Source organism: Lithobates pipiens, unplaced genomic scaffold (assembly GCF_037356315.1).
Source record: "Lithobates pipiens isolate NorthernLeopardFrog02 unplaced genomic scaffold, aLitPip1_a1.2 Scaffold_18, whole genome shotgun sequence".
Lineage (NCBI taxonomy): Eukaryota > Metazoa > Chordata > Amphibia > Anura > Ranidae > Lithobates > Lithobates pipiens.
This window is the reverse complement of record NW_027507758.1, coordinates 49,106,421-49,250,599: the sequence shown is the minus strand read 5'-3', so window position 1 is coordinate 49,250,599 and position 144,179 is coordinate 49,106,421. Positions and strand designations below refer to the sequence as shown.

General features: G+C 43.5%; 1 protein-coding gene and 1 long non-coding RNA gene across 4 annotated transcripts; both read left to right on the top strand.

The window, feature by feature from the left end:
* Positions 1-24,943: 24,943 nt before the first annotated feature.
* LOC143990049 (uncharacterized) lies at positions 24,944-55,728 on the top strand. The gene is made up of 3 exons (XR_013277122.1): positions 24,944-25,119; positions 54,903-55,025; positions 55,113-55,728. It is a non-coding gene; the product is annotated as an uncharacterized LOC143990049 (long non-coding RNA).
* Positions 55,729-74,637: 18,909 nt separating this feature from the next.
* PPM1B (protein phosphatase, Mg2+/Mn2+ dependent 1B) lies at positions 74,638-142,890 on the top strand. 3 transcript variants are annotated; one of them, XM_077485665.1, is made up of 6 exons: positions 74,638-74,823; positions 93,913-94,772; positions 113,450-113,567; positions 118,414-118,525; positions 119,978-120,035; positions 121,581-122,561. In XM_077485665.1, exons 2-6 carry the CDS (start codon positions 93,927-93,929, stop codon positions 121,830-121,832), a joined length of 1,386 nt encoding a protein of 461 aa, XP_077341791.1. In that variant the 5' UTR covers positions 74,638-74,823; positions 93,913-93,926; the 3' UTR covers positions 121,833-122,561. The 3 variants fall into 3 exon arrangements, with proteins under 3 accessions (XP_077341791.1, XP_077341792.1, XP_077341793.1); XM_077485666.1 differs by lacking the exon at positions 121,581-122,561 and adding an exon at positions 135,543-142,890 and having other exon boundaries at positions 74,640-74,823; XM_077485667.1 differs by lacking the exon at positions 121,581-122,561 and adding an exon at positions 124,114-125,851 and having other exon boundaries at positions 74,640-74,823.
* The last annotated feature ends 1,289 nt before the right edge of the window (positions 142,891-144,179 follow it).

Genomic DNA, 144,179 nt, shown 5'->3' with positions numbered 1-144,179 from the left:
GCGCTCCTCCACCTTCTGTTTGAGGATGCCCCACAGATGCTCAATAGGGTTTAGGTCTTGAGACATGCTTGGCCAGTCCATCACCTTTACCCTCAATTTCTTGAGGAAGGCAGTGGTCGTCTTGGAGGGGTGTTTGGGGTTGTTATCATGTTGGAATACTGCCCTGCGGCCCAGTCTCTGATTGGAATGAATCATGCTCTGCATCAGTATGTCACAGTACATGTTGGCATTCATGGTTCCCTCAATGAACTGTAGCTCCCCAGTGCTGGCAGCACTCATGCAGCCCCAGACCATGACACTCCCACCACCATGCTTGACTGTAGGCAAGACACACTTGTCTTTGTACGCCTCACCTGGTTGCCACCACACACACTTGACACCATCTGAACCAAATACGTTTATATTGGTCTCATCAGACCACAGGACATGGTTCCAGTAATCCGTGCCCTTAGTCTGCTTGTCTTCAGCAAATTGTTTGTGGCCTTTCTTATGCATCATCTTTATAATAGGCTTCCTTCTGGGACCAATTTGATGCAGTGTGCGGCGTATGGCCTAAGCACTGACAGACTGACCCCCCTCCCCACCCATTCACCCTCTGCAGCCATGTTAGCAGCACTCATTCATCTATTTCCCAAAGACAACCTCTGGATATGATGCTGAGCAATCAACTTCTTTTCTCAACCATGGTGAGGCCTGTTCTCAGTGGAACCTGTTCTGTTAAACCGCAGTATGGCCTTGGCCACCATGCTGCAGCTCAGTTTCAGGGTCTTGGCAATTTCCTTCTAGCCTAGGCCATCTTTATGTAGACCAAAAATTCTTTTTTTTCAGATCCTCAGAGAGTTCTTTGCCATGAGGTGCCATGTTGAACTTCAAGTAACCAGCATGAGAGACGGAGAGTGATAACACCAAATTTAACACACTTTAGACATTTAACAACATTTAAACTGTAGACTTTTGGATCCAAAGCTACCAGCCCCACTGTTGCTCTGCACATCCACAAATAGAAGTGAATAGCATAGAGTTGGTACAAACCTTTGTTGCTATGAAGAAGCAAAATGATTATTTCTGCCACTCTGCCAATTGCAAATAAAGGGGGTAAATAACAACAAAGTGGCTAGTGCTGCAATCTCCTCTGTGTGTTGTGTGTGTTGTACTGTGCATTACCATACTCCAGACCCTTGCACTCCATCTCTGTTATATGTTACTAGGGATGGGGGTGAACGGTTTGGCCCGAGAATGAGTTTGGGCCGAACATTGCCTGTTCGCCCATTCGATGAACACCAAAATTATCGTGGCGCTTGACCATTTGTTCGGCCCGCTGAACAACTACAATGTACTGCACCACCGCACAGTGCATTGGAACCCCTGATTGGCTGAAGAAATGAAAGCTTTGCCCAATCAGGGCACAGAGCACTGTCAGAGCCATGATTGGACGCTGTCATAATAATGCCCCGTACACACGATCAGACTTTATAACAACAAAACAGTGGATTTTTATTTGAAGGTTGTTGACTCCAACTTGTCTTGCATACACACAGTCTCACAAATTTTGGCCAACAATTATGAACATAGTGACGTACTGGATATACAGCGAGCCGATAAAAAGGAAGTTCAATAGTCATATGATATCTCCATTACGAACGCTAGTTTTACAAGACCAATCGCTTCCGGCTCGTACTTGATTCCGAGCATGTGTGAACTTTTGTGCGACGGACTTGTGTACACAAGATCCGAATGTTCTGACAGCAAAGTTTTGTTGGCGGAAAATTTGAGAACCTGCTAGCCAAAATTTGTTGGCGGAAAGTCCGACAACAAATGCTTTCAGCCAACAAGCTCACATCCAACATTTTCTGATGAAAAGTCCAATCGTGTGTACACAGCATAACTCTATCCAATCATGGATCATTGCTCTTAGTCCCACCCCACACTACAACAATATTCTTTCAATAGCGGGCATTTTTTGTGTGATATCGGCGTGGAAAGAGAAAGAACAGGATTCCGTTCAGTTCTACTAGATGGTTAGTGTGCTATAGTGTGCTATTCTGATTCTATTATCAGTGTAGAATATCAGTTTAGCCTGAATCTAGCGATAGTTCAGTAAGTGTGAGTGTAGTGACCGTTTAACACAGTATATGTCAGAGGGTTACCTTTTAACGCCGTATATTTTAGTGCGCTACCTTCCATTTAATGCAGTATAGTTCAGTGCATTACTGCAAGCTTAACACTGTATATATTTCAGTGCGTTACTGCAAGTTAAACGCCATATATTTCAGTGCATTACTGCAAGTTTAAAGCTGTATATTTCAGTGCGTTACCTTCTGTTCAATGCATTATAGTTCAGTGCGTTACTACAAGTTTAATACCGTATATTTTAGTGTGCTACCTTCCATTTAACGCCGTATAGTTCAGTGCATTACTGCAAGTTTATCACCATGTATTTCAGTGCCCTACCTTACAGTTACAGTTAGCGACATTTATTTCAGTGTGTTACCTTACGTTTAACCCCATATATTTTAGTGCATTACCTTCCATTTAACGCAGTACAGTTCAGTGCATTACTGCAAGCTTAGCACCATATACAGTACTTCAGTGAGTTACTGCAAGTTTAACGCCATATATTTCAGTGCATTACTGCAAGTTTAAAGCTGTATAGTTCAGTGCGTTACCTTCCGTTTAATGCAGTATAGTTCAGTGCATTACTACAAGTTTAACTCTGTATTTTTCAATTAGTTACCTTCCGTTTAACGCAGTATAGTTCAGTGCATTACTGCAAGTTTAACGCCGTGTATTTCAGTGCATTACTGCAAGTTTAACGCTGAGTATTTCAATGCGTTACTGCAAGTGTAGCGCCATATATGTCTATGCATTATGTGGCATTTAACACAGAATATTTCTGTATGTTTAATACAGTAAATTTCAGTGCATTACTACAAGTTTAAGGCCGTATATTTCAGTGCGTTACATGCACATTTAACGCAGTATACTTCAGTGCGCTACTGCAAGTTTAATGCATTATATTTCAGTGCATTACCTTCCGTTTAACGCAGTATAGTTCAGTGCATTACTGCAAGTCTAATGCCGTATATATATCAGTGCGTTACCTTCCCTTTAATGCAGTATAGTTCAATCAGTTAGTGCAAGTTTAACACCATATATTTCAGTGTTGTTACCTTCCGTTCATCGCCATATATTTCAGTGCATTACCTTCTGTTTAACGCAGTATAATTCAGTGCGATACTGCAAGTTTAACGTTGTATATTTTAGTGGGTTACTGCAAGTTTAAGCCGTATATTTTAGTTTAACGCAGTATAGTTCAGTGCGTTACTATAAGTCTAATGCCGTATATATCAGTGAGTTACTTTCCCTTTAACACAGTATAGTTCAGTGTGATACTGCAAGTTTAACACTGTATATTTCAGTGCATTACCTTCTGTTTAACGTAGAATAACTTGTGCGTTACTGCAAGTTTAACACCGCATATGTCAGTGCATTACCTTCCTTTTAACGCCATATATTTCAGTGTGTTACCTTCCATTTAACACAGTATAGTTCAGGGCATTACTGCAAGTATAATGCTGTATATTTCAGTGCATTACTGCAAAGTTTAAAGCTGTATATTACCTTCCGTTTAACGCAGTATATTTCTGTGCGTTACTGCAAGTTTAGCACCATATATTTCAGTGCATTACATGCCATTTAACGCAGTATATTTCTGTGCGTTACTGCAAGTTTAACGCCATATATTTCAGTACGTTACTTCAAGTTTAACGCCGTATATTTCAGTGCATTATCTGCTGTTTAACACAGTATAGTTCAGTGTGTTACTCCAAGTTTAATGCTGTATATTTCAGTGCGTTACCTTCCATTTAACGCCTTATATTTCTGTGCGTTACTGCAAGTCTAATGCCATATATTTCAGTGTATTCCTGCAAGTTTAACGCTGTATATTTCAGTGCATTACTGCAAGTTTAACACTGTATATTACAGTGCGTTACCTTCCATTTAATGTAGTAAAGTTCAGTGCGTTACTGCACATTTGACGCTGTATATTGCAGTGCGTCAGTGCAGTTTTACTGCAGTATATTATAGTGTATCAGTGAAGTGTGTCTGTAAGTTCTCAAGTTAAAGTGCACCAAACACCAATTTCCATTGATTAAAGTGCATCTATGTACACATTTCCACATCTTCCATTACATTTCCACATCTTTATTACATTTTGTTAATAAGCACGTCCCCCATCATGTCTGGGAGGACAATAAGGAGAGACGGACATTCCCATGGCACTGTGAGGGGACAAGCAGCGTATGTGTCCACAGACAAAGGTGGTCAGTACTCAGGCAGGGCATCATTTCCTCTGTTTTGTAATGTTGCCCATGCTATCCAGCTACAGCATGCAGAGCAGGTGGTGAACTGGCTTACTAAACCATCCTCACCCTCCGTCACCCAAGCAGAGACTAGTTCGCAGTCCACTGCAGCTGCCAGAGTGGCTAGACCTGCCACCTTGTCCACAGCTATTCCTGCCAAAGGCCCATCATCAGGCATTGGAGTCAGCTGAGTTATTTGAATACAGTGTCAGCCACTTGTTTCTTGATGGTGCACAGCCATTACTTGATTCAGATGTTGGTTCAGAGGTTGGGGAAAGCAAGAACATGAGCCTACAGAGAGGTGAGAACACTAGCACACAAATTGCCAGTCATGTTCCCCCAGTTACAGCGTATTGACAAGTTGTCTCCAGTGGTAATGAGGATGAAGGAGATGATGATGACTGACGTGACTTGGGTGCCAGATAGAGCAGAGGAAAAAAGTGAGTGTGGGGCACAACCCCAATGAGGCAGATATCATGGAAGAGAAGAGAGAGCAGCCACCCTATTCCATCACATTGTGGAACTGTTGTCTCCCAGCCCACTTCCCACAGCTCAGCTGTCTAGGCCATTTTTAGCACATGCGCAGCTGATTGATCTGTTGCAATTTGCAAACTTTAAAACTATTTAAACACACCAGCCATTTGGGTACCACATGCTTGACAAGGCATTTAACCTCCTACCACTTAGCCCATTGGCAAGAGCACCTGAAAGCCACACAAAAGGGGCACAATTCTATTCCTCACCTCAGTCTGCCCCCGCTATACTTCATGACCTATCAGCAGCCTCCACTGTCAAAGATAATGGTATAGCACAGGGTGTCCTAGGTCCTTGCAACACATCTGCCAGAAGCATACCACCAGCTGTAGACTATAGCCGGCAAATTTCTCTTCCCCATCTGCTGCAGCAAAAAAAAAAAAAAAATAGTCACTGCCACCCACATGCCCTATGTCTAAATGCAAGCTTATTAAAGCTGCTGACACTACAACTTCTGCTTTTTCGTCTGGTGGATTTTGCCCCCTGTAGATTTACAGAATGTGCTGTACCAGAATAGCAGGTTCCCGGTTGCTATTTTTTTTCACATAAGGTCATTCCAGCTCTGTACCATCACGTGGAAGGAAATGTTGTGGCATCATTGGGCAAGGCAGTCAGCCGCAAAGTCCACGTTACTGCTGACCCATGGTCCAGCAAGCATGGTCAGGAACAATATATTTTGTTCACAGCACACTGGGTAACTTGGATTGAAACTCGGAAGGATGCAGGACAGGGCTCAGTGCTGCAGCTTATTGTGCCCCCACGTCTCCATACAGCTAGTAGTGATGATGCAAGATTTGTCAGCTCTACCCCCTCCTCCTCCCCACCCTCCTCTGCTGAATTGTCCTATGAACCACGAGTACCCCCTAAGTGTTTAAGGGCTATTCAATGAGTCAAGCTAAAAGGTGTCATGCAGTGCTTTAGCTGGTGTGTCTAGGGTACAGGAACCACACCGGAGCAGAGATTCTTTCAGCTCTGCAGGGGCAAGCTCAGAGGTGGTTCACGTCACTCTAGCTGGAGCCAGGAATGGTGTTGTGCAATAATGGCACAAACCTCCTGTCCACCCTTAGACACAAGTTGACAGATGTGTTATGCCTGGCACATATCCTCAAATTTGTGGTGCATTGTTTTCTAAATAGGCACCCAGGGTTGGAAGATCTGCTAAAGCAGGCCAGAAGCATCTGTAGTTATTTCAGGCGGTCCTACAGAGCCAGTGCTCGGTTGGCTGAAATTCAGTGGGAATTCTACCCGCCTGTAAACTGCCTGATTTGTGACATGACCACCAGGTGAAAATTGACTTTGGCAATGCTGCAGCAACTCGGCTTGGAAGGGTCAGTATTGGTTGGCTATCTTCCTTTACCACTGTTACAAGGGGGAAGTCTCAGAACTCCTCCTGTCCCCACAGGGAGTGCAGAAGATGAGGACATCTTAAAGAGGTTTTTATCTAATGCTGTTCCCGACTTTGGTAAGTTACAGTGTCTTGGAAAATGTAGTTTTGAGGCTTCCGTTGGTGAAGAGAGGAGCAGTGGAGAATGCGGCCGCCTAAGTGATGTATTTCACAATTTTTTTAGTCCTTGTCACCCAGGGCTGTCAGCTTTCACATCCTATGAGTCTGCATCACATAGTGGACGAATATTTAGGGGGAAACACAGACATGGAGAGCTTTATAGTCAATGATCCACTGGCTTACTGGGTCATGAGAATAGACCACTGGCCAGAACTTGCCCAGTATGAAATTTAGTTGCTAGGCTGCCCTGCATCCAGCATGCTTTTTGAACGGGCTTCTAGTGCTGCTGGAAGTTTTGTTACTGATAAAAGAACTCGTCTGTCCACAGACTCTGTGGACCATCTGACATTTATCAAAATGAATCAGTCCTGGATTACCAGCAGCTATGAAGCCCCCGATGTTGATGTTGATGATTACGTGTTTTTGGGATGTGGAATCTCTGCAGGACTTCTAGGCTGCCTAACGTTGTGATTGTTGATTTCATATGGAAGATTTTTTTTGGTGTAGGTTTCATGAGCACAATTAACACCCAAAGACCAATATTTCTTCACTTGTTTGACAGGTGCATATCATTTAAATTTTTGACAGCAAGGCCAATTCTTGCTTTCATCAAGAGTACATCAATATGGTTATGGTTTGAAGGTGCCACCGACACCCAAAGATCAATTTTTTTGACAGGTGCATATCATTGCAATTTTTAACAGCAAAGCCAATTCTGGCTTTCGTCAAGAGTACCTCTATAAGGTTATCATGTGAAGGCGCCACTGACACCCAAAGACCAATTTTTCCGCACCTGTTTGACAGCTGCATATCATTGCAATTTTTGATGGTAAGGCCAATTATTGCTTTTATCAAGCATACCTCTATAATGTTACAGTGTGAATGTGAAACTGACACCCAAAGACTAATGTTTCTGCACCTGTTTGACAGGTGCATATCATTTCAATTTTAGACAGCAAGGCCAATTCTTGCTTTCATCAAGAGTACCTCTATAAGGTTATGGTGTGAAGGCACCACCGGCACCCTAAGGCCAATTTTTACAAATCTGTTAATTCTGCCAAAAGTCTGTGGAAGAGACACCAGAATTTATCCAAAAAATCTTGTTCCCAGTGCACTACATTGTGGATTCGTCATACAGACTGGCTCCACAAGCCATTGCTTAACCTCCCTGATGGTGTGATTATTTCAGATTTTAGGTGCTGAAAGCGGTACAATTATTTTGCATGAAATTTGGTGTTTTATAGTGTAGTCCTGTAATTCTTAGGAATGACTCACTTAAATCTGTCCAAACTAGAGTCTAGCAGACATCCCGGGTATGATAAAGTTTGAAAAAGCAAATCATAAATTATAATATAATAAATAACTATAAATAATTATACCAAATAATAATATAATAATAATAAAAAGTATTCAATAATTTAATCAAATCAAAAACACAGAAATTTGCTCAGTTGCAGAATTGTCACTGTCATTACTTTTCAGTGTTTAATGACGGATCTCCCCACAAATCACTATCACTCAATTCTGCGAGTGAATAAAATTTATTATCACTGTTTTCTAGCTGGTCTAAAACCTCTTTTGATGTTAAGGGACAGTTTTGGTTGCTATGGACAATCTCCAGTTTCCAGGCAGAAAGAACAGTTTTTATAATATAAAATTGCATGCAGGACACTGGAGAAACCACTGGGGACAAAGGGGGTGTGAAATAATTACATACAGCTATATACTGTATGTAATGTGTGTGTTTTACTTTTTGAATTTGGCGCCATTCTCCATCCCTGTGCGTCTCAGCGTTTACAGAGAACAGAGCCCGGCAATGTGATGAATCGAGCAGAGGACGAGCCGCTCGGCCCCCTTGAACTTTTCAACCTTTTGCCACATTTCAGGCTTCAAATATAAAGATATACAATTTTAATTTTTTGTGAAGAATCACCAACAAGTGGGACACAATTGTGAAGTGGAACGAAATCTATTGGATAATTTAAACTTTTTTAGCAAATAAAAAACTGAAAAGTGGTGCGTGCAAAATTATTCGGCCCCTTTACTTTCAGTGCAGCAAACTCACTCCAGAAGTTCAGCGAGGATCTTTGAATGATCCAATGTTGTCCTAAATGATTGATGGTGATAAATAGAATCCACCTGTGTGTAATCAAGTCTCTGTATAAATGCACCTGCTCTGTGATAGTCTCAGGGTTCTGTTGAAAGCGCAGAGAGCATCATGAAGACCAAGGAACACACCAGGCAGGTCCATAATACTGCTATGGAGAAGTTTAAAGCTGGATTTGGATACAAAAAGATTTCCCAAGCTTTAAACATCCCAAGGAGCACTGTGCAAGCGATCATTTTAAAATGGAAGGAGTATCAGACCACTGCAAATCTACCAAGATCTGGCCGTCCCTCTAAACTTTCAGCTCAGACAAGGAGAAGACTGATTAGAGATGCAGCCAAGAGGCCCATGATCACTCTGGATGAACTGCAGAGAACTACAGCTGAGGTGGGAGAGTCTGTCCATAGGACAACAATCAGTCGTACACTGCACAAATCTGGCCTTTATGGAAGAGTGGCAAGAAGAAAGCCATTTCTCAAAGATATCCATAAAAAGTCTCGTCTAAAGTTTGCCACAAGCCACCTGAGAGACACACGAAACATGTGGAAGAAGGTACTCTGGTCAGATGAAACCAAAATCAAACTTTTTGCCCACAATGCAAAACGATATGTTTGGCGTAAAAGCAACACAGCTCATCACCCTCAACACACCATCCCCACTGTCAAACATGGTGGTGGCAGCATCATGGTTTGGGCCTGCTTTTCTTCAGCAGGGACAGGGAAGATGGTTAAAATTGAGGGGAAGATGGATGCAGCCAAATACAGGACCATTCTGGATGAAAACCTGTTGGAGTCTGCAAAAGACCTGAAACTGGGACGGAGATTTATCTTCCAACAAGACAATGATCCCAAACATACAGCAAAATCTACAAAGGAATGGTTCACAAATAAACGTATCCAGGTGTTAGAATGGCCAAGTCAAAGTCCAGACCTGAATCCAATCGAGAATCTGTGGAAAGAGCTGAAAACTGCTGTTCACAAACGCTCTCCATCCAACCTCACTGAGCTCGAGCTGTTTTGCATTTAAGAATGGGCAAGAATTTCAGTCTCTCAATGTGCAAAACTGATAGAGGCATACCCCAAGCGACTTGCAGCTGTAATCGCAGCAAAAGGTGGCTCTACAAAGTATTAACGCAAGGGGGCCGAATAATTTTGCACGCCCCACTTTTCATTTTTTTATTAGTTAAAAAAGTTTCAAAAATCCAATAGATTTTGTTCCACTTCACAATTGTGTCCCACTTGTTGGTGATTCTTCACAAAAAATAAAATTTTTATATCTTTATGTTTGAAGCCTGAAATGTGGCAAAAGGTTGAAAAGTTCAAGGGGGCCGAATACTTTCGCAAGGCACTGTAAGTCTGATGACTGTGCTAGTCATTCCATTATTTGAATCCTACTATCTTTTTCTTTTCTGACACAGCCTGAAAGTATGTTTTGGGTTATTTTGCTGTAGGATGAACCCCTGTCCAACTAGGCATATTCAGGAGGGTATTGCATAGCGCTGTAACATGCTGTGGTAGTAGTTTTGGCTCAGGGTGCCACTCACTCTGTGCTAGTCGCCAACTCTAGATTGAGCAAAAGAGCCACAGACAATCAAGCTTCCTCCTCTATGTTTGACAGTTGGCATCACACACACCTTCACCCTCTCAGCAGTGTACAAAAACCCTGTGTGATGAACTGAAGATCTCAAATTTTGATTTAGCAGTCCATAGCACCTTCCAGTCTTCAGTAATCCAATGGCAGAGCTTCATGGCCAAGGCAAACCTCTTTGTCTTATTTTGCCATCTTAGCAATGGCATTCTTACAGTCACTGGACCTGTCAACCCTCCAAGCCTTCTCTTCACAGTTGAAACTGAGACTTGCTTACTTTGAGCAAGCTAAGCTTGAAGTTGTTGTCCTGTGAGCCACCTGTCATGCAAGCTGTTGACTCTCATGCCGCGTATACACGACCAAACTTTCCGGAAGAAAAGGTCCGACCGTCTTCTCGACGGACTTTTGACGGAGTTACGACAGACTTCCGAACGAGCAGACTTGCCCACACACAAACGGACTAAAGTCCGTTCGAAAGTCCATTCCTTTTGAACGTGATGACAAAAGAAGGGACTATAAAAGGAAGTTCAATAGCCAGTAGCCAATAGCTGCTCTTGCGTCATATTTGGTGCGTCGGACCAGCATACAGATGAACGGTTTTCCCGATAGGAATTGAGTCCCTCGGACAGATTTGAAACATGTTCTATTTCTAGGTCCATCTGAATTTTTTAAAGAAAGACGATCGGACTATCCCACACGCGATCAGACTATACGATGGAATGATTTCGTTGGACCTATTCTTCCGCAAAGTCCGGTCATGTGTACGTGGCATCAGAAATTCGTCTTCTGATTCTGTTGGGGCTTTAGGTCTGCCAGACCTCCTCCTGTCAGAGTTTTGTCCAGTTTCCAAGTACCGTTTGATGGTATAATAAACTATACTCACTGTATACTTTACTTCTTCCTGCAGTACAATACTGTCCAAATATTGCCTAAGAGAGTGTATTAACACAGGCTGTCTTTGTACCATTTTAGGTTATTCACTGGACTTCAACTGTTTTAATTTCAATAAACTCGTTGGAAACATTCCTCAGAGATTTTGGTCCATATTGACATGATATCTTCACGCAGTTGCTGCAGATTTGACGGCTGCACATCCATGATGCGACTCTCTCGTTCCACCACATCCCAAAGGTGATCTATTGGATTGAGATCTGGTAACTGTGAAGGCCATTGGAGTTCAGTGACCTCATTGTCATGTTCAAGAAACCAGTGGTGAGATGATTGTAGCTTTGTGACATGGTGCATTATCCTGCTGGAAGTAGCCATCAGAAGATGGGTACACTGTAGTCATAAAGGGATGGTGTTTAAACAATGCTCATTTGGCACTAAGGGGCCCAAAGTGTGCCAAGGAAATATACACCACCACCACCAGTCTGAACCATTGATATAAAAATCTGCTAGCTGAATGTCGCAGCTAAAATCGAGACTCATCAAACCAGGCAATGTTTTTCCAATCTTCTATTGTACAATTTGGGTGGGCCTGTGAGAATTGTACCCTCAGTATCCTTTTCTTAGCTGACAGGAGTGGTACCCAGTGTGGTCTTCTGCTGCTGTAGCCCATCTGCTTCAAGGTTTGATGTGTTGTGCATCCAGAGATGGTATTCTGCATACCTAGGTTTTAACAAGTGGTTGTTTGAGTTACTGTTGTCTTTCAATCATCTCAAATCAGTCTGCCCATTCTCAGCTGACCACTGACATCAACAAGGCATTTTTGTCTATACAACTGACGTTCACTGGATATTTTCTCTTTTTTGGACCATTCTCTGTAAACCCTAGAAATGGTTGTGTGTGAAAATCCCAGTAGATCAGTAGTTTTTGAAAAATATTCTGACCAGTCCGTCTGGCACCAACAACCATACCATGTTCAAAGTCACTTAAATCCCCTTTCTTCCCCATTCTGATGCTCTGTTTGAACTTCCACAAGTTGTCTTCACCACATCTAGATGCCTAAATGCATTGAGTTTCTGCCATGTGATTGGCTCATTATGTTTAGCAATTTGTGTTACCAAGCAATTGAACAGGTGTACCTAATAAAGTGGCCTGTGTGTGTATATATGATATCATTTTCTAAGATAGCATGTGAAATGTATGAGACACTTAAAATGATCAAAGTACCTTTCTTTTTTGTGAAAATAATTAAAAAACCAAATAATAATAATACATAATTAAAAGTAACCAAAAACTGTTAATAATTGTAAACGCAGGACAATTTAATTTCATCAGTAATCAGGAAAATCCTTTTAAAATAAATTGTGACATTTATTAATGGTTAAGGGTAGGGCTCCCCAGTATGGATTCTGTATTTTTAGGCCGTAAAACTGTACACCATCCATAGCATTCAATGACAGCTGGCATGGCAGTGCAGAATGGAAGAAATACCAGAGGCAAGTCTGCTAAATTTAGTTTAGGCAGGTTTATATAATAAGATATTGAGCAATACACAAAGTGCAGTAACCTATAGTAACCAGTAATACACGTATTACTGTTTATTGCTTGTCTGTTCTTAAAGCTAGACCAGGAAAACAGCTAAATACACAGTCCTGTGATAAAGGCTTTCCAGCACAGACAGCTCCTGTGTTAAGCCTTGTACACACAGTCGGAGAATCTGTCGGAATGTGTCCTATCGGACCGTGTCGTCGGATAATCCGACTGTGTGTGGTATGCATCGGACTGATTCCGTCCGAATCGCCGTCGGACCCAATTTTCCAACATGTTGGAAATATTTCCCGACCAACTGGGCCGGTCGGACCTAATCCAATCATGTGTAGAGAATTTTGATCGGACCAAGTGCCACGCATGCTCACATTCAAATTCCGACACGGAAGCGCTCGTTCAGGTAAAACTACTGCTCGTAAGCGATATAGCACATTCGTCACACTGCAATGTTAAAAATTCTTTCATCAAGCGCATTCTCTTGTTCTTTACAATGCTGCAAGAACAAACTTCTTTTGATGCTCATAGTCCCACACACTTCTCCAGAACGGATTTCATTATTCTTTTTTAACCATTTCAGCAATACAATTTTAGTTTGCATCACATCTACACAATTTTAGATTTGTTTTTTTCTTTTTTGGATGTTTTTGGGGGGGGTTCCCTAAAAATCTTAAAGACAGTTTGCTCATTTCTCCTTATTTATTTTTTTTTTTTTTGTGTGTAAACTTCCAACAACAACATTATTGTATTTTTTATATTTTCTTTTTCTTTTTTAATCTACAGGAGGTTGTTTAGTGTTGTTACCCCTTGTTATTTAGTTCACTTTGTATTTTTGAAATGTACGTGCCTGCTCACAAATAAACTGTACTTTTTGAAGGAAAACACATTACACAAGTATTTCATCAAACAAAAAAAAATGTATTTTGTTCGCTAGAAACTAAAAATAGGAACGCAGCACTGGAGAAACTTCTTAACTTTGGTGCAGCCTTTGGCCCCCAGGGCAGACATGACTAAATTAGATCTTAAAAAATTGGTGGCTTGAGGAGTAGATATCTCAGGGAGAGAAGTCTGGTCCCGAAGTCCTAGAGAGCAGGAAATTCAGATGCCATTTCTGTCCCCAGGATGTGGATCTTCAAGAGGCTGCATCTTCTGGCAGACCAGACTCAACCCAGGCCATCACTCTCTGGTCTTCCTTTGGGACTTAGCACCAGGCATCCTTCCAGGCTGTGGCTGGGCTCCTGTAGCTGGGGCAGGAGAAGGAGGGCGTTGGTCAACCTCCTGGCTGCCACTTGCCACAGCCTCCCCCCAACTGAGGTCATCCTGTGTATGAAAAGGGGACATAGTTTTAGTTTTTTTGATCATCAATCACACCATTTTGTGCTCTTGGCTTTTGCTAATTGAATGTTACCAAATAGAACAGACTATCATTCTGACACCAGCATTTTTCCTTCCCGTCCTAATCATTTTTGGTCACTACTGTCTCTTGAGATGTAAACCACTTTGAGAAATCACAACTTACTGATCAATAAGAACATCTAGTTAACATCATTAAATGTAACACAAGAAATATATTCAACAATGCAATACCTGTCTCAAACTGGGCCCCAACACGTGGTGCTGCCTGGAAGGCCCAGGTTGGACATTAGAAGCCTCAGCTGGGGGTGAAGGATGCCTTGGAGGAAGCCTGGAGAGTGGTGGCCTGAGTAGTGGCCTGGGTACCCCTTGGTCTACCAGAAAATGCAGCCTGTCAAAGTGCACCATCCTGGGGTAATAAACAGCATCTGTATCTCCTGCTCTCAAGGACTCCAGGTGCTTCTTTCTCTCCCTGAGATATGTCATCTTCATGGCCACAATTTTGCGATTCAGATAGGTCACGTCTGCCGTGGGAACCATGATCCGCAACAAAGCAAGCAGTTTCTCCAGTGCTGCGTTCCTCTTTGATCTGTCAGTATAAAACTTGTTGTGGAACTGCCACAGGCAGGGCATCTCCATGTACAGTTCTATGAATAGCCCCATAAAGTTGGCATTTGTGAATGGATCCATATTGTCTGCAAGACACAACACAAAACAAACCCTCAAATACTAATAATGCAATTAAAATCCCTCCTAATCTTGTCCCAACATCGGCCTAGATTGAAGCAGTCTAGTCTAATGAAGCACCAATTTAAAAATGTTACCTTCGTTTCCACATTCGTCGCGTCCGTGCCTCACACTCTCCTCCCAGATCGTACGGACGATACAGACGTGTTGCGTTTTATATACAGTGCGCATGAGTGAAACTCCGCCCGCCCCTGACGTTCTTTCCAGACTATTCCCCGCCCCTTCGCTTCCCGCGCAGTGGGGAGAGCACATGGCGGAGAGAACGCAGGTGCGCACTAATAGTTCCACTAACGAGGAGGAGGGTGTGGAAAGCCCGGAGCCTGAAATGTCCCGATCCAGGAAGACAAGATTTAAGGCCTCAAATATGTCTTTTGGAGAGATGTTGGAGATGGTCGACATATTGAACAGGACCGACTATGATGGGAAGTATGGACCTTACCCAAACCTAAATATCAGAAAGGCCAAGATCATGAATAAAGTTGTGAAGAGTCTTCTGAAGAATTTTGGGGTAAGGATCAACTGAGAAAACGCCGGTCAGACCTGAAACTGAGGGAGCACGAGCAGTACCTAAGAATCAAGCGTGTTCTTAAAAAAAGTAAGTAGTTGTCGTGTGTTCATATGATTATTCTTGCTTGCATACATGCTCCATGTGCTTTGATTTCATGTTGTGCATTTTAAAATGGCCACTTTCAAGGTCATGGTTTCGTTCGTTCATATGAAACTTCGTTCTGCAGGGAAGTATTCCAGCATAACTAAGTGTCCACAGTAATGTTCTCACCTTGTAACTCGGCCCAAAAACACAATTGTACAACACTTCCAAGCAATGTTTCATATTCCTATTTCTGCCCTCTGTGTGCTAATTAATCTTTGTTTACATTCTCATAGGGGAGAGAAGACTCGGCAAGTATGAGGACACCAGGGACCACACCCCTCCCAAAGAAGGCCAACTTCCAAAAGCAGAAACAGAGGAGCAGGAGCAGGGGGAGGAGGAGGAAGGAGAGATTGTGGAGGTTGGACAAATTGTCACCACAACAGGTGAGTGTCGGAGAATACAGCTTCCAGTAAGCTCATCAATGTATATCACCATATTTGGATTACATGGTGTGTTTGTTTGCTTTGTTTTGTAGGTGATGTGGAAGAAGATTCCCGTTTTACCAGTGAAAGTGCCCAGATCTTGATTGGGGAGACAATGGGGTGCAATCGGGATTTGGAAATTGTACAACAAAACATCAATGATGTTAAAAATAAAATGAAGAACATCATTGATGTTTTGGGGAGAGTGTGAAAACTAAAAAACTAGATAGGGTTTTATTTTTGCTTTTTAACATAAAAATGTTGTATTTTGCAAAATTAAAAATTTGGAAGATGCACAGAGTGTGTAAACATGAGCTATCTCCCATCATGGGGGATCAATGTACATGTTTTGTGTAAAGTGTCTGAGATGAAGGGGTTGCAGCCCCAAAGCATGTACATTGATCCCCCATGATGGGAGATAGCACATGTTGACACACTGTGTGCATCTTCCAAATGTGTTTTTTTCAGGGGTCACACCCCATGTGATGAAGGCAATATCAGCCCAGTTTGTACATACTCATGTCTGATATTGTCTTCACTTTTCAAAGTTGAACTTTGTAAGTTCCTGTGTTCTGTATTTTACGGTTTGATACGTGTCTGTTTACACAAAAAAAACAAGTAAAAAAAAATATGATTAAACTCTGTTTTGGATACACAAAATCTCTTGGTTTGTTGTAAAAACCTTTAATAAACGTACATATGAATGTGCTTGTATTAAAAAGTTGAATTCTCAACAATGTGTGGCTTCCTTTTTCATTGGGCATAAAATGTATTTGTAGTCAAATTTGAGTTTGTGCTGAGAAGGAGTGCGATTTACTAAAGGCAACTCCACTTTGCACTCCAAGTGCAGTTTCAGGTGTACTTTTGCAGTGCACTTGCAGTGCATAGTGGATGTGCCTTTAGTAAAAAGCACCCACAGTGAGGTGTAAATTTGGACAATCATGCCATTTTCCTGCCATGGTGCTGAAAATGAGCACGATTTTGATCAGTAATGCACTACATACATTAGTTAACAAAAAGAAGGTGTGTGTGTAGCAGACCCACAACATAATAAGATTATCTGAAGAAGAGACTGTCCCCTCATCTCGCTCTGAACTTGGGTTTGCACTGTTGGTGAAAAAGGCACAACTTTAATAAAACTGGCAAAGTGGGAGGCCACAGTCTGCCATTCCTGTGGCGTTGAAGGACACTGTGTAGTGAAACAAGAAAAAAAACTAGTAATTTGACAAATCAACATTGCATGCAGATTAGACACCCACATTTTTGGACAAAATTAGTATAACATTTTTTTAACAGAGTATTTAAAGCCTAAAGTATAAGGTCCCCTTATGAGAGTCATAACCCCCCCACCCCCCCCCATCTGATGGGCCCTTGCTAAAAAATGAGGGGGGATGTTTAGGACAGGTAACCCTCTCCACTTGATTGAGAGCTGAATGCCTAAATAATGTGTGATACTTTGGGAAGCCCCTCCTTAGTTACACTATTGGCAGCCCACCGGACAGGTAAGAAGTGTCATAATAACAAAATGGAAGCACATTTTGACATTCTGCTATTACATAGCAAGAAAATTAATGTGTTAAAAAAATAAAAATAGCATTTGAAAGTTTTGAGGCAGGCCCTTACACTACATTCTTTGGTGAATTTGTCCATAAATGTGATCATGAAAAAGGTATTTAGGCTGGGTTCACACTGCTGCGGGGGGAGATCCGGATGTGATTCGCACAGCAAATCACATCCGATCTCCGTAGCGATGCGAGTTCAGCCATACAGATAGTATGGCTGAATTCGCAGCGCTCCCGCAGCAAACTCGCACGGGACCCTTTTTTGGGTCCGCAACAGAATCGGATCGCATGGGGGTTCACACCATGCGATCCGATTCCTGTGCGAGTCGGCAGATCGCACTGCGATATGCGGACGGATCTGGGGGTGTCATTAACATAACATTGACACTCCCAGCCGTCCGCATAGGGCAGTGTGAACTGCCGGCGGGAGGTGTGCGATGCGGGAAAACGCAGCGGATTTGCGGCGTTCCCGCATCGCAGCGGTGTGAACCCGGCCTTAGAGTGTGTATTGGGTTGGGTCAAGTCATCAGATAGAGGATTGCTATCAGCTGAGCTAGCAGTTAGGGAGAGGGGGGTTACTAATGAGTTTGGCACAACTCCAAAAATCTAAAAAAGGTCACTTTGTATGAATTGAAGCACACACATCACATTTGTAGAGATTTTAGGGGGTGTTTAGGGGAAAGCAATACTATGGAGCTGCCAAAAGACATTGTTAAGTGACTAGACTATAGTTTTAGGGGCCAAGAAGAGCATGGTGGGGAAGTTAGTGAGGCAAATATGCATGAGGACAAAGGGGCAGAGCATATGAATTATAGCATATTGCAATGATTGTAATTAGGGAATGAGGAAAGAAATGCAAGACATTAGCAATCATGAAATACATAGAATGTGATGTTTAAGGATAAAACTTAGCATAATATAGTCCTTCTGCATGATGGCAGAACAGGTCTCTGGAATAATGATCCCCAGAGCCTGGGGGGAGATGCCTGTAGAGAACTTGAGGTCCAGAAGACTTCTCCCTGTCGCCAAGTAGCGCAACGTGGCGATGAGCCTCTGCTCCGGAAGTGATGGCTTGCCACATGCAGGTATCCTGCCTGGTGATATAAGGGGTCAGCAAAGCCAGCAGACGGTGAAAAACGGGGTCCGTCATCCTGAGAAAAATCCAGAAATGATCAGGATTATTCTCGCGGATCTCACGGAGCAAAGGCATGTGGGAGAACTGGTGACGCTGGCGCAACCAATTCTTGGTCCACAAACACCTCCCCTCCCTGTTTATGGACCAGGCTTGTGTCAAAGTCAAAGTAAGAACCCCAACACGAAGCCCCTGCACAGCACAAACTGTACGACGAGTACGTAGACGAAACATGTTTGGAAAACGGTCGGCTGGTCAGAACGGACACCAGAAAGCAGTGATAAACAGTAAGGCCTGAAAGGACGACCTGAATAGCAGAAGCAAGCAGACAATAAAAAATGCCTTTCAAAGCGTACTATACCAAGATATAGTCCACAATGAGAAGCAAATACTTAATGACTGCACACACTGATTATCAGATACACAAAGACAAGCACAAACTGAAGAGCGGTAGCGATCTGAATCACTAATCTGAAAAGCGCGAATCGTCTCTCACCAAACTTCTACTAAAACACGAGATCAGCAGAAGGAGCCTAAAGGGTGCCGGACGTGGTGCTGAACTTCCTTTTTCTAGTCCCGCCATACACGGCTTACATCACCGCGTTCTTGGCAACCGCTAAATCAGACAACTTGGCCCAACCGTGTGTATGCAACAGTTTCATACACAATCCGTCAGACTAAATCCGATGGATTTGGTTGGCAAAATCTGTGTACAGGGGCTTAGGACCTCTCTGAAGACTTCTTTGCAGCTGAGCCATCCAGTCTGGTCTATGACCTGCCCCAACCTGATCTCTTCTTCTCTAATGCTGGCCATACACTATACGAAAAATCCGCCGAACCCATTTTCGAAAAACGCACATTCGGCCGTGGGCGCAAATGATAGTGCCATCATGTAATGACCTATAAATCATTCAGTGGACATAAATAAATGCATCTTCTGTTTGTTTTTTTACATATACCTTGTGCAGACAGTTCAGACGGGAAAGACATTAACCTTTCAATTTATATTTTGTTCGGCAGAAAATTTCCAGACTTGTCCTTCCTTTTTTTGGCTCAAAAACGCGCCTTTTGTGCCCATTAACTGGCCAAAGAACAAACTGTCCAAATGACCGAATTTCGGACGTTTCTCGTATAGTGTATGGCCAGCATTAGTGTACTTGCACACAGTGCTGATGTTTGAACATCAGTATGCCTGGACAAAAGTTCTTGCATTTATTTATATCACATTTGCACACATTTGTGTGTATTTGCAGGTATGCACGTACACAAATAAAATAATTAGCTTTCAGAATGGAAATTTAACCTATTCCATTTTGTAGACATATGCATGTATTGGTGTGCACACATGCATAAAATATTGACTGGCAACTTAGATTTTTCTATTTTTTTTTGCTCATCATTACGTAGAGCATGTTAATGCACCTGTATGTACAGGCACATTGAAAACAATTTGCTGCATTGACAATGTGTTAGATCAGTAAAAAAAAAAAAATGCCTGTATGCCTAAAAATACTGAATTTTTAGGCAGCAGTGTGCAAGAGGCCTTGGGAACCTCTCAGTGTTAAATAAACAGAGCTGTGCAATATACTGTGTAAGAGCCTGAAGGTCTTATGCTGCGTACACAGGATCGGAATTCCGGCCAGAAAAAGACAGATGAGAGCTTTTCATCGGAAAATGCGACCGTGTGTATGCTCCATCAGAATTTAGCTGTCCGAATTTCCGCCAGCCAAAAATGTATTGCATGTTCTTAATTTTCCCGACGGAAAAACTTTCTATCGGTAATTCCGATCGTGTGTATGCAATTCCGACACGCCAAAAATCACACATGCTCAGATTCAACTACGAGACAGAAGCTATTGGCTACTGGCTATTGAACTTCCTTTTTCTTGTCCCGTCGTACGTGTTGTATGTCACCGCGTTATAAACGATCGGAATTTGAGGTGACCGTGTGTAGGCAAGACAGCTTGAGCCGAATTCCGTCGGAATTCCGTTGGGAAAACCATCAGAGCTTTTTCCGACGAGAATTCCGATTGTGTGTACGCGGCATCACAGTGCTATCTCTACCACTGTGAGTGGCTGATGATTTGTCAGATTAGATGTGTTTAAAACACATTTACTGTATTTATCGGCGTATAACATGCATCGGTGTATAACACGCACCTGAAGTTTAGGAGGGAATTTTAAGGAAAAAAACTCTTAGGAGGGAAGTTTAAGGAAAAAAACTTACATTTAAATGCCCATCAATGCAGCCTTGTCCATCAGTGCACCCTTGCCCAGTGCCCATCTGCAGCCTTGCCCAGTGCCTTTGCAGCCTTGCCCAGTCTCTTTGCAGCATTGTCAGTCTCTTTTCAGGGTTGCTCCGATTTAAATTTGGCACCGATCTCCGACTGAGCAGAGAGGAGTGAGCGGAGCCGACATACACAAAGCCGAAGTACACTCGGTTTTACTCAGCTCCTCTCGCAGTCCCGCCCACCTCCACTGACTGCAAGAGGAGCGAGCGCCACTGACATACAGAAAGCCGAGTGTACTTCAGCTAGACTCGGCTCTGCTCACAGCCAGGGGCGGGACTGAGAGAGGAGCCAAGTCTAGCTGAAGTACACTTGGCTTTCTGTATGTGAGCGCCGCTCGCTCCTCTCGCAACCAATGGAGGTGGGCGGGACTGCGAGAGGAGTCGAGTAAAGCCGAGTGTACTTCGGCTTTGTGTATCTCGACTCCACTCGCTCCTTTCCCCACAATCAGTGGGAGATCGGCGGGGTATCGGCGTATAACACGGGCCCACGATTTTCCCCTGATTTTAAGGGGAAAAGAGTGCGTGTTATACGCCAATAAATACTGTAATTATTTTTTGCTAAATCTATACAATGACCAAGTGGTTGCTTTTTATGTCTGACTAGCACTAGTCAGTGCCAATAATTATTGCTTAGCTGTCATGTTGATCCAGATGGCTCCAAGATGCTTGGAAGATGGCCTCATACAAATATATGAGGTCTCACTGGGCATGTGCAATTACTGTAAGAGTAAGGGCCCTTTAACTGCCTAGAATCTAGATGGTTGTTGGACAGTGTTTCCTGATAATCTTTCTTCATTACTTGGGCATTTTTAGGGACCATGGGGTAGAGTAGGAGGCACTTTGAAATCTATTATGTGAGTGTTCGAAGAACAGAGCTGTGTGCCCCCCCCCCTTTGCCCCCTTTGAGGAAGTATTGGGACTGCTGCCTGGTAGTTATAGAAGGGAAGAACATTTGCCTTTTTTGGGAAAAGAATGTCCATTGATCCTTATTTGAATTACTTGAACATTGGCTCTCCCCATTGGGAGTTGTGCTACTTTGTAAGTGTAGCACTGACCCCCGAAGGAGCGGCTGATTTTATTGGGCTTACCGTTACCTTCTGCTCCTCGTATGCGTCTAGGGGTTTCCCGTGGTAGATGGCCAAAAACTATAGAGGTAACAACAAGGTCTGGGGAATGCCCAGGGAAAAACCAAAGCCTACTTACCACCAGCTCGCAGACAACCAAATTAACCTGTCTAACAGTATGCGTTAAAAACAGGGGTTTAGTCCGCACGCATTTGCAAACGCATGCGTGAGCCACAGAGCCACGTCAAGGCACCCCGGTATCTGTGGTCCTAACACTAACATGGTGTCCCCGCAGTGGAGGCACATGCATTCTGATGGTTAGATGAGGGCAGGTGGACTGAAGGGGAGCCACCCCTCCTTAAAGGTACAGGAACACACCAAACACCCAGCAAGAGCACAATGGCAGCAAAGGTGTTGGTGCACTGCTGGACCAATGCAAACACTACCGTGTTATCAAGAACTTGCCCACCGCCCTCATCTATAGCTGGCTATCGCAGTAAGTGGCTTTGGAAGGCTAAACAACAGGTAACAACAAGGTCTGGGGAATGCCCAGGGAAAAACCAAAGCCTACTTACCACCAGCTCGCAGACAACCAAATTAACCTGTCTAACAGTATGCGTTAAAAACAGGGGTTTAGTCCGCACGCATTTGCAAACGCATGCGTGAGCCACAGAGCCACGTCAAGGCACCCCGGTATCTGTGGTCCTAACACTAACATGGTGTCCCCGCAGTGGAGGCACATGCATTCTGATGGTTAGATGAGGGCAGGTGGACTGAAGGGGAGCCACCCCTCCTTAAAGGTACAGGAACACACCAAACACCCAGCAAGAGCACAATGGCAGCAAAGGTGTTGGTGCACTGCTGGACCAATGCAAACACTACCGTGTTATCAAGAACTTGCCCACCGCCCTCATCTATAGCTGGCTATCGCAGTAAGTGGCTTTGGAAGGCTAAACAACAGGTAACAACAAGGTCTGGGGAATGCCCAGGGAAAAACCAAAGCCTACTTACCACCAGCTCGCAGACAACCAAATTAACCTGTCTAACAGTATGCGTTAAAAACAGGGGTTTAGTCCGCACGCATTTGCACGCAAACGCATGCGTGAGCCACAGAGCCACGTCAAGGCACCCCGGTATCTGTGGTCCTAACACTAACATGGTGTCCCCGCAGTGGAGGCACATGCATTCTGATGGTTACATGAGGGCAGGTGGACTATAGAGACTGACAACAGATCCGCTTAAAGGGATTTTCATTTGCAAAGAACGTAGTTAAACAACAGTCTCTCAGTATAGGATCAGAGGGTTTAGGTGGAAAGTCCAGGTACTCTTAGTGTCAAAGTCAGTAATAAAGAACTTTCTTACTTTGAGTAAAATCCAGAGAATAGCCATTCACAGCTGGATCCTCACCCTAGTTGGATAGTCCTTCTGTCACCAGGCCTAGCAGCCAACAGGGTGCTTAAATCAGGGACAAGTCTCTGCCACAGACTTTGTTATAGAACATGTAGAAATAAGTCTCTGCCACAGACTTTGCTATAGTACTTGAACAAGGAAACTTGAATACTTGTAGAACACTTGTGTGGTACCAGTATCTTGCAGGCGGTCTGGCGATACCGCACGAGATTGGATTCACTTAGGTCCTTCAACTTTTCCAGGCTCTTGCTGAGAAGCCAATTCTTGCATGGCCTTCTCCCGAAGAGTCCTCCCCTGGATAACTTTAATGATGCTGGGCCTCGCCACAACTTGAGACGGCACCGGACCACCTCTGAATCCGTCCTTCAGTTTCCTTTGCCTCGGGCTAGCCAGCCCCAAGACATAAAGTCGGGTGGATTAGCACTCCAGGCCATAGGCATCCTGGGGGCTGGTCAGGAGGACCAGGACCACGCAGTCAGGACATACTTCTGGACCGGAACCCCGAAACACATGACATCCACATCTTAAGTACCCTCTCCCAGAAAGCACAGCAAGAGCGGCACTCCCACTGGGCTGGTTCCGAGAGAAAGTAACCCTAAAGCACCCAACCAGACTGTGTTTCCATGCCTGCCAGAAGTGACAGCGCCCCCCATGGCTAGGCAGAACATCCTGTAGTCTAGTCAGACTGATGCTGAGGTCAAAATTTGGAGTAATTAAACCCAAACCAAACTGCAGTTTAGGTGTAACATTAAATTTCAAAAACACAGCGCGTGCTCTTCAGGAGCCGGCGCTACATAAGATATGAAGTTTATGGCTGTGAAGAAACAGTTACCTTTGTCTGAAGTTGGATTGTTTAACCTTGATTATACAAGTGAAGAATTAATCTTCCTATAAAGAGGAATAGCACCCCTGTCTGAACCTTTGTTGGGGAAATCTCTTGATGGAAGAACTTGTGTATGGAGGAAAGAGGATAGACACAGATAGAGTTTTTGAGCACTGTAGTGGCTCTGGTTAACCTGGTCCTTCCAGGATAGTTGCTGACCAGTGTTCCAGAGGGCTGTGGTGGTTTGGGTAAGGTTCTTCACACCTACTGGGGCCACCCTGGGTGATTTGGGGCTCTGTGAGTCCCTGTATTGGGTACCATTGGAAGTCCGAGAAATATTAACGCTAAGCCATTGTGAGGTTCTGGGGTTGCAGTTTCCAGAGTGAACTGTATGGAAGGAAAGCCTAGTGTTCAGTAGGCAGATTTCCAACTGCCCTGGACTTAATAAATTTAGTGATTTGTGTCCAAAGGCATTAACTGCTCTGCAGAACGTAACCCCATGTTACAGTCAGAAACAGTGGGAACAACAGGTGAATGGTCCCTATTCCCATGGTCAAATGTCTTCTCAGTGCTTTGTGGGAGTCTTTAGTAAAAGTGTGGTCAGTCAGGTTCCTTGTTGCAAGTTTTCAGAGCAGAAAATAAGAAAGAAAGTGGAAATATCATCAGTTTCTATAGGTCCTCTTTTAGCCATGTTGTATGCATGAGGCCTAGTGTGTATAAACGAGTTGTGGTAAGAGCAGAGCACAATGACATCATCACACCATGCTTGCTCTTAATCTCAAACATGCCATGTTCTCCCAAAGATCTACAGCTCTCTATTATCCTCTGGACATGTTTCCTGTAGACCCGCCACTGGCCTAATTTTAGTGATTAAATTCTGTGTACACATTCCATTCAGTCGTCATCATATTTCAATGGCGAGTGCTGTCCACACACTTCCAGTGACTCTTAACTGATCTGTACACATGTTGATGTCTCTCGTTCAGTCCCAACACCAGCTTTGTTTTCTGGGTCCCTCATCTGCAGCTGTCAGAGCAGACAGAGCAATATAAGGATTTACTAAGAAAACTAAATAAGAGAAGAACAAAGGATATTATATAAAGGAGCAAAAGACAGCTGTTTTCACATACATACTGTAAGTATAGCATAGTCATGTTGATGCGTAACATAATGCGTGATCTTAATAGCAGCCAGTTGTCCTTGATTTCCAGGGACAACTCCAAGTTTTAAAGATTTTGTCCCTGGAAATGTCCCTGATTTTGAGGAATGACCAGCTGGCCCGTGAAATTCTGCTATGTCAGAATGGTGGGTTCAAGCATATTTGTTTTATTGCTGTTATTATTAATAATTATACTAATAATGATAATAATAATACATTGGATACATTTATTCTGATTTTATAATGCAATATTTATTGCAAAGAGACAATTAGCATTTACTGACCATTATGGTGTGATAATTGGTCACTGTCGGGAATATGGTGCTCAGTTGTCATCTGGGTTGGTATTTTGTATGACAAACTAAGGTACACTAAGGTTGTCTCTGCAAATATTTCTGAAATGTTGGCTACTGTGGATCTGTAATGTGTACAGGATAATTTAAATTTATTGTTTATGTGGGTTTGCGTTTTTATTGATACATTTACCTGAATGCAAGTTTCCATATGACTTTCATATTTGTATTTGCTTGGTGCTATTCCTTATTTCTATAAATGCATTTTTCTTCTAGTGACTATCTACATGTCCAGAAAAATCTTATCAGGCCCTATCAAATAGTCACAGAGATTTACAGTAAGCTGGCTGAACGAAAAAACTGAACTGATTCCCCTGTCCACACATTCGAGGGTGATAGTGTCAATTCGCTTTGCTGTGCTATTGTATTCTGACATTGGGGGAATCCTCCATTGTCAGAATACACAGATCAGCACTTCAGCCATTGGAAACAGACTCTGATTAAGCAGCTTTTTCCAATGGGTCAGTTTAATTCCAACGGGTCCGTTCAACAGAATCTGATCGATAGAGTAACTTCTTTTGGGCAGCAGTGGCCACACATGAATCGAAAATTCAGCTGATCCCTGCTGAACAAGCTGAATTTTTGATCCATCTATTGCCACCTTAAGTCAATTATAGTATAAGGCACCAAAATATAGCATTTTAGTCAGTCTGATAGATTTGTATTAAAGTGAAGATATCAATAGACACATCTGGTAACCCTCTTAACTGGACAACTCCAGTGTGATAAATATAAAAAATACCAAACTTCAGTTTAGGGAAATAAAATTATTTCCATAAACAATTGTCATTCATACTGTAACTGCTATAGCAAGGATCCAGTAAGACTGGGGATGCCCAGTAAGGGGTATTGGTGCACATCATACACAATGAGGGTAGTAGGAGTGCTCAGTGAGGAGAGTGGGGGTTTCCAGTGAGTAAGCTATTGGGCCTACTGGGCCCAGCATGAATGCAGGTGGTGTTCAATAGAGAACATGGTGCATGCCAGTGTGCCATGCAAGGGGGATGGGGGCTCAGTGAACCGATGATGGCATCATCCAGTGTGCCCAGTAGGAATGGTGGTGGGGTGGAGGGGGCTCAGTGTGGCCAGTAATAAAGGTGAGGGTTGTGTTCAGGGTAATGTGCAGTATTAGTCTTCTGCCACACAGTGTTTTCCTTTTAAGCCAAAAATTTGATTTTGGTCTCATCTGAAAAGAGCACCTTCTTCCACATGTTTGCTGTGTCCGCCACATGGCTTCTCACAAATGGCAAATAGGACTTCTTATGGCTTTCTTTCAACAATGGATTTCTTCTTGCCACTCTTCCATAAAGGCCAGATTTGTGGAGAGCACGACTAATAGTTGTCCTGTGGACAGATTCTCCCACCTGAGCTGTGGCTCTCTGCAGCTCCTCCGGAGTTACCATGGGCCTCTTCTGATTAATGCTCTCCTTGCCCGGCCTGTCAGTTTAGGTGGACGGCCATGTCTTGGTAGGTGGACTCTATTTACTAATTAGGTGACTATTGAAGGCAATTGGTTCCACTAGATTTAAGTTATCAGAGTAAAGGGGGCTGAATACAAATGTAGACTACACTTTTCAGATATATTTTTTTTTAAAGTTTTTGAAAACCATTTATTGTTTTCCTTCCACTTCACAATTATGTGCCACTTTGTGTTGGTCTATCACATAAAATCCCAATAAAATAAATTTACATTTTTGGTTGTAACATGACAAAATTTAGAAAATGTCAAGGGGTATGAATACTTTTTCAAGGCACTGTATATTATTATCTAAAAAACAGCAATGTTCAATAAAAACAGGTGCGGTACTGCTAAAATTACAGTTTAACCTATGAACACTTCTGCTGCTTTTAGGTGCTTTACAATAAGAGACCAATGCTGGCCATACAATAGCCGAATTTTTTTTTTAAATCTTGGACCATTCATACATTTTCATCCGGTTAATGGACACAAATAGAAAATAGGTTTTAACTTTTCAGAGCCACAATATCAAAAGGAACAAGTTGAGAAATTTTGCAGAATGAACGATAAATTGAATGGTTAATCTATTTCTCACTTGTTAAAAAATTGAACTGTTTGCACTGCGCATATGTGACAAAACGGATAAAAACCTGCTTAATTTATGTTGATTGAACGATTTATCCTTTGAAATTCAGTCACTTCATGATGGTACTATTGTTTGCTCTCACGGCCTTGTGTTCGTTATTCGAAAACGAGTTCAAAAGATTTTTTGCATAGTGTATGGCCAGCATAACTTTGCCAAATTGAACTTTGTATGGTTTGATGTAATAATCAATATAAAGTAATGTTCTAACAGTAGCTAAAGTGTACCAGTCAGAATAGCTATAGCAAGTGGCTCCTGTAGCGCTTGTGGCATCCAGCAATCTCAGTTGCTTGTGGTAGCCTCAGATCAGTGTTTTGTAATTGTTTTGTTATATTTTCCTCATAAGCATGAAGCTAATCATGTATTTTTTACATGTGATGTAGTGATGTAGTGGTTGGTCTATTACAGGTAATTAAAAAACTAAACTTGTGAGAGATTTAACCACTTGCTGGCAGTCACCTTATTTGCTACATGTTAAATTCAATGTGATGCCAATGTGTCTGTGGGGAGGTACTGGGAAAAGTCGCCCCTTAGGGGAACCTTGGATGCAGCTTAGCCTATATCATTTCACATTCAACAGTTAATTAGGGTGGCATTCTACTTCCAGGTCTGAGGCCACAGTGCACTTGCAGCATCAAGCCCTTGCAGAATGACCATGCATAGTTGCCAACAGTGCTGATTTGCCTGGAACATTAATGGAAATTAGACCGATGTCCCAATCTGAGCATGTCCCGGGCATAATCCCGAAAATCTGGCTCTGTCACAAACAAATTAGTTGTTTGGCAGTGGCACAGAACAGGGGCGGAGTGAGTTGGCACCTGTCACTCTCTGTCTCCTGGGAATGTATAGCACAGCGAGGAGGAAGAGATCACAGCTCCGGAAAGAACACAGCTCCATGTAGAGCTCCCTGGTATTCTCTAATAGAAGCGGATCCAGTGCCGGAACAGCACCCCCCAATATAGTGGACTTGGGCACTGCACATGGTAAGGAAGTAGGGGGAGGTGATTTGGGGTCAGTTTTGAACTGCCTGGAATGGCCCATGTTCACACTGCACTGGCCCATGTTTACACTGGAAAGTCCTGGCTGCTGCTTACCCTGCTCAGGAAGCCCCTGGCTCACCCACATCCCCTGCAGCTTTCCCTCAGGCTTTGTTACATCCTGTGCCACAGTGACTCTGCAGTGGTGGTGGTTCCTTCAGCTCCTGCACCTGGCAGGACCCCCTGGACCCGGAGAGCGGGGGCAAAGCCAGCCCCAGTGACCGGGCACTGAATCAAGAGGGTGGTGAGTTTGGCCACAGAACTACTGGTTCTTGGAATTCTACTACTGACCATCCACATCAATGTGCATTGGTGAGTGCCACCAGTCTGGGAAATGTCAGTTAGGTGAGACCCTTTAATTACATTATTTAATTAGTATGTGATCTGATGGCGGCACTGACCACTGATCAGTGGCTCTTATTCGAAGGGGTGGAGCTGTGGTCCCTTTTACACCAGCGGACTGATTGGGTCTGCCTGGCCGTTTTTCAGGCAGACCCAAACGGACTACCTATTGTTCTCTATGGGGAGGTGGATATAAATGGACATGTGTCCGTTTAAACCCACCTGCATCTGATCCGGGCCGGCAAAAACAAACAGATTGAACCGTCAAGCGGATCAGATTGGATAACAGATCGGATAGAAACAGACAACCAGGCAAAGAACAGTACATGACTGTTATTTATTGAGGGTAATAACTTGGATAGGGATGGGAGGTTATGAGATGTCCATTTGACTTCAACTTCAGGGACAATTCTTCCTATATACAGTGTCTATATACAGCTTCACTTCTTCCTCCAGCACTCACTTGCTTCCGGAACCCAGCTGGAACACTGTGAATATCTGACAGCCACTCAGTCAGATGAAGCAATGACCCATTACAGGCAGGAGCCCAAGGCCCCTTAGTTGTGTAGGAGAATTTCAGTGTCCAGCTTGCGTCACTCCTGTGTCTACTGATCCCAGAACCACCTCTTCAGGCACTGCCAATCCACCTGGCTGCAGCTGCCCCTTTTACTAGCCATCCAGGCTAACTTCTCCCCACAGTCCTCCAGACTGACACTCACAGCCCACCCGGCTGACTCTCAGGAGATCTCCTAGAAGTGCTGGCCTTCTCCTGCTGTCCTTTCTCCTTGACCCGTGCCTCCAGAAAGGGCTTCTTCCATGTGTTTTGGTAGGATGCTTCTAGCATCTAACCCCGGCCAGAGTTCACCCGGCTCAGATTAGGGGGCACCCTCAAAGGCCACAAAAGCATCTTCAGCACTCCATCTTCCACCCAACTGCCCCCGCTGGTATGATTTATGTCTATTTATTAAGTGACCTCCCTCCTGCCAGCCCTTTACCAGGGATTGGTTGAGGCCCTCATAAATATTCCAAACAGCCCCTTCTCACCTCCACCCACCAGTTCTAGAAGTTTCTACAACCTTTTAGACCAGGGGAGGCATCAGAAGAGCTGTTAGGATGAATCATCCAGCTCTACTCACTAAACCCTGACCCAGATTCAGTAGCTCAGGCTTGGCCCTGAGCCAAAATAAACTTTCCTACACTAATCATATCATTCTACAATAACAAACCTATCTACACCTAGCACACTAGAGGGTGCTACACTTGGACGATGCCATCTCTGGGACTTTTTTTAGTCAGGCTCCAGGAGTTATGTAAATGGCCTATACCTATAGCAAACAGAATATTTACCTTTGGTCAAAACTGCACAGTTTGTTTTTATATACAGACTCCCCTTTCCTTCATAGAAAGTTTTTGGGAAAGGTGAACTATCCCTTTAATTTATTGTTCTTAAAGTGGAACTACACTTCCTCTGAGCACCACAACCTATTTAATTCATTTGTAATATTCAAAGGAAACTCCCCCATCCATCCACGTCTCTTTATTTTGATGAGAAATCACTTTGAAAAGCACCCTCCCCAGCATTTCTAGACATGTCCATCTTGAATAAGGGCAGATGATGCATGTAGCATTTACTTCCTGGAGTCCATCTGCCCTTAGCTCAGGCATGCAGGCTGGAGGGTGTGCTTGGCTGAGAAAGCCCCTCCTCCCCTCCTGAAGACTCTTGGGATGTATGGCACAATTTGTCTAGGTCTGGAAACCAGCAAGTAACTGGATACATGTAAAAAAAAAAAAGAAAAAGAAACATTTTTTAAAACATAGAAATATGAATAGAATTATGATATACTTTCCTATCTATTTATTAATGCTAGAAGTAAAAGGATTAAAAATAGGCAATGTTGAAGTTCAGCTTTAAAAAAAATCCCCACATATGTTAACTGTATGGCTTGAAAGAATGATATACCTTCTAGACTTTTCATTACATCAATACTTTGCCTTTAATTTTCCTTTAGAAGTGTATTTACCGGTGTAACTAGTACTGAATGTTCTCATTTTATTGTGTATAATGGGCGCTGTTTTTTTTTTTTTTTTTTTTTTAATAAACTCCTCAGCTGGAACTCATTGCGTGTTCCATGGATAGTATTCCTTTTTTTAGCCAAGCTGGTTCATCTGTCAAGGCCCTACCCTGAACACTTGAAATATTTTCACAGATATTTTTCAAAGCCTGATATAAGTTAACATAGCTAGGAAAAGTCTTTCCGCAAATCACACTGAATTCATATGATTTTAAGTCATTGGTATGATATGTGCAGTATATATATATATATATATATATATATATATATATATATATATATATATATATATATATATATATATATATACATACACACAAACACATACACACACATACAGTATCTCACAAAGTTAGTACACCCCTCACATTTTTGTAAATATTTTATTATAGCTTTTCATGTGACAACACTGAAGAAATGTCACTTGCTACAATGTAAAGTAGTGAGTATACAGCTTGTATAACAGTGTAAATTTGCTGTCCCCATAAAAATAACTCAAACATCCATTAATGTCTAAACCACTGGCAAAAAAAGTGAGTATACCCCTAAGTGAAAATATCCAAATTGGGCCAAATTGGCCATTTTCCCTCCCCGGTGTCATGTGACTCGTTAGTGTTACAAGGTATCAGATGTGAATGGGGAGCAGGTGTGTTAAATTTGGTGTTATCGCTCTCACTCTCTCATACTGATCACTGGACATTCAACATGGCACCTCATGGTAAGGGACTCTCTGAGGATCTGAAAAAAAAAAAGAATTGTTGCTCTACATAACGATTGCCTAGCATATAAGAAGTTTGTCAAGACCCTGAAACTCAGCTGCAACACAGTGGCCAAGACCATACAGCGGTTTAACAGGACAGGTTCCACTCAGAACAAGCCTCGCCATGGTCGACCAAAGAAGTTGAATGCATATGCACAGCGTCATATCCAGAGGTTGTCTTTGGGAAATAGACGTATGAGTGCTACCAGCATTGCTGCAGAGGTTGAAGGGGTGGGGGGTCAGGCTGTCATTGCTCAGACCATACGACACACACTGCATAAAATTGGTCTGCATGGCTGTCATCCCAGAAGGAAGCCTCTTCTAAAGATGATACAAAAGAAAGCCAAAAGTTTGCTGAAGACAAGCAGACTAAGGCTCTGGATTACTGGAACCATGCCTTGTGGTCTGATGAGACCAAGATAAACGTATTTGGTTCAGATCGTGTCAAGCGTGTGTGGCGGCAACCAGGTGAGGAGTACAAAGACAAGTGTGTCTTGCCTACAGTCAAGCATGGTGGTGGGAGTGTCATGGTCTGGGGCTGCATGAGTACTGCCGGAACTGGGGAGCTACAGTTCATTGAGGGATCCTTGAATGCCAACATGTACTGTGACATACTGAAGCAGAACATGATTTCCTCCCTTCACAGACTGGGCCACAGGGCAGTATTCCAACATGATCAAGACCCCAAACACACCTCCAAGATGATCACTGCCTTGCCAAAGAAGCTGAGAGAAAAGGTAATGGACTGGCCAAGTATGTCTCCAGACCTAAACCCTATTGAGCATCTGTGGGGAATCCTCAAATGAAAGGTGGAGAAGCTCAAGGTCTCTAACATCCACCAGCTCTGTGATGTCCTCATGGAGGAGTGGAAGAGGACTTCAGTGGCAACTGGTGAAGCTCTGGTGAACTCCATGCCCAAGAGGGTTAAGGCAGTGCTGGAAAATAATGATGGCCACACAAAATATTGACACTTTGGGCTCAATTTGGACATTTTCACTTAGGGGTGTACTCACTTTTGTTGCCAGCGGTTTAGACATTAATGGCTGTGTGTTGAGTTATATTGAGGGGACAGCAAATTTGCACTGTTATACAAGCTGTACACTCACTACTTTACATTGTAGCAAAGTGTAATTTCTTCAGTGTCATCACATCAAAATATATAATATAATATATACAAAATTGTGAGGGGTGTACTCACTTGTGTGAGATACTGTATGTATAATTTATTTGGGGCGTGGCCGTCTGCAAGGCATGGTAGGGACCGTGACACCCATAACCAAAGTTTTTTCACTATGTGGAGGCTTTTTATTGTTTTTTATGGATGCTGTTAACCATAAACGTACCAAATGGTTTTGTAGTGGAAGGAGGTTTTTACCATCTTGGATATTACCATCTTGGTCCATATTCCCACATGCGAGGTCAAGGTTGCCTGAAGTGGCTCAGCTGAGGAGGAGGAGGAATTGCACCACTCGCTACCCCAAGCTTTAATATCATATGCCTGATTGATGCTGCCTTCTGGTAAGCGTATTTAATCATCTCCTCTGGATGGTGGATGCACACACGGCGGTGACTCCTTTAGTCCAACACTCCTGGATACTTTCCCATCAACATACAGTTGTGTTAAAAAGTTTGCATACCCTGGCAGAAATTGTGAAATTTTGGCATTAATATTGAAAATATGACTGATCATGCCAAAAAACTGTCTTTTATTTAAGGACAGCAATCACATGAAGCCATTTATTATCGCAGCGTTTTTTGGATCCTTTTTAAACCATAATGCTAACAGAAATCACCCAAATGGCCCTGATAAAAAGTTTACATACCCTGGAATGTTTAGTATCAAAAGAGCCCCTCATTTTCCACTTCTTAATAAGTGATTAAACATTACTGACTGGCATATTCAAGGCTTTGGATATCTTTTTATGTCCATTTCCATCTTTGAAAAGTTTCATGGCTCAGTATCTAACCTGCTTAGTGCATCAATGCAAGAGCTAACACACTCATTGACTATTTATACACAGACACTAATTGTGATTTTAAAAAAAAAACACAAATGTGGGAAAATAAACTTTAATTGCCATTTTAACCTGTGTGTGCCACCTTCTGTGTCTGTACCAAGCCCAAACATTCCAGGGTATGTAAACTTTTTATCAGGGCCATTTCTGTTATCATTATGATTTAAAAAGGATCCAAAAAACTATGTGATAATAAATGGCTTTGTGTGATTGCTATCCTTAACCACTTCAGGCCCGGAAGGATTTGACCCCTTACTTATCAGGTGACTTTTTTGTGATATGGCACTGCATCGCTTTAACTGACACTTGTGTGGTTGTGCGATATTGTACCCAAACAAAAATTATGCCCCCCGACAAATAGAGGATTTTTTTTTGTGTTATTTAATCACCTCCGCGGTTTTTATTTTTTGCGCTATAAACAAAAAGAGAGTGACAATTAAAAAAAAAAAAACACAATATTTTGTACTTTTTTTCTATGATAAATATCCCCAATTTTTTTTTTAAACTAATTTCTTCATCAGTTTAGGCCGATATGTATTCTTGGACATCATTTTGTTAAAATAAATTGCAATAAGCATATATTGATTGCTTTGCGCAAAAGTTATACCATCTACAAATAGGGGATAGATGGCATTTTTATTATTTTTTTTTTTTACTAGTAATGGCTGTGATCTGCAATTTTTATCAGGACTGGGACATTGCGATGGAAACATCAGACACTTTTTTGGGACCAGTGACATTTATACAGCGATCAGAGCTACAAATAGCCACTGATTACTGTATAAATGTCACTGGCAGGGAAGCGGTTAATACTAGGGGGCAATCAAGGGGTTAACTGTGTTCCCTATGTGTGTTTCTAACTGTGGGGGGAATGGGGCTGACTAGAGGAGACCGACCATTGTTCCTACTTAGTAGGAACATGCAATCTGTCTCCTCTCCCTGACAGAACCGGGATTTGTGTGTTTACACACACAGATCCCGGTTCTCGCTCTGTTACGAGCAATGCCCATCAGTTATCGCGCCCGTTGGGCACACACATGGGCTCCGAGGACACGCTACGGGCGCCTGCTACATCGTCTTAAGTAGCCCACGTACAGCTATGGTGGCTCACGCAGGGGAGCCAACTTGCCACAGTATAACTGCGGTGGCTGGTTGGGAAGCAGTTAAATGAAAGATAGTTTTTTTGGCATGCTCAGTCATATTTTCAATATTAATGCAAACATTTCACAATTTCTGCCAGGGTATGTAAACTTTCAAACACAGCTGTATATAAATGGATTAATATTTTAATCAATAAGGGGGCTATAAAACTAATGTTGATTTACTATTTGCACAGTGCACTTTATTTAGAGATACTATCAATTAAACAATGGTGTTAGACTTTTTTGTATAGGCTAATGACAATTTATTTTGTATACCACGGTATACTGATATGTCAATACTCAACATTTGATTTCTAGCACTGCTATATTATTTTATCGTGTGTGCAAAAAAAGGACAAAAATGGCTCTGGCAGTGAAAGGGTTAAAGTGAGCAACGTCCGTCCTTGCTGGGAGAGTTGGAGATATCTTCTCTATTCCTGTTGGGGTTCCAACTCAAAATTTTGGATCAGCCATCACTTTCTGCCCCAGTAACAATATGGCCATCAGAACCTTTAGAGAATGTAAATCTCCATAGTGGGTGTTAACTCATTCTTGCTTTATCCAGAACTTAAAAAGATACACTTTATATCATTGAAAAGGTTTCCAACATCACAGAGGAATTTGGGTGTTGATCGTAGAGCAACACAGCAGCTTTGTTTATTATGAGTCCCACTCCCACTGCTGGATTTTTAATGTTTTCCATATTATAAAGCATCCCAGCCACCACTGTTTATTTGTTCTTCTCATGTTTAGTTTCTTCTAACAGCTCTGCTGTACTAGCGATTCCTCCATCTTATCTGCCTATCCATTTGATATTGTATGCTAAATGCAGATACTAATGGCTGCGAAAAATCCCATCATTGTAAACCATGTGCATAGTCCTGGGCTTCTGGACATAGTCCTTGTCTGTGTCAGGTGAGATGTTGTCAGCATTCACTTCCACAGCTATCCATCTCCCATAGCAACAGGAGCAGATCTGCACCGCCAGGCCCTCAGCCTGTACACAGGTATGGAAGAGAAAGAGTTAAGTGAAGTCAAGTGCACACATGGAGTCTGCGCTAAGTGCACGGTGAGACCCCATACTATTGCTGGGAGTGGGGTAGTGGTGATTTGCTGGACAGGTGGAAAGGGCATTGACTCTGTGTATCCCTCCTAAATGCACAAGTGACTGTGTTGGTGTATATGGCATCAAGGGAGTTTACTAGTGTTTGTTCATGCTTGTCATCCACCGGGTTGTACGTGTGGTTCAAGTAAACGTACCCCATGTGTATGGTAGTGATCCTGTACAAAGTACCCAGCGTAGCCTATAAGAACACACCCTGGGGAAGGCCTCTCATGTGACCCTCACTTGGCACCAAGCATGGAGAGTGTGATGACCACCCTGTCACCTTGACTCACCCCACATACCATAGACCAGAAAGGCATTTCTTTGTTCATTTAACAGGTTGGTGCTCAAGTTGGTCAAAATACCCTGGGTGGTGAGGTCCTAACTTACCAACTCTATGTCTTTTCTATTTAAAACTGTCCTGCTTCTACCCAGTTTTACACAGCTGCATCATCTACAGTCTACAGCAAAACACCCAGCTATATTCTTTTTCACTAGTACATTTTGGCATATTCTCTCTCATAAAAAATGTTGCTGCTGGTCAGTTTTGCACTGCTGTATAATCTGATGTTTCTTATTTCTTTATAATTCTGCAGCCAAATATGCTCTGCCAGAGTTTGCTGTCACTGAGACTGTCAGTGAAAATGGTAAAGTTTTATATATTTTGAGCCTACAGAAGGAAAGGAATCTTTTCTCTAATGCTACTTACACACCGAGGCGTTTTTCAGGCGCTTTAGCGCTAAAAATAGTGCCTGTACAGTGCCTGAAAACTGCCTCACCTGCAGCCCTAGTATGAAAGCCTGAGTGCTGTCATACTGGAGCGGTGCACTTGCAGGACAAGAAAAAAATCCTGCAAGCAGCAACTTTGGGGCGATGCGGGTGCCCACCGCTCCTAAACCAGGCCCTGCCCATTGAAATCAATGGGCAGCACTGCCGAAATGCAGGGTTAAAAGCGCACCGCACTAAGGGCAGCAAAGCACCGCTTAAACAGCGGTAAAGCGCCGCTAAAACTAGCGATGCTTTACCGCTACCGCCCCCACCGCCTCAGTGTGAAAGTAGGTTATAGACATGTACAGACAAGATGCTTGATAGGAGATATGATTGCAATATACAAACACCTCAATGGTGAACATACACAGAAGCTGGCACAACATTGAACACATAACTACAGAAATATCCCCATTGCCCCTTAAATCCTTGTGTATAGTGTTATTCCACTTGAAATATAGGAAAATATTCAAAGAGATCTTCCATATGAAGGGTGATGGAAGTAGGGGATATCAATGTTTTTCGCGAACTAAATCAGTCACTAAACCAATCCAGACCCTGGCCTCTGAGGCTAGCATGCGCCTAAGGTTTATCACTGGCACGCTATGATAACTAATTACCATGGCAGATGTGCTATAATGTTGAGCTACAAACTGTGGACAAACAGAGGTTTGGTCCGCATTTGCCATCACCATTCACAAACGTTGAAAATACTATAAAATTGTTCTCAATAATCCTTGAGGCTTTTTTGATCCACTTTGGATATTTGGGGTTCACATCCCTGGGACAAGCGCCATCTTGTCAGGAATCCGTCCGTTCTGCACGATCGGGTCTCCGTTTGCGCACGCGCATTCGTGCCGCGGGTCGTCGTGGGCACGCGCGTCTCCGAGCGCGAGCGGGTGCACGTCGTTCGGATGTGCGCGCGGCACACGCACGCACGTGTGCGCGTTAGCGCTATTGGCGCCAGTGGCCCTTTTTAAAGGAACAGCTGCAGATGTTCTGTGCTGTTCGTCTGCAGCTTGTGCCTGAAGTAACCTGCTTATCTGCCTGCTACCTATCTGATACCTGACCCGGCTCCGTCTGACCTTGTTGACCTCTCCTGCTCCGACCCCGGCTTGTTTGACCCTTCTTGGACTGTTTTCCTGTTGCCGAACCTCTGCTTGTACCTGATACCTCTGCCGACTCCTGCTTGCTTCTGCATCTGCTACCTTCGCATCCTGAAGAGCCATCCATCCGGATTCCACGGTCTACAGTCTTCTCCTAGCTGCTCCCCTGCTACAGAGAGTTCCTGCTCCAGAGGATCCTCATCTACCCAGTACCCGCTGCTGCACCTGGCTGGACTCTCCTACCCCGCTGCGCTCCGGTCTCCCTGTCCCCATTCCAGTGAGACCAGAACCAGAGCCGTAAGAGAGGTCCCCTTCCACTAAGTCAGACTCACCATCTGAAAACCTTAACAGTACGAACAGCCATGTCTGAGTCTGCGGAAGGGGCCTCCGCCATGAAGGAGATCTGCTCGCACCTTGCGGCCCTGACTCAAGCCGTGAAGTCCCTTCAGGATGGTTACTCCAGGCTGGAGGAACGTGTTCAGCATCTGTCTACTTCCGGCCCTCCAGTCACCGCTCCTCAGCCTCCTCCTGTTCAGCCAGCCATTCAATCGGCCTTGATGATGCTTCCACCTGAACCTAGGGTTCCCACTCCGGAGAGGTTTTCCGGGGACCGCTCCAAGTTCCGGGCCTTTCGTAACGCCTGCCAACTATACTTTGCTCTGCAGCCTAGGACTTTTTCTCTGGAGGCTACTAAAGTGGGCTTCGTTATCTCCCTTCTGCAAGGAGAGCCCCAGTCCTGGGCCCATCACCTTCTGGAAAATGACAGTCCTCTCACCCAGACCCTTTCTACCTTCTTCGAGGGGATGGCCCAGCTCTACGATGATCCCCAGCGGTCCGCCACCGCGGAATCTGCATTAACTGCGCTCCAGCAAGGCCGAAGGTCGGCAGAAGACTATGTCTCGGACTTTAGACGCTGGAGCGCAGATACCCAGTGGAAGGAGTCGGCCCTAAGACATCAACTCCGCATGGGCCTGTCAGAGGGCCTTAAGGATGAGTTGGCCCGTGTTGGAATCCCAGATTCTTTGGAGGACTTAATCGCTTTGGCCATTCGGATTCATAGGAGACTTCGTGAGCGTAGGGCGGAACGCTCCACCCAACCCCAAAGACCAGCCTGGATGACCGCCAGGACCCCTTCTTCAGCACCCTTCTTCACTCCATCCCCTCAAGGGAGGCCTGCCAGTGTTGCCCAAGCTACTGAAGAACCCATGCAGCTCGGATTACTCCAGCCTACCCTGTCACCTGAAGAGCGAGCCCGCCGTTGGCAGATGAACTTGTGCCTATACTGTGGCGGCCCCGGACATTACGTGACCAACTGCCCTGTTAAGACGCGTAAGTGCCTTTCTTCTGTGTCTCACAACCCTGTAACTCTGCCTTCCAACACTTTCCATGTTGCCCTTCTGCTCTCATTTCAGCTGCAGGGAAGAACGATTCACGTCAACGCTATCCTTGACTCAGGGGCCTGCGGCTGTTTCATCGACGCTGCCTTCACCAACCTGCACTCCATCCCTCTTCGGAAAAAGCCCCATGAACTTTCCATCTTCCTGGCTGATGGTTCACAAATGAAATCTGGCCGAGTCACCCAGGAGACTCTTCCACTACCAGCTACCACCTCCTGCCAACATACGGAACTGCTAACCCTAGACGTCATCTCATCACCACTTTTCCCTGTGATCCTAGGTATTCCGTGGCTGCAGGCACATAATCCCTCCATCGACTGGTCTTCCGGGGAGGTGAGATTCCTCTCCCCTTACTGCCAGGATCTCTGTCTTCCTGGAGCTTCTGTACAGCCCAGAACGCTCCTCTGTCTGGACCCAGACCAGGACTTATGTCAGTTAGTTCCAGAGCCTTACCAAGAGTTTCTGGATGTTTTCAGTAAACGGGGGGCTGATTCTCTTCCCCCACATCGCCCCTACGATTGTCCCATCGAGCTCCTTCCTGGGGCAGAAATCCCGTTCGGGCGTGTCTTCCCTTTGTCTGAGAAAGAGCAGGAAGCCCTAAAGGTCTATATCACCGAGAACCTTAAGAAGGGGTTCATCCGCCATTCCACATCTCCTGCCGGTGCCGGAATATTCTTCGTTACAAAGAAAGATCAGACCCTTCGACCCTGTGTGGATTACCGGGAGTTAAATAGAATCACGATTAAGAACCGTTATCCCCTACCACTGATTCCGGAGCTTTTTCAGAAACTAAGGTCAGCTACTATTTTCACTAAGTTGGACTTGAGGGGAGCTTACAATCTGGTCAGAATACGAGCAGGTGACGAGTGGAAGACTGCGTTTCAAACTCGTTTTGGGCACTACGAGTACTTAGTAATGCCCTTCGGACTTTGTAATGCCCCGGCCACTTTCCAGCACCTGATAAATGATGTTTTCCGAGACTTTCTGGACATTTTCGTCATTGTATACCTAGACGACATTCTAATCTTTTCCGGGTCCCTGGAACAGCATCGTGGGCACGTCAGCAGAGTGCTGCTCCGGCTCCGGCAACACGGACTTTACGCTAAGGCCGAGAAATGTAAATTTGAGCAGCAGGATATTCAATTTCTCGGCCTTGAAATCTCTCCAGCAGGCATCAAGATGGACCCGCAAAAGGTTTCTGCTGTTCTCGAATGGCCAGCCCCCACCGATAAAAAGGGGATCCAGCGCTTTGTGGGCTTCGCCAATTTTTATAGAAGATTCATTAAAGGGTTCTCGGCCATTATCGCCCCCATCACCCAGCTCACCAAACAAAATGTACGTTTTCATTGGGGACCTGAAGCACAGGCTGCCTTCAAGAAACTCAAGAACCTGTTCACCTCTGCTCCCGTTCTCAGCCACCCGGATCCGTCAAGACCCTTTATCCTGGAGGTAGATGCTTCTGAGGTAGCAGTAGGGGCGGTGGTCTCCCAACGTCAAGGTAAAGATGACCTGATGCACCCCGTGGGGTTCTTTTCTCGCAAACTTTCTCCAGCAGAGAGAAATTATGATGTGGGGGACCGAGAGTTACTCGCCATCAAGTCTGCTTTGGAGGAGTGGAGATATTTACTGGAGGGGGCGGTACACCCCGTACTTATCTACACAGACCACAAGAACCTCGAGTACCTCCGTACCGCTAAACGTCTGAAACCTCGGCAGGCCCGCTGGGCCCTCTTTTTCTCTCGGTTCTGCTTTCATATTACCTACCGCCCCGGGTCAAGAAACGTAAAGCCGGATGCGCTTTCCCGCATGTTTGATAGCTCCAAGGACATCACACCCCCTGATACCATCCTCCCTGCTAACACTTTTTTGCTTGTCCAGCCTGACCTTTTGTCCCTGTTAAAGAGAGCTTCCCTCGTATCCTCCTGCCCTCCAGGAGTTTCGCTCATTTCCAGAGAAGGGCTGCTTTGGAAGGACAATCTAATCTTTGTTCCGGAAGACGTCCGAATAAAGGTCTTGGGTCTCCTCCACGATCATCCTCTCGCCGGGCACTTTGGTGTCCGCAAGACTTTGGAGCTTGTACAGCGCTCCTTCTGGTGGCCAGGCATGAGGGAGTACTGCAAGAAATATGTGAATTCCTGCCCCGTGTGTAGTCGGAATAAGGTCCCCAGAAACCCGGCCTGGGGTCTGCTTAAACCACTTCCCGTACCCGACCGCCCCTGGCGGATGATTACTATGGACTTTATTGTGGAACTCCCTCCTTCTGAGAACTGTACAGCCATCTTCGTGATCTGTGACCGTTTGTCTAAAATGGCCCATTTCTTACCCTTGAAGGGAACTCCCACCGCATCTGAGAGGGCTCACATCTTCATCAAGGAGACAGTCAGGCTTCACGGGGTACCCTCCAATATTGTTTCCGATAGGGGGGTGCAATTCACCTCTCGTTTTTGGAGAGCCTTATGTGAGGCCCTGAAAATAGAATTGGCCTTGTCCTCCGCCTACCACCCGCAGACCAACGGACAAACGGAACGCACCAACCAAACCCTCGAACAATACATTAGATGCTTTTCATCCTTTGTTCAGGACGATTGGGTTTCCCTCTTACCTTTGGCAGAATTCACCTACAACAATGCCAGCCATGCTACCACTGGCCAATCTCCGTTTTTTGCTAATTTTGGTTTTAATCTGTCCTTTCTTCCTGATATTCTTTCAGAATCCCACGTTCCAGCGGTACAGGACACAGTATCTTTTCTTCAGCGGAATAACCAAATCCTACAAGAGACCATAACCAAGGCTCAGGCCGATAGCAAGAGAAACTTCGATCGGGGAAGAAGGGGAGAATTGATTCTTCAAGTCGGGGATCAGGTATGGCTTTCCACTTCTAACTTGAAATTAGCTTGCCCCTCTAAGAAGTTGGCACCCAAATTTCTGGGTCCATTTCCAGTTAAGAGGAGGATTAATGAAGTATCATATGAACTGTCCTTACCTGTTTCCATGAAAATACACCCAGTCTTCCATGTAGCTCTGCTTAAGCCTGCCGTACCTGATCCTTTTCCCGGTAGAGGAACAAGTCCACCTGACCCTGTGTTGATTGATGGCAATGAGGAATATGAAGTGGAGGCCATTCTGGATTTCAGAAGACGTCGTGGACAAGGTCAGTTTTTAATTAAATGGAAGGGCTATGGTCCGAAAAATAATTCATGGGAACCTGCTGCTAACCTACATGCAGATAGATTAATTCAGGCCTTTTTTGCTGCACACCCTGAAAAGAGAGTCGTTAGGGGCACCCGGAGGTTGCCCCTTGTGGGGGGGGGCAATGTCAGGAATCCGTCCGTTCTGCACGATCGGGTCTCCGTTCGCGCACGCGAATTCGTGCCGCGGGTCGTCGTGGGCACGCGCGTCTCCGAGCGCGAGCGGGTGCACGTCGTTCGGATGCGCGTTAGCGCTATTGGCGCCAGTGGCTCTTTTTAAAGGAACAGCTGCAGATGTTCTGTGCTGTTCGTCTGCAGCTTGTGCCTGAAGTAACCTGCTTATCTGCCTGCTACCTATCTGATACCTGACCCGGCTCCGTCTGACCTTGTTGACCTCTCCTGCTCCGACCCCGGCTTGTTTGACCCTTCTTGGACTGTTTTCCTGTTGCCGAACCTCTGCTTGTACCTGATACCTCTGCCGACTCCTGCTTGCTTCTGCATCTGCTACCTTCGCATCCTGAAGAGCCATCCATCCGGATTCCACGGTCTGCAGTCTTCTCCTAGCTGCTCCCCTGCTACAGAGAGTTCCTGCTCCAGAGGATCCTCATCTACCCAGTACCCGCTGCTGCACCTGGCTGGACTCTCCTACCCCGCTGCGCTCCGGACTCCCTGTCCCCATTCCAGTGAGACCAGAACCAGAGCCGTAAGAGAGGTCCCCTTCCACTAAGTCAGACTCACCATCTGAAAACCTTAACACATCTATTCTTTGGTTTTAACTTTAGCTGGCCTCATCTTGATGCTACATTTTCAAGTAGATATAACCGGTTAATCTTCTGAGGAAGTGACTGATATGGTTCACGAAACTTGTCAGGATTAACCCCTACTTCCCTTGTCCATCATATGGAAGACCTCTTTGGATATTTTCATAAATTTCACATAGAATAACAATACACAAGAGGGTTTAAGGGGCGATGGGGATATAACAACAACTGTAGTTTGTAATACGGAGGATGTCTAGTTTACTGGTAGATGCACACAGGGGTTTTTCTCCACTAAATAAACACAAAATAACAAATAAATACCGAGCCACCTGGCTCTTCGGCTCACTCTGTTTCAACTTGCAGTTCCTTGCAGGCATACTCCTGGCCTTACCAGCTCCCCAAGTTTGCTAACTCTCCCTGAGATTTCAGGATTTTCTCCTACTCCCTTGGACTTGGTAGCCTCCTCGGCTTTCTTAGCCTCCCAGACCCTCTCTTGGTCTTCCAGGCTCGTGTAGCCATCCTGACCGTCTCTGTCCTTTAGGCAAGCAGTCCCCCTCAGCAGGGATTCAGTCTCAGATAGGGCTCTGAATCCAAATGGCAGCAACTGCCATGAGCTGTGCTCAGATCTGGCTTATAACGAGTGTGTGCACCTGGACACACACACAACCTGCAGAATTTCAGGTAATTGTGGACACAGGACTGAAGACTCTGTCCCACCCAATACTCTTCGGAGCCTTCAAGCTTCCAGCTCAGATCAAGACTTATCAACTCCAGAGAGGACTTACTGTAAAATACAGTTTTCTCCACTCACAACATATCTGCTGCCACTTCTCAAACTGACTCTTTGAGAGTCCTGTGTCCATTTTAAATCCCTTTTTCCACAGACAGGGACTTTCACTATCACAAGTTATGTGTTGAATGTTGTGCCAACTCTATGTGTGTTTTTTAGGGGGGGAACTTCGTGCACAGATAAATACATTAATGAACTTTATATAACTAGCTCTGATTTAATAGTACCTGAAAAAAAATCACATGCTAATACAATATTGGTGTGGGGCTGGTTTCAAAATTTGTTTTCAGCTGCACAATAATGATATCGATATTGTTACTGTTTAAAGTGGTTGTAAACCCTTACAACCAACTTTGACCTACAGGTAAGCCTAGATCAGTGATGGCGAACCTTGGCACCCTAGATGTTTTGGAACTACATTTCCCATGATGCTCAGCTACACTGCAGAGTGCATGAGCATCATGGGAAATGTAGTTCCAAAACATCTGGGGTGCCAAGGTTCGCCATCACTGGCCTAGATTAAGGCTTACCTGTAGGTCCAAGAAATATCTCCTAAACCTACACGGTTTAGAAGATATTTGCCGAAAGACAGCCACCGCTGTCTATGGCGCATGCGCCGTAGACAGCGGCGCGCAGGCGCACTGAGCACGCCACTGTCAACAGAGATATGCCGCGAGTGGCCGCTCCTGTGAGCATGCGCGGGAGTGACGGCTTCGCCAAATGACAACGGCGGAGCCGCGAGACCCACCGAGAAGATGGATGCGCCAGACTACAGGGGACAGCAGTGACTTCGCTGGCTCCTGTGTCAGGTAAGTGACACATAATGGACTACTATGTGATGCATAGTAGTCCATTATGCTTTACCTTTGCAGGGAATGAAAGAGGAAGTAAGCTCATGAGGGTTTACTTCCTCTTTAAAAGCACTGTATGTTGCATCCTTCCATAGGATTCCTTGAAATTTCATCAGGCTCATCACATGACACAATAGCTTTATGAAAACCACTTGATGGATAATTGCTACACAAAACTTATACTTATTGGGGAGGGTCTGTCTTAAGTGGGAGTTTCCTGTAGAGTGTGTGAAAGCTCAAAATATTTTTATAAGACAAATTCTCATAAATCTGGTTTTATTGATAACAGATGTCAGTACTATTCCATGTCAGCTTTCTTAAAATTATCAATAGGAGTCAGGATACATTGCATGTAATACTGAGTGTTATGCTCATCTGTAATGCTAGACAAGATGTAGAGGCTAAAAAGAACTCCTTCCAAAAATATTAATTTTAAATAGAGGTGGCAAGACGACCTTCTGTGGGATTTCTTTGTGAAGCTCTTGGTCATACTAGGGACATACATTTGTAATAACTACCGCAGTTATGAACTGTATATGTGTGTTGAGTTATCTCTCAAACTTTGGATAAGATAGCATGTCTGTGAACGAATTCCTTCTTTTTTCCATATTTTGTTCCTGATAAGTACTTTTTGAGGTGCCCACAGATTACAGATGGTAGTTGGCAGTGCATGCATGATGCCTGCCAAAGTATCATACTTAGGAATGACTGTTATACTAACAAGCAACTTCCATCATATGAACATACATGTCTGTTCTGTAGGGGATCAGAGGGGTGAACAGTTGGCTCAGAGACAGTCCAGTAAAAGAAAGTGGCTTCATTCAGAAAAAAATGGCAAAATAAACATAAAAGAAGACAGACTTGTCTTGTCACACGGTTGTGCAGACAGGTATAGTTCAGCAGCACACAGGTTTTCAGGCAACAGTTCATGGCTCCAATCAGAACTACGGTCTTTGTGTGGTTAAGCTCACCCAGCAGGTACAACATCCAGTAGTGGACCTTTTCACACACATCCAGCAATGGACCTTTTCACACAGCGTGCTGCTGTGTCTCTCATACTCAAACAGCTCCACACTGACACTTTCAGCACACCTGACCATAAGCAGGTCTGAAGGGGAAGTACCTGCCTTCTTCAATTAACCCCTTCTTAACCCTGCCCCAGGCTGACCCTCTACAAGGCTTATAAAGAGGGAGCTCTACGGGTGATCTCCAGGTAAACTATTGCCACCAGATGTAAAATACAATCCTGGCAGACCAATTATTTCTCTGAGCAGAAGGTATCAGGAGAAGCCTACAGACATACAATATTCCCAATTTGAATGTAAATAGAGGGGTCAGGCAAATGGGCTTTTATGAATATAAAGGGGTGGGTCCTGCGCAAATCGTGCCACTCAAATAAAATACACAAATTCAAAATAATATAAATATGTGCATACATACAATGCCGTGAAAAAAATATAGTCCAAAAAACAGCACGCATAAAAATATATAAAAAATATATAAAAAAATGGAAAAAAGGTTTAATGATAGAACAATAATAAAATGTCCGCTACTCAAGGCTCCCAGAACTCTCACCTTTAAACGAAGTGAATAAGCAAATCAAACAAACTCCAGGATTCTCTTATTTCATTCATAAATAATAAATAATAGCCATCAGGAAATCCAAAGGAGGGATGCAATGATACAATTCCGCCACTAGAGGGCCAGTCCCAGCTTCCAGAACAGGTGAAATGGATCTTCACTTCTATTTCACAGTGTATGGCTCAAAATAAGAGAGAGGAGGGGGAGAGAGAGAAACAGGAGACTCCTCTGCCGCCAGATCCAGCAACGTCTCCTCTCTATGTCCTTCCTAAGGAAGCTTATTCACTTCGTTTAAAGGTGAGAGTTCTGGGAGCCTTGAGTAGCGGACATTTTATTATTGTTCTATCATTAAACCTTTTTTCCATTTTTTTATATATTTTTTATATATTTTTATGCGTGCTGTTTTTTGGACTATATTTTTTTCACGGCATTGTATGTATGCACATATTTATATTATTTTGAATTTGTGTATTTTATTTGAGTGGCACGATTTGCGCAGGACCCACCCCTTTATATTCATTATTTGATAGTTTGTGCTCACTATTTTGTCCTGCTGCATTTTTTAGTTAGCATTTGCACTTTATATCACTCAGGCTCTTTTTCACAGCATCTGTGTTTCATTATATCTGATTTTGGATTTTGTTCCACTTTAGTCACTTATTACCACTTAGCGGCGCGAAGGCTGACCACTTTTAAATGGGCTTTTATGACTCTGGAGACCTGTGTATATGCTGAGGCTACATGGGCTCTTTTTATTGCTTGCTACTTTAAAATGTAAGTACTAGCCGGAGTCCAAGATGGACGTGTAACAGCGGAGCTCCGAATCCAGTGGGAACATCACGGTGGATAGCAAATCGCCCAGGTCTCAAACTGAGTCCAAAACACGGTGGTCCAGCTCTCCCACACCCAGGGATAACAGCACAGGAATGCCGAGGAGAAAGAAGGAGGGAAACTGGCCTATGCGCCCTGACAAAGTATTTCTCTTATGAGGCTAAGAAAGATGGCGCCGGCCCCACATCCACGGCCCAACCTCGCAGCAAACAGCAGAAAACAAAAAAAAGGGGGGGGGGGGTAGCCCACAGCCCACCCAAAGACCCAAGGTCTCCACCGGCTACACCATTCTCTGGAAGCCCCGTAAAGGCAAGGTTCAAGGCAGATTCCATGGATGCTAACACTGATGTCAGCTCACTCCCTGACTCAGGAGATGACACTAGGGAGTTTCATAGTTTCATACTTAGTAAGGTTGAATGAAGACACCAGTCCATCCAGTTCAACCTGAGTGAGTGTCTACAATGGTCCCTATCCCTGTACATTGCACACTCACATAGGTCCCTACCCTCAAGGAGCCCACAATCCAAGGTCCCCATTCATATACTAGGGCCAATTTTGGACAGTTAATTAACCTACCTGCATGTCTTTGGATTGTGGGAGGAAACCGGAGTACCCGGAGGAAACTCACGCAAACACAGGGAGAACATGCAAACTCCAGGCAGGTAGTGTCTTGGTTGGGATTCGAACCAGCGACCCTTCTTACTGCTAGGTGAGAGTGCTAACCACTACACCACTGTGCCGCCCACTGTTGCCGGACTACATAGACTCATTCCCCACCAACGGTCAGCCAGTCATAGACACAATGCCGAAAGAGATGTTAATAAGGGGTTCGTTCCACTCAGACATGATCTCATGTATGCTAAATTCAGCACTAAGCTCCGGTCTGTATCTGACAAAGTGACCCATATAGAACACAGAATGGGGGAGTATGCCACCACCATAAATGACTTAGTGGATGCAAATGAGGGCAAGGATGATGACATAGAAGAAATCAAAGCCAAAATGGCGGACATTGAGGACAGGTCCAGGAGGAATAATGTGAAGATCAGGGGGGTCCCAGAAACTGTCAAACAACATGACCTGAGGGACTATGATTCCCAGCTCTTCATTGCAATCCTACCTGATCTGTCTGCTTTATGCCATGTACACACGATCGGAATTCCAGCCAGAAAAAGACAAATGAGAGCTTTTCATAGGAAAATGTGACGTGTGTATGCTCCATCGGAATTTAGCTGTCCAAATTCCCGCCAGCCAAAAATTGATAATTTTCCAGATGGAAAAACTTTCTATTGGTAATTCCGAATGTGTGTATGCAATTCCGACACGCCAAAAAAATCACGCATTATCAGAATCCAGTACGAGACAGAACCGCTCGGTCTGGTAAAACTAGCGTTCGTAATGGAGATAGCAGATTCTTCACACTGCAAATTTTTTAATTTTTAATTTTTGAAGTTGTTTTGCTGCTCATATTCACACAGAGTTATCACAAACTTATTTTTTTATTATTTCTAGGTATCTCCTGAAAATCTTTATTTTAATTTAAGCCAGATCTACACAATACATATTTTTTTTTGTAAAGTCCTTTTTTTTCCATTAACCACTTGACCACTGGGCACTTAAACACCCTTAATAACCAGACCAATTTTCAGCTTTCGGTGCTCTCACATTTTGATTGACAATTACTCAGTCATGCAACACTGTACCCATATGAAATTTTTGTCCTTTTTTCACACAAATAGAGCTTTCTTTTGGTGGTATTTAATCACCGCTGGGTTTTTTATTTTTTGTGTTATAAAAGAAAAAAGACCGAAAATTCTGTAAAAAAAAGCAATGTCTGTTCGTTTCTGTTATAAAATTTAGCAGATTCGCAATTTTTCTTCATAAATTTTGGCCAAAATTTATACTACTACATATCTTTGGTAAAAATAAGTACAAATTGGTGGATATTATTTGGTCTTTGTGAAAGTTATAGAGTCCACAAGCTATGGTGCCAATATCTGAAAATTGATCACACCTGAAGGACTGACGGCCTATCTGATTTCATGAAACCCTAACATGCCAGAAAAGTACAACTACACCCCAAATGACTCCTTTTTGGAAAGAAGACATCCCAAGGTATTTAGTAAGAGGCATGGGGAGGTTTTTGAAGTTGTCATTTTTTACTACAATTCTTTGCAAAATCAAGATTTTTTTTCCTTTTTTTTTTCACAAAATTGCCATATTATCAGGTTATTTCTCACACACAGCATATGCATACCACAAATTACACCCCAAAACACATTCTGCTATTACTCCCGAGTATGGGGACACCACATGTGTGAGACTTTTACACAGCGTGGCCACATACAGAGGCCCAACATGCAGGGAGCACCATCAGGCGTTCTGGAGCACCCAGGCCAATTCTGACATTTCTCTCCTACATGTAAAAATCATCATTTATTTGCTAGAAAATTACATATAACCCCAAAACATTATATATGTTTTTTTTAGCAAAGACCCTAGAGAATACAATGGTGGTCATTGCAACTTTTTATCACGCACGGTATTTGCGCAGCAATTTTTCAAACGCTTTGTTTTGAAAAAATAATAATTTTGTGCTTAAAAAAACAAAAAAAAACAGTAAAGTTAGCCCAATGTTTTTGCATAATGTGAAAGATGAAGTTACGCTGAGTAAATAGATACCCAACATGTCACCCTTCAAAATTTCACACGCTCGTGGAATGGCGCCAAACGTTGCTACTTAAAAATCCCCATAGGCGACACTTTAAAAAATGTTTTACTGGTTACATATTTTGAGTTACAGAGGAGGTCTAGGGCCAAAGTGATTGCTCTCGTGCTAACGTTCGCAGCGATACCTCACGTGTGGTTTGAACATCGTTTTCATATGTGGGCGGGACTTACATATGCGTTCGCTTCTGCATGCGAGCACATGGGGACAGGGGCGCTTTAATTTATTTTTTATTTTTTATTGTTCATTTTATTTTATTTCTTTTAGTTTGAAATTTTTTTCCCCAAAAATAAATTTTTTGATCACTTTTATTCCTATTACAAGGAATGTAAACATCTCTTGTAATAGGAATAGGCATGACAGGTCCTCTTTACAGTGAGATATGGGGTCAATAAGACCCCACATCTCACCTCTAGGCTGGGAAGCCTGAAATATATAAAAAATAAAAAAAATGTCAGGGTATTGCAGAGTATTGGCAGGTTATTGGGTATTGCAGAGTATTGGCAGGGTATGGCAGAGTATTGGCAGGGTATTGCAGAGTATTGGCAGGGTATTGGGTATGGCAGAGTATTGGCAGGGTATGGCAGAGTATTGGCAGGGTATTGCAGAGTATTGGCGTGTATTGCAGAGTATTGGCGTGCATTGGCAGGGTATTGGGTATTGCAGAGTATTGGCGGGTATTGCAGAGTATTGGCAGGGTATTGGGTATTGCAGAGTATTGGCGTGTATTGCAGAGTATTGGCAGGGTATTGCAGAGTATTGGCGTGTATTGCAGAGTATTGGGTAATGCAGAGTATTGGCAGGGTATTGCAGAGTATTGGGTAATGCAGAGTATTGGCAGGGTATTGCAGAGTATTGGGTAATGCAGAATATTGGCAGGGTATGGCAGAGTATTGGCAGGGATTGGCAGGGTATGGCAGAGTATTGGCAGGGAATTAAGGGGTTACATTTCGGTGAGCAGCGATGTGGGCACTGCAGATGAAGCCCACAGCATTGCTGACACCGATCTCTTCCCCCTCCGCTGTACCGATCGGTACAGAGAGGGAGGAACCGGTTTGTTTACAAGTGATCGCTCCGTCATTTGACGGCCATGTGGTAAACGGCCACGATGAGCGGCCGTTTACCGTGATCCGTGATGCGCCGGGTCCACGATGCTCTCGAGTGCGCGCCCCAGGGGGCGCGTGAGAGCTGAATTCTGGGAGGCCGTTAATTAATGGCCTCTCAGAGTTAGACAACCGCCCTGAAGCCGTTAATCGGCTATGGGCCAGTTGTTAAGTGGTTAATATACATTTTTGTATTATTGTATTATTTTGTGGGCGGGACTTACATATGCGTTCGCTTCTGCATGCGAGCACATGGGGACAGGGGCGCTTTAATTTATTTTTTTTTTTTTATTGTTCATTTTATTTTATTTCTTTTAGTTTGAATTTTTTTTCCCCAAAAATAAATTTTTTGATCACTTTTATTCCTATTACAAGGAATGTAAACATCTCTTGTAATAGGAATAGGCATGACAGGTCCTCTTTACAGTGAGATATGGGGTCAATAAGACCCCACATCTCACCTCTAGGCTGGGAAGCCTGAAATAAATAAAAAATAAAAAAAATGTCAGGGTATTGCAGAGTATTGGCAGGTTATTGGGTATTGCAGAGTATTGGCAGGGTATGGCAGAGTATTGGCAGGGTATTGCAGAGTATTGGCAGGGTATTGGGTATGGCAGAGTATTGGCAGAGTATTGGCAGGGTATGGCAGAGTATTGGCAGGGTATTGCAGAGTATTGGTGGGTATTGCAGAGTATTGGTGGGTATTGCAGAGTATTGGCGTGTATTGCAGAGTATTGGCGTGCATTGGCAGGGTATTGCAGAGTATTGGCGGGTATTGCAGAGTATTGGCAGGGTATTGGGTATTGCAGAGTATTGGCGTGTATTGCAGAGTATTGGCGTGTATTGCAGAGTATTGGGTAATGCAGAGTATTGGCAGGGTATTGCAGAGTATTGGGTAATGCAGAGTATTGGCAGGGTATTGCAGAGTATTGGGTAATGCAGAATATTGGCAGGGTATGGCAGAGTATTGGCAGGGATTGGCAGGGTATGGCAGAGTATTGCAGAGTATTAGCAGGGAATTAAGGGGTTACATTTCGGTGAGCAGCGATGTGGGCACTGCAGATGAAGCCCACAGCATTGCTGACACCGATCTCTTCCCCCTCCGCTGTACCGATCGGTACAGAGAGGGAGGAACCGGTTTGTTTACAAGTGATCGCTCCGTCATTTGACGGCCATGTGGTAAACGGCCACGATGAGCGGCCGTTTACCGTTTACCGTGATGCGCCGGGTCCACGATGCTCTCGAGTGCGCGCCCCAGGGGGCGCGTGAGAGCTGAATTCTGGGAGGCCGTTAATTAATGGCCTCTCAGAGTTAGACAACCGCCCTGAAGCCGTTAATCGGCTATGGGCCAGTTGTTAAGTGGTTAATATACATTTTTGTATTATTGTATTATTTTGTAGTGCTCTCCTTTTTATTCTTTTATGTCACATTTCTACAACACCATTATTATGTTGTATTTGTAAACCTGTTTGCTGTTGGTGTCCCTTGTTAATTTTGACATTGTATTTTGAAATGTACCTGCCTACTCATCCCAAAAAAATGTATATTTGCTATTTGAAGAAAAACACATAGGCGAGTATTTTCTGAAAAAAAAAAAAAAAAATCACAATTTAACATCATAAAAACAAAATAAAGATGAAGGCAGCGCTGGAGAAAGTGCTTGAATTTGTGAAGCCTTTGGCCCCCAAGGCACACATGAACTTTGTGGCTCAAAAACTTGATAGCTTGAGAAGTCCATATAGAAAGGAGGTCAATCTGGTCCAGGAATCCCAGAGAACAGGAACAGCAGCAGATGACATATGTACCCAGGCTGTGGTACTACAACAGGCTGTATGTTCTGTCAGACCAGACTGAAGGCAGCCAGTCACTTTCTTGTCTTCAGTACAGCCTTCCCTGGAGGTGGACTTGTGGCAGGAGGAGGAGGAGGATGGGGGAGCGCACACAGGTGGTCGTCGTAAGTTAGTTCATTACTCAACCCCTTGTGGATGGTTGTAAAAAATATTTTTTCACATTTGCGCCATTGGCCCTCCTCCATTTGCTGTAAATTGGAGGCTATGTAGAGCCATAGGCCTCTACAGCATTGAGGGGGGATTTCAGGGCGTCATTAGCCTCCTTGATGAGAGCCAGTGCTGCCTCCTCTGTTTTAGTTCCCTTCCTGGGCCTTTTGTATGGAAGGCAGAGGGGAGGCACCTGAGACTGGGTGTTACTGGGCCCTGCCACCTCCTGGCTGACAATCTGGTCATCAAGAAAACGCATCCTGTTATAGTACCAAAGACTGGGTACATACACCTGATCTGCTGCTGCTCCTGATCTCAGGGATTGCTGGACCTTCTGATACTCCTTTGTATATGTGCTTCTCAAGCTATCAATTTTCGTTTCCAGAGACCTCATGTCTGCATTGGGGGCATGGGTTTTTACAAATTCAAGCAGCTTCTCCAGCGTTGCCTTCCTACCTGTTTTATTGTGATATAACGTGTTTTTCACCTCCCTTAAATTGCGCATATCACGTTATTTATCCAGGAACTCGCCCAGGAATTCTTGGTCTTTAAATGGATACATTTTCTTTGCAAGACCAAACAAAAGACAAAAACACTCATCTCAGGATAATCTTAAAAGCCAATATAGGCATCAATCTAGATTCAGTATAGTCCGCTCATGTCACCAAAGTTAAAATCTTACCTTCGTTATAACGTTCGTCGCTTCCATTCCTCCTTCCTCTGCACATAGAACATAGTTAAGACACATGTGTGTTTAAGCTTTATATACACTGCGCATGCTTGAAACTCCGTCCGCCCCTGACGTTCTTTCTAGAATATTCCCAGTCCTGTCTCTTTTGTCGCAGTGGGAGAGGAACATGGCGGAGACACACCAGGTGCAGAATAATAGCAGTAACGAGGAGGAGGAAAGGCCGTACCCAGGAACGTCCCGATCCTGGAGGAGATTTAAGGCTACAAATATGTCTTTTGCTGAGATGTTGGAGATGGTCGACATCTTGAGGAGGAATGACTATGACGGGAATTATGGTCCATACCCAAATCCAAATCTGAGAAAGGCCAAGATCATGACTAAAGTTGTGAAGAGTCTGTACAGAAATTTTGGGGTACGACGTTCCAAGTATCAATTGAGGAAATGCCGGTCAGACCTCATATTAGGGGAGCAGGATCAGTATAGAAAGATCAAGAAAGTTCTTTGAAAAAGTAAGTATTTGTCGTGTGTTCCTATTATTAATATTGCATGCTGCACCATGTGTTTTTCTTTATGGTGTTGTACATTTAAAAATGGCTACTTTCATGTTCATACGCACAGTAATCGGTCATAGTACCGTAGATACTTGATTAAATACATTTGTTCATGTTATTTTTGAATTTAATAAAAGAGGTTTAGGACATTGTTGTCTAGATGTGTTTGAACCTAGAAGGAATAGCAAACTAGATTCAGTGTAATGTATGGAGATGACAGTCAGCAGCTGTTTACACATCTGGACTAGGTGCACTAGTGTGGGACACAAGAACAAACTTTTTAGGGTGTCAAACACAGGTACTCCATTTGGATACTTGGGGGCCCAAAAAAGGTAAGTATTCCAGCTTTAATAAGGGCATAAATCTTGTCTTCAGCTTGTAATTCTGCCCAAACAGACAATTTTACCCCACTTCCAAGCAATGTTTATCATTCATATTTGTTGCCTCAAATATCTGTGCTAAGTATACCCTTTGTTTCATTCTCATAGGGGAGCAAAGAATCGGGAAATATTAGGTCACCAGGGACCCCTCACCTCCTGAACAAGGGGAACAGAGGTCACAACCAGAGGATGTAGAGGAAGGAGAGGTGGTCAAGATTGAGACCACAACAGGTGAGTGTCTGACACCCTAGCTTCAGGTAATAAGAGATGTATGCTTGCATATTTCTAATACATGGTGTGTTTTTTTTTGATTTTTAGGTGATGTACAGGTTGTGGAAGAATAATCAGATCATTTCACCAGTCACAGTGCCCAAAGGCTAATCCAGGACATCAGGTGGTGTAGTCAGGATTTACACATTATCAAACAAAAAACTATGGATATTGAAGTAAAACTTAAGAACATGATTGAAGTCCTTGGAAGAATTACATTTTCAAAAAAATTGGCACTATTTTGTGTTTTTTGCAAAAAATTTTGACATTTTAAAAAAGCCTAATTTTGAAGATGCACACAGTATGTCAACATCTGCTATCTACCATCAGGGGATATCAATGGACGTGTTTTGTGCCTGCAACCCCTTCCTCAAAACTCAAGTAGGTGAGAGGAAGGGGTTGCACCCCAAAACACACCCATTTGTCCTCCATGATGGGAGATAGCACATGTTGACATTGGCCATGGGATCAGAACGTAAATCCCCAGTTTGGCTCCCAATGTGTGTGCATCTTCAAAATTAGACTTTTACAGGGGTGACTTCGCCCCATCTGTTCAAGGCAAGATCCACACATTTTGGACAATATAATGTGTGATCTTGCCTTTTAAGTTTTTCAATGTTGAACTTTGTAAGTTCCAGAGTTGTGTATGTTCCGTTTTGAAACATGGCTGTTTATGTAACCTTAAAAAAAAAAAAAAATGTAGATAACTCAAAATGTAATACTTTTTTTTTACAAAAAAATGTTTTACAACGCACATGTGAATGTGTACTGAGTAAAAGGATTTTTACTCAACAATGTGTGGCTTCTTCTTTCAATGATCAATACAATTTTTTGTGTTTAAATTGGGGTTTACAGTGTCAATGGGTTTAGATAATAATGTACAATCCACTTGGCACTACAAGTGCACTAGGAGACAGAAAAAAGAAGAGGCCCAACTGTGACCACATAATTTGGGTTGTTTCTTTTCAAAAAGTTATACAGGATGCAACAAGATAAGACGATGGTATTAAGTTTGTGTCCCGCCATATTAATGGCCGTTTGAAACAGGTGGAACCGGCTGGTCAGAACGGACAACAGAAAGCACTGATAAACAGCAAGGCCTGAAAGAACAAACTGGAAACCAGAAACGAGTGGACAATAAGCACTGAAAATCAAAGGGTACTATACGAAGGTATAGACCGCAATGACCAAATCCGAACTGACTACACGCACTGATAGGCAGATACGCACCAACAAGCACAAACTGTAGAGCAGGAACGATCTGAAGCACAAGTCTGAAAAGCGCGAATCGTTTCTAACCAAACTTCTACTAACATGCGATAAACACAAGATCAGCAGAAGGAGCCCAAAGGGTGCTGCACGTGGCGCTGAACTTCCCTTTTCTAGTCCCGTAGTACGTGGTGGACGTCACCGCGTTCTTGGCGGTCGGAATTTGGTGTGACCGTGTTTAGGCAAGACAGCTTCAGTGGAATTCCGATGGGAAAACCATCAGAGCTTCTTCCGACGAGAATTCCGATCATGTGTATGTGGCATTAGACTTAACTGCGGACAGAATTCACAGACTCCCTAAACCCACCTACCTATCAGATAACATACCAAGGGATGTCATCTTACATCTACATTTCTACCACATGAAGGAAAGGCTTATGTCAGCTTCAAGACAAAAAGACCTGATCCCAGCACCATATTCTACCTGCAATTTTATGCAGACTTTTCACAATACACGCTGCAGTAGATCGCAGGAACGCCTGCCCCCATTACTAATCTCACCATGGGCGGATCACAATCCAACAACCCACTTAAGAGGTCATACATCTTTTCCATAAAGTTTGATAAAATTACAACCCCCAAGTTAATACTTGAGTGACTGAGAGTCACACTCTACCACTTTTCCTATTAGTTGGCAACCAGCCGCAAATGTTGACCTTTTGTTCGTATAAACCTTTTTTTCTATATCCTATCAGTCTGGAGTACCACTTAATTTCCAGGAGATAATGGAACTATGCCTGAACAGATGATAAATTCTTCAGCACAATCAGCCGACCCATCTTTACCCACTCCACAAGACACACACTCATGGCAGTAAACTTTTTAACTATTAACACTAAAGGCCTTAACCATCCCGCCAATCGCAGGTTTTTATGGAAAGAAGAGGAATTGTGACATTTTGTGTACACAAGGGGCTCACTTCCAAATCTCAGCACCACCAAAATGCACCCATCTCAAATTCCCACATATCTTCTGCGCAAATACGGATTCAAAATCGAAATGAGTGATGATAGCAGTTAAAGATACAATCACATTCCATCTACACAAGATCATATTAGACCCATAGGGTCGCTATGTACTAATGGTGTGTGACATCAACTCCGCAACCTTCACTGTGGCAAATATTTACGCCCCTAATACCGGTCAATCTAAATTCCTTCAAAAAACTATGAAGAAAATAAGCCAGATCCTTCAAGAAGCACTGGTGATCTGTGGGGACTTCAATGTAGCACCCGATCCTAAACTTGACTCTACATTGAACCCAAAAAGAATTCCACCATCCCTACTGTCGCTACTTTGCAAATACTCACTGTACGATGCCTGGAGATGCCTTAACGCTAATGATAGAAACTACTCTTTTTTCCCACAGCCATAAATCTTACAGTAGACTAGACCTTTTCTTGATTGACAAACAACTGCTGTGTCACGTACCTTACAGCGGAGTCAGACTGTTGAGGGTGGCCTCTTGCACGGTTCCGGTCTCCACACCCCTGGAGGTGGTAACAGGGAGCGTGAAGACAGCGAAAGGGTGCAGGTGCCTGCAGGTGGAAGCTAAAGACCTGGAGACGCTGGGTCCTCACGGAGGAAGAGGTGTAGGTTGATCACGGAGGTAGACAGCGGAGGCTCAACAGGTATACAGGAAACACTGCGTGTCTGGAACAAGCAAGGTCGGCAACTGGCAGGCAATTGCGGTACAGGAACGAGAGGCAGGTGCGTAGTCAAGGACGAGCAAGGGTCTGGTAACGTGCTAGCAATGAGGTACAAAATCAGGAAGCAAGCCAAAGTCGTAAGTCCAAGCCGAGGTCAGTGGTAGTCCAGGACATCGAAACAAGGAGTATCCAAAGGAATGGGTATCAGGAACAAGATCGCAGGAACAAGATCACAGGAACAACGGTCAGGTGTCTCAGGAGTAGCTGAAGACGATCCAGCACTGGTACCAAGTCAGGGTCCTGTTTATATAGGGCGAGATGTGCCCGGATTGGTGGACGTGGCCGTGCGTGCGTAATTACGTACACACGTTTGGTTGGCGCGAGTGCGTCCACGTGTTCGTATTGGCGTGCGTCCGTTTGTACCGGAACTTGCATGCCTCCGACAGGGACACCGCGCATGATCCTTGGGACGAAAGTGAACTGCTGCTACACGGGGACGGATCTTCGCATGGTGATTTCTCTGACATGCTGTTCAAGTGTAAAGCTGCTAAGATCCATGACATAACTTGGTCATAACTTGGTTGGACCATGCTCCGGTGGAGCTACAAGTAGGAGACCCATCTGCTCAAAAGAAGACATTTGTTTGGAGATCTAACCTGGGCTCTTCCAACATGGCCCGACCAAGGAGTACATTGAACAGCAGTTGAAGGAATTCTTCACAGCTAATCATTAATCGGTCTTGGATCCATTCACTTTATGGAACATCCATAAGGCGTTTGCCAGAGGGGTTCTAATACAACAAGGGGTAAGAGCTAAGAGGATGAGGCAACAGCAAACCATGAAAATGATAAACCATATCAGAATCCTAGAAAAACAAAACATGTCCCAAACATCTCAAACACTGACTGACCAACAAACACTACTGCGCACAGAGTTGAGACTATCGCTATACAATCACTACCAATCAATAAATTCCCAGGCCCAGATGGCTTCTCAGGGGAATATTACAAAGCCTTTCAAAACGTTTTGACCCCACATATGGTGGAAATGTTCGGTTCTGCTGTTGCCTCCTTGTCATCCCCCCCAGAAATGTTAAAGACTACTATAATAGCATTGCCTAACCAGGTAAAAGTCCAGACTCCCCACAGAACTTCAGGCCCATTTCATTATTGAATAATGATGCCAAAATATACACAAAACTTTTGGCAACTAGATTGATGGATGTCCTTTTGGCAATTATAGACAAAGAGCAATCAGGGTTCACTAAAGGAAGGCAAACGTCCAATGCCACAAGACACCTGATCAACATAAAGCGCCTTCTCCGTTCCTTGCTTTGAATGACAGAATTCACTGACAGTTTCTCTCTCAGGTTCTGGGAAAGTTTGGATTTAGCGGATCTATTTACTCAGCCATTATGGCCTTATATACAAACCCATCAGCACAAGTATTTATATCAGGAGCACTCTCCACCCCATTCTAAATAACCAATGGGACAAGGCAGGGGTGCCCTCCCCCCCCCATTTTTAACTTGTTAATGGAACCATTAGACACCCATTTGAGAACACAGAAACACATATTTGGTATACCTATAGGCCAGAGGAAACATACAATACGTTTATTCGTGGACGACATAATCCTGATGCTCACTAAAGTAGATATCTCCTTGGCAGCAGTCAACAATGCCCTACAAACATTCAATAGCGTGTTGTATTACAAGGTAAATTAATCTAAGTCATATATTTTAAACCTAGGAATACCGGAACAGACCAAATAAAATCCAGAACAAAAATTCCCCTATATATGGAAGAAAGAAGGGATAAAATACTTAGGTATCACATTGACCCCTAAGACAGGAGACCTTCTGGCAGCCAACTACACCTCCTTTTTGAAATCCCTAGATAGTAAACTACAGACACTAGCTAAAACTGAATTATGGTGGCTGGGCAGGCTTGCGGCTTTTAAGATGCAGGTTCTGCCACAGCTGTTATATCTTTTCAGAACTCTATCAATCCCACTGCCCAACTCCTACTTCAATTCCCTACAACCCATACTGAACAGATACATCTGGCGAGGAAAAAAGGGCAGATGAGATGACATAGAGGAGCTGGAGGGGTGGGACACATACATATACAAGACTACTATTTTGCAACAGTATTAGCACAACTTGGACACTGGTTAACCCTGGACCCCGAATCCACCACATTGTGGACAGAGATAGAACAAACACAAGTAAATAAAGGGTCTCTGAGGGACTTTTTAATTAAAGCACACCTCAACTCCTCCTTAGATAATAAACTATCACCAACCATACTTGCAGCAATAAGAGCCTGGGGACAACTTAGGAACTACCCTAAATGGTCTGAAGTACAACTACCATTAAAACTATCTATTTCAGCACTTAGTCACATCATACCAGACATTAATTTAAAGTCATGGATGGAGAAAGGTATTCAATACATAGAAGAGATAGCACTTCAGTCAAGACATTCCCCACTCTACAGAATTATAGTCTACCAAAGACAGAACAATACAAATACATGCAGGTTACTCAACTCATAAAAAGAAACCCGAACATCATAACTACACAATGTAGAGTAGGTACTCCTGCGCTAAAAGGGAATACACATATATTTTATAGGTGCTGCATCCACCGTCAGGGCCAAACTGAAACCCAGATGTGCGGAAGAAAGTAAAGGTAAGTGGTGTTGCGCTCCTAGAAGGTTATTTCGAATTGAGGTTCCTAGCAGATGCTGGTTTAGGGAAATGTCGACTTAATAAAGATGGGTATTAATTGGGGTTCATAACGTAATTGTCATGTATCCAAATACCAATGGGTCCTGATAGATTACTGTCTGTTTTCAATGAGGTATTAAAACCAGATCAAATCAATAATAAAAAAACAGTAAAATTGATATACGATCCAAAAATATATAAAAAAGATATAGCTAGACAATAATTCTGTGCAAATAAACAAAATATTCAGATATTGATCAGTGCCACAAATTAATGTGCATAAAAGCAAACAAGTGCAAATGAGCAAATATATGGCAGGAATGTGCAAAATATGCAAAGTGAATAAATAAAAACATAAATAAATTCCAAAGTGGAGTGTGGAGCTCTTATAGGGTCCACTGTGCAAAATAGTGCAAGTGTGACAGTGTTTTCCAGGGACACTGAGTGATATTGTAATACTCTTCGGTGACAGTGTGACTTTTTTAATGTGGCAAAAATCTTCAGTGTCACTGACACTCATGGCTGTGCTAAATCATTACCTTACTGCTGTAAGGTAAACAGCATGTAGAAGAGGAGGGAGGGGTTTAAGCTCCTTCAAACTGTTGTGTTCCTGTGCGTCCCTATTGGGTATGCAGCAAAGCCTGGGTGGGTCCTTTTGTCCTTTTTCCGCTGAATCGATCTCATATATTCAGTGTAACAGGGTATAAAGAGGGGATAGATATGGGCCTACCATGGTGTAGTATTTTTCAATCAAATTAAGTTTATTAAGTAAAAGGATTGATAACTGACATTTCCATATGTAGGTCGCACAGTGTAAAAACGAGCTCCGAGCTCGTACCTGACCGGCTCTTCCGGTGTCTGTATGCCTCTGTATCCTACGCGTTACGTCACAACACACGTGACTTCGACTGGGATCGAAGTCACGTGTGTTGTGGCATAACGTGTAGGATACAGAGGCATACAGACACTGGAAAAGACGGTCAGAGACGGTCAGGTACGAGTTTGGCGCTCGTTTTTACATTGTGCGAGTCACAGACGGCACACTCCCGACCCGGTCCTGAGCTCCGTGACCGTGGCCACGGGACCAGCGGACCCGATCGCTGCTGGTGTCCCACGATCGGGTCACAGAACTGAAGAACGAGGAGAGGTCTGTGTAAACAAACCTCTCCCTGTGCTTCCTACTGAGCCTGTCACTGATCGTCTGTTCCCTGTTATAGGAAAAGATGATCAGTGATGTCAGATGCCAAGCCACGCCCCCTACAGTTAAAAAAAAAAACACACACACACTTAACCCCTCCCCGCCCCCTAGTGGTTAACTCCTTCACTGCCAGTGTCACTTACACAAGAATCAGTGCATTTAAATAGCACTGATTGCTGTTTAAATGACAATGGTCCCAAAAATGTGTCAAAAATGTCCGGTGTCCTGAGTATCCGGTTGACGCCCACTTGTAGACCTCTGTTGGTAGACTGCCTATAGTGCATCACTAAGCTTAATGTTAATTACTGGGAATTACATTACTCCTGTCAATTTTAGCAGCAAGCTATGGGGTTTGGTTGTTGTATGTTCTTTAGGTTAGGCTGATAGTTTTTAGGTGTTCTGCCTTACCTGTTGTGTTGTATTGTTTGAGTCGGGGAATGCCCCAAGGCTATGTTCTGTACTTTTTTCTTTTAAAACAAATAAAAAGAATTTAAAAAAAAAATGTCCGGTGTGTCCGCCATAATGTCACAATAAAAATCGCTGATCGCCGCCATTACTAGGAAAAAAAAAATATTAATAAAAATGCTATAAAACTATCCCCTATTTTGTAAACGCTATAAATTTTGCGCAAACCAATCAATAATCACTAATTGCGATTTTTTTACCAAAAATATGTAGAAGAATAAGTATCGGCCTAAACTGAGGAAAAAATTTTTTTTATATATTTTTTGTGGATATTTATTATAGTAAAAAGTAAAAAATATTGAATTTTTTTCAAAATTGTCGCTATATTTTTATTTATAGCGCAAAAAATAAAAACTGTAGAGGTGATCAAATACCACCAAAAGAAATCTCTATTTGTGGGGGAAAAAAAAGGACACCAATTTTGTTTGGGAGCCACGTCGCACGACTGCACAATTGTCAGTTAAAGCGACGCAGTGCCGAATCGCAAAAAGGGGCCTGCTCCTTTGGCTGCAAATTTGTCTGGGGCTTAAGTGGTTATAGTATAATCACCCTGGAAATGTGGATCTGACTGGAAGAGTACTCTGACTAATTGTGGTCTCCATTCTGATTTTTATTTTAAGTTATTTACTTTTATGTTATGTTACTGTGCTATCTTGTTACCAAAAGCACAAAGGTTATTAAAGCACTAAAGTTACTATAAATTGTATACACAACCATTGAATCCTTCTAACCTGTTGTAATGGAAACAGAAGCAGAAGGGATATACAGATACTCTAATAGCTCAGAGGATGTGACCATACTGAGAAATCGCGTAAGTCCGATGATGCAGATTGACTTAGCTAGTAACATAACAAGTATATCTCATATATTACATAGGCTGATGCCTAATGAGAAATGTAATGGTTATAATATAAGCATTATTTCTAAACAAAGTTTGATGGATGCATACTATTTTGTAAATGTTTGTATCAACTTTTTTACCTTGTTCAATAAAAAAGATTGAAATATAAAATGTAAGCACTTTTGGCAAAGATCTCTTTAGCAGCACATGGATTTCAATGTATTGCAAACAGGGTGGATATCACCAAGTCTATTCATGGTCCAAGTAACAAAAGATCAGAATCATCTATGTTAAGTCCTAGCCTAAATGAACTACTGCAGACATTGTCCAACATGTTGGAAGATCCCTGAAAGCAATTACAGAACTTACATGTGTTTGTTCTTTTCCACATGTTGGACAAACCAGCATTCTCATGCACATTTTGGCCCAACAAGGTTCTCGTTCATGTTTTGGCTCCACAGACTTTCTCATTCATGTGTTGGAACATGCAATGTTCTTGTTCACCTTTTGGACCAACCAACATTCTGTTGTATGTATAGGTCCAAGATTTTATTTCACCGATTGGCCCAACCATCATTCTTGTTGACATGCTGGCCCAACCAGCATTCTTGTTGATGTGTTGGCCCAACCAGCATTCTTGCTGACGTGTTGGTCCAACCAGCATTCTTGTCCACATGTTAGCCCTATCAGCATTCTTGTTCATGTATTGGTCCAACCAGCATTCTTGTTCACACATTTTATGCATTAGCCCAACCAACATTCTCTTTCACATGTTGGCAAACGAACATGCTATGATTATCATGAAAAAATATTAAAAGGAAATCTATATTAAAAAGGATGCCAAAGACTAAAAAGCTAAGATACAGACAACTTGAGTTCCACCCAAAAGTGGAAGCTCCACTTATCTGTCTCCCCCCCCCCCCCCTCCGGTGCCACACCTGGCACCTTTCGGGGGGGGGAGCAGGTACCTGTTTTTGACAGGTACCTGTCCGCACCTGTTCCACTCTGAAGTTCGCTCCCCTCCGCCTTCCCCCGCCCCTGGGGCATTCAATAAGCACAGCATGCTTCGTGCATGCGCAGTAGGGAACAAGCTGTGAAGCCGCAAGGCTTCAGGCAATGGTGGTGGTGGCAGCACCCAAGAGCCAATGGAACCATTGGCTGGGGGTACCGACATCGCTGGATTGCAGGACAGGTAAGTGTCCTAATATTAAAAGTCAGCAGCTACAATATGTGGAACTTCACTTCAAACACAGAACTTCAAAAATATTTGTTCATCAGATAAATGATTTAAGTATAACTAAAGGCAAAACGTTTTTTGGAATACTTCCAATGAGGACACTTGTTCTGGTGAACTAGGGGTCCCCAGGGGATTCCTTTAATTCGTAGAGATTTTCTCTCACTTCCTGCTTTGGCTATGGGACAGAAAGTGAAGGTAATTCTCCACAATGGGACACAGATGCAAAAAAAAAAAAAAAAAAAATAAAAAACACTGACAGGGGTTATAAACCTCCCCTACTCTATACAAAATGAAAAAAAAAAAGTTTTGCCTAATGTTCTACTTTAATACATAAAAGGAAATAATCCCAAAAAGGTTCATATAATGTCTACATCTACCATTATTCATATATTGTCTTTTTATCATTTCCAGCAGTAATGAAATAGTAACCATTTTGATTTTCTACGAGTTTTGTACAGCCCAAAAATACTTTAATGTAAATTAATATTGTATCATCCCAGTTCACCCCATTGTACAATCATTTTAATGCAAACTAGAGGGGTTGATTTACCTAAACTGGAAAGTGCAAAATCTGGTGCAGTTGTGCAAATTAGCCAGTCAGCTTCCAACTTCAGCTTGTTCAATAAAGCTTTGGCAAAAAAACGAACAAAAAAAAAAAAAGTGAAAACTGATGGGTTTCTGTGCAGAGATTTTGAACTCTCCAGTTTTAACAAATCAACCCCATAGTGTCTAGATATAGCGTCCTTGTATGACCTGAGTCTATCACAGAGCTACCAAATTTCTCCTTGGGGCTATAAATTGTGACAACCGTATGTAGATCCTACAAACTATCAACTGCCTGTACATCCTACAAACTATCAACTGCATGTAGATTCTACAAACTATCAAATTCTCTACATAATTTGCTAATGCCTTTCTGCAGATAATAAGATTGTACTAAATCTGTTTAATTGTAAAAGACAGATCTATCATTTAAAAGGTCCCAAATCTGTCAAGGGTCCATGTGTTTTAAATTTGGTTAATTTGTTAATACCAGTTTTAATCAAGCGCACAAGTAAACAGTCCCCTTGCCTATGCCACAAATCAGGGATTTAGACTTAGATAACAAATTAAGGTCCATTAGTATTGTCACTGCTTACGCACTGCAGCTTAACCTGGCTGAAATGTAGATGCTTAGGATGGGGATACGATAACCAGCTTCTCCTTAAGCATCATTAACTGACAGTATCCATGTACTAGCAGATGGGCCTAAAATAGGAAATCCAATAAAGGTTTGTAATGTTGTTATTACCAGGACAACTGTACAGTGGCAAAGGGTGGAACAAGATGTGACAATAAACTCATTGTGGGCTTAGGTGTCATGACGTGGGCAACTCTAGTTTTACAGGAGAGTGAAGTGTGATAACGGGGCTACTAACATCTTGTGGAAAGTTATAGTAACACACAACAGATAATGTATTATTATTACAACTCGGAAGATCCTTTCTTCAGCCATGCAATTTAACTTTCAGTTTAGGTCATTAAAATAGGACTCCAGTTTCTTAAAAAAAATTTTAACAAATCTCAATTGGATAATTGTTTTATTTTTTGCACACGTTTGCTTATTTGCATGAAAATGAATTTAAACTCTCAAATACTTATAGAATTTCTGAAAGCAGAAGCTCTGGAAACGAAAATGGTAGCAGTGGCAATTTTTTTTTTTTTTTGCTCAATATTTGCACAATTGTTTACAAACCCATATTTTCAGGAAAAACAAAACAAAAAATAGTTTTTAAAAATATAGAAGATTGGGTTGCATTGAGTAAATAGATACTCAATAAGTTAATCCTTAAAGGGGTTGTAAACCCTCATGTTTTTTCACCTTAATGCATCCTATGTCCTGTGATTCATACGCCAGAGACACGCTCTTCCCCTCTGCCTGTTGCCTTGGCTCTTAGGCCCCTTTCACAGAGGGTTGTCCGTATTTACCATCCGTTTGCTCAGTGGGGATCGCTCAGTTGATCCCCGCTGATCCGGCGGATGACAAGTCCGTCTCTGCACTCTGTGCAGGGATGGACCTGTCAGAGAGTCTGCTCTCCGCTATGGGGGTTCGGATGATTACGGACTGCCTGTCCGTTTTCATCTGATCAATGGATGGAAAATCCATCTGGATTTTGTGTAGCGGATCGGATCAGGGTGAATCCGATGTCAGTGAACATGTCACCGCTGACATTGGTCGCTCCATAGAGCTGTATGGGGCGACTATTCAGATCCGCCTAAAAAACAGACATGTGTAAGGGGCCTAAATTGGATAGATTGAAAGCAGGGCGGCCATGGGCACAGGCTGCTGTCAATCAAATCCAATGACGCAGGTGCCGGAGGCGGGGTCGAGTCCGGCATTCTGTGTCCTAAGGGGGTTATACGATGTGAGGAGGAGCTACAAAAAAAAATTGCATAAATCTATCCCCCTAATTTGTAGACCCTATAACTTTTGCACAAACCAATCAATATACGCTTATTGGGATTTTTTTTTACCAAAAATATGTAGCAGAATAGAGATTGGCCTAAAAAAAAAAAAAATGCAGCGGTGATTAAAAAAGTAAGCTCTATTTGTGGGAAAAATTACATCAATTTTATTTGGGTATAGAGTCACACAGCCACGCAATTGCCAGTTAAAACAATGCAGTGCCCTATCGCAAAAAATGGCCTGGTCATGAAGGGGGTAAAACCTGGGGCTGAAGTGGTTAGGCTTCTTTCACACTGGGGCAGGGGGGCATTAGCGCTAAAGCGCTGCTAATTTTAGCAGTGCTCTTCCGCTGTAATAGCAGCGCATTTCGGCCGCTAGCAAGGAGCGTTTAACCCCTGCTTTGGCAGCAGTGCTCATTGATTCCAATGGCAGGGGCGAAGGAGAAGCAATGTACACACCGCCGCTCCAGTGCCCAAAAGATGCTGCTTGCAGGAATTTTTCTAATGCCCTGCAAGCGCACTGCCCCAGTGTGAAAGCACTTGGGCTCTCACACTGGGGCTGCAGGGCAGGCGCTATTTTTAGCCCAAAAGCATCTGAAAAACACCCCAGTGTGAAAGGGGTCTTAAAGTAGCGCAGTGCTGTATCACAATAAATGGCCAGGTCATGGTACATTTTCTGGAGTTCAAGTGGTTAACCACTACCCGCCCAGCTTACAGCAGAATGAAGGCCAGAAAGTGGTTTGGTTATCCTGACTGGGTGTCATACAATGTCCAGCAGGATAACAAGCCAGCGCACGCCAATGAGGGGCACGTAGGGTGGCTATTGGTGGTGTGGTGTGTCAGTTTGACACACCGCATCTCTGATCTAGGTAAAGAGCTTCTGACGTAGGCTCTATACCACTTGATCAGCTTTGTCCAATCACAGTGTAAATAGGATGAGCCATTTATTAGCTTTGTTCTGGTGATTTTTACCTACCTCACTTAAAAGCTTAACCACTTGAGGACCGCCGTATTGCCATTGTACGTCAGCACAATGGCACAGGCAGGCATAATCACGTACATCTACGTGATTGCCTTCCAGCGGGTGGGGGGTCCGATCGGACCCCCTCCCGCTGGTTACGGCGGTCCGATTCGGTCCAGGAGCGCTCCGTGATGAGGGGATGGCCGTTGGTTTTCGGCCACCCCCTCTGGATCGCTCCTGGCCAATGAGAAGCTTCCTCCCCTGTGTATTGTTTACACAGGAAGGAGGAAGTGATGTCATTCTCCTCGGGGCGGTCTTTTTGACCGGACTACGAGGAGAAGAGTAAAAGTAAGTGTGCACCAACACTACACTGACATGTAGGTACACACAGGCACACAAACCCCCCCCGATCCCCCCCCCCGATCGCCCCCCGATCCCCCCCCAGTCACAGTGTCACTGATTGCATTGATCATTTCTTTACTGATCAATGCATTCAGTGTCAGTTGTGACAGTAAAAACTGTCAGGACAGTTAGTGTTAGGTCCAGGGTAGCCCCCTATCACCCCCCAATAAAGATTTAACCCCCTGATTGCCCCTAGAGTTAACCCTTTCACCCCCTTTTGCCAGTGTCACTAAGCGATCATTTTTCTGATCGCTGCATGTGTCGCTAGTGTCGCTAGGTAGCTAGTTATTTTTTTAGGTTCACCGCCAGGTTTTTATATCGCTAGGTACCCCGATATATACTACCCAATAATGTTTTTAACCCCCTGATTGCCGCTAGTTAACCCTTTCACCCCCTTTTGCCAGTGTCACTAAGCGATCGTTTTTCTGATCGCTGCATTAGTGTCGCTACAGTCGCTAGGTAGCTAGTTATTTTTTTAGGTTCACCGCCAGGTTTTTATAGCGCTAGGTACCCCGATATACTACCCAATAATGTTTTTAACCCCCTGATTGCCGCTAGTTAACCCTTTCACCCCCTTTTGCCAGTGTCACTAAGCGATCATTTTTCTGATCGCTGCATGTGTCGCTAGGTAGCTAGTTATTTTTTTAGGTTCACCGCCAGGTTTTTATATCGCTAGGTACCCCGATATACTACCCAATAATGGTTTTAACCCCCTGATTGCCGCTAGTTAACCCTTTCACCCCCTTTTGCCAGTGTCACTAAGCGATCGTTTTTCTGATCGCTGCATTAGTGTCGCTACAGTCGCTAGGTAGCTAGTTATTTTTTTAGGTTCACCGCCAGGTTTTTATAGCGCTAGGTACCCCGATATACTACCCAATAATGGTTTTAACCCCCTGATTTCCGCTAGTTAACCCTTTCACCCCCTTTTGCCAGTGTCACTAAGCGATCATTTTTCTGAACGCTGCATCAGTGTCGCTAGTGTCGCTAGGTAGCTAGTTATTTTTTTAGGTTCACCGCCAGGTTTTTATAGCGCTAGGTACCCCGATATACTACCCAATAATGGTTTTAACCCCCTGATTGCTGCTAGTTAACCCTTTCACCCCCTTTCACCAGCGATCACAGTATAAGTGTCACTGGTGACGCTGGTTAGCCAGTTAGTTATTTAGGTTCCCCGTCAGGTTTTTATATAGCGCCAGGGACCCCCATATACTACCTAATAAAAATTTGAACCCCCTGATTGCCCCTAGTTAACCCTTTCACCACTGATCACCGTATAAGTGTTACGGGTGACTCTGGTTAGTTTGTTTTTTATAGCATTTTATATTCAAATCCGGAAGGCAGTGCTTGGTTTTCGGGGTCCCGTACGTGGCTAGGCTCCCAAAAAGTCCCCCACATGTGGTATCCCCGTACTCGGGAGAAGCAGCAGAATGTATTTTGGGGTGTCATTTCACATATGCCCATAGCATGTGTGAGCAATATATCATTTAGTGACAACTTGGTGCAAAAAAAAAAAAGTTTGTAATATTCCCGCAACTTGTGGCAAAATATAAAATATTCCATGGACTCAACATGCCTCTCAGTAAATAGCTTGGGGTGTCTACTTTCCAAAATGGGGTCATTTTGGGGGGTTTTGTGCTATTTTGGCATTTTATGGCCTTCGAAACTGTGATAGGTAGTGAGGAGTTAAATCAAAAATTTGCACCCTTAGAAATCCTGAAGGTGGCGATTGGTTTTCGGGGTGCCGTGCGCGACTAGACTCCCAAAAAGTCCCACACACGTGGTATCGCCATACTCGGGAGAAGTAGCGGAATATATTTTGGGGTGCAATTCCACATATAACCATGGCATGTGTGAGCAATATATCATTTAGTGACAACTTTTTGTAAAAAAAATTTTTTTTTTTTTTTTTTTTGTCATTATTCAATCCCTTAGGACAAAAAAAATAAATATTCAATGGGCTCAACATACCCATCAGCAATTTCCTTGGGGTGTCTACTTTCCAAAATGGGGTCATTTGGGGGGGATTTGTACTGCCCTGCCATTTTAGCACCTCAAGAAATGAGATCGGCAGTCATAAATTAAAAGCTGTGTAAATTCCAGAAAATGTACTCTAGATTGTAGACGCTATAACTTTTGCGCAAACCAAAAAATATACGCTTATTGACATTTTTTTTACTAAAGACATGTGGCTGAATAAATTTTGCCCTCAATGTATGACTAAAATTTAGTTTATTCGATTTTTCTTATAACAAAAAGAAGAAAATATCTTTTTTTTTCAAAATTTTCGCTCTTTTTCCATTTATATCGCAAAAAAAAAAAATCGCAGAGGCAATCAAATACCATCAAAAGAAAGCTCTATTTGTGGGAAGAAAAGGACGCAAATTTCGTTTGGGTGCAATATTGCATGACCGCGCAATTACCAGTTAAAGCAGCGCAGTGCGAAATTGCAAAAAGACCTCTGGTCCTTAAGGTGTTTATTGGTCCGGAGCTGAAGTGGTTAATGATACCTAACATAAGTGATTAAAACCTTTTATCTACATATGAATCAACCAATGCGGTTGCAGCTATAACCCATGAAATCAATAAGGAATGATAATGGTGCTCAAATACAAAGATCTAATTTATTTATACAGAAAATAAATGTTGGAACAATTGGATATTACCAAATATAAAATGGTGATATTACAAATACAGTGTTGCCAGTCTACAAAGATAGTTAATGCAAAAAGGAGATATGGTTACAGTTGACGCATGCTATCAAGGTATTAAGGCAAATCCTAGGATAGGAAAAGTTAGAAAAATAAAGGAGAAATAAGATAATACAGATACATCACATAGACAGCTCTTACGTGACCATGGTTCATCTAGACCGTGAGTCTTATGTCACGAACACACGACCAGACATCGACGGACTAGGTCTGACGGTCTTCCCGACGAACTTTCAGCGGAGTTCCGACTGACTTTTCTGAATGAACGGACTTGGCCACCCACAATCACACCAAAGTCCGATGGATTCAAACGGGATGACGTACGACCGGACTAGAATAAGGAAGTTCATAGCCAGTAGCCAATAGCTGCCCTAACGTCAGTTTTCATCCGTTGGACTAGCATACACACAAGCGGATTTCTCGATAGGAACTGGGTCCGGCGGAGTTCCGGCAAAAAAATTGTGAAACATGTTCTATTTCTAAAGTCCGTCAGATTTTTGGACAGCAAAGGTCCGATGGAGCCCACACATGATCGAATTGTCCGACGGATTCGCTCTGTCTGACCTTTGCTGTCGAAAAGTCCGGTTGTGTGTTCGTGGCATAAGCCCCTGTACACACGGTCCGAGATTTCCACAACCAAATCCGTCGGATTTTGCCCGTCGGATCTTGTCCGAAACTGTTGCATACACACGGTCGGACAAAGTTGGCGAAAAAATCTGATCTTTCAGAACGTGATGACGTAATTTTGTTACGTTGGGACTACATTCAGGCTAGTAGCCAATAGCTTTGATGTAGGAATTTGATCTGAGCATGCGTGGCACTTGGTCCGATCAAAATTCTCTACACATGATCGGAGTATGTCCGATCAGACAACAGACAAAAGACGTTGGTCTTTTGAGATACAGAAAACAGTAACTAGGCCCTCCTCTCAGGATTAAACCCAAAAAATATATTAAGTACACACGTTCCTATAACAACATGTGTGTGTGTGTATATATAGAGATAGATTTTATATATATATATATATATATACATATATACATACACACACACACACATACTTATATATGTAGCGTCGGTACTCCTAAGGAGTACGTGCTATGTCTGTAAATTTATTTTTTGCCCAAAACTATGGTTACATTTTTGGGTTAATTGTTCTAAATTGGGCTTTGGCATCAGCTTGTCTGGGCTGTATTGAGGATCTGCGTGGTCATAGGTGGGGTTCGCCCCTGTGAGAGGCCTTAGAACGCAGTCTGGTTGAACGCATTGGGTACCAATCTCTCTTTCAGAATCAATCAGTGGGCGTTTATCTCACTGTGTATTCCCGGAAGAGGGTATTTAAGATGCTGAAGTCACGTGGTTCTGGGTTCCGGTCGAGAAGTTGTTGTTGACTCCATGGTCCTGGTCCTCCTGACCAGCCCCCAGAGGCCCTTATGGCCTGGGGTGGGGATCAATCCATTTCCGAGCCTCGGAACTGGCTAGTTTGAGACGCAGTAACTGGAAGGAAGATTCTAAGGTGTTCTGGTGCCGTCTCGGGTTTTTTAGAGGCACAATCCACATTTCTAACGGTATCGCCGGACCGGCTGCAAGATTCTGGTACAGTAAGAAATGTTCCTACCTCTATCCTTCCGGTTACAACTACGTTTTTCAACCAAGTCTGTGTGAGAGACTTTGCAAGGCTAGAATTACTTGTTGGCTGCTAGATCCAAGCTCAAAAATGTATCCAACAGTTAAAGAATCCAGTTGCGAGTGGCTATTCCCTGGATTATGTACAGAGAGAGACTTTTATTGAAGTCAGCAGTTCTGAGAACCTGAGCTAAACTTTATCCTGCTACCCTCTATTCCCAACTTAGAGACTGAGTTTGTTCAACTGTTTTATGCAAAATAAAAATCCTAGCAAGGTACCAAGTGTCGATCTCTACAGTTTCTGGGTCATCAACCCTGGGAACCCCTAGACAAGGACAACGAGTGGAGGTAATCGGTAAGCCCAGAAAAATTCAGCCGCTCCTTCGGGGGTTAGTGCTACACATATATAACGGGGCATGGTAATTTAATTAGAAAATCCTCACAATGGTTCCTTGATATAAATATTAATTTCAATATTTACACACCAGCTTTTCCTCCACTCGCACTGACAAATGTGAGTAGAGAACCTCTACTGCGCTGATTATCATTTCAGCCCCCCCCCCCCCTCCCCCACCACCAAGCATGCCAATCAATGCCCAATAGGGATTGGATGGCACTCAGTGCCCATCAGTGATGCTTGCCAATGCCTCCTGGTCAGTGCCACCTATCAGTGCTGCTTATCAGTGCTGCATATAAGTGCTTCATCATCATTGCTCATCAGTGAAGGAGAAAACATACTTATTTACAAAGTTTTGTAACAGAAACAAAGGAAACATTATTTTTTTTTTCAAAGTTTTTCCTCTTTTTGTATTTGTAGCTCAAAAAATAAAACCCCCTGAGGTGATCAAATACCACCAAAAGAAAGCGCTATTTGTGGGAAAAAATAAATATTTAGCTTGGGTACAACGTCGCATGACCGCACAATTGTCATTAAAAATGCATCAGCTGGAAATTGGTCTGGGCAGAAAGGGGGAAAGAAAGTGGTTAAAAAAAAAATCCTGTCATGAAAGTCCTTTTTCAGGTACTTCCTGTTAGAGTGACAACGCTCTGTCCTTGTCCCCCAATGGCGCTCCTGCGTTGTCACCTAGGAAGGGGCTGCAAAGAAGCACCATGGGCTCAGAGACACAAGAAAGAGAAAAAATATTGAAAACAAGTATTTTGTATAAAATAATGGAGTGTTTCTGATACTTTTATTTTGGGGCTGGGCTTTAGCCAAGTAAATGTCGTCCAGTTCGGGTTTACAATAAAGTTTTGTGAATGGATTGAGAGCAGCGGACCTGAACTGTGTCTCCAAGGTAACGCCTCATCTCTCCCCCCCCCCCCCATAAACATCTCCTCCTGTAACCTCTGCCTGGCCACGCCCCTCTTCAGTTATGAGAGCTAGGCCGTACAAGATGTTTTGGCAAGGGCGGTGACGTCACCCTCCTCGCTTATTGGCCGCCGATGATCTCATGTTACATCCGGGGCTCGCTCTCTCTCCCCCCCTCCCCTCAGCAGGTTCGCATTGAGGAAAACAACATTCCATCTACGCTTCTCGACTTCCCCTTCACTCATTGGCCGCCTGCCACGCCTATCACGTCTCCTCAGCCAATGAAAACGCAAACACGCAAGACCTCGGCGCCCTTCACGTCAAACAAGGCCCGTTTCAGCTCTGACAGCTGCGCCAACCAATCAGGCGCCGGCTTATCGTAACAGCTAGCCAATCAAGTAAAAGGCGGCATTATTTTATCTATTCCCCTAGAAAACCGGCAGCGGCGAGCCTCTTCTCCTTTACACCGTCCAACTTGACAGGTACAACCTTCAGCCTACTGATTACTAAGTTGACAAGCACCGCGCGACCTCTCTCCGCTCGACGCTCGTTTCTGACGTCACGACGCAGCGCCCCTTTTTTCCCTCCACGGCCGCCGCTGATTGGACGCCGGGCCCTCGTCAGAGCAGTCGCGCCGCGTGACGTCGGCGCGGTTACGCGACGGCCCGGCTTTGCCAACCAACCCAGCGTGCAGCGCGGCGCGTGGTGCGCTTGCGCAGTTGCCCTCGGGCGCCGACGCATGCGCAGTCTTAAATACCGAGCGTCGACCCGAAGCCAGCGCCGAGACCGGAAGAGATGGGGAGTGTGGAAGCCTGGCGCTTGTAACCTGCGGCTGGACGCCTCCCCGAGCGGTAGTGTGACGAGCAGAGAGGCCGGCTGTGTAGGGAGGAGGCCCAGTGAGAAGTTGTAGCGATAGGTAAGTGTAATCACCACCTTTCCAACTGCCGCCTTCTGTGACACCAGAGAGGTCACACGCCGGGCCGCTTCTGCCTGACACATGCGGCTCTGTACGGTGTGAAGGGCCACGGGGAGGGCTCTGCACTGGGAGGGACATCATGGCATGCTGTTGACATTTCACCACGAATGGTTGGGGCTTTGTTAGACTGACTTCACCATCCTTGTATTTCAGGGGACAATAACACATCTCTGACCATTGGTGCCTTTATCTATTTATCCAAAGAGCTGAAAATCCCATAAATCCATCTTTGTTCCAAATGCCTTTCCAAGTCCAGATATTACCTTGTAAATGTCACTGTGACCTCCATCACACAGCCTGAGCAGAGTGGTGGGATGGGCTTAGCAGGCCACACTCACCACAGGCTGCCTGCAGGAAACTACAGGAGGGGGTGGAGACCAGACCAGTCACCCTGCACAAGGATAGGGAGCAGCACTGAGATGTCTTTATTACAGGAAGATCCTACATGGGGGGAGGGATCACATTGGGTTACTGCACAGATCTGGAATAAAAATTCGAAGTATTCTAAGATTCAAGGGAGAATATACACCATGAATGAATTTAAACACGATCTATTAATGAGAGATTGGGAGAATTCTGAAACGTCTTGCATACATGTGAAAACTGTGTATATTAATATATATCCTCTTCTAGAATGTTTGGGCCCCTTTTCACATGGCTTTCTGATTAGGTCCACCTGTCAGTTTTCTAGGCGGGACCGATGGGATGCTCTGTTCGCGCATAGGGACTGGCGGATGTCAGCGGTGACGTCTGCTCACTTCTACCAACATCCAATTTGATCTTGTCTGTGAAATCCAGATGGTTGGTGACCCTATGTCTTCCATCAGTTTTGGAGGATCGCATAAGAAAATTGCAGGCGGCCTGTTTTCATCCGATCTCCCCATAGAGGAGTGCCATCTCAGCAAAGTGAGTGGAGACGGACCTGTCATCCACTGACTGCCTATGTGGATGAGCCCTTAGAATCCCCCCCCCCCCCCCCCACTAAGTAGAGATGCACCTGAAATTTTGGCTGCTGAAGTGTATCAGCCGAATAATGGAGGTATTTGCATTTTGCTGGTAAGTGAAGAAGGTGGCAGAAACACGTGATTTTACAGCAAGCAGGATTTTTAACACAATGGAAGCGCAATGGACCAGTGTGCAGACATGCATAGAATTTAAAGGGATACGTTTTTTTTGTTCTAAAGGTGCCAATAATGGCTAACAAATTCATATTTAAATTCCTGATATTAATTGAAATCAAATTTAATACAATTTTGTGTATAAAAACTCATTTTTGGCAAAGTGCATCCTGCAGTTTTGATTTTGGCACAATTTGCACCTCTACCCATTCTAGCTATATCATTTTTTTTTTTTTTTTAATATATTTTAAGCCGCAGCTTCGGAGAATAAAATGGTGGTCGCAATTTTCTTTTTTTATGTTGCATGATGTGTGCAGATTTTCATGAAATAAAATGCACATTAAAGGTGTTGTAAACCCTTGTGCTTTTTCACCTTAATGCATTATGGTGAAAAACCTTCGGTCATTCAGCAGCCCTCCCGAGCCCCAGTTTATACTTGATCCCTGTTTCCCACAACAGGAACGAGCACACCAGCTCCAGTCAGTGTCTCGTGTGCTGATTGATAGCAGTGCAGCCATTGACTCCATGATCAATCAAATCCAATGACCCAGGTGCCCAGGGCCTGCTTTCTTTGCCAATAGATGAGTAGGACACGGGAGCACGCCCACACGGGTGTCCACGAAGGCGAGTGCTTCTCCTACAGGGTACTCGAAGAGGAGGAGCCTGGAGTGCTGGTGAGGGACCCCAGAAGAGGAGGACCGGGACCACTCTGTGTAAAACCAACTGCACAGTGGAGGTTATGTATGACATGTATGTGGTGGTGGTGTGTTTGTTTTTTTTTTTTTCTTTTTTTTGTTTTTTACCCTGAACCTTTACAACCCTATGATTTAATTGCAAATGCAATATAGATCTATATCTCCCAACGTTTTGCTAAAATATAAAAGCTGCTTTAACGTTCTATATGCCCATGGGATAGTGATAAACTACCATACCTGGAAAATCTCCATAGGAAACTGTTTAAAAACCTTTAGGCTGCTTTCACACAGGGGCGGGAGCGGCGTCAGCGGTAAAGTGCCGCTATTTTAGCCGCGCTTTACCGTCGTTTTAGCGGCGGTCTGCGGGCGCTAGCGGGGTGGTTTTAACCCCCGCTAGCGGCCGAAAAAGGGTTAAACCCGCCCGCAAAGCGCCGCTGCAGCGGCGCTTTGCCGGCGGTATTGCCGCGATGTCCCATTGATTTCAATGGGTAGGAGCGGTGAATACACCGCTCCTTCACCGATCCAAAGATGTGGCTAGCAGGACTTTTTTTCACCGTGCTGCCAGCGCATCGCTCCAGTGTGAAAGCCCTCTGGCTTTCACACGAGTGAAAGGGGCCGGTTTTTTTCAGGCGCTACACAGGCGCTATTTTTAGCGCTATAACGCCTGAATACCGCCCCAGTGTGAAAGCAGCCTTACAGATACCAGTTTAGAATTGTACAGGAGGTCTGGTGTGAGTTATTGCTCTTGCTCTGAAGTTGATACCTCACGCGTGATGTGATCGCGATTTACAGATTACAGGTACTTGTATAGCGCCATCGATTTATACAGCACTTTACATAACATATTGTACGTCAGTCCCTGCCCTCAAGGAGCTTACAATCTAAGGTCCCTAACTCGCATTCATACAAACATGTTGGTGGTGGCCCAATTCAGGATACACTTTGCCAAAAACAAGCTTAAGAAAAGTGTGTATTTTTTTACTTTATTGTCTTTAGAGTTCTATTGCATAATCCTAATAAAAATAAAAAATTCAAGGAAAATGCATCCTTTTCTATGTCTTCACACTTGTCTATTGAGCTTTGGTTGCAGTGTTAAAATCCTGCTTGTTGCATATTTGTCCGTTTTCAAAAATGCACCTTCCCATTAAAAGCATCAGTTTTTGCTGCAGTTTGAGTCGCATGACCTATAAAAACGAATAGTAGACGCGTCAATGTTTTCAGCGTAGAGTATTGACACATTTCTTTTCATATCCTCAAATTGCAGATTGCCCTATTTTCTGCACCCAATATATTGATGCATCCCTAATATACATACTAGGGCCAATTTAGACAGGAGACAACCTACCAGCATGTCTTTGGAGTGTGGGAGGAAACAGACACAGGTTGAATGTAAACTCCAGGCAGGTAGTGCCATGGTTGGGATTTGAACCAATGACCCTGGTTCTGCTAGCCAAAGTGCTATTTAGAGAGGAGTGCCACCTTAAACAAAAAAATATTAAAAGTCAACATCTACAAATACTGCAGCTGCTGACTTTTAATAAATGGACACTTACCTGTACCAGGGTCCAGCGATGTTAGCAGCATTTGACGAGCAACCGCTTGTCTCTCTGCTGCCCCCACCGCTATCCTCTGTCAGGGAATTGGGAAGTGAAGTATTGCGGCTTCACTGGCCGATTCCCTACTGTGCACATGCGAGTTGCGCTGTGCGTCAGTTCCCAGGGTACAGTGTGTGTGGGGGGAGGGGCGGCGTCATCTGCGGCTAGCTATTCCCGGGTGCAGATACCTGGATTACACAGGTATCTGCACCCCCCTGAAAGGTGCCAATTGTGGCACTGGTGGGGGGGAGGGTTCCGATGAGCAGAACTTCCACTTTAGGGTGGAGCTATGCTTTAACCATGTGGACCGGTAGTCTGTACTCGTATGAAAGGAATGGGCTCAAATTGCAATTGCCTAAAACATTCATCTCAAAGGGGAAATGACTGCTGTAACTAAATTGTATCTAAATCTGCTAGTCCACCTAAAGCCTTGTACACATGATTAGAATATTGTACAAAAATTTTTTTTTTTTTTTTTTTTTTTATTTGCCGTCAATCGCATGCACGCCAGCTGGGACCTCCGTGAGTTGGGTCGCGTGTCCCGCTGACTATTGCCGCGGAGATACCTGTGATTGCCTCACAGAGAGTAAGACCGGGGAGATGCTAATGTAAACAAGCATCTCGCTGTTGTGCCTAGTGACAGTGTTACTGATCTCTGCTCCCTGTGATCGGGAGCAGAGATCAGTGATGTGTCACGTGTAGCCACGCCCCAGGACACACTTAACCCTTACACTGCCCGCTAGTGGTTAACCCATTCACTGACACTCATTTACACAGGACTCGGTGTATTTTGTATAGCACTGATTGCTGTATAAATTACAATGGTCCCAAAAATGTCAAATGTCCCATGTGTCCGCCATAATGCCGCAGTCACGATAAAGATCGCTGCCATTGCTAGTAAAAAAAATAAAAAGAATACAAAGTGCCATGAAACTATCCCCTAGTTTGTAAACGCTATAACTTTTGCGCAAACCAATCAAACTACTGCTATTAATCTAGCCTATCACAGGGAGCAATTAGGAGGAGAGCTGGCCAGATCACATGGTATCTCCTGGCTCTGAAACACCCACCGCTGTCAAACTAATTTCCTGCCTCCTGGACTGGCTCCTATGATGGGCAACACACTGAATCAATTTCCCGGTATTGGACCCGTGTGCTGTCTATCATAGAAGCCAGTCCTGGAGGTGGGGCGTTTGTTTTGACTGTGGCAGGCATTTCAGATCCAAGCTGTGCCACAGTGGGAGATTTATTTTCAGGTACTTGTATAGCTCTGTCAATTTACGCAGCACTTTACATATACATTGTACATTCACATCGGCCCTACCCTTAAGGAGCTTCCAATCTAAGGTTTCTAACTCTCATTTCATACGTACACATATTGGGACCAATTTAGACAGAATCAAATTAACCTACCAGCATGTCTTTAAAGCATTGGAGGAAACTTGAGCAGGCATCAGGAGAACGTGCAAATTCCAGGCAGGTAGTGATGTGGTTGGGATTCGAACCAGCCACCCTAGTGCTGCTAGGCTTAAGTGCCAACCAGTACGCTGTTGTGCCTTTGTGTGATCTGGCCAGCTCCCCCCCCCGACAGTTTCCTAGCTGATCGCTTCTGGCAGAAGTGGGATATATATATATATATATATATATATATATATATATATATATATATATATATATATATATATATATATAATATTTCTTACAGGGCATCTGGCCCAGTCTGCCCCTGCTCCACACTCGCCCACAGCTTATTTCCACCCGCCTAATGCGAGTGGAAATTTTGCAGGCTGAAGTAGGTTATATCGGTGATTGCAAGAATGTGTTTAAAATTACATTTGTATAAATGTGTTTTAAAACATGACATTCATATATTTATAGTGAAACTAAACAGTACCTTCAGTAAAAATTGTGACCAGGCAGCTTTTTATTGCAGAAGACATGGCTGTTTGTTCTGCATTAAAACAAGCTTAACTGCAAAAAGGCAGGTATCTTTTTGAACGTACAGTAGGCCACTCATGTGCAGCTTGGCATACATTCTTGGCACAGTGCTGGTGTACTGCGAGGATAACACCAGTGCAGGCGTTGCCTCATCCCATGCTAGCTGGCGAAGAATCTAGTGACCGCATCAATGTAAGAGGTCAGCTGACCCCCCTGAGCTCACATGTGCCGTAGAGAACACATCTGACCCTTTGATGACCTGACGCAGTGCATGCACAGTAGAGCACTTCCTTGGTTGTGGGTACAGGCTACTGCCTATGTCATTCACACCTAGGTGCGAATTCAGGAAGTGTGGGGAGTTTCCTTAAAGTACTTTAAAAATGTCTTTAAAAAATGCAGTTTCCCTAAAATGCATGCTGCAGACTAGTGGTTGCCTGTTAACTGGCAAATGTGTGAGACTAACCAGCTGTCCAGCTTCCACCTTCTAAACTTCTGAACTGCCTATTACTTTATTGATCTTGGGTTCCTGCCAGCTGTCCTTCACATCTCCTCCTTGTGCTTAACAGAATTACAGGGGTGACATGATGCCAGCATTACTAGCATTATTGCAGTGTTGAAGTAAGGGGTGTAAACTGACCACAAATGCCCCCACCCTCTCATACCAGCTAGGATTCTGTTATTGCTATTGAGATGCATTATTCCTGGTTGCTATGCATGTGAATTGGGCATAACTTGCATCCTGCAAACCCCCCCCCCCCCCCCCCCCACAGAAGTATATACACCCTACCAGCCTCTTCACTTACCAGCTGGAAGAGTACATTACCCTTTTAGGTATGGTGCAGCTTAAAGGTAATTTATTGCAACTTTTCCTTTGTGACGGTGCTAGGCCAATAACCAAGTGCAGGCTTGTTCACTGGAAGTCTATCCATAGTAGAAAAGATGTAGCTGGATAGCCGCACTCCAAATTATTCAACTTTATTTCAAAAATGTAATTAAAATCATAGCATCTAGGCTGGCAAACAGACTAACTGCACAGCCGCTGACATGTTTCACACCGAACACGGTGCTTAGTCATAGCTCATAGTCTTGTAAGCTAAAACTTGAGATTTCCCTGAACATCTTTCAGGATAGCACGAGTGTGGCTCCTCCCACTTGCCAACAGAAAACGCACCTCCACCAAACTTTAAAAGGAGGCTCTTTCTCACATGTTGCCAGTTTTTGTTTTCTCCAGCAGGTAACGCCTATGGTGAGTCAGGAGCTCTCAAGTTGCTGTCCTGAGCGGCTGGGCTCCCTGCTCCACTTTTTTTTTTTTTTCCCCCCCCCCATACCTCAGAGCCATTTCCACAGAGTGATGGCAGAAGCTGTGGGATGGGCTCCTCCCTCGCCAGTGTTTGGGGAGAGCCGGGTCTGCTCTAGGGGTTGCCACTTCCAGGTGGCGGTGGACATCATTGTTCCAGTCGCTTCTTTGAACGCCACCATCTTAGGATGGGTAGTAAGGACTGCATCCACCGGAAGTGGGGCAGCATCCTAGGAGCTGCTGCATGGTATAATTTCTGCCAGAAAGTGCAGGGGGTGGAGGGAGGAACAGGACTGGTGCCTATATTTCCATACTCAATTAGTGCCAGAACTGTAATTTTAGCCACATGCAATATGCTGCAGTACCAGGATGAATTTGGGGGGGCTGCAGCAAGTGGGACAGGCACCAGCAAGACCCAGGTAAGGGGCAGATGTGTGTTCTACTCCTTTAAAAAAAAAAAAAAATAAACTTGCTGAGTTCAGCCTGACTCACTAGAATGGTGGGGTTCCCCTCCCCCCCACCCCCTTTTCACGGCAGGCCAAGAGCTTTGACTTGGAGGTTAAAAGAAAATAGCCTTCATGCACAGCAAGTGGACCCAATGGATAAAAAGATGGATCAACCAGCTTAAGACAGTTTGGCAATCCATCATGGGCAACCTCAAACCAGCAATGGCTACTACTTGTCTCTCTAGGAATATTGGGTGAATCAGCTTAATGCCTGTATCGGCAGAATCTACTAGCTAGGATGACAGCAAAAGCCGCAGCCCTAACTAAATCTGTTAGAAGGGGCTGTGGTTAAAAATCTGTCCGGGAGATGGCGCATCCGAAAACAAAGCTTTGGGGGGGGGGGGGGCACGCTTGTTAAAGGACTTGATGCAACAAGGGGTTGTGGATCAGGTACCACTGGGGGGAATGTTATCAGGGATTCTAGTCCCATGTATTTCTTTCCTTCTTTTTTTTTTTTTTTTTTTTTTTTACGTTTTCGATTAATCCTCAACGTTAAGCCACAAAACAAATAAGTCCTATACAAGAGTTTTCGTATGGAGTCTCTTCACGATAAGAAACCTATTGACCAAGGAGTGTTTCCTAGGCATCTCGTGGGACGATTGATGCCATCTGCACATCCCTATTGCCCCTCAGTCCTGAAGTTTCCGAAAGATGGGGAATGAGGTGCGGCACCTGCAGTTTAAAGCCATTCCCTTCGGACTTCCTTGTGCCTGAGAATATTTACAAAGGGTATGGCAGAAGCCCTTGCACCCCTCCGCCTTCAAGGGTTCACAGTAATCCTGTACCTGGTCAACCTCTTTGCCCCTTCCAGGGAGAAATTAAGACCTGGGCAAGGCCCGCAGTCTTTTAGAAGCCTTGGTTTGGATTGTGAATGTTTAAAAGTCAAACTTCAATCGCCTCAGCAAATACAATTTCTGGGATACCAAATAAGCTCAGCGGAGCAAAGAATTTTTCTTCCAGAAGAGGAAAAAAAAATCAAAGTCCAAAATATAGCCATGCTACAGACAAATTGGGAGAGGTCATCCCTAGGAACTTTAAACTTGACTATGCCAGCCATTCAATGGGCAAGGCTACATTTCAGACCTCTCAAGTATCCTCCTAATGGTATGAAACCACAGGATGGAATCTGACTCTGGTGGTAAACTTTACCTTTGCATCGAAACAATTGCTTTGGTGGTGGTGAAATCGAGCAGTTCTGTCAAAGGGCCCACTATGGTCATTCCCAATAGAAAGTGGTGATGACGGATGCCAGCGTGTAGGGATGGGGGCAGGGGCACTTGGATCAGAACTTGGCACAGGGAGACTGGTCCCTGTCTGAGGCAAATGGGTCCCTCAGATTGGAGGGAACTAAGGGCAGTTGCCATACCATTGGATGCCTTCTCTCCAACCCTCCAAGGGTTCCATGTCCAGATTCTATCAGATAAAGAATGGTGTGGGGGTCCCCCTAAGATCCATACCAGACCCTTATCCGAGCATGCAGCCTGGTAGGTCAGGAAAGGGGGGGTGAGCAAGCACCTCCCCTCCTGGACCATGCTAAGCCACATGCCCTCAACATGTTCCCATGTTAAGGGCCTCTTCCTGACAACCTTTGCCCGGTGGTTGTTGGGCTCTGCGTGTGGGGGGCTTATTGGAATCTGGGAGCCGATAAACCCCCCCTCTGCACACCCCGACGACACCTGGGCAAGGGTTGTCAGGAGGAGGCCCTTGTGCCTTCCGGGGGGGGGGGGCACAGTGCCTCCTGCTCCAAGGCACCCCCCCATGTTGAAGGCATGTGGCTTGGTATGGTCGGGGTGGTGGTGGTGCTTGCCAGTGTTGCAAAGATGGGGGCATAATTTTTAATGATGCCCAAACAAATCTGAAATGTTTATCTGCTATACCATTCTTCCCGGAGGGCCTATTTAGCTAGCTAAATGCTTAAAATTGTGCCCCCATCTTTGCATTTGCAGCAGTGGCCATCCTTTAAAACATCCGCCCCTTCATGTTAGATCAGCACTGGCCTTCAATGAAAACATCCGCCCCTCACCTACATGAACGTGCCTCCACACAATCTGACTGAAAAATATCTTCAGTTGGCCGTTGTGCTATTGCATACAGCTCATGTGCAGTTCCTCCAGGTGTTCTGTTGAGGAATGCCCCCATCTAATAGTGCCCCGGCTGATGGGCGCATGTGATGGTAAAATAAGCTGTTGTGATGTTACTCAACAGCTTATTTTACCATCAGCTGTTACGGCGCAGGCGCACAATAGCTGACAGAATTTGTTTATTTTGTCAGATTGTGACCTGCGCTCCCGTGGCGAGTTTGTCCATGATGGGTGGATTTCTACAAGTTGTTGGGCGGATTTATGGACACTTGAGGATGGAATTACATCGCCAGTGCTGTAAAAAATTTCTGATGGGTGGATTTTTAAATTTCTTGTGGGCAGATTTATGGTTACTTTGGGGCAGAATATCAGTTTTTTTTTTTTTTTTTTTTTTTTTTTTTTTTGCAGAGCTGGCCATGCAATTCCGCCCCCAAGTGTCCATAAATCCACCTACAACATGTAGAAATCCACCTATCGTGGACATGAACTTGCCACGGGAGTGCGGGTGAGCGCAGAGCGCAATCTGACAGAAAAAAATTGTTTCCTTTTGTGCGCCTGCACAGTCTCACCGTCACAACAGCTGATGGTAAAATCTGTTATGTTGCATACGGCGCATCCGCCTTTAGCCCTGGCACTACTCGATGAGGGCATTTCTCAACAGAACAGGTGGGCGGAGCCTCCCCTGCTCGCCTCCCCTGTGTTGTGTGCAATGGGCTGCAGCATAGGGAGGATCAGAGAGGGCTCCCAGCCGCTTCCACCTGCCTACGGGCCATTTTGTAACTGGTCCGCAGGCCTATCTACACAGATCTGGGCTTTTACCAAAAGTAGGGTCTGTTCATAACTGTCGCAGGAGATCATCCTACCAGCCTTTTGTGCAAACCCTTCGGGGGAGGAACAATTTCACAATTTGGTTGTATTAAGAACTCTTACATTATCTGGAAGTAAACATTTTAGGCCTTTGGACACTTTGGACTACGTGCTTGGTAGCAGGGGGGGCTCCCGGCAGCCAGGTCCCTCTAATGGGGCAGTGCTTCTGGGGAACTGGCTGGCTTGGGTCATCCTGGGCCCCTCGGCTAGGGACTCATGGATGAGTAAGAAGGGGACCCCCCTCTCATTTCCCTGTTTTTGTATGAATTTTCAGTGTAAGGTCTCTTGGTTGCAGGATGATGTGTTCTCAGATGAGTCCATCCCTGGTAACAGCGTGCAGACTGATCTCTCATGGCAGGGGTAGCCTGCTTTTTCCAGTTGAGTCCTGCTTGATCCCTGCCGTTTCTGGAGAGGGATGGGACTCTGCATGCCTGGCAATGTTGTGTGGCTGAATACGTCACTTCTGGCAGAAGTGATGCAGTGGCCATTTTGGTACCTCCACAGGGGGAAATCCCATCCTATACCAGTGAGAGGAAGGCAGGCATGCTATCCATAGGGACTGCACCGGGGTCCTCCAAACCGGTATAAATTAAGGGCACTGGCAGAACATCGCTGGGTCATATCCTGGACAGTGATTGTGGAAGAACTGGTGACTGGATGCAGGTCTGGAGGTGCCATCAATTTACTTTGGCCCTAAGGTAAGAAAATGGGGGGGGGGGGCCTATGACGCTCATCTACCCTCCTGTGATGGGGTCACGGGGATTGTGGAGGTCTTTTTGGTAGGTGCATAGGTGTAACCTCCCTCTAGCTGCAGGGTTGAGGCACATATAGCATCACAGGCCCTGGTGGTGGGTGTTTTTTAAGAAATTCTAAGGCCAGAATTTCTGCTATGCACCTGGGTGTTTTCTTTCCATTCAGTTGACGTAACACTGGTTTGGTTTCTTTTTTTGAATAAAAAAAACAAGTCATGGATTCAGTGAAAAGGAGCTGAAGCAGACTCTAAAGTAGCTCAAACCCCCCACCCCCCCCCCCCCCCCCCCCCCCGTGTACAGGATTCCAGGGCAGATGCCGCCGCCAGCACCAGGGCGATCCTGATGACCCCTTCTATCAGACAGGTGACCCCTGATTGGGTGATACCGGAGGAGCTGGCCGAAACCTTGGAGTCTGCTTTGGATTCTGACCAAGGGGAGTTTAAAGACAATCCAAATAAAACCCCATTCTGGTTTTCCTCCGAGGAGACAGATGTGTTTATTTAAAAGCCATATGATACCCTGGAGTTGGATAAGCCAGAAGGTAAACTGTCTGTGCATGACCTGTTCTGGCCTGCTTGGCAGGGAGGCCTGCATATTTCTGGTTCACTCTTTAATAAAACAGTGTTGCAGGAGTAAGTCCAGGGGGAAAAAAAGCTTCCTCCCCAAGAACCTCAAAATGAGGTTCCCTTTCAAAGAGGATACAAGTCTATGGGAAGTGTCCCAAGTTAGATGCCGCCCTATCAATGGTCTCAAAGGGAGCAGAACTCTTGAGGCTACAGGCTCATTAAAATCTGATGGACAGGAAAGCCGAAGGTTACTTTTTTTTTTCTCTTATACTTGCCTCCGGTGGATGGAGCATCCGACTGATGCTGCAGATTTCCCTCCGCTGTCTCTGCACTGAGAACCGAGCCACCGAACGCTGCCGATAGGCCTTGTTTCTCACAGATCACCGAGGGGAAAGCTGCTGACTGTCAGCGTCTCTCCTCTCTGATCCTTCATGTTCACTGAAGCAGAGCTGTGGAGAGGCGAGAAGCAGTCTCAGTGTCTCACTGGGGCTGCCATCAAGCAGGGCAGCTGGCGTATCCAGACTTGGAAAGTCGGGATGACGCGCTGCCTCGACTGATGGTAGTGATGTCAGCAGAGAGCAGACTTCAGATCGCTCTCTGCAGAAAATGGGTCACAGGAGTGCAAAATGAATTTTACTCCTGTGACCCATAGGAGAAGCCCAGCCTAAAGTTCATGCCGGACTTATCCTTTTTTAAACCTGCCTTTACCATTACCTGTGTAGCCCGTTCTCTGGATTTGTGGTTTAAAACTGCTCCGCTCACTTCTAGTATTAGATACTCCCAAAGAGATCTTTTGGAGGCATGTTAGTGGCTTGTATAGCAGATGTTTCCAGAGTCTGAGAGATTTAGGGCCAGGGCCTCAGCCTTGATGAATGAGGCCAGTAGGGCTATAAAATCCTGGAAAGGTGATAGTCTCAAATGAAGCTCCTGTTCTCTTCCCTTTTTCAGGAAAAGAGTTGGAGTCGGTACTTGTAAGGTCAGCCAATAGGAAAAAGGGGTGTCCTATCCTCCAAAAAAGGCATTTTCATCAGAAAAGGGTGACAGTATAGGAAGGGAAAAGGTGGCTTTTCGACCCCTGTTACTCGGCCAAGCAGGTGAGGGGGAAGATTGGGGGAGGCATTCATCCCACAATGGCAGGACATTTCCAACTTTTTTTTTTTTTTTACTTTTTTTTTTCTGAATCTGATCAGTCCCAAATAGAATTAGTGGGCTGTCCTCTCTCAAATTTTTCTACAATTTTACCAAGAGGAAGAAAAAGCGGTGGTCATGTCTCAAAATATGCTTGAACGTGACCAGTTACATCTCTCCATATCAAAGGAAGGGTGGATTTTATACCCACATCTTCCTCGTGAAAAACCTGTCGGAAAATATTGGCTGATTCTAAATCTGAAACGGGTCAATGATTTTGTCAAATACAAACTGTTCAAGATGTCCATTTACCCCCCAGGGTGTTAACCACAGGAGTTTTCATGGCTTAATTAAATCTAAGGGTTGCATATTTGCACATCCAGCTTCGGATGGAGTCCAGACAATGCCTTTTGAATCACAATGAACAAGTTCAAAACCCTGTACTTCTGCATTGCAAATTTGCTTTTATCCATAATCTTTCTAATGGAAGAAAAAAATATTTGGAGGCAAACAGATCTTGATGCTAAACCTGAGAATTCTGACAGGGATGCTATCCCAGGGGTTCAGTGGACCCAATTTCACATAAGAGCTTTGCCTTTTATGCTCTCGATCTGGGAAGGGAAGGAGGTGTCTCCCAAGCTAGGCGAAGATTCCTCAGGAAATAAAACTGTCAGATTTTCTGAATTTGGCCATCACCTCTCGGCTGGTTATCTTTGGTCGCAACACCTTCCAGTAATGATCACTATGGACATGGGGCCACATCGGCGACCAGATGGTACCGGCACCTTTGTTCCAGTGCAAAAGATCTAAAAGCTGTACAGAAGGCCTTAGTGGCTTTTGGCCCAACCCTGATGGGAAAACGCTTTGCACGTTTTCTCGGACAATATAACTGCAACAAATGGCGGTTCCAGAGCAGCGGGCCTAATGAGTATAGCAGAAAAGATTGTGGGATAGGCAGAAGTAAGTCTTCTATCTTCATCTTCTGTGCACCTGGAAAGAACTAAGCTCATTGGCAGACTCCCTAAGCAGGGAAACTGTCGCTGACGGAATGGTGTTTAAATCAAACAATGTTCAGCCATTACATCTAAAATGATGGAAAGCTTCAAAGTTTTGGTTTTTGGGTTTTACTGGAGAAGGGGGTGGGGAAGTGCTTGCATGTATTACTGACCATCCTGGGGAAAGGCACTCAGTAGAAAGTGTGTGTGTGTGTGGTGTTTTTTTTTTGTTTTGTATTTCCTCCAAACATTTTTTTACAGGCCTAACACACATGTGTAAATATGTCAGAACATAAAGTATGGAGTATTTTATAGAAATTTCACAGAAAATGTACTCAAAGCTGAAATTGCCCTTGATCTAGCAGTGTCTGCTTCTGTAAGTGTTCTTCGAAAATTGTTCTGTGCCAAAGACTGTCAGCCATGCTTGATGGCTGGTGTTCTGGAGCTTTAGCACTTTGTTTACTGCAATTTTAACCCAGACATATTTTAATCTCGTAGGAATATGAGGACACTGTGTAGACCAGGGTTATGCAACCTCCACTCTCCAGCTGTGGTGACACTATAAGTCCCATGAGACATTGCAAGACCCTGACAATCGCAGGCATGATGGACTTTGTAGTTGCTCCACAACTGGAGGGACGAGGTTGCCAACCCCTGGTGTAGACCTTCCACTACGATACACTTCAGAAAATTGCCTTCTAAATACTAAAGGGGCATCATTTTAAAGTGATTAACCTTCCCTTCATCTGTAATTTTTTTTATTAATTTAAAAGCCTTAACCCTACATGTGGTACTCATGTTGTACCGATGTAGAGATGCAGATGTCAGACCCATGCCCTTCTCACCAACTCATGAGAGGACTGGCCAGGCCATTCTCGCACCATGCCGTCACTTGGGTTGCAATGCCACACTCAACTGTGTTCTGCACAAAGATTTTCCAGCTTGCGGGACCACAATCTAGGTGCCAGTAGCCTGAGAGCGATTGTCACTGGGTTAATTGGGCAATTAACACTTCAAGCTGCCTCCACCACCCTTTTTCTGGGAAGGAAAATCCCAATCTTGGCAATAAGATATGGTCACCACAAACTGGTATATTCATTTATACTACAGTAACACTCTTCAGAGATTATTTTAGTTTGCATTAAAAGCTTTAGACAGTGCTAACACTTTTCAAAATATAGTTTTAATGAAAAGGCCAAAGTGGTACAAATAAAAATATTTTACATAAAGGTGTCGCAAAGAAATGGCGAGACCATAGAGTCAAAGGCAATAAGAGTTGAAAATGAAGAATACTTAAATGTCCTGATTTAACATAATCTTTGTACAATACATTTGCCGTATTACAAAAAACATCCCATTTTTATCACCAAACCAATCTGTTTAAAATGGAGAGCGTAGCCAGAACAGAAAGCAAAAAAGCATTTCCCGTATTAATTTCCCCCTTTTATCCATACGTTGCACTTTATCCTTATCTGCCAATCCAGCTTTCCCATATATTTTCAAACACCTTAAAGCGGAGGTCCACCCTAAAATGGACCTCCGCTCATCGGAATCCCCCCCCCCCTCCGGCGCCACAATCAGCACCTTTCAGGGGGGAGGGGGGTGCAGTTACCTGGATAATCCAGGTAACTGCACCCACTTCCGGGCTAGCTCTCTGCGGAAAGGGGCAAGCGCCCGCCCCCTTCAGCAAGTGCCCCGCTGCCTGCTGGGAAACGCACAGCTCCCAGAGGCGGCGTCGACCGTCCAGATTGCGCCGCGCGGCTCGCGCATGCGCAGTAGGGAACCGGGAAATGAAGCCGAAAGGCTCAATTTCCTGATTCCCATACCCAAGATGGCGGCAGCAGGACCTGACAGGCGAGCGAGCGATCAGCTTCGGGTGCCGACATCGCGGGCGCGCTGGACAGGTAAGTGTCACTATTTAAAAGTCAGCAGCTGCAGTATTTGTAGCTGCTGGCTTTTAAAAAAAAAACAAAAAAAAAAAACGCGGAGTCCCGGTGGACTCCCGCTTTAATATCCTTTTAGGTCCCTGCATTGTAGGCATCTAGCATCAGCTCTCCATCCATTAAAAAAAAAGAGCTTCTGAGGTGTCCTATATGCTCTATGCGATATCAATAAATGGGGTATTCCATGGTCCTGTTTCCACTGTTCATCTTGTATGTCCCCCAGATCTTCCACCAATCCCCCTCCTGCAGGGAAGCACCTCTTTCCCCCTTATAACTTCATTGCACGTACTATCACATGTTATCAGGCCCTTAGATCTAGCAGTATTGATTGCTTTCCAGAGAATGGTTGCCTCACTCCAATTTAGAAAAAGACCAGTAAAGTGTTTTCCCAGAGCATGCCTAACTTGCAGGTACTGTGTTTTTGCGTTTTTGACACACTTTCTCCCTGAAAATTGGGTGCATATCGCACATGTGTGTTATGTCAATACTTCAAATTTTAGCTGCCTCGGAGGGGACAAAGGGGAGCTGGATGAGCTCTATCAGATTACATACAGTGAGCATCTCCTGTTTACTTGACAGCCTTTGTAATAGGAAGTCCTGTCTCCTGGGTCACCATTGGACTACTGTTCTGTCTATCATAGATTACATACAGTGAGGCTGCAGATGGGCACTGACCCTTATTTTTGCTTCAAAGCTCCTTATTTAAAATTTTAAGGTGTGTGTGTGTGTGTGTGTGTGTGTGTTTATTTTTTCCTGCTCTCCTCAGTGACTACTTCCGTGTGAGTAGAGCTGATTGCCTAGCAACCGGCTGTTTACATCACATGACGGCTGTGATTGGACACGGCCGTCATGATCAGGAGGTCCAATCACAGAGTCCTCCTGACAATCTGAGATGCGCCGTGTCCGGGTGACACTAGCGCGCGATCCCCCCCTCCTTCTGAAGGACGTTCCTGAACTTCCAGTCAGGAGGGGGGGGGGGGGTTTAGGTTCGTCTTTCTGGTCCAATTTGGGCATTCATTTTTGCATGTTTGATATTGGATATTTATAAACGACTACTTTTATGGTGAAGTCTGAATTTAATTGGGGCTGCAACTATTTTCATAATCTATTAGCTGGCTTTTTTTTTTTTTTTTTTTTCCCTCAGTTAATAACCTTAAAAAAAAAAGTGTGTGTGTGTGTGTTTTATATATATTAAACCTCTACAGTGGTAAATATAAATAACCATGGTTAGGGTGCAAAATATCTAATCCAAGAATAACAGACAGATACTGTATATACACTATTAAAGGGTGAAGCTGCTAAATATCATCAGACAAATTTTTTTATTTTTTTTTGTTATTTTTTTTAACATTTTCAAGTCATTTTAAGAATGTTCGTTCACTTTTTCCAATCGTTAGTAGGGTCAAATCGACTTTCATTTTCAACCAGTGATCAGGAAAATGTGGAAATAGAAAACTTCTTGGTCAAAGGCATTTTCAGACGGTGTATGTGGTTTTCGTTCAGAAATTTTACATTCAAACATTCTTTCGTTCAGCGAGTGTACTAGAGCTGCCACGACGCAATCGACTACGTCGACGTGCGTGCAGGGCGTCGATGCCTCATAGTGGGGGCAGTGCTTATTATCTACCGCTGCCCTCCGTGCCGCTGTCCCCCTCTCTTCTCCCCCCTCCGTGCCGCCGTCCCTAGGGGTGCAAAGGATCTTCACCGATCCGTGATCCGAGCGCACATGCTGCGATCCGCTGAGCGCTCCGTGATCTCGGCCTTAGGAGAGGCCGCGGCTTCGGCCTAGCTCCGAAGCGGCTGCCATCTTTCTACACCCAGGTGTTTACAATGCGATCGCTCCGATGGAGCGATCACTTGTAAACAAACCGGCGTCATGACATGATGCCGGTTTCTCTCTCCCCTCTCTGTACTGATCTGTGCAGTGGAGGGGAGAGGTCGGATGGAAGCAGCCATCCCTCCATACCCTGCTGATACTCTGCCAGCCAATGCAATACTCTGCAATACAATGCTCTGCCCGTTATTCAAAGGATTAATTGGCTAATCAAAAAAAAAAACCACTAGATTCATTAAAAAATAAAAAATAATCGGATAGTCGTTGACTAATAATAAATAGATTAGTCGACAGACAAATTAATCGTTAGTTGCAGCTCTAGAGTACTAAGATTTTTCGTCTGAATTTTCTCATCTGAGACTTGATCTGTGTGGCCAGCATAAGGCTCGGTACACACCTATACTGTTTTTTATTTTTGCACCCACGATTTTGCTGTGATTTTTGCCGTTTGATTATGAAAATGTTATCTATTTGCATAATCAATCAGTAGTTTCGGGCCTTAATTGAGTAGTAATGAGACCTGAACTTTATATTACTAGCAATTCAATAAACCTTGACAAACGTTGTGTTGGCGGCTCAAAAAAACGTATTTATTATTTTTTTTGGCTCTAATGAGGAATGTTTCATCTTGACCAGCATTGGTGCTCCCCATATTTCTGTGCGGTTTAATATACCTGTGGTCTATTCCTTTTAAAACGTATGTTCCACAAGATGGCTTGTCCTAGGGTGACATGCTTATCAGAAACAAGCCATCCTGAGCTTGTAGGGAAGTCTCAGATTAGAAAGCTTTACCCAATTTAGTAACTCATCTAAGTACCTAGGTTAATAGTCCTGTGATAGCAATAAGAATGCTATTTAAAAGGCACCGATGTCACAAGAAAACATCTGTCTTATACTCTGGACATGGAAGCAACAGATTTATAATGCACATATGTGAATGTAAGTGTTACTGTGATCTGTTGGCATGGTATTTGGTAATGAGAAGAGAAAATGATGTGTGTAGTTCAAGACCTTGATATATAGTTTGGGGTGTGTGTTTGTGTGTGTGTGTGTGTATATATATATATATATATATATATATATATATATATATATATATATATATATATATATATATATATATATATATATATATATATATATATATATATATATATATATATATATATATATATTATACACACACCCTTTGGGATTACATTTTATTGCATCTGAATAGCCATTGGGTTTTCTTTACAACTAAAGTGCCACTTTAAAGTAATTTCTAAAGGCCCCATTCTATTCATTAAGGTAAACCTTCATGTAGCACCCACTTAATACTTGAGCCCTATCTCCATCTAGAAATGTGATTTCTTGGGGACTCTTCCTCATCATTGGCTCCCTCTGTCACAGCCATTGAGACAATGAGTAGAGGTGGGGCAGAACCCCGGCTCTGTGTGAATGGTCAGTGTGGCAGCCTTCTTTGGTGTCCCCCATAGCAAGTTGCTTGCTGTGGTGGCACTTGGCAGGATGGAGGGGCCAGGAGTGCTAGCGGGGGGACCTGGGAGGAGGATCGGGGCTGCTATGTACAAAACCCCTGCACAGAGCAGGTGAGTTTGACATCTAGGTAAAAACAAACATTTTTAATATCGCACTTATTGTATATTTTTGAGTTGTGAAGGTTGGTGGGTTTTTATAAATGTATTTAAGAAATGTTTTATTTTTTCCTTACCAGATTGATTACTGAACATGGGGGCATTTCTGGACAAACCCAAAACTGAGAAACACAATGCTCATGGTGCAGGAAATGGATTGTGCTATGGACTCAGCAGTATGCAGGGCTGGCGAGTGGAGATGGAGGATGCTCACACCGCTGTGGTGGGTATCCCACATGGTTTGGAAGACTGGTCCTTCTTTGCCGTTTACGATGGCCACGCAGGGTCCCGCGTTGCGAATTACTGTTCTACGCACTTACTAGAGCATATCACAGACAATGAAGACTTCAGGGCAGCAGAAACTCCAGGATCTTCTTTGGAACCTTCTGTAGAAAATGTTAAAAGCGGAATTCGAACTGGGTTTTTAAAAATCGACGAGTACATGCGCAACTTTGCTGACTTAAGGAATGGTATGGACAGAAGTGGCTCTACGGCTGTTGCAGTCCTTATTTCACCGGGCCACGTGTATTTCATCAACTGTGGGGATTCTAGGTCTGTTTTGTTTAGGAGTGGACAGGTTTGCTTTTCTACACAGGATCACAAGCCCTGCAATCCCAAGGAAAAGGAGAGGATCCAGAACGCAGGAGGCAGCGTCATGATTCAACGCGTCAACGGCTCATTAGCAGTTTCTCGCGCTCTCGGGGACTATGACTACAAATGTGTGGATGGCAAAGGCCCTACTGAGCAACTTGTATCTCCGGAGCCTGAGGTCTATGAAATTGTACGGGCAGACGACGATGAATTTATTATACTTGCTTGTGATGGTATTTGGGATGTCATGACCAATGAGGAGCTTTGTGAATTTGTCAGATATAGGCTGGAGATAACAGATGACCTTGAGAAAGTGTGTAATTCTGTAGTGGACACCTGTTTACATAAGGTAAGCAATTGGCAGGTGAGATCTTGTGTAATATGTGAAAGCAGAACTAAGCTGCATCTGAGCACCACAATCCAAAAATGCCATTTAATTCCATTTTTAATATTCAAAGAAAACTACTCCCATGCTTTTATTATGTTGAGATCACTTTGAAAAACTCCCCCAATCATTTCTGGCCCTGCCCATCTTGAATAAGGGCAGACTATTCATGTAGCATTTACTTCCTGGAATCCATCTGTCCTTGGCTCAGACATGCAGGGCATTTGCCTAGGCTTGGAAACCAGAAAGCAACTAAAATCTAAATTAAAATAAAAAACAAGCAAATGGGAAAGTAGATCATATCTATTTACTAATGCTAGTAGCATAAGGATTAACAATATTAACCACTTGCTGATCCGTGCTATAGCCGAATGACTGCTACGGTGTGGACCTGCTTTGCCAGGACTACGTCCATTGATGTCGTCCCATGCCTGCGTGCCCTCTGCAGGGCATGCTCTATAATCAGTGAGTCTGAGACTCGCTGGATCACAAATCGGAGTAAGGGGTCGATCCCCGACCCCTTACCACGTGATCAGCTGTCAGCCAATGACAGCTGATCATGTGATGTCAACAGAGCTGGTAATTGACTGATATTTTTCCTCGCGCTGACAGCGTGAGGAGAGAGAAAAGCATATCACCGGCGGCCGTGAGAGGGACATCGGTCCTGATCACGGCGAGCTGCCGCCAGCTCATCAGTTCCCACATGTGCTGCCTATCGGAGCCAACAGTCCTGCACATCTGTGCCAATCAGTACCGCTTTATCTGTGCCCACCAGTGCTGCTTCATCAGCGCATATGAATGAATATCAATTAAGGAGAAAAATTACCTGTTTGCAAAATGTTATGACAAACTATTAAACACGAGTTATTTTTTGCTAAACAAAAAAAAATCCCATCTGATTTAAATACCACCAAAAAGCGCTATTTGTTGGGGAAAAAAATGATAAAAATGTCATTTGGATACAGTGTTGTCTGACTGCGCAATTGTCATTCAAAAGTGCTTCTGTACTGTAAATTGGTCGGGGGGGGGGGGGGTTTAAGTGCCCAGTAATCAAGTGGTTAAATGTTGATTGAAGAGAGTGAAGTTGCATTCAGCCTCTATTCAAAATGAATGGTTCCCTATGAGAGCCTATTGATTTAAATAGTCGCCCCACAAGTCGCATCATGATCCAACTTGCGGTGCGGTTTGTGCGCTGAGGATCTTGAAGGGGAAACCCTCTGCAAAATGTAAAAAAGCTGTCTTGGGGGTCCACCCAATATACCAGACCCTTTATCAGAGCTTGCTGGTCAGGAAAGGGTGGGGAGAGCGCCCCACCCCTCCCCCTGGACCATACCAGGCCACATGCCCTCAACATAAGGGGTGGGTGCTTTGCACAGAGCACCTTGTTCCCATGTTGAGGACAAGGGCCTCTAACCAACAACCCTGGCTGTTGGTTGTCGGGGTCTGCGGGGGTCAGAATCTGCAAGCCCTTTTTAACAGCTCCTGGGACCCAAACCCTATGTGAATGAGTAATGGGGTACATTGTACCACTACCCATTCACCAAAAAAAGTAACATCACTACTCCCATGTTCTGGGTGGTTATGTCACAAGTGGCGGGGCGGGCCTCCAGTTGACAACACCAGGGAAGCCCTGCCCCCATGGCTATATAAGTAATGGTAGACGGACCCAGCATTACAACGGAAGGGATAGTCTAACTTCAGAGGGAGAAGACAGCAGAGAGAACCACAGCGGGAGAAGAAACCATAAGACTGAATGGTCTGGTAGGCTCTGGGGGGGAACCGCATGCCAGTTTTGGGGGGGTGGGTTGACTTCCATTTTGCTGAGGGTTCCCCTTCAAGAGCCTCGGCGAGCGCAAGCAGCATTATGAACCGACTTGTGGTGCGACTTCTATTCAAATCAATGGGCTGTCATAAGTAACAATTGATTTTGACATGAACAAAAAAGCTTGACTAGACTTAATGCAGTTGTATCCAGCATTAAGCCACGTTTTAGAAACTTTTTTTTTTTTTTTTTTTTTTTTACAGCTTTAGTGTCGGTCCTCAGAATGCACTGACCATGGGGTGTTTTTTTTAATTTATTTATTTATTTATTTTATTATTATTTTTTTTTGTAGCTCAAACGCCTATGCCACTTGCAGCTCCTAAAAGCATGCGTGTGCATGAGGCCATAGCATTAGAGGTCGACCGATATATCGGTCGGCCGATATTTGGCCGTTTTTAAGAAATCGGCATCGGCCGATTATTGTGCATACCACGCCGATTTGCGGGTAACACTATACCCGGCCGCCTGCAGTACAGACCTGTGTCCCCGCTGCAGCAGCATGTACAATTGATCCTCCATCCTTCACCCGTGCGGCTGGCCACTATAGGGTGGAAGGAGAAAGTTTCACTGGCACTGCACTGCCCCGCCCCTCCCTTCCCCAGGCAGTAGCAGAGGAACATCATTAACATATCACAAGCCTCCGCAGGAGATCGTAGCCAGCACTAGCTAAGATCCTCTTCCTTCCCTGCGGAGGCGGAGCCTGTTTCTATCTCACTGTGATTGGCTGGTCAGCTCATCAGGGCTAGGTGCATGCTATTGGGTCACGTGCATACAGATAGATGCCAGCTTGTATGCACGGTGAGTCAAAAAAATGGAGTATGCTACTGTATAAATTAATATCCTTTTAAAGTGAAACCTGCCATTTAGAAAATGGATGATCCTCCTCCACAGTCACCTCTATATACCACCCCTCTACATTCACCTCTCAGTACCCCCCTCCACAGTCACCTTTCTGTACCCCCCCCCTCCACAGTCACCTTTCTGTACCCCCCCCCTCCACAGTCACCTTTCTGTACCCCCCCCCCTCCACAGTCACCTTTCTGTACCCCCCCTCCACAGTCACCTTTCTGTACCCCCCCCTCCACAGTCACCTTTCTGTACCCCCCCTCCACAGTCACCTTTCTGTACCCCCCCTCCACAGTCGCCTTTCTGTACCCCCCCTCCACAGTCGCCTTTCTGTACCCCCCCTCCACAGTCGCCTTTCTGTACCCCCCCTCCACAGTCGCCTTTCTGTACCCCCCCTCCACAGTCGCCTTTCTGTACCCCCCCTCCACAGTCGCCTTTCTGTACCCCCCCTCCACAGTCGCCTTTCTGTACCCCCCCTCCTCCACAGTCGCCTCTCTGTACCCTCCCCTCCACAGTCGCCTTTCTGTACCCCCCCTCCACAGTCGCCTTTCTGTACCCCCCCTCCTCCACAGTCGCCTCTCTGTACCCTCCCCTCCTCCACAGTCGCCTCTCTGTACCCTCCCCTCCTCCACAGTCGCCTCTCTGTACCCTCCCCTCCTCCACAGTCGCCTCTCTGTACCCTCCCCTCCTCCACAGTCGCCTCTCTGTACCCTCCCCTCCTCCACAGTCGCCTCTCTGTACCCTCCCCTCCTCCACAGTCGCCTCTCTGTACCCTCCCCTCCTCCACAGTCGCCTCTCTGTACCCTCCCCTCCTCCACAGTCGCCTCTCTGTACCCTCCCCTCCTCCACAGCCGCCTAAACTGTTAGATTTAATGAAGGAAAAATAAAAAAAATCGGCTGCAAAAATCGGCATCATATATCGGCCATCGGCCGCCCCGATTTCTAAATATCGGCATCGGCCAGAGAAAAACCCATATCGGTCGACCTCTACATAGCATAACATGAGGCATTTTTAAGCTGTGCAAAAAAAATAAAAAATAAAATTAAAAAGCTATCATTGATTTTATAGGTTAGTGAGACATGCATGTGTGTGTATACTTTGCAGGTTTATTTAAAGTGGTTGTAAACCCTTACAGACCACTTTGACCTACAGGTATGCCTAGATTAAGGCTTACCTGTAGGTCCAAGAAATCTCCTAAACCTACACGGTTTAGGAGATATTTGCAAAAAGACAGGCACCACTGTCTACGGTGCAGGCACACTGAGCATGCCACTGCTAACAGCAATATGGGTTAGCGGCGGCTCTAGTGCCTGGGAGTGATGTCATTGCGGCTCCGGCCAATCACATCGCCGGAGCCACGATACCCGGAAAGATGGACATTCCGCTGAACAGGGGACAGCGGTGACTTCGCTGGCTCTTGTGTCAGGTAAGTGACACATAATGGGCTACTAGGCATCGCATAGTGGCCCATTATGTTTTTACCTTTGCAGGTAAACTCATTAGGGTTTACTTCCTCTTTAAGCCTAGAGGATTCGCGTTGTATAGGTAAATACTACCAATGCCATTTATCCTGGGAAAGCGGGGCAGCAGGGGGGAAATAAGAGAACCAGACAGGTTTTCTAACCTGCTCAATGTGTTCATTCAAGAGCCATTGTCTGACCAGCATCTGCCTAGAAGTTTCTGATTGTGGGGTTGGTTTTACTAAAACTGGAGAGTACAAAATATGGTGCAGTCCTGCATGGTACCCAACCAGCTTCTAACATTGCTTATTCAATTTAAACATTGACCCCAAAAAATAAAAAGCTGGAAGCCATGAGTGGGGGGTGTGTTTAATTTGCACAAGCTTGAAGTTGGAGGTTGATTGGCTATTATGTAGAGCTGTACCAGATTTTGCAGTTTTAGTAAATAAAGATAAATAAATCAATAAAGTTGCGCTACGGACAGATTCTATGACTGTTGTAAACCGAAAGAAGGAAGAAAAACTCCTAATCAAATCTTTAAAGGGTTAAAGCTGCCTATGCCTAGATCCTCCCCCTTTTGCATAAAGGAGGGGGCAAAAAGTTTAGAAAATTAAGCTTTGGCGCTGAAACCTTATTTCTGTGCGTCTGAGTGCGTACAAATAAGTGTTTAAAATTGTTAGAAAGGCTGTTCGTGTTTAGCAAAAATATTACTTGTGTGTCCTATGTAAGTACTGATTTTCTTATCAGTGTGAGTGCTGATTTGCCATATATAGACCTATGTGATGCTGTATGTATGTTTTCTAACAAAATATACACAGATACCAAATAGGCAAAAATAAACAACAAAATTTTTTTTAGAACAATGTGCAAAAAATACTCTAAATACTAATTAACAATCTTAGACAAGTACCCTGCAACTACTTGTGCAAAAAGGATAGTGCAAAATAATTGTGCAAAACACATAAGAGTGTCCTTCAATACGCAAAAAAGTTAATCCAAAATCGCATCCTGAAGTTGCTAGATAATCGCATATAGCAGTATCTTTTGGAGCTGGTAATAGGATAAAGTGACTAGTGCAGGAAAAACTAAGGGCATTCCTCCCCGGTGCGCCACTCCGTGCTGTAAGAATAGATTTGCGTTCACCAGATAAAACACCCTTAGAGGGTTAGCTGAGCCTTCACAGTATGAGCCACTGTTTCTTTTTGGACTCTGCTACTGGTGTGCTGGGGGAATGTTCGCCCTTCACTTCCCGGTTTGTTCCGTGGTTGGGTACATGAGGGAGGAAATAAAAGTATATCCATAGTGCAAAACCGCTTTACAATCTTTTTATTTCATATAGAAGAAATTTACTCACAATCTGGTTAAAAATCAATCGCGTGTATATGATAGCTACACCGGCTGCTGCTGACAGTGTGAAGGTGCACGTCTCTGGCCACGCCCTAATAAAATAAAGCCCTAGTAAATCAAAGTTGCGCTTTGCAGCCGATAGCTGGACGCTTTTAACCCCCACTAGTGGCTGGAGAAGGGGTTAATGTGTTGCGCTTTGGAAGTGCTGCCCAATCATTTCAATGGGCAGGGTGTCTTGGGATCGCTGTATACAACACTCCCAAGCCACCTCAAAGATGCTGCTTGCACAACCTTTCCTATTGTCCCGCAAGCTCCAGTGTGAAAAGACACACTGAAATGAATGGGAAAACTGCCTTAGTGTGAAAGGGATCTAAAGGAGAAGTACAGCTGAACCAGTTTTCAGCAGACAGCGGGCTAAAGTCAAAGAGCCAGTTCAGGCTCTGGAAAGAGACAGCCTATGATGCAGTCAGGATCTGCGCACATGCATGGACTGGCACCTGGCTCAACCTCTTGGAGCTACTGAGAACCTGATCCGGCCCCTTCCATAGCCCAGCACTTCAGCGAGGGGAGGAGGGTGGGAAGAGCAGACAGTCGTGACTGCCAGTTACCAGTTTTCTGCTCACGGAGCCCTGAGAAACAAGCGATCAGTTGTGTTTTGAATGCGCCATCAGGCCAATGCTGCATCCATTTTGGAAAGTATGATTCTGGGGGGGAAAAAAAAATCCCATACTTCCCTTAAGCCCGGAAGGCTTTACCCCTTAATGACTGGGCCATTTTCTTTATCGTACATCATAGGACACAGAGCCTAAGTATTTACTTAGGGGGTTATGTTACCTTCAGGTGTTGACACTGGTATAACCAATACAGGAAGTTGACTCCCCTATATAACCCCTCCTCCTTCCAGGAGTACCTCAGTTTTTTCCGCCAGTGTCTATGGTGTTGGTCACGAGCTAAGATGTGCTCTGGGGAGCTCCAGGGAGGGATCCATGCTGGATTTGAAAGAACCTCTGCCACTGAGGCCATAGGATGGTTCCTGGACCTCTATTCAAGAACAAGGTTTTGCCTGTAAGCTTCTCTGAGAGCTGGACCCTAGGAACCAGGACTCTTTTTGGTCTTGCTACATTGCCTAAAGTTGTCCTGAGGGTTGCTATACAAGGCCCAAAGGAGCGGAACCCCTATTAGAAGGGCCCCAGTCTTTGAAGGTTTAAGCTACGCTGCCTGCTGTGATGGGTGAAAGTTGGATATGTCTGTTAAATCGGCAGTATCCTGCAGTGAGGTCAAGGTAAGGGAAGAAGCTATGCTTTTTCCTTAAATATACCTTATGCCTTTAAAAATGTCTCCTCTAGGGAGTAACTTGCACTACCTATGTACGATGTCTTAGTGCAGCTCTCTCCAAAATGTGTGGTCCCAGCGGCAGAGGGAATTCTTAAAGAAATCTTGTGGGATTTGGTAAAAATACAGCCGTTGCTAATACAGAGATGTGTATAAACGTCTACATGGGTGGTGGCTGGTTGACGCCGCTGCTTTAGCTGAATGGTTTAATTACAACCCAGCACTTCCACCCAGTAACATTGGGGAAACTCCCTGTGCCTCTGGTTTTAAAGACTATAAATCTGCTGACAGAACCCTCCCCCTCTTGTAGAGGTGTCTAGTACGTCCACAAGTTAGATCCTCACCTTACTTTGTGTTGGGATATTAGACCAAGTCTAGATCTAAGGAATCTAAATTGGTTCCTGAAGATCCGCTCCTTTTGCATGGAGTCAATCAAGTCAGTCGTTTCCATCCTGCAAGGAACTTCTGGCATCCATCGACATTAGAGAAGCATATCTGCGTGTCCCTATATTTCCTCCTCACCAGAGGCTTCTGCGGTTCGAAGCAGAACAGAAGCACTTTGTTTATAGCCTTGCCCCTCGGGTATTCACTAAGGTATTAGTGCCACCTCTAGCCAGGTTAAGGGCACAGGGCATAACTGTCTTGGCTTACTTGGACGATCTATTGTTAATAGACCAGTCAGTGGCTCGCTTGAAGCAAGGTGTAGCCATTACAAGGGGTTACCTGGAAGGTTTGCGTTTGATTCTCATCCTAAAGAAATCCTCCTTAAAGCCGCTAAGAAGGCTGGAGTATCTGGGCCTGATCAGACACAGCCCAGAAAAGGGTGTTCTTGCCTCCTGTAAGGATCCGCTCCATACAAGAGCTGGTGAGGATGATCAGGTCAAGGAGAAATCCTTCAATTCGCCTTTGCATGAGGTTGTTGGGGACGATTGTACCTTCATTTGAAGCAGTTCCCTATGCCCAATTCCATTCGAGACTGTTTCAAAACAGTATCCTGTCTGCTTGGAACCAAAATGATTCAAGCTTTGGGCTTGCCAATGTGGCTGTCCCCATGAGTGTCCCAAAACCTCAGTTGGTGGTTACTATCTTGGAACCTGCTGAAGGGAAAGTCCCTCAGACCAATTTATCTGGAAGGTAGTAATGAGATGCCAGCCTTTTAGGCTGGGGAGCAGGAGCCTTGCCCATTAACATCCTAGAGATTCTGGCAGTGTATCTGGCTCTAGAAACCTGGACCTCCAGGTTAAAGAATTGTGTTGTCAGGATCCAATCCATCAATGCCATAGCTGTAGCATATATCAATCACCAAGGGGGCACCCAGAGTCTCTCAGCTCAGAGAGGTTAACCAGATTCTAACTTGGGCAGAAGAGCATGTTCTATGCCTATCGGCAGTTTTCATTCCGGGAGTAGAGAATTGGCAGGCGGACTATCTGAGTCGCCAGCAGTTATTCCCGGGGAATGGTCTCTTCACCACAAAGTGTTTCGGGCTGTTTGCCAAAGATGGGGGACTCTGGACATGGACCTTCTAGCATCCAGATTCAACACAAAGCTAGTCAACTTTGTGTCCAGGACAAGGGACCCACTCTCTCTCATATGGAACAGATGCGTTGGTGACCCAGTGGTATCAGTTCTCACTGATCTATGCATTTTTTCCCCGATTCAGTTGCTGGGTCTTTGCAAGATCAAGCTAGAAAGAGTCTCTGATCTATGCATTTTTTCCCCGATTCAGTTGCTGGGTCTTTGCAAGATCAAGCTAGAAAGAGTCTGCAATACTGGTAGCACCAGCATGGCCCCGAAGGTCATGGTACGCAGAGATGGTAAAGATGGCAGTGGCGCGTCCATGGCCCCTCCCACTAAGTCCAGACCTGCTAGCTCAGGGGCCGATATTCCATCCTACTTTACGAACCCTAAATTTAATGGCTTGGCTATTGAGACCCACATTCTGAAGAAACATGGGCCTTCCAGGTGTGTGTATGTGTGTGTGTGTGTGTGTGTATATATATATATATATATATATATATATATATATATATATATAGCGCTTATGTTTTGGCACCCTCAGATATCATAGGCAGAATTCTTGCCTTTCTACAATTAAGCGTAGAGATTAAGTTTGCCGAGTACTATTAAGGGCCAAGTCTCAGCCTTATCAATTTTTATTTCAAAGACTGCTATGCATTCTTTAGTCCAGGGTTTCATGTATGGAGTGCTGCAGATTAATCCATCAGTTAAATCACCCTTAAGCCCTTGAGACTTTAAATTTTAGTTTTGTCGGTGTTGCAAAAACAGCCATTCGAGCCGTTGCAGCATTTTCCGTTAGTCCTGACTAGGAAGCTGATATATTTGGTTGCTATATCCTCAGCAAGGAGGGTTTGAGAATTGGCTGCTCTTTCTTGTAAAGAGCCATATTTGATTATTCATGAAGACGGGAGTGGTGTTATACCCTCATCCAGGCTTTTTGCCAAAGGTGATTTCAGGCTTTCGTCTGAAGATATTGTCCTTCCATGGTTTTTCCCAAGACCATGTTCCAGGGAAGAAAAGTCGCTATATTGTCTTGATCTAGTGAGAGCAATGAATCCATTTAAAGAAAACTGCTCAGATTCATAAGACTGATGTCTTAATCTTCTGCCAGAGGGTCCTAAGAAGGGACGGGCAGCGTTAAAATCCACTGTCGCTAAGTGGATTTGGCAAGTTATGATTTAAGGGGAAAGATTCCCCCTTTTTCACGGTAAGGTGCACTCTACCAGTGCAGTTGGTGCTTTTTGGGCAGTGCGTCACCAGGCCTCCATGTCTCAGATCTGCAAGGCCGCGACTTGGTCCTCAGTACATACATTTGCAAAATGTTATCAAGTGAATGTAAGATGGAATGAGGATATTTCCTTCGGGCGCAGTGTGCAGAAGTCCTCAGGTTGTCTTCCCTCCCCTCAAGTAGCATTGCTATGGGACATTCTTCTAAGTAAATACTTGAGGCTCTGTGTCCTATAATGTACTCCAAGAAAAGGATTTTACAGGTAAGCTGTTTTAAAAATCCTATTTTTTGCGATATGGCACTGCTTCGCTTTTAGGCCTGATTTACACCTATGCAGTTTGTGTCTTCCGGGTGGATTTTGCTTTTTCCAATGCACGTTTTTGATCCACTTGAAGTCTTTGGAATGAAAAACCAAAAAGGTTCCTGGCCCTTTCCATAAAATGCACACATGTGAACTGACAACCCCCCCCCCCCCCCCCCCCCCCCATATAAATGGAGCTTCCTTTTGGTGTTTATTTGATTACTTCTGTGTTTTTTTTTTTTTTTTTTTTTTTTTTTTTTTTTTTTTCCCTGACATTGCAGGGGATAAATCTGATCCCCCCCCCCCCCCCCCCAAGTGACTCTTTTGTGGACCAGTGACAATATTGTAGTGATCATTGCTATAAAAAATACACTGATCAATGTATAAATTTACACTGGCTGGGAAGGGGGTTAACTGTTCACTGGGTGTTTTCTAACTGTGTGAGGGATGGGCTTACTTGGACAACAGAGATGGCTGTTCTTGATCACTAGGGACAGCAGATCTCAGTATCGGTCTCAGAACAGGGATCTGCCTTGTTAACGTAGACAGATCCATGTTCTGCCTCTGTACCACGATCGTGGATGGCTTGCGGACATCGAGGCCATGCGCCCATGGCAAGCGCCCACACGGACTGATGTACAGGCATGTCAGTTTGCGCAGCCGAGCTGCCTTGCTGCGGTATAAGGTGGTCGTCAAGTGGTTAACCATATTCTTAACCAGCCTTTTTGGAATGAGCTAGTGCAGGGGTTCTCCAACGCTTCAAAACAAAGGGCCAGTTTACTGCCCTTCAGGCTTTGGGGGGACTGGACTGACAGCAGCAGTAGAAAATGCCCCAGGCATCAGGGAGTAAAATGTACAGAGCACCTGTGGTCAGTAGATGTAGTATCCCATCATTGCTGTCGTGGAAGGAATAATGCCCCAAGGGCCGCATAGAGGCAAGCGCAGGCCCACTGGGCTAGTGAATGTTGGAGCCTTTTGTCGAGTGAGTGTGGAGGGTTTTTTTTTTTTCTCCTGTTCAATTCAACGCTTCTGACTTGTCCAGTAATGACATGTATACAGTGCATCTGGAAAATATTCAGTGCTTCACTTTTTCCACATTTTATGTTACAGCCTTATTCCAAAATGGATTAAATTCATGATTTTCCTCAAATTCTACAAACCAATACCCTATAATGACAGCATGAAAGAAGTTATTTGAAAGATTTGCAAATTTTATTAATAAACAAAAATCACTTAAGTATTCACAGCCTTTGCCTCTCTCAATTGAGCTCAAGTGCATCCTCTTTCAACTGATCATCCTTGAGATGTTTGTACAACTTGACTGGAGTTCTGTTGATTGGAAATGATTTGGAAAGTCACACGTGTGTGTGTGTGTGTGTGTGTGTGTGTGTGTGTGTATAGAAGGTCACACAGTTAACGCTACATATCGGAGCACAAACCAAGGAATTGTCTGTAGACCTCAGACAGGATTGTATCAAGGCATAAATCTGGGGAAGGGTACAGAAAAAAATGTCTGCAGCATTGAAGGTCCCTATGAGCACAGATTGAATGCTTTGGCTTGAATGGCAAGCGTCTTATCTGGAGCAAACCAGGCACTGCTCATCACCTGGCCAATACCATCCCTACAATGAAGCATGGTGATGGCCGCATCATGCTGTGGAATATTCTTTTAGCAGCAGGAACTGGGAGACTAGTCAGGATTGAGGGAAAGATGAATGCAGCAATGTACAGACACCCTTGACAAATCTGCTGCAGAACACTCCAGACCTCAGACTGGCCCGAAGGTTCGGTTCATAGGGCAACGACCAAAGGCACAAAGCCAAGATAACTAAGGAGTGGCTACAGGAAATCTGTGTGAATGTTCGCGTGGCCCAGTTTCAAACCCAATTGAACATCTCTAGAGAAATCTGAAAAATGGCTGTGCACCGACGCACCGCACCCAACCTGATGGCGCTTGAGGTCTTTCAAAGAATGGGAGAAACTGCCCACAAATAGGTGTGCCAAGCTTGTAGCATCGTACTCAGACTTGAGGCTATAATTGGTGCTAAAGGTGCTTCAGCAAAGACTGTGTATACTTGTGTACTTAATGAATTTGCAAAGATTGCAAACTTCTTCCACATTGTCATAATGGGGTGTTTTGTGGAAATTGAGGAAAATTAGAGTAATCCATTTTTTAATAAGGCTGTAACATAACAAAATGTGGAAAGTGAGGTGCTGTGAATACTTTCTGGATGCACTGTACGTCTGTTTAGTCTGAGTCTAGTTAGTGGGTTTAGGGAGAGAAGACTTTTTTTTTTTTTTTTTTCTGCCAATGAGCAAGTAGGGGTGCTGAAACGAATCGCTGCATCAATGACCAGCGACCATAGAAATTGATTGCCAGTGACGTCATTACCCCGCCCCTCCCGGGAGAGCGATCCGAGCTTATCCCATGTTGTGTACAATGCCTGCCTCTTTGCATCAGCGAAGAGAGGCAGGCATTAAAAATGGCAGATCGCTGCCATTACTAGTAAAAAATGCTATAAAGCTATCTCCTATTGTGTAAATGCTATAACTTTTGCGCAAACCAATCAATATACACTTATTGCGATATTTTTGGGGGGGGGGGGGGAAATTGTAGAATACATATATTGGCCTAAACTAAGAATATTTGCTTCTTTTAAAAAATATATATATATATATATATATATATATATATATATATATATATATATATATATATATATATATATATATATATATATATATATATATATATATATATATATATATATTCATTGTGATTTTTTTTTTTTTTTTTTTTTTTTTTTATAGCTATAAGATATCTATCTCGCAAAAATAAAACCCGCAGAGATGATCAAATACCACCAAAAAGCTCTGTGGGGAAAGAGGATGTCAATTTTGTTTGGGTACAATGTTGCAGGACCGCACAATTGTCAGTTAAATTAACAGTACAGAATTGCAAAAAAAGGCCTGGTCATTCAGCAGCCAAATCTTCTGGGACTGAAGTGGTTAAGGGAGTGAGGTAATTAATTTAAAGCGGAGTTGCAGGTTTTTTTTTTTTTTTTTTTTTTGTTTTTTAGAAGTCAGCAGCAACAAACAAAAATATCTTCTGTCTTTTTTAAGACACTCGCCTGTCCCACAATCCAGCTATGTGGCCACCCAACCCCTCTTTATCCCCTGCCTGTCTACAGCGCTGGCAATACTAGTGTGGGCATTTGGATGTGACAGTATGCAGCTTCACAGCCGGGTGCTCGTGTCTCACTGCGCTGTCCTGAATGGCCGGGCAATCTTTTGGGTCCTGTGATGTGTCACAGAAAATTGCAGGGTGGAAGGGCCGCCTTGGTGGCCCAAAAGGAAGTGGGAGTTCGTCGGTGATCATGGTGCATCGCTGATTAAATGACCAGATAATCGACTAGAGACCAGTGAAGATGCGCACCTCTAATGAGCAGGCAGGTGACTAGCTGTGACGCTAAACAAGATTATTTCTTGCCCCAGTGAGTGTGTGAATTTAGAACACGGGGTATATATGTCTTCCCTTATTTTTCCCCCCAACCAAACTTTAGTTTGCCCTGGGAGTGGAACATGTTTCTCACACTTTAAATGGTACTTCTTTCGTTCATTGGTGGACACTGCACTCCATTATTCAGAACCATACATGGGGTTTTATTTAAAGTGTCCTACAGGAGTAGGACACTAGGCAGAACAGACTTGGCTATGCCTATGGGCAGTCCTAGGTGATGTACACCCTCCTCTCTGCTATAGGCCTTTAGTTTTGCCTGCCTAGTTGGGAGTCAGGACCTACTTCCCTGCTGGTCCTGGCAAATTTTTTATTTATTTTTCCTGTGAAATCTACAGTCAAGTAGATCTATGTGCAGACCAGCTATGTGCTAGGTCGGCCATGACATGGCCCCACTGGATTTAAATGTTTCACGAGGTTGCATCAGACCAGCTCTTGGCCTGAGTCGCAGCTACCCTGAATGCCATTTGTTAGTCTCACAGGAGGGAAGTGTAAATGTCTTCCACAGTCTGAAATGGGGGGGGGGGGGCGGCCCTCCTAGCAGTTGCAGTCTTTCTGTGCACGCAATGGACCTGGTCTGGCAAGCCATGATGGGGGCTCCCTAGACCCACGGAAAAGGTCCCTTCAGCATGGAGTCACCCAGTGGTGCCCAAGCTATGCCTCGTAGCTTGCTATACAGACCTCCATTTTCAGTTGACTTCTATACTACCTGAAGTCCGGCTCCTTCCAAAAAATTGGGCCTGACTCTGGATTCATCTGATTAGAATGTTTCTTCCTCTGAACAAACTCCAGAAGTTGCATACTGCATTTCAACTACTTTTGTCTCGCAGGGGGGCCTCCCTGCGGTCTTGCATGTGGTTGTTTGGGCCTGATATCTACCTTCGAGGCGGTTCCCTACAAGATCCCTTCAAGTGAGATCTTGGTGTAAAGTGCCCCAGGTCCCTGGGCTATCAGATTCAGCTGAGCCAGAAAAACTGGTCTGATGTCTTCGCTCTCTGGGATTGTTCCAGCCCTCTCCGCTGTATGCATTCTAGAAGTGGAAAAATGGCAGGCAGTTGCATTAGTGTGCTAGTTTTGGTCCATGGTGTGGTCCCTTCACCAGGACATGTTTCATTGGATATGTCTCAGATGGGGCACTCCCAAGGTAGATCATTTGGCGCCCCAGCTTAGCGGAATGGTAGTGAGGTTTCTGGCAAGGCCATGGGCTCCTCTGGTGGCTTCTCTGGGAAGATTTACCACCTGACATGGATGACATACATAGCCTGGTGTGAGTTGCTTGCCATTTACACTTTTTTTTTTTTTTTCCTCAGTGGCTCAGATTTCGACCTCCCTTCACAGGGGAGGTTGAGCAGAACTTGGCCTTGAGTACTATCAAGGGCCAGGTGTTTGCCTTGGTGGTGGTTTTTCTTCAGTGTCTCCTGGTCTCGCACTCCCTGGTGCGTAAAATCTGCCTCCACTGGTGTTAACTACTCTTGGTGCGTTTGGTTCTACATTTCCTTTGAAAATATTCAGGAGGTTCCTCTGCTTGCTCTGTCCTCAGAAGGTGGCTTTTTTTTTTTTGTGCTATTAAACTGTAGGCATTACCGTGTCCCTACTACTTCTTACCTGTTGATCCACAAGGATAAAGTGGTTCTTCGCCCTTGTCCATGGTTCCCTCCTGATTCCTTTTGACTGAGGACGTTGTATTGCCTTCCCTGTCCCAGGTCAAAATGTCCTAGGGGATTGACCTTATATGCCCTGGATCTGTTTGGGCGATTTGGGTGCATTTGGCAGTCACAGGGTCTTTTTGGAGATCAGACTCTTTATGATCAGGGACTGTCTGCTTCTGAGACCTTTCTAGATGGCTCACAGACTGACACTGGTCTATTTTCATGTGTCTGCTGCGCTGGTTTGCAAGGCGGCCCCTTGGTTGTTGGTGTACACCTTCACAAAATTCTACAATGTGGCTGTGCTGGCATCCGAGACGAGAATGCTTGCGGGGTGTTTTTTTTTTTTTTTAATTTTTTAATTTTTTGCTTTTTTTTTTTTTTTTTTTTTTTTGCAAGGTGTTGCAGGCTGCCGTTTAGAGGGTCTATTCCCTCCTTAACCCCCCCCCCCCCCCCCGACGGTTTTCCCGAGTCTGGCTCGGGGTGGAATTTTTGTACCATTAGCGGTAACCCCGAGCCAGACTCGGGACCGCATTGCTGGATCCAGGAGGAGGTTTACTTACCTTCTCCCTCGGATCCAGCGTTGCCGTGCCTCGCTCGATCTATCACAGAGCCGATCTCCGTGCCCTGCGAGCGTGGGGACGGAGATCGGCGCCAAATTCAAAAAGTGAAACCTACAGTGTTACAGATTACATTGCTGTATGTAATAATTTCACATCCCCTTTGTCCCTAGTGGTCTGCCCAGTGTCCTGCATGCAGTTTTATACAATAAAAATTGTTCTTTATGCCTGGAAACTGGAGATTGTCCATAGCAACCAAAACTGTCATTTTACATGAAAAATGATTTTAGACCATCTAGAAAACAGCGATAATAAATTGTAATCACTCGCAGAATTGAGGGACAGCGATTTGTGGGGAGATCCGTCATCAAATACTGAAAAGTAATGACAGTGACAATTCTGCAACTGAGCAAATTTTGTTTTTTGATTACGTTATTGAATAATCTTTATTATTGTTAGACTTGGTACAATTATTTATAGTTATTTATATTATAATTTGATTTCATTTTTCAAACTTTATCATACCCGGGATGTCTGCTAGACTCTGGTTTGGACAGATTTAAGAGTTATCCCTAAGAATTACAGGACTACAATATAAAACGCCAAATTTTCATGCAAAATAATTGTACTGCTTTTAGCACCTAAAATCTGAAATAATCATACCGCCAGGGAGGTTAAAGGGGTGGTATTCAGGTTGGGCTCCAGTTTGTTTCTGCGTTGAGCCCGTTACCTAGTTGTAATGTTTGGCACTGCATTAGGACGTCAGTGGTTCTGAATTATGGAGCGCTGTCATTGAAAGAAAAAAAAATTGAAAAATGGATGTCACGGCAAGTCAAAAATCCAGAGTTCATTGACAGACACAGCACCCACCCCTCTAAGGAGTTTTGATTCTTCTGACACTGCTTGTTACTAAACTGACAGCCTATAGCAGAGTGGCGGTTTTATCACCTAGGACTGCTTATAAGCGTAGCAAAGTCGTGTGGGGGTGTTTTTTTTTTTTTTTTTTTTTCCCCTGCCTAGTGTCCTACTCCTGTAGGGCACGATATAACCCTATAGTTCTGAATAATGGAGCTCCGGTCTGTAAATTAACTCAGAGAAAAAATAGATTTTTACGGTAAGTCAAAATTCCCTTTGCGCTAAAGAGTCTGTGGTAGGTGTGGTCCTTTTTGATCATTGATTTCCTTTTTCTGACAGTCTTGCCGAGAATGTCTAATTTTACTTTGGCCACAGCTAATTTACACGCTATGTGATCAGGCAGTGTGCATGCAAGTTGATGCCTAGTCCTGCTAAAGAAGTTACAATTACGTCTGCTGTTGAGTTAGTCATTTGAAAAATTAAGTACAGCCCGCTCTCTGCTGAAAACTGGTCAGAGGAGTGCAAGACTACCTGCACGCCATTGAACCAGAGAAGTACAGCGAAATGAGCTTTGGCTATACCTCTCCTCCTTTTTATCAAACAAAACATAATTTGGCTAGGTTTTCTCTTAATCTCAATTGCAAGCCTTAAAGTGGTTGTAAACCCTTTTTAAAAAATCCTGCAAGACAGACATAATGAGCTAGTATGCATAGCATGCTAGCTCATGAATAACTTACATGAGAACGAAGCGGTCCTCAGTCTTCCTCTTCGCCGCTACCATGGATCCCCGAGCGACTCCTGTGTCTCGCGGCTCCGGCGCTGTTTGACCGGAGCCGCGATGCGCACGGGAGCCGCATATCGCCGCGATCTGCGGCCTGCCCCAGTGCGCCTGCGCACCACTGTCTTCGGGCAAATATCTCCTAAACCGTATAGGCTTGGGAGATATTTCTTGGACTTACAGGTAAGCCTTAATCTAGGCTTACCTGTAGGTTAAAGTTGGTTGTAAGGGTTTATAACCACTTCAAAAGTAGGACTATAGGCAAAACTTTATTTTTTTTTTCTTCTTTCCCTCCCTATTTTGGATAAAGCCCAGTGGGCAGATTTCCCTTTACTTCCTGTTCCATAGCCAAAACAGGAAATGCATGGATATCTCTTCAAATTATGGAACTTCTTTGGGAGGTCACTAGGACTAGTGTCCCCATTGGAATTTTTCCTTTTTATTACCTTTCTGGGGACAACCCAAAATTTTGGCTTTTACCTCCAGTGATAAAACAGGGTGAGTCTCAAAGTATTACTAAACCCAGGACCCTGCATTCACTAGCTGGTCTCCCACAGTACACAGAACATGGAAATGCAATTATTTTAGTAAATATAAACTGCTAAATACCTTTTGTCTCATAAGCAGTATATAGCAGTCTTGTGACTTCTATCAGTATCTGGTTAAAGCTTGTAGGAGGAGTTTTCATTCTACTGACTGTCCTTTTTGAGGCTGCATGACCTCTGATCCTCTGTTTGGACAGTGCTGGTTTGCCCTGTGCTGATCACATGCAATCTCAAACTCAAAAAAATCATCTGCCAGCAGATAGTGTGGAAGAAGGGGAGGATCAGAGAAGACAGGATCAAATTGCATTTTTTTTTTTTTTACACTTTTTTTAATCCAGAGGATTCAAATATTCGTTTCCACAGTGAGTATAACTAGCATGCTTTAATGCATATACAGACTGATGTTTACTGTTGTGGGTTCAGTAACACTTTAAGGGGGGCACTGACAGTTTTAATAATCCCCCCCCCCCCCCCTCACTGTTTTATTTTAAGGCAGCCAGTAAATTTTATGGACGGTTATGGCACTGATCATGCAGACATTTTTCCATCAGACTGGTTGGTTGTACAGAAGTCAGTGGATTGACTACTGTACAACCGGTCTGCTTACACAAATTGAAATTTGTCTGGTCCCTGCTGAACTGGGTACGTTTTGACCCATGTATGGCTGGCTTAGGGTGCTACTGCTAAAGTAATTGTGATCTCTCTTGGGGGGGATGCTTGGTGGGCAATGGCTTTTATGAGGACAAAGGCAAATTCTAACTGGTTTATTCCTCTTGGTCAAACTTTGGGCTGGATTTGGGTTTTGGGTACATGAATGGAAGCTTGAAGTGCTGTGTATTACAATGTTTACCCATGTGTTGTGTTGTGTTTTTATTTTGATAACAGGGAAGCCGTGATAATATGAGCATTGTGCTGGTTTGTTTTCAAAACGCCCCCAAGGTGTCCGAAGAGGCCATCAAGAAAGATGCTGAGCTGGATAAACATTTAGAATCAAGAATTGAAGGTATATCTGTCTGAATTTGTGTAGTGTGTGTGTGTTCTGCCTTCTTTAAAGGGAGCTTCCAGTTTAGATTGAAATGTTCTTTGCTTTTGGCCTCCTTATGTACTATTACACAGGCGACCTGATCTCCCGCAGTGCTTTTACTGTGCCATTGTATAGCGATGCATCAAAAGGAAATTGGTGCCCAAAAAATTCAAGATACATTGGACCGAAAATCGTTTAAAAAAGGAGGGAGAAGGAGGGATGTAGAGATTTAGAGAGAATGAATGTAGTGTATGTGTGGGGGGGGGTTTTGTTTTTGACATTGTACTATATTTGTTTTTTGTTTTGTTTTTTAGGGCAAGGAAAACTGCTTACTTTTTTTTTTTTGTCTTTAAATTCTATTTGTCTTCACACTGGTCCATTGTTATGTAAAAAATCCTGCTTGCTGCATTTTTGGTCAGTTAAAAACACCTCTCTGTTGAAATGCATCCATTACGTTTTTGATGCAGTTTTTGTCACATGCAAAATACACCATAAGCACATTAAAATCGTATGCGCTCTTGGCACCTTTTATTTTTTTATTTTTTTTATTTTTTTTTCCGGCCACTGAAATTTCGGTGCATCTCTATCATTGTAAGGTATGATGTAGAGTCAAAGCATAATGTGCACACACCACTCAGGCCAGTAATGAGCTGCTGACTGCTGGAGGTGCTCACCACTGTCAATCAATATGTGATAAAAGGGATGGCCACACACAACAGCAGAAAGCTTTTTTTTTTTTTTTTTTTAAATTCTTTATGGTCACCGTGCCAAACGGGAAAACTGATGCATTTCAAGTGTGCGGCCACCCCCCCCCCCCCCTTTAAAAAAAAAAAAAAATTTCTGCTGTAGGGTACAAAACCTTGTCCATTTATACTTAAGCCTGATCTCGATTCAGAGCTGTGCATGTGGCTCATGCTACTGTCAATCAAAATCTGTGATGAGGGGGGCATGGCCAAACTGCGTTGTCTGCCTATGGACACAGGCAATGAGCGCCCCCCCCCCCCCCAGGAAGCTGCTTTCTATGAGGGCACTTGCTAAAGAGGAGCCAGGAGCGCAAGATGGAGACACCATTTATGAACCCTAGAATGTGGTGGCCACATTGTGTTAAACCCTGGATCCCCCCCCCCCCCGCTGCCAGTTGAGATGGGTGCATACAATGATCAGCCTTATAATTTATGGAAGATCTAAATCTGTACATGCTTAAAGTGTTGGCTGGCGTTCACCTTTTAATTTATTGGTCAAGTCCATTTGCTAGTGCATATAATACTACCCTCTCCCCAGATTGTCAAGGTTTCTGTCCTCTGTTGCTCCTGGAGTGGGGGCACATACAAAGTATTAATAGCCAGATCACCAAGTGAAAATGTAGCCTGAATTTTAGGCTCTGGATTGGGAAGCTGCAGTGTTTGTGTATGTATATAATTTCCTAACTATGTAACCACTATCTAAAGGAAATGTTTGTTTTGATTCTATTATTGGTGATGGTGGTCTTACCTCACCAACCTATTTTGTAAATGAGAAATGAGGCAGCTCAGCTAAGTGTCCAAAAACTGCTTCTGTAGTGGCGATTTTGTTGGTCATTTTGTACCTGCGTGTTAGCAGGGACTTTTTCATGCATTATGGAAAAGGTTTAAAAAACGTGTGTGTGTGTGTGTATTTTTATTTAAAAAAAAAAAAAAAAAAAAAAAAGGTATCCCATTAGAAGGGAAAAAACAAACAACAAACACACACGGCTTTTTATTCATGTGGCCTTTACGTTTTTGTGTTGTGGTGTGTGTGTTTTTTTTTTTTTTTTTTTTTTTTTTTTTTCTACAAAACCTAGGGTGAAAGGATTCTTGTAACTACCAAAGAAATATCAGACAGCTGAACATAGCTGTAGAAACATCTAATCGTTTTTAAATAGCGTAGTAATAAACCAAACTTTATTGCCTGCAAGTTAAAGTGGGTATCAAGAAGTCCGGTAAAATTGTCACTGGCCATGAAACGGGAAGTAGGTGAAAGCATCAAGTCTTAAACAACATGCTCTGCAACTAGGAAATAAGTAAAGAGGGAGTTTGTTTACAGTAGGAAGGTGGAAAATAAGTGAGGTAAGGAAGAGGAGTGAGCGCCAAGAATGCCCAAAACCAGCAGCTCAAAGCTGGACTATTATAAAGTATAAACAAACAAAATAGTGTAGCGCTTTGTTTATATTTTTGGGCTTTGTTTGCTGGAAGTGTTAGCAGCTGTTTTTCACTCTTAGTTTAACATAGTGCAGTGTCTTCCCCCCCTATCTATTATAAAGTATAGCTTTCCGTGGAGAGTGCAGGATGTGCATATTGTGTACACAGGGTCCAAATTTTGGAAAATGTATTTTGCTAGTCCAATGGGATACTGGTCAGTTTCCCCTTAATTTAAAAAAAAAAAAAAAAAAAAAAAAACCTGTCGATCCACTGATAAACGTCCTCAAAGGAAGCAAATACTTTATTCCAGGCTTTGGCGATGGTCTGCTTTGCCGCTAACCTTTTGTATAAAATCGGGGGGGGGGGGGGGGTTAGGGTGGTTAAGGTGCAATAAATCATACCAAGGATCTCTGGGGAAAGGCTGATCGAACAGCACATGTAGGAGCTTGAAGACCTTGGTCCAAAACAATGTTAATATGGGACATGCCCATCAGATATGTATCGTGTGACCTGATGTTGCGCATCCACGAGAGCATAGGCCAGCAGGAGAAGCCTGAAGATGGGCTACACGTGATGGGACCAGGTCCTATCTGGTAACTGTTCTGAACCCACACTCGATAGTATTCACATTAATAGAGCAGGAGGCTGTTGTAGCCCAGATTTGCAGCCAGTCTGCTCAATGCCTGGTGCACCGGTGGTCAGTCTCCCACTTGGAAATGCAAGTGTAATCAGTATGGTTATTTGGAATTATACAGTTGGGGGAGAGAGACGTATGGTGGAATATGTTCAAATAGTAATAGCTGACTTGTAAGGGCTTCATTAGTGAATACAATGGAGAGCGAATGTTTGTAGAAATTTAGATGACGGGGTGTGGTATTTGTATCCTTCGTAGATGTGGCCATTGAGAAATTGCCTACTCCCCCGAAGTAAAGTCAATGAGTCCTTGTGGTGTTGGCCATACAGTAGTAGATTTTCAGATGAGAAGATTCGAATTGGCATTCATACAAAAAATCTTTGTACATTTTGATGAATGGACTAATGTTCCCAACATTGCTTTTTAACATTTTAATTTTTAAGATGAAAGTAATTCCCCAAAGAACCATACTGTGTCTGCAAGTTTGTTGGAAAACCCTTTGCCATTCTGCTCCTTCAAATTTTTCCCATGACTGTGGTAAAACTATTGTAGATTTGATCCCACTAACGATTAGAAAATGTGATTTATTAACATTTTTAAATTTCCGTGCAAATATCTATAAGTGTCATGGTCAGAAGAACTTTCTTTTTCTTTTAGAGCTCTAAAATAACATGAGGGCTTGTTTTCTCTTGTTTGCTCTTGTCTTGTGTAACATTGTAGAATGTGTAGCTTTTTTTCCAACCTGCTGTTCTAACTAGCTTGTACTAATCTGCATGGGTGATTTCTAGTTGTCTTCACTTGATTGCTAAAACAGCAGGGCCTTATAGTGCAAGCTGTATGGTCTTGTGTAGCCAAGGTTACCAAAGCGTCACACAGTGCTGCAATTAAAAGAAGTTTTATATTGTGTTTTAGAGTTTGAAGGTATGAAGATATGTATGTGGATATGAGCTCAAAATACCAGCATTGGGAGGTTACTTCATCTAGACATATGGTTTTTGTTTCTGAAGGACAGGTGGTATAACTTGTGACCTTTTTTGTATAAAAGCCACAATTTAATATGGGTATTAAAACCTTATTTATTTATGGATTGTAATTGTGTACATTGAGGACACCCATCTTTGCGTATTGCAGTAAGTGTTGCCTGCTTGGTAGCTTTGGAAAACCATCTATACTACATTAGCAAAAGTATTGGGATACCTACCTTTACACGTACATGAACTTTAATGGCGTCTTAGTCTGTAGGGTTCAATATGGAGTTGGCTCGCCCTTTGCAGCTATAACAGCTTCAACTCTTCTGGGAAGGCCGTCCACAAGGTTTAGGACTGTCTATGGGAACGTTTGCCCATTCTTTAGAAGTGCATTTGTGAGGTCGGACACTGATTTGATTTATTTTTTGATGAGAAGGCCTGTCTCAGTCTCCGCTCCAATTCATCCCAAATGGTGTTCTATAGGGTTGAGGTCAGCAATCTGTGCAGACCAGTAAAGTTCTTCTACCCCAAACTCTCTCAACCACCAAATCTTTGTAAATTTGTTTTCCACTGCAGCAAAGTGGGCTATTATATTTCATGCCATATCTGGCCTAAACAAAAATGGCCCCCGGCCACTGGTTGGGCACCCCTGGACTAGGATAAAGCGGAAACGTGACCCTGTGTTTTTAGGTCACCAGCACTTAAATCGGAAGTTCCATTCTTGTGTGGAACTCGGCTTTAAGTATACCTGGTTGGTTCATCACTTCTGGAAACGGAACAAGTTTTACACATTTTTATTCTTTACCAGCAACTTCTGCATTGTGTATGTGTAGCTTGACATTTTGAAGGTATGCCATCCTGTGAGGTTTTGTTGTTGGTATATACACCGAGGATCCTTGTTCATGCTTCCCTAGAATAACATGACATGCTGTTAGCATAGTTGGTGCGCTTCACGGTGATATAAGTTTACATAAAGCTCTGTATTTATAGCAACTTACAAGTTGCTATGCGTCTGGTCTGTTTCATTGTTGCCAAAATAAAAATTTGTTACTATTTCTTCCTTGTAGAAATCATGACGACTGCCGGAGAGGAAGGAATGCCAGATCTCGCTCATGTAATGCGCATCCTGTCAGCGGAGAATATTCCAAATTTACCACCTGGAGGTGGATTAGCTGGAAAGTGAGTGGCTGAATGTAGTATTAATAGAAAATGTTATGAGGATGCGCCTATTAAAGCTATGGATTTACAACTGAACTCCAGAAAAACTAAATTCATTTATTTTCATTTTATAAAAAAAAAAAAAAAAATTGGCTTTTCACAATGCACTACATTGTAGAACTAACTAGGTAAAGGCATGTGTGTAAAAGATTAGATTTCCATTGGGGTTTATTTATTTTTTGCAACATGGTCTTGAATGAATTTGTTAGGAAAAACAACATTACAGGGGTGTTAGCCCTTACCTATGCTATCCAAAAAGCTTAACAATTGTTTTTTTTTTTTCACTGGAGCTACAAAAAATTTACCTGGTACGACTTACAAGATGGGGTCTGTAGGCTTGTTCTTAAAGCGGGATTCCACCCTAAAGTGGAACCTCCGCTGATCGGATCCCTCCCCCCCTTTTCAGGGGGGAGGGGGGGTGGAGATACCTGTCAAAGACAGGTATTTACACCCACTTCCGGGCATAGACTCCCGTGGGAGTCTACGCCATTTCCTGCCCTGCCGCGCTGTCTGCTGGGACACACACGGGTCCCAGTGACAGCGCGGAGATTTCCTATTGCGCGGCGCGACTCGCGCATGCGCAGTAGGGAACTGAAGCCGATTCGCTTCACTTCCTGATTCCCTCACCTAGAATGGTGGCGGCAGCAGCCGAGAGCCGAGCGATCGATCGGCCTCAGCTGCCGGCATCACTGGAACCCGGGACAGGTGAGTGCCCATTTATTAAAATTCAGCAGCTGTAGTATTTATAGCTGCTGGCTTTTAAATTTTTTTTTTTTTTTTTTTTTTTTTTTTTTGGTGGAATCCCTCTAAGTTGAATCTGTGTGTAACCCGGGGGGCCGCCTGTACGCCAACAGATTTACCAGAAAACCTTTACTTCCCTTTCACAATCAGCATTTTCTATGGGACACTGTACTACAAAATACTCCCACAAACGTGGGCCATTGATTGCAACCAAGATTTGTTAACTTGCACACACAAAAAAGCATTTTGCTGTCTGTGTGCCTGGATTTGGAAGACTTCACCTTACTTTCTGTCCTAATGACAATTGGCTTTTGAAAATGTTGGGTTGTTGTGAAAACAAGCATTGGTGATAAAGCATCAGTGGAGACACCTTTTTCCCATAACTCTTACAGGAGTGAATTTCCCTTCCTAGGGGTAGATTTCCTCTCACTTCCTGTTGTCTTTCTCCGTTTGTAAGTAGAAGTCGTTTGTAAGTCTGTAACTAGAGGACCGCCTGTACTCATTTTATGCTGAGCACTGTACATTTTTATCAAATCTTCAAAATGGCTTGTTTTGGGAGTTTACTCGATTGTATTCTAGCATTCAGAGACTCCATTCCTGTGACCTTATGCATGCCGAAATAAATGCTAAAAATTAGGTTAATCCTAAACTGGTAACTTGTGTTTTTTGCAGACGCAGTGTTATCGAAGATGTTTATAATAGGTTGAATCCACATAGAGACAATGATGGGGTAAGTGTTCATACATGAGAGAGCTATTTGTTCTGCTACAGCTTTATTAGAACCATGCTAATGTCGGCCAGATATAACAGCATTATTATGCACTGGTAGTGCTGTTGCAATCCACTAAAGTGATTTCCCTGAATACTGCAAAGGCTGACTAATAAAAAATATACAAAGTGCAAGTTAGTCGGTCCTATCTAGGAGATGTGGTCTGGAGCACATCATATGGTTATAATGGGTGTGCTCCAGATGGTAATGTGTTCTCTGATCTATGTTTAGCCATATTTGTAAGCTGGTTACACAACTGTTGGCAATGGTCTGAATATGGAAGCTACCACTGCAGACTTTAAGGCTGCTTGGTGTATCACTGACCCCGAATAAGTGTGTATATTGTCCAAACACACGTATGACTGCATTCTTGCTTCAGGTCCCAGAGCCAACTTATCTAAAATCACCAGTGGCAGCGCCAATATTTCTATCCTAACTAGTTACCTTTTATGATGCTGTCCTTAAAGAGGAGCGCCACCTGCAAAAAAAATTAAGTCAGCAGCTACAAATACTGCAGCTGCTGACCTTTAATAATAGACGCTTACCTGTTCCAGGGTCCAGCGATGTTGGCAGCAGATGACGAGCAATCTCTCGGCTGCCCCTGCTGCCATCCTCTGTCAGGGAATCGGCAAGTGAAGCGCTGCGGCTTCACTGCCCGGTTCCCTACTGCGCATGTGCGAGTCATGCAGCACAATGAGACTGGTCCCTGCTGTGTTCTAGGAAACACTTACCAGGACACAACGGAGGGGGGTGGGGCATCTGTGACTAGCTATTCCCGGAAGTGGGTGCAAATACCTGGATTATACAGGTATCTGCACCCTCCCCTTTGAAAGGTGCAAATTGTGTCACCGGAGTGGCCGGGGGGGGTTCAGATGAGCAGAAGTTCCACTTGAGGGTAGAACTCAGCTTTAAGTCTGGTACTTATTAAAAATATTTTTCTTAATGATGCACACGCACATCAAGCTAAATTGAATTTGCTAAAGTTCCCAAACTGAACGTGCAAAAAACCACCTCCTTCCTTTTTTTTTTTTTTTTTTATATCGTATGACAAGCCCACACACACATGTGTTCATTCTACTATAGAAATAGCCATGTTTTTTGCACCCTAGCTTTATTTATACTTCTCCTCCAATAAATTCACCATATGAGATTATCATAAGTCTTGGGACCGTTCCTTATGTGATCACTAAAACATCTTATGTGCAATCAGGCATTCTCTTAGAAGTGCATTTCAGTTGCTTGAAGTGCAGGTCTGCCTTGACCCATGTGGTTGTCAGACTGGTGGTAGAGCCGTTGGAGCATCTACTTTGAGTAGCCAAAGAGCAGTTTAGAGTCTTATGACTGATGTCCTAAAATGATTGACTTTGTCACAAATTGTTCCTTCTGTAAAAGTAACGGCCATTCTTTCATTGCTGTAATGCAGACGTATATTTTTGTATGTATGTGGCATGTTTAGAATGACTCTTGTTTTACGTACTGACACTGGGGTCTTGAATCTTAAACAAGGACCCCACTGGATCAGAGGAAAATTCAGCGCATGGAAAATTGGTGGAAGCTCTCAGGGAGCTGAGAATTAATCATAGGGGGAACTACCGCCAACTCCTGGAGGAGATGCTTTGTAGTTACAGGCTAGTTAAAATGCAGGGCGAAGAGTCCGCTGCTGGATCAACACAATCTTCTTCTGGTGACAGTGTGGAAACTGAAGCGATACCTGGAAACCAAACCCACACTCCAGCGGATAAACCCTCAGAAGTGTGAAATGCATGACTGTTAACTTTCTCTTGTACACACCTGGGGGGTGTGTGTAGGTGATGTATGTAAAAGTGGAAATAAAAACCCTTAGGCTTTGGATGGGCAGTCCACCCAAAAGTGCATGTTTTTGTCCAAAAAGGAGAGAATGAGTCAGCAAGTACACAGTAGAACAATATAGGGGAATAAATATTACTAGTGCAAAAATACACCGCCTGTGCTTGTGCAGACAGTTGCATCACACAGCACCAACTTCTGTTTTAGGCTGGCGCCTAAATGCTTATGACCGACAAATGCAGCGCAGGGAAGCTGCTGTTGTAACGCAACATGGCATGCCATTTCCCCTTGATCCCAGCTAGCCCTCCTCTTATCCATCACTGGTGATATTACATATAAGAGCCACATGGGATAGATCAACGAGGAGGACCTGTTGGAAACAGTGCAGTAAACGGCATGCTTTCCTGCGCTACTCTGAAAATCCATAACACTGGTTTTCTCAAATGGAGTTCCACGTAAAATCAATATTTTGGTGGATATATGTCTACCCAAAGTTTTCAATATGCACTGACCATATGCATTGATACCTGATGCCTGCTCTGTAGTTGTGGTTCCTGTGAGCACAAAGGTGGCATCGAGAGGCGTGCAGAGTGCTGACACCAGGCTGGGTCAGGATGTTGTAGCCTGTCTATGGCAGTGGTGAATACAGATGCTGGAGGGGGAGGGGGGGCAGATGGGAGCATGTGGATGAATGTAGCGGGGGGGGGGGGGGGGGTGTGTGTAACATCCTTTGTATGGCAGTGCTTGAATGTAGACTGCAGGGGGCATGTGGCTAGATGAGACTGAATATAGCAGGAGGTGATATCATAATGGCTTTGTGTACAGTTATGGCATAACCTAAAGTGAATATGGTCTTGCCTCTTGCATTGTCTCCTCAAACCATGTGCTCTCCAGTCTGCATCACTGCAGCCATATGCTGGGTGCCGCCCTCCTGTCTTAGCCACATGCTCCTTCTCTGTTCAACTCCCAGTCTGTATTGACTGCTGACTTGGACACTGCCCCAGCTCCCGCCCAACCCCCTTGTGCTCTGCACCACACCACTACAGACTCCTCAAGGTATCTTCCCCCTGCAATCCAGCCATGGGCTCACATTCTGTTCCCTCTGTCTGATCAGGGCTGCCATAGGAAGCAAGCCTGCCCCCCCCCCCCCCGCTTCCCTTTGCAGTATTCCGGCCACCTCCTGAGTTCACAGCAGCTGGAACTACAGAGGAGGCTTCGTGTATCAGTCAGTACTGTCAGCACTCATTATCGGCACACATTGAACACTACTGAAAATTGCATTGGGTGGTATACATCCTCCACCATTTTGATTTGTGGTGAGACCTTGTCTTAGAAACAGGGCCTTAGAGGCTTACTGGTACATTTTTGTTGGATTTTTGTATCCCTTGAACAATCCACTAGCAAGGTATCAAACTGCAGCCCTCCATCTGTTGTGAAACTACAAGTCCTATGAGGTGTTGCGAGGCTGGGAGTTACAAGTGTGACTCCCAAAGGCTGGTGGTCGCAGTTTGACAACAGTTATGTTTCCCAGAAAACTTCTTTGCCTTTCTTTCCCCTCATAGACCTTGGTCTATGCAAGGGACTCGCTACTGCTGGGGTCTCCAGAAGTCCAAAATTGGGCCGCCACAAATGATGGGGAAAACAAACCTGGGGTCACACACCTAAATAAAACCATGGGGGTGACTTATACACCTGCATTCTCATCTTTTTGGGTGGGCTGATCATCTGGGCTTGACCTTCATTTCTCTCGTTCAGTTGGTTTGTCTGGCCATCGAGTACGGGCATTTTTGTACTGCAGCTGTCAAAGGTAATTCTGACAGCAAGTCTTGCGTGTCAGAATTCAGTCCCCTTTTCCTCATAGGAAATGACAGCATTACTCTTGAGCTTTTGCCATTACTTATCAGTTTATGAAAACTAGTGGCTGTTTTACATTTAATCCTGCATTTTAGACTCTTCCCTTTTTTTTTTTTTTTTTTTTTCTTTCACTTATCTTTTGGGTTTTTTAGATCATACACTTGTATAATTTCAATTCAGTTTTTTATAACTAGTTTTATTCTATATAAAAGCTGTGTGTTGAGGTTTTTATAAACTGTTTGTTCAGTAGTATTGCAATTGTCACATCCTATTGATTGCTGTGGTGGCAATGTGTAGATATGCACTAATACATTTATAATTAAAGGGCTTTTCAATGTGTACCCAAATCTCCAACATGATTCTTATCCCTTTGTTTTAGTAACGCTGAGAAGATCTCCATACCACATTTCCTTAGCCCGCTGTTTGCTTGAACTATTTTACAATCCACAGTATTATCAAGAGGAGGCTCTGCAGTAAGGCCTTGTATACATGGGCTTCAGCTTGTAAAAGGGCAGTGTGTACAGCAAGCTTCAGACAGGATTTTTGAATTTTCGAAAGCAACATTTGAGCTCCAGTTTGGGTGTTTTAAACAGATATAAATGAGTGATGGTTGTAACTTTTTACACAAGCTTGCTAGCAGGCTTCATTAGTACTTTAATGTAGTATTAAAGCCTGCTAGCAGCCTAAAGCTGAACTCCAGCCTTACCTTGCTGTACTGAAATTGCTTATTCTGTTGCTGCACACTGAGCTTCTCAAAGTGCAGCAAGTTGGATAGAGCCCACCTCATATGCTAACTGGAGGACATTCAGCATCTAGCCATCTATCCCTGGCTTGCCCATTCATTCGACTTTGGTTCTTTCAATCATGGACATGCAAGATCACATGTGGACATTGCCTGTTGCAGTCTACATTCAACTGCAGCCTGCCCAGAGAGTCCTACCTGTCGAGGCATTTTGATAATTGCATGACACCTACCAAGAGCCAGCCCACTGCTTGTGTTTATTTTTTTTATTTTATTTTTGTTGTTTTTAGACCCGAGGGATAAGAGTACAGAGGCAGGGTGTGCTATTTTCTGAAATATATATACTGCATCCTGCTGGTCACTATCTTAATTTGTTGAGGAGGGCCCGTAGGATGCTGTACATCATTGCTTGAAAACTTCTACACATTGCCTCTGTAAACCTCTCATGAGCCCTCAATCATGATGCAAACAGTGGGCTTGCTCTTGGGAGCAATCCAAATGTCTTGATGGGTTGAGACGTGGGAATTCCTAGGCAGGCTGCATTTGCATGTAGACTGCCCTAGGTAACACTCACATGTGATACTGAGCCTCAATGATTAAAGAAACAAAGTCCAATAAATGAGGGGCAGTGACCGGCTCAAAAGGAAAGCACTCGATGCTGGATGTGTCCTGCAGCAGGAAATGAGGTGGCTTCTAATGCACACTGTCAGAAGTTCTGCTTGCAGTGAAATATTAGTAAGCAGTTTCAGTGCAGGAAACGAGCCTGTACAGGTGGACAATACCAAGGTAAGTCTGGAGTGTGCTTCAAGGCAGTTTTGGTCTCCCCCTTCCCAAACAATACCCCGCTAGTGGTGGCCAGAAGTGGCTTATTCATAGCAAGGCAGAGTAAAGCTGGCCATACGTTATACAACATTTTCTTCAATTTTCTTTAGTTTTAACTTCAACTATATAGTGCAAGGGCCTGCCTGATTGCATACAAAGTGAAAATGTTTAGGTCTGACCTCCCATATATTGCATGGTTTTGGTAAATCTAAAGGAAAATTGTATAATGTATGGCCAGCCTTAACCTAGAACTAAGATGTTTCAGGCCATACTGCATCAAGCTGGGTGTGTGTTCAGCATAGGGACAAGCACAAATGCCAGTGAAACTACAACTGTACTTTAAATTTTTTCATTTGGGATTGTTTTGATGACATTTATGTGGCTAATTGTTTGAGATTTTACTTTTTGTTTTAGCTGTTTGAATGAATGTATATTTTTCCCTGTTTGTTTTTTTTTTTTTTTTTTTTCCTTTTTAGATGGTGCTTTGTAATAAATGCAAACTGCAGTGTAAACTTTATCAATGCTTAATAAAAGCTCCAGTGTTTGGAACACATGCACTGCCCTCCTCTTTTATGAGAATGCAAGCTACGATATGTATAGATCTGCATCAATGCGTCTGCTTTGTATGCTGTAATGGCTGCTCAATTTCTGTGTGTATGTTTTGTATATATGGAATATGTTGGGTAACTAGTTTGCTTTTTGTAAGGTCTGTCAGTTGCATACAGACACTTAACGGGGATTATTCAATAAAACCATCCACTGACCTTTGTCAAACATGTAGAAGCCTTCCTGTTCTCCAGCTTTAGTTGTGCAAATTGTGGTTACATTAGATTGCTGCACTTAGTTCTCTGTGCGTAAAAAAAAAAAAGAAAAAAAAAAAAATAAATAAATATTTTTTTTTTTTTTTTTTTTTTTAAATAAGCTTAAAGTGGTTCTAAAGGCAGAAGGGTTTTTACCTTAATGCATTCTCTGCATTAAAATGGGGTTCCCATGACCATTCCTGGTTTTTAGTTTGTTTTTTGTCATTCAGACACTTGTACAATCATGAAGTGATACTGTTTTGTTTTTTAAATCCGTTGCTGTCCATTTTTCACGTTCAATAAGTAGTTACGAAAATTGATTCCAGCCATTGCCATCTTGCTTGTGGGCATGTGAAGCCCACAAGCATTGATTTGGTGATATGGTGAATGCTGAGCTCCCAGCATTCACCACTGTATCCTGCGCATGCTCAGTGTTTACGGCGAGCAGCGCTGTAAACTTCAGGGTTGCAATCACAACGGGCGGCATCGAAAGTTCCTGCCCATTGTGATGGCAACCAAACTAATACAATTTTGAAATCCCGCGAGAGCTCGCGGCAGGCCTCCTCAATGACTCCTGGGAACAATCACACGAGCTCCCAGGAGACGGTTCTGCACACAGGAAATAACGTAATAGCTGCAGAATACCCACCCATATCCGCAGTGCACTAATACAGGAAGCAGAGAAGGACATGGAAAAAACACAGGTACAAAAGAAAATAAAATTCCTTTTGTAACTGAATACATTCCTGGCATGTGATTGAGCAAAAGATGTAAAATGGGGTGGAGCTCCACTTTAAGGAAAAATACCCTCTGCAAGGAACTTTTCCCACCACCACCCTAAATACTTACCTGCATCCAATCTCAATCCAGCCATGTGCTACGCAGAGCTGGTTCAGGAGCAAGCACGCACAAGTACCCCCAGCACACTAAGCAGTACCGGTGGGGAATCCCAGATGAGGCTAAGGGCTGCTCTGTGCAAAACAATTGCCCAGAGTGGACAACTTGACATTTTGTTAAATAAAGTTGACATATGAAGAGTAATATTTAAAGCGATTGGATCGAGCAGGTTTAAAAAAAAAAAAAGGCAGTTGATATGACTGCTGTCAGCACTGTATAAACTGCGTAGCATCCTTGTATTCTGGCAGCATTTACGAGGACTTCCCATCTGCTGCCAGAACAAACCAGGCTGAATGCTACTTAGCCATTCAAAGGAAGCCTGGGGGGGTTTTGTGTGTTATCCATTAATTTAAGGCTTCAGCTGATAGGCTGACAGGCAAACCCCACCTCAGCCATTCTGTTTTGGCTGAAAGAAAATAACTGACCCAAAGATGTGCAGAGGACAACCTAAAGGAAAACTTTGAGTGCCTCTACTACTCTAGAGCTGCATAGAGACGGAACACCAGAAAAGAACCACGGGATGCACTAGCATTTTCTCAGAAAAACAGCAGTGAGAACATTTCTAATATTCCAACAAGAACTATTTTTATGTATATTGTACTGTGATTTTGGTCTGATGTACTGCATGATTTTTTTTCATTGAACAGTCTGCCCTGTCTTGTTAACACAAACATGAATACAGATCTAAAAACCTCAGTGCACATAGCTGGACATTCATTTTAAGGGTGTGGGATTTCAGTTGATGTAAAGTATGGTTAATATTCTGTGCACTGCATTTTACCACTGTTTGATTATTTATGAAATATTTTGCTAGCCCAGTGAACCAATTTACTGCCCTTTCCAGCAAACCTCTACTCTTCTGGCATGAATCAACAAGTTTTTCAAAACTCCAACACAGGATGGCACTGTGGGAATCCAAAAAACAAAGCAGTGCCACATCCTAAACAGAAGTTTTAAATGGAGGGACAACAAGAATGGACTATAGGCACCAATTATAAAAAAAATATATACAAAGTTTTTATTTAACAAATTACAAAACGCACTTATTTTTATAAACAAAACTTGTAGATAAAATGCAGACCACTAACTGGATATCTAATTGGACAGTTAGTGTTCTGCATTTTATCTGCATCTTTTATAAAAAAAAGTATTTTTTAATTTTTGTTAAACTTTATAGGCACCATTATAAAAAAAATATAATGTATATGTATGTCCATGCTTGTTGTCCCTCTATTAAAAACTACTCTTCTGGCATTTCTCTGCAACAGCCTGGACATTGTTGGCTTCCAATATAGGTCTGTGGCATGTCCAAATTAAAGCCCAAAGTTTCTGCTAAAAGTACATAAATTAACTGGGTTGCTTTTTGGGTTGCTTTTTTTTATTTTATTTTTCCCCACCTTCTTCTCTCAAGAACTAAGCGGTCTTTCCCCCAGCAGTAATCTTCAGAAGGCTCCAGCCATCGGTGTAGCAGTCTTTGCATTAATCTTAGGGGTACTACCAAAGCTCAGAATCCCTGCTAATTGGAGAACTTGAACTTGGATTTGAAAGGCGGTGGCTTCTGCGGAAATGCCACTGCTTTTTTAGTTTTTTTTTTCCTCTGTTCTGAATACTTGGGACAAGTTGATTTTTGTTCTGAAAGAATTATTGGTAAACCATCACAAATTAAAAACATGACTTTAAAGGTACCAAGAAACTAGTATATGAATTCAAAATATTAATATTTTATTACACGTATTTATAGCACAGTCAACTTGCGCAGCACTTCATATATTGCACATTCACATCAGTGCCTGCCCTCAAGGAGCTTACACTTAAAGGTCCCTAACTAATACATATACATATTGGGGCCAGTGTAGACATGATCCAATTGACCTGTCAGAATGTCTTCGGGAGCAAACCTGGATACCCAGAAGAAACCTGCATAAGGAGAATATGCAAATTCCAGGCAGTTAGTGTCGCGGCTGGAATTCACAAGGTTTATTTTTGTTACATTGTTTGATCACATAAGGCTCAAAGTAAGTTCTCTGACATGTTTTGCCTATCCTGGCTTCTTCAGGGAGTTAATTACATAAAGCATTCACTATGCTCTTGCCTAATAATCCTTTTGAAGGACTAGCCCACCATCTGTTTGAACAGTTTTTGAATATGCGGTCACACTGTTAATTTCTGTCTCAATACAAGACATATGTTGGTATCTATCTTGCATAGTAGGTAAGGTTGGAAAAAGGGACAGAAGTCCAACTTTTTTGTGTGATATGTCAGTATTACAGTGTATATCCCTGTATGCCGTGGTCGTTCAGGCGCTTATCTAATGGTGTGTTGCTATCAATGCCCCCTGCTGAGACCACTGCTTGTGGAAGGCAATTCCACATCCTTGCTGCTCTTACAGTAAAGAAATCTCTATGTAGTTTAAGGTTAAACCTCTTTTTCTTATCTTAAAGGGTGGCCACGAGAGTTCAGTGCTCGCAACCTTTCCTTATAACTAATATCCTCCAGACCCTTTATTAGCTTTGTTGCCCTTCTTTGTACTCTACCATTTTATCCTTCCTGAGGACTGGTGCCCAGAACCAGGGCCGTCTTTAATATTGTTTGGACCCTGGGCAAGACTTTTCTCGACACCCCCCATTGCAGTTTTGCTCTCCACCTGCTCTGAGACATACAATAAATAGCAGCTAGGCTCAAAATCAGTTTACTGAATCAGATCAGGCAGCTATTGCAATTGGTTGTCGGAGGTTACAGTGTATTCTCACTCACTGACTGGTTGCCAAAGGTACAGCACACATTATGGCTCACTGATTAGTTGCTAGAGGTACGGCATATTATTTCTGCATGTTGTTTGTTTGCTAGAGATTACTGTGGATATGACCTCAGGGGGCTTGATATACATTATCGGTGCCACCGACCACCACTATTTACATATGACTTCTGGTAATTTGGGGTCTGCATATGAGTCATCTGTACGCTACAATAGGGCAGCATTAGTAGCAGCACTTCACATTGAGATATTGGGACACAGCATGGGACTAAAACCTCAAGGGATTAGGGAATTTTAAAGTGGGATAGTTGGCAAGTATGCCCCTTTTTGCCTTGCGTTAAAAACAGCCCTGCCCAGAACTGGACAGCATACTCTGTGTGGCTGGACCAGAGTCTTGTAGCATGGGAGAATTTATCATTTTATCTCTGGAATTAATCCCTTTAATTCATGCCAATATTCAGCTTGCTTTGTTAGCAGGCTCAGCAATGGCATCCAATGCCAAGCTGCTATCATCTACCAGGACCCCCAGGCCATTTTGCATTCTAGATTCCCCCAGTGTATAGATTTGTATTCATATTTTTGCCATCCAAATGCATTATTGTATGGTTTTTCTACATTGAACCTCATTTGCCATGTAGTTGTGCACCCCATTAATTTGTTCAAATCTTTTTGCAAGGTTTACACATCCCGTGGAGAAGCTATTGCCCTGCTTAGCATTGTACGCAAATACAGATTGAACTGCTTACCCCCATCCTCCAGGTAGTTTGAGCAAATTAAACAGGATTGGTCCCAGCACAGCACCCTGGTGGACCCCACTACCCACCCCGACCACTCCCCATTTATGGCTACCCTCTGAACTTGCCCTTTGTAGCCAGCTTTCAATCCATGTACTTGCTCTATGCCAACGGACCTTATTTTGTACAATAAACGTTTATTGGGACACATCTACAGGCCTTCTTTTATCTAGATGGCAACTCCCCTCCTCAGAAAAGGTTAATAGATTGGTTTGGCAAGAACGATTCTTCATGACTCCATGCCGATTACTGCTAATGGTACCATTCTCATTACTAAAATCTTGTATATAGTCCCTTATCTTCTTTGTAACTTTGTTTTACTGATTAGTGAATGCTTCTTTGTAATACTTCCTGAAGAGGCTATGATAGGTGAAACATGTTGGAGAACTTGGAGCCTAATGTGATCACTGGATTTATTTTACTGTTACAATGTTTTTATATTGTGTATTTTATTTAAAAAAAAAAAAGTGAAAAACTGCGCTAAGGTGAATAAACAATATGTAACAAAATGGTCCCAAAGAACTGAGTTCAGCTGCTGCTTAGCTGTATCACATAATTACAGAAATAGACAATTCCGATGTGATCACCTGATTCATATATTTTTTTGTACACTAGTTGTGGTCTGCCCACTCAAGGGTGTGGCAGGGAACAACATTTATATTATTTGCTCCCCCACTGGTTGGGGGCAGAACAGTATTGTATTTACATTGTCACTCTATTTTGTTACAGTGCACTTAGCGAGGCTTAATATTTTTCTGTATTTTAAGGCATTTAATAAGTTACCAAGAAAAAAAAAGCTTGAATTTCAAAATATTACACATTTCATTCCATAAAATTCACATACTATGTAAGCTGAATTTTTCAGCACATTCTTTATTCTGAAACCCCCGCCTTATACTTGAGGGCCCCATGTAAGAAAAAAAAAAGTCCAGAAAATGGAGCTGAAATGGGGCCGTCCCGATGGGTGCCGCACATGTATCCGCCCGGTGTGCCCCTGTCAGTTTCCCCTCTTCTCACAAGTGTAATGTGCAGCCTCCCCAGTGCCTGCTAGCGTGATCTCATGCTGTGTGTTCGATCTCAATTGCTGTGCAGCCTCTAATGATGTCCTGCCTCTTGTGATATACGGCACACTCATCCAATTCTAGGAATCATTGTGCTGTCATAGGAGGCAGGACATTGTTACAGCGGCTGAACGGTGATTTAGATCCAGCTCTGACACACAGCGTGACATCACATTACTAGGCAATGGCAGGCTGCATTTCATGGGCACTGGTAGCATTTCCCCACCCTAGGCTTGTACTTGAGATGATGCGTTTCCAGTTTTTTGTGGTAAAATTAGGTGCCTCGGCTTATATTTTGGGTGGGCTATACTCGTGTATATAAAAACATTGTAGCATTAAAATCACACTGGGCTCCATGTTGGTTCTCCGACATGTTTCGTCTATCGTGGCTTCAGGGAGATGATGTAATCGTGGCCTCGGCCGCACTCATCGCCGGAGCCTGTGATTCTGGAAGAAAAGACGGAAGATTTCAGCCCTCTCAGCGGTGACTGTGTGCCACTTGGAGGACTTGGTTTTAAGGTGAGCATTATGCCTTTTATCTTGCAAGGGTTTTTGTTTTCCTCAGCGGTTTACAACTGTTTTAATTACAAGACTCATTCACTGTATTGAAGAAAAGTTACAAAGATGCCAACACATTCATTATGACAGGCATTACCAGCATGACTGAATATTTCAACACATGGTGAGCCAGTCCTTCAAAGGGTTATAAACTAGACCACAGTCAATGCTTTATGTAATAACTCCCTGATGAAGCTGCGATAGGTGAAACATGTTGAACTTGCTAGGAGTCTTATGTGATCACAAGGATTATTATTTTTTTTTTTTAATATTGTGAATTTTACGGAGGTAATATGTATATTGTTTGTTTTTAAATTCCATAAAATAAATCCACAAAATAAAAATAATCTTGATGAGCTCATTAGGCTCCAAGTTCTGATGATTAGCCTATCGCGGCTTAAAGTGGATGTAAACCCGCGCATATACCCAATGAAGTGAACAGCCGCAGATGATACCGAGATTAAACAAATCCTCCTGCATACGTTTTACATGTATATCTGCTCTCTTCAGCTTTATATATTCTTTAGAAAGTTCAGATCGTGTTGGAGTTTTCTCTTCCTGTTCAGCACTGCATTGAAGCGTGGCCAGACAACTGATTGGAGGAAAGGCAAACACCCCCGCTCCTCATGGGTAGAGACTTTCAGAACGGTTCATTGAATCGTTTAGCATCCTCCCCAACACAAAACTCCAGCTGCTTTTATTTCCGTGGCCAGAGAACTTGTCAGGCTGATAATAGAAGAATGGTGCAGGAAACAGCTATGGAATATAGTGCTTTGAAGAGAGCTAAGAAGATACTGCAGATGTATGTCCTCAGCTCAAATTTCATGAATCTGGTTTACATCCACTTTAACCACTCGCCGGCCACCCTCCTGACTTCTTTATACATTGGCTGTTTGAAGAGGAATATCGTTATGGCAGCAGCTAGCTGCCATCACCCCGGTATCCTCTTCTTCAGCAGGCGGTCAGCTTTCAGATAAAAGTGGTCTCTGTGGCAGATCCACCACAAGATCACTTTGATCGGTGGCGGGAGAGTGCCCCCTCTCACCATGCTCCGGTGCCCTCCGCCACTTACCGGAGATGTTGGTAGCGGCGGAGGCTATAGGATACTTCTTGGTCTGTGGAATGGAGCTGACTGAGGGGAAGGTGGCCCCCCATCCGCTCTGCTCCATACCATTGCAGGTTGAAAGCGAAGTCAAAACGTCACTTCTGCCCATAGCTCCTTAAGGGACTTTATATATATATATAAAATTTTTTATTTTTATTTTTTCATTTTAGAGTAAATGTGAGATCTGAGGTCTCATATTTAAGAGGTTCTGCCATGCTTCTTTTATTTATTTATTTATTTATTTTTATTATTTTTTTTTCCTTCCCTCTCTCCCCTATTACAAGGGATGTTTACATTCCTTGTAATAGAAATAAAAGTGACACTGTTTTTTGTAAAAAATAAAAAGAAAATTTCAAACCAAACGTGAAGTATTTCTGTGTTTATTGGAGCGTGAGCAATAATTCTAGCCCTAGACCACCTCCTCTGTAACTAAATATGTAACCTGTAGAATTTTTTTAAACCTTGCCTGTGGAGATTTTTAAGGGTAAAAGTTTGACGCCGTTCTATGAACGGGTGCAATTTTGAAGCGTGTCATGTTGGGTATCAATTTACTCGGTGTAACATTATCTGTCACAATATAGAAAAAAATTAGGCTAACTTTACTGGTGTCTTGTTTGTTTTTTATTCAAAAAATGTGCGCTTGTAAGACGGCTGCGCAATTACGGTCTAAAAAAGTATGGCAACGACCGCCATTTTATTCTCTAGGGCGTTAGAACCCCCAAACATGTTATATTTTTTTTCTAAGTCATTTTCTATCACAAAACCTGATTTTAACTTTTAAACACCAAATCGAGGCTCTGTCCTTAAGTGGTTAACCACTTCCTGGCCCATAGCAAAGCGACAGCTGGGCGGGAAGTGGTTAAAGTGGTTCCGTTATCCTTACTGAACGTCATATGAAGTCTTCCAGGATAACAAGCCGGTGTGTGTCAGAAGGGTGCGACGATCACTGTTATGTGTCAGTCTGACACACTGCAAATCCGATTTAGGTAAAGAGCCTCTGATGGAGGCTCTTTACCACGTGATCAGTCGTGTCCAATCACAGCTGCTCGCGGTCTAAACTGGAAAAGCAGCGTATCGGCTTTTCTTCTATCGCGACTGACAGACGAGTAGAGGGGAGCTGATCGGCTGCTCTCCTGATGGGGGCTCTGCACTGACTATAATAATTTTTGTTTGGGTACAGTGTAGCATGACTGTGCAATTTGTCATTTTAAAAAGGTGACATTGCTGAAAATTGGTCTGGGCAGGGGGGAAAGTGCCTGGTATTGACGTGGTTAAGGAAGCGTTATTAATTACAAGAAGTATTCACTGTATCAGTAAAACACAAACCATTAGAAAGAATTCCCCCTTTTTTCATCTGTGATGGTTTACCAATAATGCTCTCTGGGGATGATGGTATCTTGGTGCTGTTCAATGGGCTCTACAGAAGTATATAGTTCTTCCAAAAGAAGCTCCAGTGCCACAAGTAACTGGCTGTATCTTGAGTTTATTTTTAGGGGAAATTTCAGTTGGACTTTAATTTGCATGTTTCATAGATCTGCTCAAGCACCGAGAGAGTGCTACGACCTCTTTAAACAGCAGCCACAGAACAAGATTGGTTGCCTTTCTCCAGGGATGTGTCCAGCTTTGGCATAAAACCATCCACAAGACTAGAAATTGTGATACTCGGAGTAAATGCAAATCACTGGGCTGATGTAACAAAGAAAACTGCTCTTAATTACCGTATTTTTCGGACTATAAGGCGCACCGGATTATAAGGCGCACTAGCAACGACCGGCTGATAAAATGGATATTTCCATATATAAGGCGCATCGGACTATAAGGCGCACCGGATTATAAGGCGCACTAGCAACGACCGGCTGATAAAATGGATATTTCCATATATATAAGGCGCATCGGACTATAAGGCGCACAGTCGATTTTGTGAGAAAATTTAGGCTTTTACGTGCGCCTTATAGTCCGAAGGTTAACGTCAAGAGACTTGATCTGTGACTCCATGCGCGCCCATCTGACAGATACTGTTAACAAAGCACTCCAGCGATGTCAACAGGTCATATATAAGGCGCACCGGATTATAAGGCGCACGGTCGTTTTTGGGAGAAAATTTAGGCTTTTACGTGCGCCTTATAGTCCGAAAAATACGGTAATCATCATATTTTGCCTACCTCATGACAATTTTGCTTTTTACACCTAAAATATACCTGACCCAAGGGTCAGCAATCTGCAGAGACCATTAGTCACGCTTTTTGTCATATATTTTCTTTTTCTTTCCTGTAGGGTGCTGGCGATCTAGAAGACCCATGGTAGCCTTTCACAACTCCTAATATGTTTTTGGTCTGGAGTAAAAGGGGGAAAAAAACTTTTATCTCGGTTCTCTTCAATCCAAGGAAGAGATTGTGGTGGAGCGTCAGCTATGTACAAAAAGAAAGAAAAAAAAAAAAAAATGGGCAAAACAAGAAATAATTTAGTATTTTGCACCATTTATCAGTTTGTTTTATAACATTGTCACACTTAGCAGTATTTTTTTGCCAGCCTCAGGATTTCTGGTCACCTGTGCAGCAGCATTACTCTTTAACAGGTAAAACTGGAGGGCCTTGCAGCGCAGCGTTTTGCGGGCACCTTATGGTGCTAAAGAGCTTGGGAAGAAATAAGCCTCATGCAGTTTGTTTAGATGTATTGAGGTGCATGCAGATGTACTTGAACAGGTAGGGCACTTCCGAACTAAAACTCCACAAGCGCATGTAAAAACACGTAGTTGTATGAGACATTACTTGTAAAAAAAAAAAAAAAAAAAAAATTATTTTTCTTTCTAAGCATTTGTTGATCCACTGGATTACTTTTTGGTTTATTATTAAGGAAAATCATCCTGCCGCATTTAATTCCAAATATGTAGACTTGCTTAAATAATCAGTCGGCTCAAAACTGATACTTCATGTTTATCCAAGGGCTGAATTACCCACAGGGATTCTTGCATCTCTCAGGAAATTTAGCCTTTAAAATGCCAATTCAAGGAATTTTACTTGCCACGTCTTCTTGGAGAACCAGGGAGCGGGTGTGAAACCAAGTAAGGGCTGTAGGAGGAAAGCAAAGCTGGAAACTGAGAGACCTTCCTTTTTTTTTTTTTTTTTTGGCCTTTCTTATAAAGCTAACCCAAGTTCCAAGCTCTGCCCAACCTTAATGCCTTCATTGCAGGGACACCTAATTTCTTTGAACATGTGTGGCTTCTTTCTTCTGTACCATAAATGTTGCTTTTATATCCCTGAGAGACAAGCCATTGGGTGATTCATCCCACCACTGGTTACTTAAACTTGAGTGTGTGTTTTTTTTATTATTTTTTTTTTTTTTGTGAGATAAATCTTTAAAACCTAATTTGACTTTGAGTTTTAAGTTTGCAAAATACATTCCAGGTGCATGAAAACAAAATTTCTGCGAAGTCTTAGTTCATTTTCTTTATGACCTCAAGCATATGGGTGCATGAGGCCATACAACATGAATTGTAGGCTTAATTCCACACCCGGGAGCGATCTGCAGTGTACAGCCACCCGTAGAATGCCTGCATGTAGGTATATGCTGTGCTTGCAGAATCCTACAACCACCCGTAGTATGTAGTAGAATGACTGCACGTAGGTATATGCTGCGCTTGCAAAAACCTAAAGTATAACTACAGACAAAACTCTTTTGTGTCTTGGATAGAGTGAATAGGGATTAGAATGCTTCTCAGTTTTTATTGCGGTATGTGCCCCCTGTTAAGGCAATTCACCCTCTGTTCTGTTTACCATTATCATTGACGGTAAAAGAAAATCCCAAATTTTGGGCTGCCCCCTGAAAATAGAGGGGAGATCTTCCAATTGGTACACTAGATCTGGTGACCTGGGGGTCCCCAAGGGATTTAAATAAAATAATTTACAACCGGAGAGTGTAAAGCTTCCAACCAATAATTTACCCCCATTGTTTTTCTTATGTCCCCAAGGGATTCCCTTAATTTGCAAGGATTTCCCTCACTTCCTGTTTGGCTATTTGGACAGGAAATGAAAGGAAACAATGGAACACAGGCAGTGAAAAAAAAAAATCTGACGGGTTATAACCCTCCCTTGCTCTATCCAAAATATGTTGGGGGTGGGGTGGGTACCCATAGGTCTACTTTTAAATCCCTGAACACAGCTGGCAGGCTCACAGGCATTTCTACTTGGGCTATGGCTGTTTTTTTTTTTTTTTTTTAAAGAAAATAAACTGTAAGACTTTGAATGCACCTGAAATGTGCATAAAACTTCACTCAGTTGTTATTTAAAGCTGATCATAAATCAAATGGAATCTGTAGAAGTGTGGGATCTGTCATATGACTAAGTCATTACCATGTACCCTCAGAATCAAAATGACCAAAGTCATTAGCTCAGCACCAAGCATGTGTTTTGGGTGATACTCACATGCTTGTTATAGGTCAGTGACTTGGCAAGCATTGAAGTAAGAAGGATGACCAGAAGTGGACTCTGCATTGGCAACTCCCCCATGTGTTCCCTGATTGGTTCCTTTTGAGACAGACAATTTGCTGGCTATCTGGGCTCTCCAGCTGACCGCATATGCCAGGAGTTAAAATTCCTTTACAGGGTAGAGACTGGGTTTGAGGCGCCAAGCAGTTGGTGAACCTAAAGAAGAAATATCTGGTAACTTTTTTTTTTTTTTTTCTTTTTGAGATTTTTGTTCAGAATATACGAAATTTTAGGATCTGATGGAAGTAGCCATTTAAATGTCTCGTACACATGATCGGATTTTCAGCAGGGAATTGTGTGATGACAGACTGTTTGTCTAAAATCTGACCATTAGTACATGCCATCAGACAATTGTTGGTCAACTTTCCACCAGCAAATGATGGATGGCAGGCTAGTAAATTTTCGGCAGACAACGGTCCAAAGTACAAACATGCATGCTCTGAATCGGTGCTTACCAAACACAACATTAGCAGAAGGTGGCCAAAGGGTGGCGCTCAAGAGCTGAGATTCATCATAGTACTTCACTATGTTCATGTTTGTTGGCAGACAATTGTGTGCCGTTTGTATGCAAAACAAAATCCAGGCACACTGCCTTCGGACAAAAGTCTGTCGCTTTGCGAAAAATCCAAGTGTGTACGAGGCTTTACAAACCTATCCACTGTACTGTGGGATTTGTGTTTCTATCATTCACTTGTAGAAACCCTAATGTTTCACAATATGTGTTCCTTTGACTCAAATTCAAGTCTGAACTGTATTTGGTAGCACATTAAGCAGAAAATGAATGGAAGTCCCGTATATAGCATAGTGTCAGAAAGCAGACCCACTTACAAGACGTGTTGAACTGGACTGGAATCTGACGTCTGGTGTGTAGGCCTCAGGTGAAGTGTAGTGGGCTTGCACCTGGGTTCACATATGGACGAGGTCAGTTTCAGTTTGACTTTTCAAAGGAGTCTGCTGTGGTTTCGTTCACTGGTTTAGGTATGACACTTGAAATCGCACAGGGTTTTTTAAAATCACCCTGAGGCCGGCCCGCACATATGTGAACTGGCTCTATGGTTTACATGACCTGCAAATCGGATGCAGTTCAAAACTCATCCAATACCCTAAAAACCTGGGTATTTAATTTTATGTTGCAATGCTAGTCTGCTTCATTATTGTCAAAGCATTGAACCGCTTCCTGGAAAAAAAAAATCACTTATTTAGTTCACGTTGAGCAGCGTTGACTAAAGATTTTTGCGCGCACAGATCTTGGGAAGCTTCAGCAATGTTCAAGGACCCATTTAAACATATGCATTAATTGAAGCTTGTTGTGTTTTGGACACTCAGAGTGGAGATGGATTAGAACAACCATTTGGTTTCTACTGCTCTCTGTGCCACTGTTGGGGTGATTAACCCTCCATATATTTTTATCCTTTTTACCATAATCATTGAAAGTAAAGGAAAATGTCCCCAGAAAAGCAATATAGTGGAAATCTTCCAATGGGGACACTGGTTCTGGTGACCTCAGGAGCGCCCAAGGGATTACCCTAATTTGCAGGGATTTTTTTTCCTCCCTTCCTGCTCAGACTATGGGACAGGAAGCGAAATTCAATCTCCCCTATGGGATGCAGATGGTAAAAAAAAAAAATTGCTCTATCCAAAATGAGAAAGTGTTGCCTATAGTTCTACTTTAAGCTAGCCTACTTGTTCTGAATTGATTGTCAAATGCACAATCACACATGCACTATTTTTTGACAGCACAACAGAGTAATCACATCTGCTTAGAAGCATATTTTGTGTATATATGCATTGGGGTGCCATTAATATGGGACCTTGGCAAATATAGCCCATGGTAAATGCTCATTACTTCAATGCATATGTATAAATGTCCCTAAAAGAAAAGTAGGTGGACTTGGACTTGTTTTTTTGTATGTGCATACTCCCACGGCTGACCTACTGCCTCTTTTCTTAAAGTGAAAGTTACCCCATTGATTTAAAAGTTTCAAAAAACAATTAGACTCCGCGCATGTGTCGGGAATGTAACTATTACATTGGCTGGGTTCTCAACCAAACTGTCAAACCATCCAATGGCTGGAGTCATAACTGATCACATGTGCAGCATCCTGGCAGTTGAATTAAACCGAGGCCAAGATGGCTGCTTCCTTGGTTGAAAACGATAGGAGGGTTCACTTCTGCTTTAACCATCTTCATGAATACTGCCATCTATGGGGTAATGGGGCTGCCTAGCTGGAGATATGTTGAAGTAGATTTGCAGACTACATGATTTTTGATAAATATAAATGTCGCAATACATTTTTTTTTTTTATCCAGAAGTCTCAATACATTTTACAGCACGTGTGGCTTTACAGCTCCAGGCTGTAAGGTTCCAATCTCACACCTGCCACTTTGGGATTGCGGTAGAATCGCATTGTATTTACAAAAGGGCGGTTCAGGTGCCAATTCTTTTCAATGACACCTAAAACGTGGTGTGGTTTTGCCGCGATTGTATCACGGCAATGAAGCTTGTCTCCAAAAAGATGCTCCTGCCCCTATTTGGGCGACAAGCTTCACTTGATGTGGTTTGCCACCATTACCGGGCTACTATCGTGGCAAATTCACCCTCTCGTTTTTAGGTGTTATTGAAGATAATGGCACCTGAACCTCTGTTTTGCCATTGTAGTGCCTTTTAAGATCACGGCAGAATCACAGCGATTCTTCCATGATCTCAAAATACTCAGGAGTGAATGGAGCCTAAGTGCTGAATACATGGGTATATGTCAGAAAAAAAGTTATCGCTGTCATGTTCTGAGGCTGATATCCTTATCTTTGGTTTAGTTAGTCAGTGGCTCAGAACAATATATTTGCTAGATTATGGACTCCTTGCCATCTCACCTACATGAGCTTTTTGGATGTCCTATTCTAAAACTAACTTCATGGACGCGAATCAGAAATTGTCCTCCTCCACTTGCCCTTCCATCATTCCTTTGCATATGTGACAGCCTCCACTCTTGACAAGGCTCTTTCAGTTAAAAAAAAAAACATTTTATAAGGTTGAGTATTAATTAATGATGGGTCAGAAAACCTGGCTTGCAATCAGCATTCCAAGTCCATCCAAGGGAGTACGAACCATATTTTTATGGACCTGGCTTTGTGCACAGGGCTTAGAGATGCTGGGGCACAGGAGGCCTTCCCCAAACTGTTGGAAAAACACAGGTCTCATATCTTTTGTAGCATTATCAGTACCTTTTTACTGGGAAAAACCTGATCTCCATATTTGCCCATAGACTTTTGGCCATGTATTTTATGGAGTTGGGACATCAGCTACCTGATATGCACATGCTTGTCCTTGGTCAAATACTCTCCAGGGAATGGTTGCTTCCATGAGTCTACACAGGTGTTTGGTCCCTGGCAGTGTACTTATTAAAGCAGAACTAAATCCTCTTATCCCTTACTGCCCGATGAATCTGCCAACTTAGCCTCTGTTTGATCTGCGGTTGCCATGGTGCTGCACGTGCTCAGTTATGACACTAGCCATTTGGTGGCTTGGCAGTTTGTTCAAGGGCTAACACAAGCATGCTAGTAACTACCCGTTATCATTCAAGGCATGCCTTGAATGTAATGGTTTTGGGAAAGTGTTAAATTGGTGGCGTTAGTTTTGCTAAAAAAAAAAATAAATAAAAAAAATCTGTGCTGAAAGAAGTAGGTGGCTGCTTTTGAAGGCTTCAAAAAGACAGTTGCTTGACAGTCAAAATGACCCAACGTCCGCGTTGTCTCACTGAGCAGGACAAGTATACCTGTTTGAGTATCTGTTGTGGTCAGCTGTTGAAGTAAGCATATCCTAATGGCAGCCAAGGATTTAGCATTTGCAGAAGCAGAAGTCGGAACTAATAGGCTTCCCTATTACTCTCCACGCAGGTTTCTGTAAGTGTATGTCGAGGATCCCCCTATTTGTCCTGGCCAGTCCCTGAATTGGAATACCTGATATGTGGGTCCATGCTACACTTTGTTTATTTTTCCACTTTCTCTACTGCAAACATAAATTTCCCCTCTTAAGCTAAGCAAGAAGAACCCTGTCCATTTATATTGGTTATGAATTTTTCTGTTCGTCTGGTTTCCTGGGTTTGATGTCTGTGTAAAATGGTAGCATTGTGTAATGTGGGTATAACTTTTTAATTATTTGCATTGTTGCAGAGGTCATCTTAACAATTTTGAAACTGACTGACTATATATACTATTAAAAAAAAATCTATTTTAAAGAAAATCTTAGATAATAATACAGAGATATTTTCATGGGTTCCGTGACTTTTTTCTTTTTTTTTTTTAATTTTCTAAATAATGGGCATGGTACAAGAGTGACTGTCGTGAGGTACTTGAAGATTGTTGAAATCTATTTTTGCAATAATCTTGGTTTATATGTGTTGTTTTTTTCCTTCATTTTCTTTTAAGTTGTGCATGTCAGATAATACTGTTTTTATGCTGAAAAGGAGAAGAGAAGTATTTAACTAAAAAGCTATTGGAGAGGCAATGAGGAATGTATACATTGATTTTACATGCTGTGGAGTCCTTGTAAAAATTCTGCTGTTTTTAATCGTGTTTCAGCAAAAATTGTTATGACATTTTCCCATATTGTTTTCGAGCTGATGACTGATCAACTCTTTGTGAAATAAAATTCATGGTATTTTTTTGTAACTTTTTTTTTTTTCTTGCTGAATTGAAAAGCATACCTACTGGTACATAGATCTGCTATCCCGAATACATCATTTTACTTTTCTGATTTTTATTTTGTCTTGTGTGTTTTTATTGTCTAAGGATTATTGCTACCATACTTTATTTATTCATTAGATTTTAGGTTCATAAGTTAATGTGTTATCCAAGATAATGCAAATCTTTGTCCATTGGCTGGGCTGTTTGGGTTTTTATTTCCCTTTCCCTCCCAACACATTTTTTCCCCTCCTTACTACCCTCTCCGTCTTCTTTTTTTTTTTTTCTTTTTTTTTTCTCCTCCTTTTTATATTTTTTGGGGCAAGAATGGCTTGATTTAAATCTGTCCACTCTGATCCAACCTGTACTGATACCTTCCCAGTATGATATTGTGATGTTTCATACAATACAGTGAACATAACCAACTTGTTTCCTTCAATAAAGGATTGCTAAAATTGTGTGTGGGCTCCTTTTTTTTTATTTATTTATTTTTTAATTTCTACATTTCCTTAACTATAAGGCTTGATTGTAAAGTATTTATGTAAAAACCAAAAACACAGCACTAAAGCCAGATATGCACAGTTCGATTGTTGGAAGGGGATTGTCTGTTGACATTAAATTGTAAAACAGTTGTCTAAAGGAGTGTACTAATGGTAAGAATTTAGGACAACAGTCTGTCAACAAATGTTGGAAGTCAGGCTAGTAAATTTTTGGCGGACAACGGCTCCTCGTCTGCTTTTCGTATGATCAGTACACAAATCCGTCACACAAAAGTACAAACACGCATGCTTGGAATCAATGCTTGCCAAACACGAAATTAGCAGAAGGGGCCCAAAGGGTGACGCTCAAGAGCTGAAATTCCTCATAGTGTATCACTACGTTCATGTTTATGGCATGACAATTGTGTACCATTGGTATGCAAGACAAGATCCTGGCACACGCCCTTTTGACAAAAATCAGACGCTTGTTTGGCCAACAATCATACCATGTGTATGAGGCTTAAGTCCATAGGGTTTAATATTGAGTTGGCCTACCCTTTGCAGCTATAACTGCTTCAACTTTTCTGGGAAGGCTGGCCACAAGGTTTAGGAGTGTGTCTATGGGAATGTTTGACCATTCTTCCAGAAGTGCATTTGTAAGGTCGGGCACTGATGAGGAAGGCCTGGTTCCCAGTCTCAATTCTTTCCAAAGGTGTTCTGTCAGGTTGAGGTCAGGACTCTGTGCAGGTCAGTCAAGTTCCTCCACCCCAAACTCTCTTGTCCATGTATTTATGGACCTTGCTTTGTGCACAATCGTTTGGTGGAGGGGGGATTATGGAGTGGGTTAGATTTTCAGGGGTTGCGCTTGGCCCCTTAGTTCCAGTGAAGGTAACCCTTAAGCCTCATACACACGATAGGACTTTGTACAAACTTTCCCTTGGATTTTTGTACAAAGGGCGTCGGCCCTGAACTTGTATTGCATACACACAGCAGGAATTTTTCAGCCAACTTTTACTAAATCATGTGGTTTTTCTGCTCTTTACTGCCACCTTTGGTCAACTTCTGTATTGTTGTCTGATCTTTTGCATTGGTTCTGAGCATGTCCGTTTGTACTTTGTACAAAAGTCCAATGGTTTTCTGTACATACGATCAGACTTTGCTCCATCAGACTTTTGTTGCCAGAAAGTTTGTCCGTTCGCACAGCCAACAAAAGTCAGATGAAAACCAAAAAAGTTTGTCCGATGGAGCGTACACATGGTTGGATGTTG

Excerpts from the sequence above, each read along its gene's own strand:
- PPM1B (XM_077485665.1), top strand. The coding sequence starts at position 93,927 with ATGGGGGCATTTCTGGACAAACCCAAAACTGAGAAACACAATGCTCAT. Across the intron at positions 94,773-113,449 it reads TGGACACCTGTTTACATAAG|GGAAGCCGTGATAATATGAG; the intron begins GTAAGCAATTGG and ends TTTTGATAACAG. Across the intron at positions 120,036-121,580 it reads CACATAGAGACAATGATGGG|GACCCCACTGGATCAGAGGA; the intron begins GTAAGTGTTCAT and ends ATCTTAAACAAG.